General features: G+C 40.9%; 2 protein-coding genes across 2 annotated transcripts; both read right to left on the bottom strand.

Moving 5' to 3' along the window:
• Positions 1-31,106: 31,106 nt before the first annotated feature.
• On the bottom strand, positions 31,107-106,506 carry TGFB2 (transforming growth factor beta 2). Its single transcript, XM_027453142.3, has 7 exons — positions 105,301-106,506; positions 58,744-58,907; positions 40,027-40,159; positions 39,801-39,911; positions 37,332-37,506; positions 36,595-36,748; positions 31,107-34,634 (listed from the first exon to the last, which is right to left on the bottom strand). Exons 1-7 carry the CDS (start codon positions 105,641-105,643, stop codon positions 34,476-34,478), a joined length of 1,239 nt encoding a protein of 412 aa, XP_027308943.1. The 5' UTR covers positions 105,644-106,506; the 3' UTR covers positions 31,107-34,475.
• An 11,870-nt stretch (positions 106,507-118,376) lies between these two features.
• RRP15 (ribosomal RNA processing 15 homolog) lies at positions 118,377-139,295 on the bottom strand. Its single transcript, XM_038176242.2, has 5 exons — positions 139,141-139,295; positions 136,731-137,005; positions 134,861-134,958; positions 133,794-133,992; positions 118,377-119,050 (listed from the first exon to the last, which is right to left on the bottom strand). Exons 1-5 carry the CDS (start codon positions 139,184-139,186, stop codon positions 118,898-118,900), a joined length of 771 nt encoding a protein of 256 aa, XP_038032170.1. The 5' UTR covers positions 139,187-139,295; the 3' UTR covers positions 118,377-118,897.
• Positions 139,296-144,179: the final 4,884 nt, after the last annotated feature.

Here is a 144,179-nt window from a genome sequence, read left to right as displayed (position 1 = left end):
ATAAATAAATAAAATAAAAAAAGACAGAGAATTGAAGGAGCATTGGTTTCAACTTTTTTTCCAGTATCTAAACTCTCAGAACCAAAGAATGGTCTTTTAAGTTTTTCTGAGACAGGATTAGAGATGGCTTTTTCAAACCATAAAATGAAGAAAGTAAGTCTGGTGTTCATGTACTTACAGCAATCATCTCCAATTAGTAGTTAAAATAAAATAGGGGAAGGAAGGAGTTTCAGTACACAAGGAAGTAGTGTCTCTAAAAACACCCAACAATATAGCAAAAAGTATTTCAGAAACAGATGCTAAGACAATTAATTCCATTTCCTCTAAAATGCTTACCATGCTTGCCAAGGTAGAAGAAAAGGATAGAGCGTATCATGTCACAGTTCAAACTTAAAATATATTCTTAAATTGTTCAAAGGGTTCCTTAGAGACTCAATAGCAACTCTTGTTCTTAGGTAGTTACTAAAGATACATGGAGGCAGTGAATCCCAAATTTCAAATAGGAGCTACTAAAAGCTGGTCTATTTTGAAACAACCAAATAGTCTTTATTTAAGCCCAAATGCTCATTTATATTCACTGTGATAAGCTCTAGCAGAGGACCAGAGAATTAAACAAGTAGGATGGGAAGGGAAAACAGACATTATGAGTTGTGCTTCATACACTCCTGCCTGCAAAGGAGGCAGCAGCTATGTTATGGGAGCATGTCTTCAGTGCTTCAACTAACAAAGGAGCAGAAGAGGCAAATCTTCATTTCGGAAGAAGGTACCCAGTACATTTTTCCCTAAATTCAAAAGAACATTCAAAACTATCACAGAATCACGGAATCGCAGAATTTCTAGGTTGGAAGAGACCTCAAGATCATCAAGTCCAACCTCTGACCTAACACTAACAGTCCCCACTAAACCATATCCCTAAGCTCTATGTTTACTTCTGATTAAAACAAGGAACTCCACAAAGTACACGGGATTGCCAAAGGCAAGTTTAGATACGTGTATAGTTATTCTGTATTAATGAAATACCTTGAATTATCAGAGAATTAAAGTAACTGTAACATTGTATCTTTCTCTTGTTCGGAGCTCTTCGTATCAGCTCTTTTCTATTACTCAAACAGACACAATATGGATGGTTAAAGCATCCCACAGATTTGTACTTTGTCCATAACCTCTTCCCACATTGTAACAATTTGTTACTTCAGTGTAAATCTGATACTTTTGGCATAAAAACAAAGTATTAGACAATCTGCAAATATGAGCTCATCACTTTGGGCAAGGTGAAAAGGGTCTCTGATGTGGTGTACTCATTGTTGGGCCCCAGATTTTAGTCAAAACTCTGAAAAGAAACCAGTTTTTAACATGGTGTCTATTTTCCTTTATTTTCCTTTTTGTTAGCCTTTTTTCCATCTCTGAGTCTTTCACAGTCTGTAGCCACTCGTTTCTTTTTCTTCCTTTTTTTTTTTTTTTTGTTTTGTTTTGCTTTGTTTTGTTTGTTCATGTGTTATGATTCAGTCTTCTAGCATCTATTACCAAGCAGCTGTGTCTTGTAGAGAGTCTGTGGTAAACTTGAGTGAGAATGGATATATTTCATCATTTCCCACACTCATTGTCCCTAGCTCAAGTAGTCTTCTCTACAAGCAAAGAATTACAGACACTGTGAAAAACAAAACAAAACAACCAAGTAAAATGAACTTGGGAGAGCATTAGACAGTAGGAATCCTCTCCCCTTCTATGCACAGAGCAGCTACTTCATGCACTTTTCCAGCTTGTTGCAGTCTATGCAGTTGCTTTATGCAGCCACTGTATGTTAGATGCTTGCACTTCTAGATGGAAGGGGAAAGGGTACAGGCTGTAGGGAACATCCTAGATGAGTATATAGGCACTCTGAGTCCTTGTGGGTTAGAGTGAAGTTCCTGGTGTGATGGGAAGTGAACCTAAAGTCCTTCTAGAGCCAGGCTTGTACTTGGGCAGGCTTAGAGCATCAGCTCTTCATTACACTTGCAGTCTGCGCACCTCCTCCCCACCATAATGCTCTGGTCTCTTCATCTACCACAGAGCTTGCAGTGTGCTAGGTACTGGCAAGAGAAAGTTGGTATTTCAGTGCCTTACTTTTGCACTGCACTTTTTAACCTAAAAATGCTATTGTTATTCAATGCCACACCTTTTTTCTTTCCTGAGGAGGACAGCAAACTCAACAAAGCTAGGATTTATAATAACAGTCAACAAATAGATTAATTATTTTAAAAGAAAAAAATAAAAAAAATAAAAATAAAAATAAAAAAAAGAAGAAGAAGAGAAGAAGAAAGTCCAAGCTTTCCAAGGAGACACACAGATGCACAAAATTCAGGTACCAGAAGTATCTTGAAAAAAAAAAATCTTAGAGAGATTCAAAGAAATCTATTCTTTAGTCATGATTTCAACTGATCCTTTGTTTTTCTGTTTTAAACCAACAACAACAAAGCAACAACAACAAAAAGTAACTTTAACATCGGAAACTTTTCTTTCCTTCCTTCCTTCCTTCCTTCCTTCCTTCCTTCCCTCCCTCCTTCCTTCCTTCCTTCCTTCCTTCCTTCCTTCCTTCTTTCCTTCCTTCCTTCCTTCCTTCTTTCCTTCCTTCCTTCTTTTTTTTTCTCTTCCTTCCTTCCTGCCTTCCTTCCTTCCTGCCTTTCTGCCTTCCTGCCTTCTTTCCTGCCTTCTTTCTTTCCTCCCTCTCTCTTTCGTTCTTTCTTTTCACAGTTTAACTTATCTGTTTCATTTTGCTTCTGTTGCATCTTTTTCCAACCAGGTCTGTAGACTGAGGCATCTGAAGAATATTTTTTTCCTCACAGTACAACTGGGAGAAGAAATTATAAACTCATTACTGCAATCCTCTTCAACAGGACTACTACCTCTCTGCAGACTTGTTACACTCAGGTTCTTCCTCACTGGATTTCAGGCTTATCAAGTAGAGAGAACAGCCACAGCTGGCCAGCCTTAGATAAACCAGTTAGCAAGATATCTTTTTGACTGACCTCCAAGTTCTATTAGAACTAATATTAGAATTAAGTCATCATTCTGGCAAAGAGGAGACTGAAGGATCCTGGTGTCTCAAAGCTCAGCTATTGCTAGGATTGGAAAAGTCCGAGCAGAACTGAAAGACAGTAAAGCCTCTGTTGTCTTCTGCTGAGACCTCTCATTAAGGAAGATTGCTCAGGCAGAATTACTGCAAGAGACCTGAGTTCTCCTAACCAGCTTACTGAAAAGCCAGTAAACTTGGATCTCACAGTAGTCACTTTTATACATTAATCATTTCCCAACACCTTTAAGTACAATGGTATGTCATTAATACCATACGTGCCCAATGTTTAGAATAGAAAAAAATAGGAAACACCTGTGGTAACTGTGGGACTTGGCTCTTGCATGTGGACTGCTGCAATAAAAAGCATGGCAAAAGTATAGCAGTTCCCTATAGAGTCTGTGGGATTCTGAGATCTGTTGCCTCTGTCTGAGTATCCCCTGATAAAAAGTAAATAGCCTTGGGAAGGACAGGCAGGCGAACATAAAAGAAGAACAGCAGGAACTTGGTTTGTACAACTGCCTATTGCAGACTATAAAAATGGTCTTAGCATTATCAAAGCAGTTTCTAAGATGGAATGAAGACTATGATGAACTGGAAAGGCTTTTCAAATCCAACTACAGTTTCAAGAAGAACAGTGTGGAGACTGTGCCTGTGCAAGTAGTAAATGTGCAAGGGGTCAGGCTAGAAAGTGGCTTGGAGAGAAAACTTCTGTCCATCTCGCTCAAAGTCCAGACGGGGAACTGTATGGCTTTCTGCTGAGAACTGGGGAACTGAATAGAGAAACAGAACTTAGATGAAGACTTAAACACAGGAAAAAAATGAAGTTTGTAGAAAGAACCAGTCAAAGACAGTTGTGAGGCCTCTATGAAAGCACATTGTTTTAAAGCTGCTGCATCTGCAGATGGCAAAGCAGGAAGGATGGTCGCAGTGCAGCACCATGCCACAAGATGGCAAAGTCCATAAACTGACCTCAAACCAGAATTCAGCTAGAATAATGTAAAGTAAATATATTAACTTTTCAGGGCTCAAACTACTAAAATTATAACTTAAATGAAAGTGGGAGTGGGGAGCAGGCAGCGTTTCAGAAGATTTCTGGTTTTGTGGTGTTCTTTGGGCTGTGTTTTTTTTCAGATAAAAACTAGCCTTTACAACACATCACACGTGGAATTGCCAAATATCCTCTGCAGTACAATCTCCTCTATGTTCTTCTAATTATCTGTTTCTTTGTTCAAAGAAACATGGGAACAATCTTGTTTTTCAGTCAGTACGTGTCTTAGTGTTTTTCACCTCCAACTTCCTTTTTTTTTTTTTTTTTTTTTTTTTTTTGTGCCATACTTTTTCTAGCTTTCTCTTGAACTTTAAATGTAATAAATTTTCATTTATTTTTTTTTAAGAAATCTCTCAAGTCCCTGAGCATAATTTCTTGCTGTGCCCCAATTTTATTCTTTCCCTTTTATCTCTAATCCCAAGACCACTCCTTTGCTCTTTAGAAGATGCTGAGTACAAATTAAGGGCAATCACTCATTGTCAGATTACAATCTAAGCTATAAAAGTTGCAGGAACATTACAAAAAGCCACAGCTCCATTCATGGTTTCAGTTTAGGTCTTTGGGGACAAATGTCTACATTGCAAACTCAGCAAGTGCGTACAGCATTAAGATTCCTGGTCCTGCCTCCATGCAGCGGTTGCATTAGATCATCCTTTGCAATACAGTTCCAGTGGTATGGTTCTCTGTTAATTAGCAACTGTGTTGATATAGTCAGTGCAGAGGCCAAACAATCCCCAAGGGGTGGACTCTGGCTGAAACGAATTGACAGCCCAGCGTTAGGATGTTTGCACAGTTGTACGTGTCCTACGAATAAACAGAGAGAAGAGATACCCTGCAGCTGGCAGGTTTTACCAGCTCCACACTGGTGTGCAAAATGAGGTTGTACTGTAGGACTTCCTGAGGTGTCTTCCATCCTCATTGATTCTATGAGTCTATGAAAATTATATTAAAAACAATGATTCCATAGAAAGCTTTCACTTGTTCAAATGACTTGATTTCTTCTTCCTCTCTGTCAAATTTCTGAAAATATTTAGAATGAGATTTTCCCAGCAGATGACAAAGGCTGGTGAAATGTCCCTCAAGCAGGACCAAACTGCTGCTGTCCCCATGCCTTGGTGTCATTTTGCGGAAGCTAAGGAGAGTCCAAAGCAGCCTACCCACAGCACAGGTTGGGTACATGCATGCAGCATGTGAGGGCTGTGGTATCCAGCACCCAGCACACATGATTTGCCCTGAGCCCCATCCCAAACCCAAAACAAATACAACTGGTGCACTTTAAACATCTCACCACCTTTGTGAGCATCTAGCGACTGTAGCCTTTATTTGTTCGCCAAGCTTTTCATGCTGCATGGAAATTTCAAATGTTTTCAGAGCCATGGGAGGGATAATTAAAACATTCAGCAGCTTTTCTGTCTGAGCAGTGTAAATATGATGTAAAAAGAAAATTAAAGAGCATTTACACAGATGCATACTTGTTCATTGTAGCCATAAAATCTAGCTGCAGGGACCTGGCAAGAGCAAAAGTCTCGTACTCTTCAAAACAAGTTATTCAGCAAAAAATTAGACACCAAGCTTTAGTTTGGAAGAGTTACTCTTTGTTAGGCTCATTTTTGATTCATTCCTCCAAAGCCACACTTCCCTACTTTTTATTATTATTATTATTATTATTATTATTGTTTGTTTGTTTGTTTGTTTGTTTTTCTAGTTTATATTACTGGTCACTTAATTTGCTGCTGAAATAGTTAAAATAGTTTCAAATTTTTGAAACAAAATATTTGTTTCACACACGAGCTCACAGTCCACACATAATTTTTTTTCCCCTTTTAGTCATGCAACCCTCTCTTTTGGACAGTCAGAGTGAATAAAACCCACTGAAATATCAGTGATGCCCAGGATAGGGAAGGCATTCTGGGATATCGCATTTTCTAGTGGTGGTTGATGTTTCAGTCTGGGTTTTCAAGGACACCAGCTATGTTGTTTACATTGCAAAGAAAGGAGCTTTTTTGATCAGGGGAAGCTGAGTCACTCCCTGTTAGTTTTATCATTTTGCAAAGAGAGAGAGCTGATGCCTGATCTTTCTCTGACCTTTTATTCAAGCTTCTTTGCTGGGTTCCCAGGCTGTTGTATTCTGTTTAGTCATATCTTGTTGATATTCAGAAGAATCAGATACTTTTTCATTTGGTGTTACATGACATCATAGGCAAAAGCAGCAGAAATCCCATGAGTTTACCCTCTGGTCAAAATCGTTCACTGGGAGGATGAGACTCAATCCTAGAACTTTTTTCTGGGTTGTTCTCTATTTTCAGGGATTTGTGTTGGGGGGTGGCAATGGGAAGGGGCTGAAGTTCTCTTGTTTTTTTTTCCCACAGAGATCATAAGACAAACAGACCATGGGTCAGGTAATGTAAGCAACAGTCTGAAAAACCCTTGCCAAAAATTGTAACCACCCAATCAGCTCTGAAGGAAAAAATTCATTTAAGTGACACATGTTAATAGTATTGAATTCAAAACAAGTGTTTTGACGTCCAGATGTTGGAAAGTGCCATATCCTGATTAACAAAAATATTTTCTGCTCTTTCAGATCTTCCTTCCTTATGTTGATCACAATTCAAGTTTTGAAGAAATTCTTTCCCACTACTGTCCACTGATCACATCACTGAAGTATTTCAAAATTTTAACTTCTTTCCTATAAGGAAAAAATGGAAAGCATAACCACAAATATTTATGTTAGTGTCACTGCTTATTATTGGAAGCTTAGTTCAGTCTGCTGCAGTGCCGTTGCAAGAGCATACCATCAGATATGGCATCCAGCTCCTCAAGGCATTTTACAACAACATCAACACACACAATCTTTATAACCTGGGAAAGACAGAGTATCCCAAATGGAAAGGTGTGAGTGATGTACAGAAATGTCCCCATGCAAATGTTTATAATTGGAAGGCTTTGGAAAGGTATGGCAATGGTATCAATAGGAATGAGCTCTAAGTGTAAGTTGTCTTTTGAGTATCTCACTCATGGGGAGGGAAAAAAAGAAAAAAATTAAAAAAAAAAAAAAGAGGAGAGAAAGCAAGATTTTGATGTTAACTCCTTCAGTGAAGGCACTGCCACTTGTGATGCTCCGCAGCCAGATGGTTATTTAACTGTCTGCTCTCTGCTGCCATGTCAGAACCCCAAATTTTCCTGTAATGTGGCAGTGTAGGATGAGGGGAAAAAAATCTTGGAGAGGGAAATTTAGGCTAGCATACAATAAAGTCTGTTTAGCTTTCAATACTTGCTAAGGCTAGAGCAGATAAGTAGTGAAATTCCTAAGCTTATAAATGTTTATTGACTGATAAGATAGTGTCTATATTGTTAAGGTGAAAGAGTCACCAGTGATCATGATGCCAATGAAGTTCCCTTTCCACAGAAGACAGCCCATGTTGCCCTAGCTGAGTGCAGTGTGCTTTTCTTTTGGGTGGCCATCCTTATGGGGATGGCATTACTCCATGCCCAGTGAGTAGTGGAAGACAAGTGAAAGTGAAAGACAGATAAAATACAGAATTCTACAATAATAACCGGGAACATAATTATCTAAGAGAAACAGGGTTGGGATAGAAGGCTCAATAATGTTTCTAGTAGCCTGCCTACTTTTCTCTTTTTCTTTCTCCTTTTCCCGACATGATAGCTTAGATCCCAATGTTAGCCCTATCACTTTTGTGCTACTACTTACTGCTATCCGCATTTGATAAATGAAGCCTTACAGCAATGGTGAGGGCTTATGTTCTACTTTGTCTTTTATTCGCTGTCTCAGAGTGCTTTACAGCAAAGGCAGAAAATACTTTGCTGCAACAGAAAAGCCTTCTCCCACTTGTCCTTACCAGGTGGGGAAAGAAAGACTCTTCTTTTGTTGAAGGTTTTCAGATTTACCAACAAAGGAAGCTAAGTGCAAGGAAGTTGTTGAAATGTAAGGGCAATCACAACAGCAAAGAAAGAGAGCATCTTTGCAGCCTAAATGAGAAGGAGTCTGGGGTATGGTCAACAACAGAATTTGAGTTCCCCATCCTCAGATCAGAGCCATAACCACAAATTATTCAATTTCCCTATGTAATGTACTTTGATACATCGTTACCTATCAACCAAGCAGCCTCATTTTCCAGAATTTTAAGGTTTATGGCCCATTTCCGTTTCCTTCTTTACTTTATGGGAAAAGATATATAATAAGCTATATTGCAAATATTGGGAAATGTCTTGCAAAGTCTTGTCCTAACCTAACATGACTGAGCAGTGTGGGAGGAGGAAGTAATGACTTCCCCCTGACCTGTGTAGCTGACATGAAGTCTGCCAAGAATCACAGCCTCTTTGCTCAAGGGAACACAGGAGCAACTCTTTGGAGAGGAGGCGGGGAAGGGGGGGCTGGAGGGGGTGTAGAAGCATGTCTCCACCCCCTCCTGTGCTCCGTGTGGCAGAAGAGAGTGGCTGCACCACTTAAAAAGAAGTAGTAAATTCCTCTCCACCTTCCCCCCACCAGCAGTTTGTTTCCGAAGGGTGGGGCGGTGTAGCTTTGCACGGCCGCTTCCCGGATTGGTACAGTTTTGCAGTGCCCACAACGTGGGGTAGCATATAAAACGCACAGTCTAGCCCATTTGGAAAAGAAAATGGTTTTCCTGCATGGGCAGAAAGACAGAGCTGTGCTGTAAGGATGGAATTTCACAACAGAACAAAAATAAAGCACAGTGCTGTTCCAGAATTTCTCGATTCTTATTCTAAACAGTAATAAACCCACCTCCCAAACCCCAGTCCGGACAAAATATTAGCATTCCCTCTGCTCTGGTTACAGCTCACATCCCTCTTAATACCTCTTGCTCTGCCATGAACTATTTGTATAAGAAAGGCTTATGTTTGAACTGGAATTGGCACAAATAGTTACCCATTGGATATTCCTTTTCTGCAGAAATCCGATCTCTTTCAGTGCTTCACAAATCACAGAATCCACAGAGGACAGAAGCCTGTGTTTTCGTCTTCTCCAAAGAGAATAAAAAATCGTCAGTAACTCTGACAGCTTCCTGTAGTGTGGCTCTCACAGCTTATTCCAGATGAGCTGAACATTAAACTTGCCATAAAAATGTTATGATGGGAGGATGTATCTCCCACAGTACTCAGAAATTATTTAGTGAGTTTTGCCATCATCACCCCCAGGCTGTAACCATTTCCCAGCTCTTCTGAGAAGTGAAAACAGTAAGAAAAAACTTAAAAACAAGCCATAGCAATGACAAATAAAAACAGCAGCCATCAGAGGTGACAAAAATGACCACAACTTAATGCAGAAGAGGCCATTGCTTATGTGAGCTTTGCAAACAACTTTACCTTGCCTACTTGGGCATGATGGAGGAGTTTGCAAGGGTTCACCCAAATCTGTATGCTGGCCCTGCACTCAGAACAGGAGGATGTGCCTTATTCTTGCCTCCACCACTTTCTCGCTGTGAGGTGCCAGAGATTCAGCTGGCCCCAGGCTCCCCAGAAGTGAGGCACGTGCTCTGCACCCCCTCTCGTCTCACCCTGGAGCAGCGCAGACAAAATGCCCTGCAGAAGAAAGAGGATTCGTATCCTTTATTCACCACCATGGACAATCAGTCACTGCCTATGATTTCACCAGTGGTTGCCCACTGAGGATCTGCCCCCTATGGTTTACTTCTCTCTGAGCAGCTGCTGCTCCTTCATAGTCTATTTGGTTATGTCATCAAAGCTTTTTCAGTATGGGTAAGGAACCTTTATGCTCTTAAGAGATCTGGAATTTCTCAAAAAAAAAAAAAAAAAAAAAAAGTTCTGATGTTTCTCAAGCCTCAAGCCTCCCTCCCTTTCCCCTTCTGAAAAGGTTTTAAAAATGTGGAATGTTGTGGGAAATTACTCAGAATGTAATAAAAATGTACATGTAAAAAAAAAAAAAAAATCTAACTCACAGCTTCCTTGGCTGGAATGATGTCCCAGGGCTGGATCCAGCTCAGCAATGCTCTTTGGCCTTTCTCTAGATTTCTCTTTCCAGGACCACATCCCTCATTTAGTCTCTGCTTCCAGGACCCTCTCTCTCACCCACACACACCACATAAATACACAGACACATACAGCTCTGACACACATTTCTTTCTGTGGCACAGGATACCCTCAAAGCTTTTCTCTTCAACAAAGTTCAAGCAGCCTCTATGCCGAGAACCTCCCTCCTATGCTCCCTGGTCTCCAGCTACATGCAAACACTCCAAAACACAGTTTATTTACTGGATCTGCTTTCTTAACCACTTGGTTACCACACCAGTTATTTCTCCTCCATGTATATCTTATAAAAAGTAACAGAAACACTGTTGGAAAGTACCAGCTGTTCAGTTTTTTTGTATTTTAAAATGTTATTTTATGACTATTCTTTTTGCATATGCACACACTTAAAGCACACCACAATTCAAAATTTCACTGATAAATAACAATTTAAAATAACTTTTAAAAATGTGAATATTACCTCTTTCTAATGTTTATCTAAATTTGCCTCTAAAGATTAAAAGACATATACTTAAATATATAACAGGGGGTTACTTTAAAAATTTCCAAATTAAAAAAGCCCTAAATCTCATTGGTTTCATAACAATTTTAACCTTCTTATTCAGAAGTAGCTTCAAAAAGTACAGTGTTCAGAGCTATATATACATGAGTCATTCTCTCCACCTCTTTTATACCTCTAAATGTTTCTGCTGTTGCCATTTAGCAAATAGCATTTTGTTTATGCCTTTTCTATAAAGAAGCAGAACCTTTTCATAATTGAAAGGTCTATTGAAGATGATAATTACTATTCAAAAGACTTAAGCTTGCTGATTTAAGGCTCAGGTTGAATTAAATGACTCACATGCAATTCAGTGGTGAAGAGATGGGCTTTACAAAGCCAGATAAAAGCACGAATTGAGGAACCCATTTCATGATGATACTCAATTCTAAGCATGTAGTAGCATTACTGATGTTGATTAGAGTGTTTGCATGTTTAAATACAGGCTTCTGTACCTTGCTCGGTCATGCCATAAATGAGTATGGCTTAGATACTTAAATAGTTTACAAAACACTGTGTACTTAAAATAACTTTTTACCCTTTAAACACTCTTGTCCATTTCAAATTTTCCATCCCTTGGGCTGCATTGCCATGGAAGGACACAGAACTGAGCACGTTAAGCCCCTGAGGCTGCCCAGCTGGGTCACCTCTCCTGCAGAATCCACTTCAGGCTGGCTAACGTGCTCCTTCCCACCTAATGAGTGGGACTCCTGCTGCACTCCAGGCACTGCTCAATTCCCACTCAGCTCAGCTCTGGGATGTTTGGGGCAGGGGTTAAATGGTGCATGGACCACCACCACAAAGAGTGAGTTTCACCCACTGAGTGCTTCTGTTTTGCTGCTGCAATTGCAGGGCACATCTTACAGCCATGCACCACCTGCGAGCCTGGGGAAGGTAGCTCTGAACACAGGACACAGTGGCAAGAGGCAGAGGGACTCCCAGGCTTGTAAATTTTATCATTTACATCTATTTATTCACATTTTGGAGACACCACTTTACGCAACACCGACACTTCTGGATGCCCTTATAAGACTCTGCAAGCCGCTCGTGCTGATGAGAAGGAAAAAGGGGTCAACACTTTCTCTGTGCTGTGCTAGTTTTTTCCAGGTTGACAGCCAACACTGATACTACTCTGTTTTCCAGGATAGATGTTCTTCGGATGAACAGCTCCCCACTAACATTACAAAAGCAGTTGCGAAGAGAAAAAGCTGTAGCATGTCTCCACTATTCCCTAATATGATGTATTTTCAGAAATATGGCATTAAACGTAGATGCAAGCCCAGAAGGCTGTCAGGCATGCCACCAGACCGAAGCAAACCACCTCCAGACAAAGAGGGACAGCAACTACTTTGTGTGTCATGGCTTGGGCAGAAACCCTCTCCCCAGCACGTGGGAAAAGGCTGCAGTCCAGAGCCAGGGAGGACATGGGGCTGAGTGGGTCCAGTGTCACCTCCTCCCCTTCCTCTCCTGGTCTTCACAGCGTGATGAGTGCCATGCACCGAAACAGGCAGCTGGGGAAAATCTGCTCATTACTAATCTGCACAACAAGAAAAATGGAAAAAGGCTAAGCTCAGAGCAAACTGATACTCTTTGCCCTCCCTTTAAGGTTTTCTGGAGATGTCTATGCAAACAGGTGTGCCTAGTGTCATTGGACACAGGAGAAGGGCCTTTTCAAACAGAACCTTCACTTCATAGGTGCATTGCTGGTGTGAGGATTCACAGCAGGCACCAAATGCCTCCTAGCAGCAAAGAGTAACCTCTCTCTGTGCTGCACCAAGAAGCCTTCCTTTACAGGTGCTGGAGTGATGCCCTCAGTGGACTCAGAGTAGCTACTCATGGCCAACTTGTCTGCTATGGCCAAAGAAGTGCTTTCTAGAGTTCAGCAGAGAAGCATCTAAGTGGCTCTTTATAGCCCACAGTTTTCAAACCACCCCTCAAAAGCCTTGATTTGGGTAAGTTCTGCAGCAGTGGAGGGTCCCCAAAGTCATTAGAAACTCTCTAATTTTACAGTTGCTTTCCAAAATATCCTTCAGTAGAAAAGACCTTCCCAAGACCAGAGCTACAAACACTGTAGTAGAAGTGGGAAAGAGCAAGGGAAAAGTACAAGATCAGGTGTCTTGATATCAGAGGAGTCTCGATTTACTCATACACGAGGACAGCACTCTGCCCACTACTTCTTGGTTAAAAAAGTTTAAGTCACCTTCTGGAAAGATGGAGTGCCATAAAAGCTCCATCCACAGAAGCTCTTTGCACAGTCCTACTGTCAGAGAGGGGCTAGAGTTTGGAAAGCAGGTTTTAGACACACAGCTCATAATGACTTCTAGGGACACTTAGAAGCCAAACTCCTTCAGGCATTTCTTCTCTTAGGTGGGGTAATTCAACAGGCTCTGTGTACCAAATGGGAGTGGAATAAACTCTGGCATCTCTGCATAGATGTCATACATACTCTGTTGTAGCAGCTGAGTACCCTGACATCTACAGTACTAGTACTACTATGAGTACTAATGCAATAACTAGGAAAATGTCTTTTCTAACAGCTTTTTTTGTAGCTTCTTGTGGGCTGAGGTTGTGCTCCAGGGCATCATCTGCACTAGAAGCAGTTTGCTGGTATATCAGGCATTGGCTACACATACAACAAACACAGGATATTCCTTCCCCAAAGAGATTACAGTCAGAGTAAGAGGTTCTTCGCAAAACATATTGGTATTGATACATTCTTGTGCTTTGTAGTAAAATAAATCTCCAGGAAATTATGTACGGGCTTGACAGCAGTTGATAATTCAAACTTAATCTAAAAAACATTTACAGATGAGAAAATAATGAAAGTATGCAAAAGAGTACTAATAGTCCCCTACAGAGAGCTCTCAGAGTGGCAACCCAAAATTATTATGGTTTGCTAGTGATGCCACACGTGCTTTGGTAGTGTACATCTAAATATAATATTGGTGGGTAGAGTGGTCATTATTCATCTGCCATGGCTTGTCACTACGGTGGCGTGAAACACAGAAATCAAAACAACTCTGTACTGACATACAAAGATCTCAGTGCTTTCTACAAATACCAGCTACATCTCAGCTATGTAAAATGCCTGAAGTGTCCCAGAGAAGAGTCTGGAACAGGGAATAGCTGTGCTTGTCTTTCATAAAATCCCAAATACCGCTTTGGAGTTTGTCTGAAGGAATGACAGTCAGCAATCAAAGAAAAAGATGGGTAGTTCTAGAGCTGATTGTACTGGAATGCCTTGGAAAGAGAAACTTGTGGAATCACTGAAACGCTGTTTTAGTGCCAGTGTGAAAATTACATCCAGATTACTTTGCTTGAGCAGTAATGACACTGGAGAAACAGACAACATTAATTGCAGTTTGTGCTATACCCTAGGAAATGTGTGAATGCACCTGCCTGGCATAAATGGCAGTGTTCTGTGTGCTATGAAATTACCTCTAAAACAAACATTGGCAAAATTTACTGAGGCTGCGCACATGTTAGAGAGATCTGCTCCTCATGACACAGCGAACTCAACTGAGCAAGGTGGCTAGCACTGCAGCGGCTGAACTTTATGGTGGATGGCAGGCAATCTACTGGGTAATTAAGCAAAGGGCTGCTCTAGTATTCAGCTTTAATGAGGACTGTATTCCAAGGTTGAAAGTATGGAAAAGTAGTTAGATATGATTTGCTGAGAGACTTATAAGGAACCTCAGTGCACACATAAGGATGATGTTGACATGGAAGAATAGCTGACCATTTAGTCTGAGTAAACTATTACATAACAGCTAAGCTATAATAAAACCCCGATTCCAAATCAAATAAGTCTCCCAGACTGCTTAAAGTGAGTCACCAACAGCTTTATAAACATACAAAATACTTGACAAGGAAGTCTCTGATAATTTTTTAGTAATTATGTCTGTGAATTGTTCTCTGTTGACATCACTATTAGAAATGGTTTCCCATAAGCTTGCACTGCCTGTTAACATCTGCTCATTAATCACTGAGGCTTTGAATATTTCTTTCATTACAAGTTTATTATGAAGTTTACATGATCCTGAATCTGGTTGTTCAGAGAGATGTTTAATTAGTGCAGAAACAATAGCTGAAGACAATACAGTTTTATTTTGTATGGATTTTTATGGCTTCAAAAACCTCTTAATAAGACATGATTTCACAAGACAGTCACAGATGATGAAATATCTGTGCATCTCAGACATTTGTGAGAACAGAAAACCATTTTTCATGGGCTTCACGGACACTTTTGAGCCTCGTTTGTGGTCTGAACAAAACAATAAAAGTTTCTCACTGAAGTATGATTTGGAAGTAAATGCAGAAACCAAAGCTAGAGGTAGAGCAGTGTTTTCTTAAGATCGTCCTGCAGGGCTGATACAGTGATCAGATAAAATTGGCCTAAAAGTGAACAAGAAAAAGGAAGGATATAACTAGGGTCTGAGGAAAGAAGATCATCCTGGGGAATATGATTTTTGAGGAGACAAAAATCTAGCAGTTACAACACTGTGTTTTGGAGGCAGGAAGGTCCTAAGTTCAGTGGGAAGGAAAGTATCACCGCAGGCAGTTCATTTGACCTTTGTGGTACCTCAGTCAGCTAAGCTGTAAGACTGGCTTCCATTGAAATCCAGATGTTGCCTCTGAATTAAACTGTCCTGAGTAAATAAGTTACCAGAAGAACTGCATATCTGAAAAATGCCTTAGCCAGAGGTTACTAAAGGATATTACTAATGACAGACAAATGAGGAACATCAGAGACTGCCATATTTGTAGATACTTCAGCCAGGGATGCTACTTTATGTAATGCTTGGAGGAAAATAAATAATGAACTTCATTATAATTGTGTTTTTGTTGTTGTTGTTGTTGTTGTTTTTAATGGAAGAGAAAAAAGCCACAGTGCAAAGATAGATATTACTCTTAAATGAAAACTAAAATGTTTTCAGAAACAGCAGAACAGTGGTGGCAACTCTTGTCACTTTCATAAGCTTTAAAAGTGCAAATGAAATCTTTTGTAGTCTATCTTACAAGACACAAAACTAGGGCCACTCATGGGCAAACCTTGTGGAAAGGAAATATTTTAGATGCCCTGTAAACTCCTGCACTGCATGGCCTACAAAAAGGCAGATGCCAGCCCACTCTCATGCAGATGGTGAAAAAGAATAATTGGAAAGAGCCCTTGAGGAACCAAACATGAAGCCGTGGTGATAGTCCCAAGGCCCTGAACCCAGCCTGGCTTTGTGCTGGGAGGGTGGAAGCAAAGCTCTCTAACAGGCAGGTCAAGTTGTGTGTTGATAATCCCATTCAGCTTCATGTTTCATTGTCCACCTAGTGTTTCAGGCTAAAAACTGTTGGGTGGCAGCTACCTTTCATCCAGTCCTGCAGAAGAACACAAATGAGGTTTCAAGCAAGTAGAAAATTGGAGCTCAACGTTCCTTCATTATCTGTAGCTTGCTTGATGGAACCAAACCCAGATCATGCCACAGTGGATGCACTGCTCTCCTCTTTAGCACAATTAAGTATGCAGCTGAAATAGACTCCTTAACAAAATAAACACAAGTAACTGCACAGCAACCAAAGCTTTCAGAATGAAATCTTCGTAGTGGTAGTCTTTCTGGCCCAACAGGTTGTACCATACCGAACTGCAGAGAGTACTGATGCCCAGCACTTTGGAATCACTAACACAATACATAATCAGAAAAAAAGAAAAAAAAAAAAAAAAAAGGTTTTGCAACTCTATAGCAAACCAAATGGTGGTATTATTAAACTTATGATTTAACCCAATTGCTGACTGCTACATCATAATACAACCTCATGCAGCAGCATACAAAGAATGAGGATCCTGGTGTGGCCATACTGTTTTGTGGCTCTGGTAGCAGGATGGTGAGTGGGGCTGCCTGCTGTTTGCTTCTCTTGAGTAGCAGTTTTGGAGGAAACAGTGGCAATAAAAGGGAACAGATGATGATTTGGTTGATAGATGGGACAAGAGACAGGCTATAATTCATTGTTTCTATCTTCATCAGAACCAAACTCATTAGTACTGTACCTTGTAAGAACAGTTCCTGTGGCGGTCATATTTATGCACTATCAATAGCTGAGAACTATACGTAATGTCCTAGCATGACCATATGTAGCATCCAGATCACGGAATAAACTACAGAAAGAAGAAATACAGTTGACTGTGATCATAAGACCAAAGACAGTGGGCAGATCTCTGAGTTTTATCAGTATCACAGAACCATAGAATGGCTTGGGTTGGAAGGGACCTTAAAGATCATTTATTTCCAACCCCCTACCATAGGCAGGGATGCCACCCACTACATCAGGTTATTCAGGGCCTCATCTAACCTGGCCTTGAATACCTCCAGGGATGGGGCATCCACAAGTTCTCTGGGCAACCTGTGCCAGTGCCTCACCCCCCTCAGTGAAGATTTTCCTCCTAACATCTAATCTAAATCTCCCCTCTTTTAGTTTAAAACTATTCCCCCTTGTCCTGAATGGTTTTCAAGTATGCTTTTCAAGTCCTCATGCTTGCTTATATTTTACCACTTTTCTCTTTTCCTATATCTCTTTCCTTCAACAAGCAGAGTGGCAAGAGCACCACCTAGGACAGGTGTACTGGAGTAGGATAAACTTTGTATACTGGAGTAGGATGAACTTTGGTGTTTGGTGCTTTTTCTACACAAGCAGCTCTGGTTTGAAAATAGTGTCTAGAAATGAACAGGGATTTTGCCATTTTTTTATTATGTGCAAAATGCTAGGAATGTTTAAAAGTAACAGTAACCAAAGTAACAGGGAATAGGAAATAAGAGAGACATTTATCCCCTTAGAAACAGCTTTATTCCCCTTGCATTGCTACAGGAGCATAGACGTTTTCTGTCTGCTTTGGCACCAAAAGCAACTTTTTCAAACACCAGGAATTTTTTTTTGCGTTTAGAAGGGTTACATATATTGGATGTGAGAGCAAGAAAATAGCCTTCAGTTTTAAAACACTTTATCACTGCTACCAGCAGGACAGTGTAACAAATAAGAAAAGCTCTTAAACAAGACACTGAAGAAACATATAATTTCATTGCTCTTCAAAGTCTTTTTTTTTTTTTTTTTTCTTTGCAGCTAGTTCTTCCTTTGTCAGATCTTCTCATCTAATGACATCAAAGCAGCTGAAAAATGTAAGCTAGGTTAAGATGAATGCATGTGTCACTTGTACTCCCCTGGCTGGGAGGTAAGTACATTACAGCATTAGAAAATAGGCATTTTTACTGTGACAGTGATCCAGCAAAATTGGTCACAAAGGACCTGATCCAAAGTCCATTAACATCCATGGAAGATGGAAGTTTTTCCACTGATTTCATAGGCTTTTGATCAGACTTACTGCCTCGTCTATGAAATCCGCCTACTCTGATTTTCAAAGAGAAGATTAGCACACAGAAAGTGATGTACATGCTGCCATGAAGGCCATATCCACTGATCTGCTATATCATATGCTGCAGACAGAATTTCATGTACCCTGAGTTGACATCAGGAGCAATTTAGAGTTAGAGGAGAGTATTGAATAACAGCCTTTTAAATACAGCAATTATAAGGTCTTTGAAACAAATACTAGCGTTGTGATTTGGGAAGCCTAAGGAATTTAATCAACCATTCTTGATCTAATTGCCAGTATGATATTCACTCTATCAGATGAGAGTTGTAATTGTTTTAGAAACGTTTGACATACGATAGGCTTCTGAGTTCTCCTTACTGAAATGATTTATTTATTTCATTAGGCAACTTTCTCAGCACAATAGGTAACTTGGTCTGAAACTATTACCCTTTTTCCTAGGATAAAGTACTGAAATAGAGATGGCTTAGGAAAGATATGACATCTAGTAAGGGCTGAATTATTGATAGTTACAGGGACCAGAAATCCCTTTCTGTGAGCATCCAGTATTTTAATTTGCACGGAGAAAATATGAATCTTTGTATTAAATCCCATAGTACAGGGAAAATGAAAGGAAATGCTTCTTCACAGTGTGGAATTTGTTGCTGCAGGAAACAGTGGAGTCAAATAATGTGTCTGGATTTCTGCAGGACTGCAGTAGCATTACTAGTAACAACTGTAATTTCAATTCACAGCCTCAACCCTGACCAAAACAAAGTCCTTGCAGGATCCAGGCTTCAACCTGCAGATTTTCCATGGCAGAAACCTGTGCTCATATTTATCCCTGAAAATTACATGGGGACAATGAAGAGAGATCATGAGTTTGAGCTGGCACAAGTGTTGAAGGAGTCTCCAGTGCAAGCTGATGCCCCTCATTAAAATACCAGGGATTTTTGCTACCTGACTCAGGTAGAAGTTCTCCAGGTGCAAAAATTGCAAAAATAAAGCAGTTCAAGTGTATTACATCTCACTGCCTTCCAACTTTCCTACATTCAGTGTAACACAGGGACTGGAAAGAGCAGCAAACCCATCCCATCATTTAGGAATGATCACGTGGCTGCATCGCCTCCTGTGCAGGAGAAAATGGGCAAATGTTCTCTGCGAATGGAGGAGTGCAGGGAGAGGAACGTCAGGAGGCTGTACAGAAATGTGATGCAACACAACCTGGTACTGATCCAGCGCTCAGTGGAGCTGATGGAAAGACTCGTAATGGGTTTTGGATCCTGCTCCTGACGCATTGTAACCATGCTCCATGGGGAGCACAAGCTCATCTTCTCTAGCCACAGAGCACACAGCTATTCTCAGTCTGGGCTGCCCCAAACAACACCAAAACATTGTTTGTTATTGTTATTGTTATTGTTGAAAGAAGCATTTTCACAGCAGTGAAGGTCAACTACAAATGATGACTCACTTGCACCACCGATCTACACAAATAGCATGTGCTAAGATTACCATCTGGTATAACAATCTACATCACAAGACTCCACATTTCCTGTTACCCAGGGTAAGTAAATTTCAAGCATGAGGGAAAATTTTAGCAAGTTTCCCCAAGTACCTTTGCAGAAAGAATAATGTGGCTTACACAGAGGGGGGAAGAGAAGGGGAAATTATGAGGTAAACGCTATTCCCCTCCCTTCTGCCCCCTCATCTCACAAAAAGAAAAACATATTAAACTCGCCGATCTCATTTCTATCGTGTTTAAAAAGTCAAATCTATGTAACGAATACCTGCCTGGAGAGAGGCCAGTGAGACACAGACAGCTGTTTTTTTTGGGCACTGTTTGATGCAGATGGTGTGTGTTTCCCCCGCTGCCCCTCTCCCTTTCCCCGTCTCTCTGTGTTATGCGTGGTGTGAAAGCAGCATCAGGTGAGGGGCACTGCTCTGCTCCGCGCTGCCTGGCCAGGCCCTGCTGCAGGACCCCACTGGGCTGGGCCACCCCACAGCGGGGATGACGCCTGCCCCTTGCAGCCAGAGGGAAGAGGGTTTCTGTAATGGCGTGCAGGGTGCTGGGGGTGACATTTATCCCCAGAGAAGCTTCCCAGAGACACCACTCTTTCACTTCTTTCCATTCCACCTGTCCTTGCTATCACGGCCACGCCGTGAGCCCTGCTGGGTGCATGGCCCAGGGCTGAAGCCACAGCTCAATGTGAAGCTATGACCCCACAGCCTCCGCAGGTGGCCAAAAGTCACAGTTTCCACTGGTGGTCTTGCCGAGGCCACCCCTGCAGCCCAGCCGCAGACTCCTTTGCATGGCAGAACCCTATCCCACATCCTGCCACTCGAGGCACGTGGGCTTGGCCCTTCCTCCAAAGAGGCTTCTGAAACACATGGCTCCAGGATCTGGCAGGAGCTGAAAGAAAGACCTGAGTCTGGGAGGAAAAACAGATAAGTCTTTTCCAGACAAAATAGAGGTAAATCAAATAAATAAGTAATGCTGGGCAAGCTACTGAATGCCAGCAGCATTGTGCATGAGTGAGGTGGCTGGGAATCCCCTCTGGGATCCTGGCAAGCAGGGAGTCGATGATGTCTTTCACCATGAGTCAGTGCTGTTCAACATGCGCAGCACAGAGACAGGCCTCTGCAGAGACAGGAGAGATTTCATCTCTTGCTCACATTTCAGCCAAAATATAACACTCAGCAGAAGACTTCTCTCTCTGTTTGTCTGCCTGCTAAGGGCTGGGGTGGCCACTTCTGAGGCCTGCTCTGTGGTGGAAATACTGGGAAATAGGAGGCAGCAGGGCAAGAAACACAGCAATAACATGCACAAGCAGAGGTGCCCTGCTTTCTCAGTGCTGGACACTCTTCCTGCCTGCCTGTCTAGCACTGCTGTGCCCTACCCTGCCCTGTCCTGCCCTGCCTTGGCACACCCCTTCCAAATTTCCCTTCCCAAAGTCTCCTTTTTGTGACTCATGTGTGTTTTAAGCCATCTCAGGGGTACTGCTGATGCTTAGCTATGGGAAAATCCTTGGCTAGGATAAAATGGTGCAGCTCTGTCAAAGAAGCCTGAGATCAACATCATCTGAAAAGAAAGCCTCATTTCCTCACTATTAAGTGAGGAACTTTCTCTCAGTTTCCTCCACAGCTTTTGCTGAGATCCCTATATGGTGAAAGATGACAGACCTTTATATATCAACAATTGAATCTTGAAATTGTAATTGAATTGAATAGAAAACTGCAGCCTAGTGGTACTAAAGAGAGAAATACCCCATTCTGCACTGGCCACCCAATCCAAATAGTCTGCACATGCATGGTCTGTACCTCAATGTGAGTAAGAAATCAGCCAATGGGTATGAGAACAGAATCTCTTGTTCTACACTGGGTTTCAGAACAGCATGTTTTCCACCTTGCGATCTAAGAAACCTTTAGAGAAATTTCAGGGAGTGAGATGCAAGTACAGGTATTCTCTAGAGATAACAATACATGGTAGTGTTTCCTGTGCTATGCAGCACCTTGTGAATGCATCATGAACTACAAGGTTCTGGTGTGCTGAAGTTAGTACCACCCAAAGTTGGACAAATAACACTTTTGTTTCTTGTTCTGGTTTATCAAGGACTGACTCAGATTTGCAGTGATGTACATCAGACCTTCCGTGAAACCTCTGGACTGAACTAAAGCAGCAAATGGAGAACCACTTTGAAGACTCAATGTACATCAGGATGGTTTATGGTTTGTGATGTGTTACAGTCATGTGTTACTTCATGTCTCAGTGAAATGAAACAAAAGGGACATAACAGATGAGAAAAAAAGTCAAAGGAGGAAAACAGTAGGACTATTTACACCTGGCTTGAGGCTGAAAATGGGGGGGAGCAGCATTTGTAATGGTGTATTCTTAGTTTGTTAAAACATTGCCTAAAACCACCTCTGAAATCTCAGTACCAAGAGTACAGATTTCATTAGCATTTCTGCAAGAATAAAACTGTGACTTCAGCACTTATGAGTTATTCTTAACATATGAGCCATTTTCTGGAGAATCCAAGCCTTTGATCAACTTTATGAGAAATACCTGTGACAGAAAGAAAACATTTAATGAGTCAGAGATGTCAATTACGAGCTTACAAGCAATTTTATACCCTATATAATGCATATAAACCAATATAGTTTAAAAGGTTTTTTAGCATGCTATAAATGTCTTAAACTATCCATTTAAATATTTCATCTTTTTTCACTCGTTTGTTTTAAAGCATGAAAGATAAACCCTCTTCACATGTTGCATGGTCTTTCATGGCATAAAGCAAAACCAATTGCAAACAAATCAGCTGAACTGCACAGAAACTGTAAATTTCAAACAAATTAAACACTTCTATATTTCTTATTTCAATCAACAGTTGTCTGGATGGTAAACACTGATTTTGTTGTTATGCTTTTTATGTTTTGCTGCTTTTCTTACATCTTTCCTTTTTAACCATTGAATCATTGCACTTTACGACCTCAACCAGTATCATTGATATAAAAAAGAAACTTACCACTGACTTTGGAAAAAAAATCTTTGAAAAATGATTTTAGACATTTTGATTGTTAGTGTTTATTTTTAGGTGTCTTATGATACCTTGATTTTCAGAAAATGCTGTTTGAAATGATGTTTGAAATTCAGTTTTATTGAACTGTACAACCATTATATGGCTTGAAAAGAGATGTCTTAAATATCTGTGTTGGTAGATCTTGCTTTTTTGTCCTGAAGTTTAGTGAAGTTCTCTATCAGCATGCTAGGAACCTCTGAACATTGATATAATAAGGAACAATAAAATTATAAAATCATTCCATTTTAGCCTTCACAAGCTCTTGCAGAGTGAATTACTACATTTTACCATTATCAATAAACTTTTAGTGAGAAACAACAAGATATTTCGCTTATGCAACTAGACAAATGTCCCGGACAGAGAAAACGTTAAAACTTCCAAATTAACTTCTGTCTTCAACCAGCAGATGGGCTAAATCCAACTGCTTCAAAAGTGCTTTCATTATTTCACAGTCTCTAAGCCTATCTTTAACACCTTCTGCTTCCATTTTGTGAAGTTTCTTGCAAAACATATTAGCCTTACTAAGAAATCTTCAATTCCCACAGAGAATTACATTTCAAAATGATGCTCCGTGCTAGTAAGTAATATTTTTCCTGGGCTTCCACATATGGCAATATTTATCTTCAAAGTTTTCCTCTTTGGCTCGTAGGCTGGTTTGTAAACCAGATGGTCTTGTGTGGCCTAATTGTAAGATGATTTGTTGTGTGATTCAGTAGCATTGTTTATTTGTACAGTGGTTTGATGGAATTTGTAAACTGCATAATATTGTTTTACTGTGTTTTCTTTTATGAAAGAGCCACATCTTGCTCTGGCATTTGTGGCAGCGATTATAATTAAATGTAGTTCTCAAGATACTTTGATCTCTGTTTGCTCGCTGCATTAAACTAGGAACATAAAAACACAATATTTCTCATTTAAGCAGGGAGCCAGCACTGGATTTGAAGAGTGAATTCATCAGGTTTTATCTTACAAAAACAACAATGAAATGATCAAACAAACAAGATGTTAATTGAATGGTGCAAATGCAATGGCTTTTCAGCAGTGTCAACTGTATGATTTATTTGGAGCTAACATTTCTGTCCCCTCTTTAACAAATCTCTTTCATATGGTCTCTGCAGAGATATCTTCTCTGGTTTTCAAGACAAGAATAGTTCTGCCCAACTTGTTCACTGCATATGGTTCCTTCCATTCGTAAGAGTATTCCTTAACCATGAATATAGTTAGGCTGCCAAGTCTATAAAAAGATCTAAGAGTTTTCTGGCTTTCCCAATCTGTTTCCATCATGAAAGGTGCCTTCAGGGGTCTGTCTGACTTCTGGCAGGCAGACTTGTGAAGAGGTGACTGTGACCAGGAACCCAAGAAACATGTTGTTGAACAGGGCTCCAAGCACAGGAGATTGGGAGGCCTCTATCACTTTGAGAAACCTAGCTTCAAGCCAACACACATTACTAAAGGTCACATGTATGTCTCCTAGCTATCAATGTTCTTATGGAGAATTGATGGAGTATGTTCAACTACATGTTCCTTTCCAAGCAATGTCCACATAACATACAAGAAAATCAACAACATGTATCCATGGTATCAATACAGCCAAATCTCAAGAAGACAGAAGGACGTAAGAATCAGGTTTGTCAGCCTCTGGAAGCAGTTGTCTTTAAGCAGAGGCTAAACACAATGACAGAGCTTTTAGTAGTGTATCTCACTGTGTCTTGTGCATTACAGTATTTCCAGGACTGCTGCCATAATGCTTCCAGTGTACCTGTGTTGATTTTTTTTCAGTAGAAATTAAAGGCCATTGTCTTCTCCTTCTCCAGTAGGTGTGTGGAAGGAACAGATGGGAACTGCCAAACAGAAAATTTGTTGGTACAGATTAGGAATTGTTTTAATACAGAAATGCTGAGTGTGCAACATCTAGTAAGTAACTTATAACAGATTTGGAATAAAGCAGAAGAAACACAGTCTTATAAACAAATCTTGCAATTATTCCAGCAGGAAATATGGATATAATAGTGATTCACACAAAAAGAGTCTGATTGACCTTTAATTTTTATTTGGGTATTTGTTACTTTTCATCCCTTTATACAAACAAATGTATTCTGTGACAGATAACTCTTGAAAAAAAAAAACAAAGCAAAAAAAAAAAAAAAAAAAACAAAAAAACAGAGAAATATATCAAGATTCAGAGACAGGAGCATACGAGTAAATAACCCAAGTTCATGACAAAGCTTGAACTAGACTTCAGTGAAGTTACTCCCACGCCGTGCCTGGCCAGCCTAGAGATGTGTCATCATTTTTTTAAGTGCCTTGACAGAGATAGTCATTGTTCTTGCACTTTTCTATGCAGGTCTTTGTTTGGAATTAAAACCTCTCATCCTGCCTTTTCATCTCTGGAGATGCAGTTTACAGTTCTTGTTCTTTGTGGTCATTTTTTTGCTGAATAAGATTCCCTCATGCTTAGATTTTTTCCTAAGTCAGGCAGTGGTTGAACTTCAAGACATGTCTGAACTCAGTTTGTATTCTGCTGAGATCTACCTTATCTCAGTGGGCTATCATAGCTTTATTCTTTTGTAAGGTTGCCACTGCTCACTGCTAAGTTAGTAAAAGGCCACTTGGAAGTGAGAAACACAGCTAAGGACTTCTTTAGAGGTGTCTGCCTTCCCTTCCCATTAGGTGGTGAAGATAATTGGCACTGAGGTGCCAATAATTGACCCTGTTCTCACAGAGAAAAGGGGACTGGTCTGTTTCCAGAGGGACTTTTCATTAGGAAACACATAGAGGTGGACCTGTTCATGCTGCAGACATATACTTTTTAATTTCTGGAGAGAATATTGTCAAGACTGAAAACAGCTTAGATTAGATATTTCTTTTTCTCAACAAGAACCTGAAAACCTGAAGCTTTTATTCTTGTTTCTTAAGTACCAAAGAAAAAAGACAACAACTGTTTCACTTGGGAGATTTTTTTTAATTGAATGCTGGAGGCACTGAGCACATTCTTAATTGAAGATATGCAAGGAACACAGCTTCACTCAGTGGTTTGTTCTAGTTATTGTGCAGATTCAAGTAGATGTCACCATGTTAATTCAACACAGCTCGTGGTTTCAAGCATTGCTTTATGGTCAGGAACATTGTAAACTTATTTTCATGTTTGAAGTGAAAACTGATACACTAATCTGACTGTATGAACTCAACAATTTACAGTTCGTCTTTCAAGCTGGGCTATGAATGCATAGCACTTCTGATTGGAGAGTGTAAGGCAAATATGCTTACCTGTTCTCTCAGAAGTCAAAGATTTCTCAACAAAGTCTGATAACACTTTGTAGATAAATATATCTCTGGGCTGAAATCCAATATCAAAAGTTCAGCCTGAAAATGACTTGATAAAGGTATAAGCAACTGAACAGAATATTTTCCCCTAGCTATCGTAGTATAATATACACATGCAATACATTCAACAGAGGAATTGAATCCAATATGAAAGTGCATTATTTTCAGTACTGTTGGATGGCAGAAACACCTTGCAAAATGTACCTATTTAAGTGACCATAGGATCAATTTCCTCCTTTGGAAAATTATCATATTCTTATTTTTCTAGATTTCAAATATAAAATCATATGTGTAATACAGATGCTTTAATGTAGACTGTTGTGGCAATCAACATTCACTTTTTACAAACACACGTGCTTATGTGAAGCTACAAGTGAAATGATAAACTGAGCCTAATTCTTGTACAAATGACATTAAATCCTGGCTTGTCTCCTATTGAAGCAGTTGTGTGAGAGTAAAGATAATGTAAGAGAGCTGGGAATAAGACCAGTTGAATCAACTCAGTTGCCTCCAAAAGTCATTTCCTGTATTCAGCAACCCAAGTCACAAGAACAACCTGCTATTGCTGGAGTAACCCAGAAGTGAAACAGTCTCTGAAATTTCCTTTTTTCCTCCCTGGGGCCATACAGTAAGACTGCTAAGAATATAACTACTGAAGCAGTCCAGACAGTACAAAGATACTTAGCAAATAGAGGGAGAGACTTAATAATACAGAAAAAGTTGTACAAACATTGCAGTACTATGCAAATTTTAAAGAAGGCTCTAAATGTATATGCTCCGCTTTAATCTATGGATCCACACAAATGGATCAAGTGTGAATTGATTCTTGCCTTTCTTGTTATGTGCATTCCTGCTTGCAGGTGTGCAGATGTGGTTTTCATATCTGCAACCTGTGACACATATTTTTGCATATACAAACTCATCAGCTTCTGAGGATAGATTTCCCTTCAGGGTGAACAAGTCACTGATTCCTCCTACACTGCTTTCTGGGGGGAAGGAAGCCTGATCAGTGAGATAGTTGTCTGGATGAATTCCTGAGAGCCTTGCTGAGACCGGGGACACAACAAACATGCATTTGCATTACTTACATTAACTACTGCTGACAGCGTGTTTGAGCACTGCTTTGGACATGTTACAAGGATGCTTGAAGGAACCTGGCACTAGAGAAACCCATGGTTTTAGCACATGAGGTCTCCAGTTTAGTCCTTGGAATACTCAGTGGTATTTCAACTACCTGATAGGCATAATCTGTTGTCACAAAGCAGTGAAGGTACTTTTGATACTAAAACACGATACTGAGGTCAAAAAAAGCCATTAGGAGTGCTTAGCTACTTGAAAAAATAATTAAGGTCTTGTTAACAGCTCATTTAAATCATGTCTCCCAGCTGATAAATATCTCAAAATGTATCAGTGACTTTGTTATTCCCAGGTAAATTTCTACCTCCATAAAGATGACTCTATTCCAAGACAAAGGATGGGAAATGGGATCAGCCTTTTGTGGTGTGGAACCATAGCCAAAGCCAAAAGTACAGCAAAAACCAGTACACTTTTCCTGTGGCTTTATTTGGGGCATATACTTTATGATGACATAATCCTTCTGTTGTATTCTTCTTTCCTGGTCTGCTTTCTGTGACCTGGCTCTGCATGCATCAACTGTCTTTATTTGAGACCCCAGATTTGCAGTGATTCACCTCCCGTGTTGCGCACATCATAGCTGGATATGGGGGGGGGGAGGAGAGGGAACAACAGATCATATTCTTCTCGTTTACAGTCCTTTGGCTTTTTGTAACTGAACATTTTGCAGAAGTGGAGGAAACAATGTATTTCAGAATCTCTCTAAATCCAGCTTTCACTCCCAAATGTTCACAAATTGATCCAGACCACCTCTTGGAGAACAGGTTACACACTGCAGAGGAATGCATAACTTGCCCATGAACTGCTGCATATTTTGTCTTTTGTATTTACATTTTTCCAAAGAAAAAAAAAAGCAGGTTTTTCCGGATAAAGATATTTTCTGCTTTTGATGGATGAAATTAGTCTGCATATCCTTGGAGACAGCCAACAAGTTTATACTAGAAACTGGAATGAAGCCATTGATCTGTTTCACATGGGTTCCATCAGATGGCAAAAAAAAAAAAAAAAAAAAGAAAAAGAAAAAAAAAATCACTTTGTCCCATACTGTTGGTCTTTTAATCACTGAAGAATGAAGTGACCTAAGGTCTGGTATCCTACTACCAGTTCTGTGGAAATTAACTCAATCTGTAGCAACATTTTGACTGTCTCTGACTGCTATTACTGCAAGTGGCAATTAGATTTGTACATCTTTGTGTTTGGGAAAAATACAACACTCCTGTGAGTGTTGTACCTTGCACCTGGCTAAGAGCTATTCAAGTTTAAAAAACTCTGGCACCTTGAGGTTAAAGCCTTACACACAGATGAGAATCTGGTAATTAAATTTTGGTTAAAAAAATATTGCAGGGATTGGACCTAACTGAATTTTGGAATAGTGTTCCAGACTTGAACATAGGAACTCCAAATACTTGATTTTTGACTTCGGTAAAATGTGGACTCACATGTTAACGTTTTGAGTTGATCCACCTCTAATTAGCTTGATGGAATAGTATACAAGAACTGCTTTCTATACCTGTGGTGTATTTCATAGAACAAAAAGAGACTCAGTTCCCATTTGCCATTTGAATCTACCTCATTCCCTTTCTCACAGCAAAAGTTTTCCATATGAACCGCATGCATCTTTTAACTTGGACTAGCCTACAGTATAGTATGTGCAGAGAGTGCTGAGACCAAAGATCACTGACCACTGACCCTTCCTCCATTCCTACTATCATTTCAGTTTGGCACTAAAACACCCCATTCAAAGGAAATATTTATTTCTTGGACCACCATATGTTTTAAGAAAGCTTTATACCCCAGGGGGTCTGTTTTAGATTCCAGCAGGTTACTTCATTAAATGAGCATATCAAATTTGATTGGAAGTTCTCATCAGCTTTCTGTTCCATTTAATTTTATTTTTATACAGATGAAGAAATTACTGTTACACCCATACCCACTGACAAGCCAACTACATTACTTCACATCTACTTTATAACCACATATAATTACATAACCTCTTGGTTTATTTTCTTCCAGAACTCATGGCTCCTCATAGAATCTATTCTGTCTGATCTAAGAGGCAGATTTTGGCCTAAAAACTGGTTTTCAAGACATTTACATTCTTTGGGTTTTTCCTATATTGAATATTCCACATTCATTAACCACAATTTGATTCAAGTAGTGTAGCAAGGGCTTCAGTGATACAGTCTGGAGAGTCTGTGTTAGTGAAGGGAAAAGACAAACCCAGCATCACAATATTCTGCATAAATCTTACTGTCGTGGGATAGCTTCCATCTTTTCAGTCCCACACTATAAAATCTCTCTTAGCACACTCTGTCCTCTCACTTTGTTCCTCTTTAATTATAGGCCTCACAGCTACTTTCCTATCTAAAAGTTCCAATCAACATTCATCCACAAATGCTGCTGTAATTCACTGACTTCAGAAACGGAGCAGTCAGAGTTGCAGAGTATTCTCACCAGTATAAATTGTGCAAGCGCTACCTTTGATAAGAGTGGAGCTGGCAATTACATTTATATCAAAAACACACAAACCCAGTAACTAAAAATAGAATGAAAATTAATATCTGACAATTTTTGCAGGACCACAGTTTTATGCTAGTATAATCTCACTGACATCAACTAAGACAGACCACTGTAAAACTGGAGCATAGCTGTGGTGAAATGGCCCCTTAGATTGTTTTAATGCTCATCCCAAGCTGCATTCTTAAACACATATTCACAGACCACAGGGTCCATTTGTTGTAATTTATCACAATAACACTAAACAATCTGGCATAAACATATCCTTTATTTCATGCCAAGAAATGCTATGCACCCGAGATCCCAGAGAAAACACCAGGAAGAGAAGTTCTTCAGCCCTTCTTGTCATCAGTCCATCTTCTGAAAGCACTGTCACATGATTTTATCAACTTCAAAAGTCATGATCCAGTCCTGCAGCCCTTCCTCCCATCAGTTTAATTTATTTAGGAGACTAGAGCTCCTAAAGATCTAGTAAAGAAAAGCTGCAACACCATGCTCTTTTTTTATTTGCTTAGATAATGCAATTGGGTACTGCAGAGTGCGTGGAGAGAGACTTACAATGTACTATGGAATGTTATTTCTTGTCAAACAAACAACAACAAAAAAAGACAACAGCAAAACAAACAAACAAACAAAGCTCTTCAACATGGTTATGTGATGGCTTCTGACTACCAGAATTAGCTGAGATGGCTGATCACTGGACTAATGATTGGGTTAGACCTCAACTCTTCTTAGATTCACAGGGGTGAGCAGGGGTCTCCAGGGTCTCGAACCAAACCTCCTGCTCAGAGCAGGCACAGCAGGAGCAGGCTGCCTGGAGGCCCAGATGGTTTTGAGCATCTCCACGGATGGGATGTCATGCAACCTGTTCCAGGGCTTGGCCACTTCTAGTGTAAAAATATTTTCCTTGCATGAAGCCAGAATTTGCGTTGTTCCAATTTTTCTGTTGCCCTTCCTCCAATACACCATTTCATTTCATTGTAGTCTCTTTTGTCCAATGTACAAAATCAACAGTTTCACTGAGTTTTAATGAAGGACACAGTATTGTGGGACCATCATCACAGGATGCAGTCAGATCGCTTTCTCAACTCCTGCATCACTGTGGGGATACTTTGAGACCTACTGCCAAAGAGAAAAGCCACTGTAACCGGTGCTTACAATAACAGCCATGCAGAGGGGCACCTTAGTGCCCGGGCATGGTTCTGGTGAAGGATCAGGCACAGTGAGGCTGTGGGGTGACACCGGTTCTGCCTGGGGCAGCAGCTGTCTTGTGCACACATAGGACAGTGCTGCTGCTCTGAGCACTGGCTTAGAAGCCACTTCTTGTCTGTAGACCAAAGTACATACAGCAGTTGCTGAGGGGAAAGGAATCCTCAGGGCAGGCATGATCCACTCTCATCCTGGATGGTTGCTCTTCACCTCACCTGTGCCAGACCATGTCAAGGTCCCTCACACAAAAAGCACTTGGCACCAATTAAGCTGAGCCTAAGCTGAGGAATTACCTATGCCAGAAGAACACTGTCATATAAACAACACCAGCATATAATTGAAATAATTTATTTACCACTAGAGCACCACAAAAACAGACATACAATGTGTTAAAATACAGAGTAATCGATCACCAAAGTACAACACAGCTGTCCTTTAAGTTCCTTTTTTTTTTTTTTCCTTTAAACCATGCCAACCATACAATTGTATTGTCACTAAACATATAAAAAATGCTGTCCTAACCCACCCAGCTAAGTGCTAAGACCCACCCCCTCCCACCTCCCTGCCCCTTACCCTGGCTCCACACAGCTCCTTCGGGTCAGACCTTTCAGGGTGCTGAAGATTTCCTGCCAGGTGCTGGGCATCACCAGTGCTCAGGGACTTTGCTGAGACAGTGGCAACTATCTCATTTTGGTAAGGCCTCTGGCAGACAGTCTCTGAACCATTGCAGTCCCATCTAAAACATCATTCAATGGCGGTGGGGGATCTACATCAGACCTGAGTGGTATTTGGCCTCACATTACCCCACCATGTAGAGGGGAATTTCACCCTTGAGTTCTGCACATTGTAGAATTGGGTTTAACATTCTTGGCAATTACAGGGAATACACGCCTAATAAACCAGAGGGAGGGGGGAAAAGTTGCAGGAGCTTTATAATAGGAGTATTTCAAATACTATCAGTGCATTTTGAGGAAAAAATAAGTAAAAAAAAAAAAAAGTAAAAGTAAAAAAAAAAAGTATCTGATCTTGGGGTAATGCTCTACAGAACTAAGGCTTTATACTTAAATTTAGAGAAAAAAATTCCAAACCCAAACCAAAATCTTCAGCTGCGTCCAGCGCAATAGTGAGTACAGTTGGACAAGTACATTATCATGTATTCCACTTTTTCAAAGCTTCAAATCCACTTTGATTTACATTCCCATAGCAGGGAATTACAAAAAATGTTTTTAAGTTTTTTGAAATGTATTCATCTTTGTCTCCCTTCCTGTCCAACAAAAATACAGGTCTCATACTGAATCTGATAAAACTAATTTTGCTGCTGTATACAGCAAAATCCAGAGTATTTACTACCCTGAGGAGTTTCACTGAGTTCAGTGCATCTTCTCATTGGAGTAAATCTGGCTCAAGCAAGTGTTAGCGGGACAGATTTTTCACTTGTTCATCTCAACTCACTAAATAAATCAGAAGTCTAACGTACCTCCTCCTCAGCGCTGAGTCAGTGGGTGAGATTAGATCATCTGTGGGGCTATGTGTCCATCTAGGCAATAAGCATAGGCTCTACTGAAGTCCCAAGGAGCGGCGGGTGCAAGCCGCTGCGGTACTTCAGCTTTGCATCAGTGTTCTGCTGAAGTCAAAGAAATTGCACATCTCAAAACTGGAGCTGACAAGATAAAGCTCAGGAGCACTCTCCTGACACTGCTCAGGTCAATGACAGAAAATGTCATTCTAACAGTTTTCAAGCTTTGCCATGCAAAACCCTTCATCATGTGAAATGAACTGAACGCATCACCTTCAGGATTTCTTTTTTTGCCAATTTAAACTTTTTAAAAAATGAGTTGCATGTTATGGATGTTTTTTCAACTCCCTCTACAATATTCAAATGCGTAACAACAACAAAGCCATAGCGACCCCATATTACTTTTTCCCTTTAAAAATAAAAATAATAAAAAGTTTTAATTTGAACTCAGTTTAAAAACTCACAAAATCAAGGGTCTGATCCTGCAAATTCTGCTGTGCCTCTGCAGAAGTTAAAGGCAAGCCTCTGTTACCTGTGGTGGGAGCAGGATTAATCCCACGGACTAACAGCAGGGAAAATCCCTGCTGCGTATGAGCTCAACACGGACTGCTCCCACTCATGCCCCATGCAAGGGCATCACTGAGGCAGATGCTTCGTACCAGCATTCTGCACATCCACTGTCACCCTCCGCAAGGCTTTGCCTTGCCTCAGCCAGGCTGGGACGTCTCTTCTTGCAATGCCTCGCTCCCTGCCCATCTGTTTGAATGTCTAACGCCAAAAGAAAAAATAAAAATGGGGATGGGCGAGGAGGGAGAGAAGGAGGGGAGGAAAGAGCGCTTTAATCCATCCTTTTATAAAACAAAAACCAAATGGAGTCAGGTAGCTTATGTCATAATGATGAACAATATACAAAGCACATGTATAGCAATTATTATAAAACATGTATTTGTAGTGCAAGTCAAAATATAGGGACTCTACTCATACTGGCCAGCTAGAGGGAAACACATGATTCTGAGTGATCAAAAAGAGCCCCAAATTCAAATTCAAACTCATGAGAGCTGACAGTATTACAGAATACAAAAATATGGTGAAAATTTACACATTACACATAAAGTACTTAATTTTTTAATAGTTTACAAATAGAGATCTACAGATATGTTTCCAATTAAGCTGGCTTTTACTACCCACCTATTGTAATACTCTAGGTATGGTTACATATACCAAAAGAACAAAAAAAAATCCCATAGCATAGCTATACAGCATCATATTAAGGTCTGAAGATTAGACCAGTACATGTTAAATATTTCACTGGTTTACTAAATTGACATTTTAAATCATTTACAGTTAAAAAAAAATCTTATAGACTTGTCTTTGAGACTGAAACAGAGTGTCCTTTATTAGTAAGTTATTCAGTATTTAAAACAAGGTTTTGAGACCTTACAAGAAGCCTCTCTAGGCAGCTGGCATGAAAAATAAGGTATTTTAAAGGCAGAGTTTCTCAATAATGTAGTAACTGATTTCTACTTCAATCCAACTAAACTAACCATTACTTCTCAGAATCTTTTGAGCTTGTGTTCCTTTAGGCTTTATATGTATTTCTGGCAGCTTATTTGGTCTCCATTTTGTCCACATTTGCTGGTTTTCTTTTTTCCAATGGCAATATGGAAATGTCCATTTGATAGTTTTTACACACAAATAAATAATGCACTGTTAACTCTACAACTAAGAGGAATGGGTAGGATGCCTATTGTATAACAATACAGAGAGATCAAGTAAGGCACGGGACAGATACAGCAACTCCACTTCATGGGATTTTCCTGTTTTTTTCCTTTCACATAGTACACTAACAAATTTCTTCCAGTGTTTATTTTTTAAAAGGTTTTTTTTTTCTTTAACTTGCTTCTTGTCTATCTCACGCTATGTGTAGGTGAAATGTAAGATAAAGGCCTTCAATGTTTTGCTTCAGATGCCAGTTTTAAAAAACAAAACAACAAAAAAACAACAAAACAAAAAAAACACTTTCAAACAGTTCAGACTAGTACCGCTTTTTTCTTCTTTTTTTTTTCCTTTAACACTGTTGAACCTGGGTTTTCATTTTTCCTTCCTTCCTTCTCATTCTCTCTATCCTTTTTCCTTGAATATTTTTTTTTAATACACACACATCACGTTGCTTCTGGGGAATCCTTTAGCTGCATTTGCAAGATTTTACGATCATGTTGGACAGTTGTTCAATTTTGGGTGTTTTGCCAATGTAGTAGAGGATGGTGAGAGGTTCTAAATCCTGGGACACACAGCATGGAGAGGCAGAAGCTTCTGGATTTATTGTGTTATACAAGCTGAGTACCTAGAAGGAGAAAGGAAATAAGAGATTAAGGCAGCTACCTCTGCCTGTCTGACTCTGCAAAGCAAATTCCTTTCTGCATCACTTCCTCCTACAGCGCCTGGGACAAAGCCTAATGAAATCAGTAGGAAGATGCCTAGATTTGAATATTTTTGCATGCTTCTCCATTTTAAACTGGTGTCACAATCTGTCTGAGTTTCCTAACATTTTATCCTCACAGCCTTAAATCTTGTAACACATACATGCTTGGAGACTGACTTGAAAGAATAGCCCTTTAAAGCAACACACATGTTATACTGATAGGTAAGAAAGAAACCATCTCTGTCTTCAGATTACCATTTATCATTACAGGAGAGGAGAGCCTTTCAGCACAAAAGTATTGCTCTGCTTCTCCTCCCTTGCTACTTTTCAGTAAATCCACTAATGCCACCCTGCGAGAATCGTGACTCCATCTGCAGTTTCTCCAACTGAAAATCAGCTGTGGTGAAGTTAGTAGCACTGGTGCTTTATTTCACGTTGGATTCATGTGCATGGTTCTCTGCAAGGGAAGTATGCAGGGTTACCCGCTGATGATGCATAGGTATTTCCGAGGATGCCATTAATGTGTTAGCTAAACACTAAGTGACCTTTTCCTAGAGCTTCAACACAACATTTACAGCTTAGAGAGACAGAAGACCTGTTCAGGGCAGCAACAACACTAACTACTTTATTAAGCAACCTCTGACTCTTTGGGTAACTTTCCAAACCACATATTTGTGACCATGACAGTTATTCTTCCTCTTTCCTTTAAAAACAAGTGCTGCTCCAAACTGTGTACACTACTACTCCACACCAGCGCAGGAACATACATACCTTATTGAAATATATTTACTACTGCCAGCTGACATTGCTAGTACTACAATGCCACAGCCAGCAACAGCTATACAAGTTACCTACACTTGGGTCCATATGCTCAGAAGAACTCACTATTGTGCCTTTACAGACCAAAAGGAAAGCAAGCTGCCCCTTGGACAGGAAGAGTGCTCACTGCTGGCTGACATTGATCTGTTATTTTAAAGAAGGCTTGGAAAAGGTGAGATATCATCCTTAGTATGGACCTGAGCAGGAAATTCTTACTTTATGACAACTGTGATGCAAATGTCTGCTTCTTGTATTTACTGTCTAGATATTTTTATTGATAGTTGAGAAGAATGAACACATAATAGCAGAACACCACTCATCCTAAAACAGTTGGCTAAAATACTAAGTACAATCCCTATAATAAAAGATCCCATCCCATACACCTATTAGCTCATAATCATTCCAGACACAAGATCCTTCCTTCACAAATAAATTTTCAGTGTACAAGAATGAATACATCTTTTGAAGAAATATAGCTATCCATACATTATCATGAAATTCAGCATGGTAGATTATCAGTAACAATAGAAAATGAAAGAGGCAGGTCATAAAGTAGGTGATAATCAAGTGGTAAGACTCAGAGCCATTATCACTCCAATTGTGCCTCCCTTGGTGCCTCTGCTGAGGGAACTCATTGCCACCTTCCACTCATGCTCTTCAATGCCAGGTACCATTTCAGGCAGTCTTCCAAAGCTACACCATTCACACAGTCACAAAGAGTATTTGATATGTCCATACATCATACTGATGACTACAAAAATAATTAAAATAAAATAAAATAAAATAAAATAAAATAAAATAAAATAAAATAAAATAAAATAAAATAAAATAAAATAAAATAAAATAAAATAAAATAAAATAAAATAAAATAAAAATCTCTGCAGTCCTGATACAGGACTTCTGCTTCAGCTTTAGCATGCAGGTCAGTATAGGACCATATTGCCTCAGTTACTGAGATAATAAATGGAAGCTTTGGGGGTTGGCACTGATGACAGTCCTAGAAACATGTATCACCCTTTGGTTATAAAATAGAAGCTTAAAATTACCAAACATTTGTACTTACTCTGCTGTGCTGAGTATCTGAGCTCCATAAATATGGGCAGGCTCCTGCACAGAAATTAGCATGATATCCTTTAGGTTCATGAATCCATTTCCAGCCAAGATCCCTCTTGAAGTCAATATAAAGTGGACGCAGGCAGCAATTATCCTGCACATTCCTGGAAAATAAAATACAGACGAATGCATTGGCCATAACAAAGACAACACAGGGAATAAAAATAATCCAGTTGCTTGACCCTGAATGATTCTTTACAGGCAGGCAAGTCCGAGTCCCAGAAACTCAAAACTAAATCACATCCATTGAAGCTTATAGTATAAATGAAATCAGATGTTTAGAGAGGGCAGGACTTGCTTATATCAAGCTAATGGTTTGCCTGGAGGATCATTAATGTACTGTTCTCCAGGTCCTACTAAGTCTCCTCTCTGAGTAGGTGAGCACAGTGGAGGTGATCATTTGGCTGTAATTATGGTGCTGATGGGCCTGAGAATCCTCCCTGATGGAACTCAGTCTCTGCTTTCTAAGGTCCTAACCTTCCTCATTGGCCATTGTCTCCACACAATGAGTGGAGCACATTAGGCAGATACCCACTGGGCATGGAAACTGAAGGTCTGTGAACGAGGGGTCACACTTTGTAAAAATGCCTACAATAAAGAAACATACTCTTACACGATAAGCAACTGCATTACAGCTCACAGGCTGGCATGCCTGTGTAAATATACTAAATATAGATGCATAGTTACCTAAAACAATAGGCAGCATCTAGAGCACGCTTCTTCCGCCGACTGGGCTGTTGCGACTCAAGTCTGTAGGAGGGTAACAACATTAGCAGAAGATGTGGGGTCTTCCCACTGTATTTTTTCCTATTGGACTTTAAAGCTTTCACATCACCACTGGAATATGTGTAGTCATCAATACCTTCAAAAAATACATTTTGGTGATAAACATTGTGTTGCTTTTTTCTTCACAAATTAAATAAACCATCTCTTTAAAAAAATTCCCTCAGAAACTGGGCAACGGTGGTGTCAGCTGAGAACGTTTACTGGGGAAGTGGAGGTGAATTCCAACTTGAGATCCCACCTATATACACAACTCTAACACATCTATCCTATCACCCCTCCCACACTCACAGCCATTTAACAGCATTTCAGTACATTTACCATTTACATTTGCCATTCATGCCGAAATGAATAATGGAGAAGACATATGGGGTTGCTTACTTCAGCGCTGTATCTATATTGCTTAAACTAGTTTCAAATACCCTAAGCAGTGACGCTTTTGTCACTTCACTTAGGGCAGTATTCCCATCTTTTAACAACTACGCACCATTTAAAACCTTGCAACACCAATAAAGTTGCTCTGGATACCTGCATTTCCCACTGCTTACTTTCATCCCATTAGTTTTCTCCATCACATTTATCTCTTTCTAGTGCTTATAAAATCTTTGTCTCTCATTGCCAGTTTAATTAATTCTGCTAATTCTTCCACTCCTACTTTTATGCGGACATGGCAAGGATGTTGATCAAAACATTTATTCTTAGATCAGAAATCAATGACCTCACATTTTGTGTTTTCTCTACTAGTTACATTACTAGCTTCTTATTGTGGCAATAGGATGGGCAAAAGAACCCAAGGTATTAGTCTTTACCAGGAGTCAATACAGCTCACATTTTGCCTGTTCATAAAACCTTTCAAAAATTAATATCCTCTACCAGATAATACTATCAAAAGTTTTTTTTTTTTTTTTTTTTTTTATATTCAAAATTACAGTAATCAAATCTCATACTAATTTTTTTTTAAATACACACAATGGCTTAATTCATAGGTACAGTGCATATATATATTTAATTAGAGTAAAAATTTCAATGCAGTGAAACAATGGTTAAATAAATGTAATACTTGATGAGGAATATAGCCAAATCCCTGGAAAACAAATGAACCAAAATCATGACATATTTGAATACATGAAAACTGGATAAACAAAATTTGGTTTGGTTCTAATATGACTTTACTTTAATATGTACTGATTAATGATAACAATAGCATCATTAATTAAATAAAATTTCCCTGTTAGAAAATGAAATTTGAATGGCTTAAAATCACAAGGGAGTTTATACTTACTCTATCACTTTGTCTACTGTCCATAAGCACATATATCCATAACCCTTACTACACATTATTTTTTAATATCAATTCAATCCAATCTTTAATTTTTTAACAATCATTTATGTAAATAATTTACATATATAAGTAACAATAAATTTGCATGTGCTAATGATGGTGAGTAGATGTATAGAAATACTCAACGTTAACTAATGTAGTTCCACTGACTTCACCTGAGACTCAACCTTTCACTACTGGATGTGCGAGATTATACAGGCATGCCATTTCTGTTACTTCATGCCACATTTCACTGGCACTAAAGCATTGCAACACGTTTATTCAATTCTGGCACCTACTGATTAGTTCTTTCTGAAGCAACTGATAGCATTGCTCAGAGTAATTTAAATATTATTGATATATTTATAATATTAATATATTTATGATATATTCTAAGTGTGTTTGTGGGTATTTACAAAGACTGGGACACTTTCTACATGAGGAAGCTGCCACTGTAAGCAAACCAACTGTTACCTTATGTATACTTTGGAAATTTGCCATAAAAAGTATTGTTTTCTCTAATACACTCATAAAATGAACCATGTTCACACACATCTACTGCAAGCAATTTATGTCTGCCAAATAACATCCTGATTCAAATGTCCAGTAATCTTCTCTATTGAAGCCTGAACTGTTACAGTGCTACGATGGACAGCAGTCAAAGGGTTTATATTGAAAGCATTCAATAAGTTTTCTCAAGATTACCCAACAGCAGATGGTCTACTGTGCATAAGTCTTTCTTACATTCAAACTGTATGTACGTATTTCAAGCACACATGCTGCAAACTGTAATATAGATATTTAAGGACATCAAAGCTGCAAGCATGGAATGAGATGGCTTCTTATTCATTCCATCTGGTTTTAGAATAGTTCAGCTGTTATAGTTTTACCCTTGTGCCTTCTATGCCATTTTCCACCTGCTGAGAATCAAGATTCTCAAATGTGTAAATTTTCAATAATCACAATTCCATTTTAAAGAGGCAATAAGCAAGTTTCCCTCCTCAATTAGTAAGTACCACCACATTTTAAAACATAATTTTTTAATTTGTTACCTGCAAATCTTGCTTCAAGCTCCTCACTTTTATTTGGGATGATATAATTATTGGAAGGCACGAAGGTGCAGCACGGGCAATGTAAGCTTATCTTAAATCCAAGGTTCCTGTCTGCAAAACATGAAAGTAAGTGGAATTGGTTTTACATGTGGAATGAGCCTGAAATACTGATGAGTTAATGGATGAGGACGTGGGGCAGGAATGAAGGCAAAACACTGGTTGTCACCTCTATGATGGAGCCATTCGTGCACAGCCTCAGTGACATCAAAAGACAACCATTCTCCTTCAGCTCTTGTTTTAACTACTTTGCTGTCAATGTAGCGCTGTCCTGGTGATGATAATTCTTTGGATTTTAGAACCTGCAAGAAACAATACATACGTTTGTCTACAAGTTAACATTTATCAGATTTTTATTATAGACCATCGACGTTATAAAATAGTTTTTTCTACTATTACAGTTCAAACCTCTATGCAATAGATGTACATTTAGGCACAGCTTTGGTGTGTTTTGAAACTGAAAGATAACACAGTATTTCTTAGTTTCTGCAGAATCTTTACGGTCAACTTCAATGGCAACAACAACAGAGATTCAGTAATTTGACTATTTCAGTAAAAGTGCTTGACTAGTGAGGTCTTTTTCACATCTCATTTCCCTTAGGATAGTGCTGCAAATGATAATTGACTTTCAAGACCAAATAGCGCATTCTCATATTCTCTCCCTACTTTACTATCTTCTTCGGGAGCGCTGGGAGAGGAAGGTGATATAAAAACACCCCAAGGAAATCATCTTACACCCTCATGCAAAACATGCCATCACATATTCCTTCCTAAGAGAATTCACACAGGAAGACTACACTGAAAACTTGTCCTGTAACACCCATTGTTGGGGATCACAATAACTGGAAGCTGTTTCACCGTCATTAGTAACACTTACACTGGCTACAGCATATCCAATGGAGGGGCACCAAGATGATAAAAGGTCTGTTGCACCTCTACTATGAGGAGAGGCTGAGAGAGCTGGGACTGTTCAGCCTGGATAAGAGGAGGTACGGGGGGGATCTTTGTACCTTGTATTACCAATGGGTACAAGTGCCTGAGTGGAGGATGCAAAGATGACAGTACCAGGTTCTTTTCAGTGGTGTCCAATGCCAAGACAAGAGGCAATGGGCACACACTAGAACACAAGAGATTCTATCTAAACATAAGAAAGCATTGCTTTACTGTGAGCTTGATGGAGAACTGACTCAGGTTGCCCAGATTGCGGAGTCCACCTCCTGGGAGATCTTCAAAAGGCACCTGGACATTGTCCTGGGCAATCTTCATTAAGTGTCCCTGCCTGAGCAAAGCAGGGATTCAACCAGATGACCTCCAGAGGTCCCTGCCAACCTTACCCTGTCAGCCGCTTACCATCATTTATCAACAGTCCTGGCTATCGGGGGAGGTCCCAGTTGACTGGCGGCTAGCAAACGTGACGCCCACCTACAAGAAGGGCCGGAGGGCAGACCCAGGAAACTACAGGCCTGTCAGTTTGACCTCAGTGCCACGGAAGCTCATGGAGCAGATCCTCTTGAGAGTCATCACGCAGCACTTGCAGGGCAAGCAGGCGATCAGGCCCAGTCAGCATGGGCTTATGAAAGGCAGGTCCTGCTTGACGAACCTGATCTCCTTCTATGACAAAGTAACGTGCTGGGTGGACGAGGGAAAGGCTGTGGATGTGGTCTACCTTGACTTCAGCAAGGCTTTTGACACCGTCTCCCACAGCATTCTCCTCAAGAAACTGGCTGCTCTGGGCTTGGACTGGCGCACGCTTCGTTGGGTTAGAAACTGGCTGGATAGCCGGCCCCAAGGAGTCGTGGTGAATGGAGTCAAGTCCAGTTGGAGGCCAGTCACTAGTGGGGTCCCCCAGGGCTCAGTGCTGGGGCCGGTCCTCTTTAATATCTTCATCAATGATCTGGACGAGGGCATTGAGTGCACCCTCAGTAAGTCTGCAGATGACACCAAGCTAGGTGCGTGTGTTGATCTGCTCGAGGGTAGGAAGGCTCTGCAGGAGGATCTGGATAGGCTGCACCGATGGGCTGAGGTCAACTGCATGAAGTTCAACAAGGCCAAGTGCCGGGTCCTGCACCTGGGGCGCAACAACCCCAAGCAGAGCTACAGGCTGGGAGATGAGTGGTTGGAGAGCTGCCAGGCAGAGAAGGACCTGGGAGTGATGGTTGATAGTCGGCTGAATATGAGCCAGCAGTGTGCTCAGGTGGCCAAGAAGGCCAACGGCATCCTGGCTTGTATCAGAAACAGTGTGACCAGCAGGGCTAGGGAGGTGATCGTCCCCCTGTACTCAGCTCTGGTGAGGCCGCACCTCGAGTACTGTGTTCAGTTTTGGGCCCCTCGCTACAAGAAGGACATCGAGGTGCTTGAACGGGTCCAGAGAAGGGCGACGAAGCTGGTGAGGGGCCTGGAGAACAAGTCCTACAAGGAGCAGCTGAGGGAGCTGGGCTTGTTCAGCCTGGAGAAGAGGAGGTTCAGGGGCAACCTTATTGCTCTCTACAGATACCTTAAAGGAGGCTGTAGCGAGGTGGGGGTTGGTCTGTTCTCCCACGTGCCTGGTGACAGGATGAGGGGGAATGGGCTTAAGTTGCACCAGGGGAGTTTTAGGTTGGATCTTAGGAAGAACTTCTTTACTGAAAGGGTTGTTAGGCACTGGAACAGGCTGCCCAGGGAGGTGGTGGAGTCACCATCCCTGGAGGTCTTCAAAAGACGTTTAGATGTAGAGCTTTGGGATATGGTTTAGTGGGGACTGTTAGTGTTAGGTTAGAGGTTGGACTTGATGATCTTGAGGTCTCTTCCAACCTAGAAATTCTGTGATTCTGTAATTCTGTGACATCAAATGCTGAAGTATAGACTGTACAATACAGACTGCACTTTGAAGGAAGATATTATATTGCTTACCAATAAGCCTTCCTTTTGACTTTTGGTACAGGTTACACATTGAAGAGAAAAAAAATACTGCCCATACAGGTAATCTGAAGGCATGCAGGTTTGAATTGTGGCCACACAATGATCTGTGCAACAGACAGTTTCACTTCTGTCCCAACCTGGATGCTAGCTGTGTTTTTATTTGCGTCAAAAGTTTCAGTAAAGCTTGCTACTGAGCATGAAATAAAAATTAACTAAACAAACAAACAAACAAAAAAAACCTCAACTCCACCTCAAGACAGAGCAGTGCATGCCTGGAATTTCAAGTGCTGTATTGGGTTTATGCAGTAAGGTTTTGGTAGCAGGGGCTGCAATGGTGGCCTCTGAAAATAGCCCAGAGGCTGTCCCAGGTTAGATAAGGGCCAGTTTCAGCCAGCTCCGAAGGGACCCACGGCTGAGCCAAAGAGCCTAGCCAATAAGCAATGTTGTTTGCACCTCTGTGAGAAATATTTAAGAAAAGGGGGGAAAAAAAGTCTGCTGCACAACAGCAGCTGCGAGAGCAAGGAGTGAGAAGCAGCCCTGCAGGCCCCAAGACCAGTGCAGCAGGAGGTGCTCCAGGTGCACAGCAGCAGTTCCCTTGCAGCCTGTGGAGAGGCCCCTGGTGGAGCAGGCTGTCCCCCTGCAGCCCATGGGTTCCACATGGAGCAGATCTCCACGCTGCAGCCCGTGGAGGAGCCCCCGGTAGAGCAGGTGGACATGGCCTGGAGGAGGCTGCAGCCCATGGAGAGCCCCCACAGGAGCAGGCCCTGAGCTGGAGCTGCAGCCCATGGAGAGGAGCCCACGCAGGAGCAGGGGGTCTGGGGGCAGCTGTCACCCACCCATAGGGGACCCATTCTGGAGCAGTTTGCTCCTGGGGGGATGGACCCCATGGTACGGAGCCATGTGAGAGCAGCGCTTGAAGAGCTGCTGCCTGTGGGCAGCCCCCTCAGGATCAGTTCGGCAAGGACGTATCTCGTGGGAGGGACCCTACATGGAGCAGGGGCAGAGAGTGACCATGAAGGAGCAGTGGAGACAAAGTGTCAGGGACTGACCGCAGCCCCCATTCCCGGTTCCCCTTTGCTACTTGTGGGGAGGACACAAAACAGTGGATGGGGGGAGAAGTTGTTTTTAGTTTGCTTTTAGTTTCTTACTGTTCCAGTCTGCTAGTGATAGGAAATAAATTATATTAATCTCCTTATGTGAGTCTGTTATGCCCATGATGGTAATTGGTGAGTGATCTTCCTGTCCTTATCTCAACCCTTGAGCACTTTTAATTTTATTTTCTCCCCCTTTTCCTTTGAGGAAGGGGAGCGAGACAGCAGTTGTGTGGAAAATTAGCTACCCCTCACCGTAAAACCACCACAAATGCTCACATTCTTCTTTGTATCTAAACAACTTCAGTGACTGCTTTTCCATAAACAAGCATAGGCCGCTATTATTTACCTTGCTTCTGAAAACAACTGGGCTTTTGGCTGCTAACAGGTTTCTGGTTTCTCAGTTATTAAACTATTAAACTATGTTGATAGTTTTGTGATGCAGGAAGCTGGAATGCCATGCAATGTTAAGTTGACTCCAATCAACATACCACATGATAACATCACTTTGTAACTTCTGGCATGCCAGCAGTTTGAGTTCGTGTTTCGTTTTGAGTTCTTACTCCATTGGTAATGCACTTGGATGGTTAAAGAGTAACTGACAGACATGTGTCACTATTTCCTCCTATTTTCTCAGCACAGGACAGCCTGATACCTAGCAAACTGCTGGTATAAATCAGTGATGAAACTACATTATATATATATATGAAGAAAAATATTTCAAAAGAGGTGTGAAATTATGTCATCATAATAAAATTAGTCTTTTCTTAATGAAACAGAAAAGCTTGCTTGAAAAGCCCTCATTCTATCCAACATGTAGAGATTCCCTCTTTATTTCAAGGGAGTGCTGTACCTTTTACAGGTAAGCAGCACAGCTCCTACAATAATCTTTGAATTATGAGAAAAACAGCAGTAGGATAAGCTCTGTGCCTTCTTTCTGATTTACACACAACACATTTACAGCAGGACAAAAGAAGCAGAAAGACATGGGAAGGTGTTGGTCCCAATCCAGAAGATTACCAAATGTCACTTGTAAGGGATGTTAAGGTCTCCAGTAGAAATTCAGGGCACTCAAACATTCAACACTAAGACGCCTTTTTATGAGGCAGCCTTCAAAGTGTTTGAACAACTGTTTACAGAGAGTCTGGCAGCAGCAAGGGGACTACCATTGCTCAGAAGTGCCAGAGAGATGAGAGAATCTGCAATCAATGCTGGGAAAGTCCCAGAGAAGCACAAATATAACTTTGCCTTCTCTTTGGTCTTTATCAGGTCAACTCAAGTGTTTCTGAGGACGTAATGCAGCTGTCATTCTGCAGAGATGTGCTGGGGGGGGGGGGGAGGGGGGGGAGGGGAGAGCAAATAAGACTCAAGAACTTGGCTAATTTCTTGTCCTTTCTGCACAGTCATATCTTTCCACAGACTCCAGAAACTGCATACCTCACAGTTTTGGCAGTGATGTAAGGATCTAAAAGTAAGCAATGTGCCAAAAGTAATCTCTTGATGTTAACTATAATTGGTCTTAGATGTGTTTTGAAGACTTGGTTGTGCCTTGGTATCCAAAAGATAATGTCTTTATTCCACTCTCACTCCTATGAAAAGACAAAGTGAGGGATTGGCAACGTGTATCTGGCATGAAAGACATTTGTAATAGTACAAGAGATCATTACCATACATATTTAACAGTACAAAGAGCATCCATCCTGACCTATGAACTGAATGATAAGAAAAGTGTTTGCAGGTTTCAAAACTGTAGAACACGATGGACAGTATGGTTACAAGAGCCAGATATAATCTATCTGGAAGTATCTAGGGTATCTGAAAGCAAGGCTCCTTTCCATGTGATTTATGCAACATGTTCATGGAAAAAAAAAAAAAAAGAATGAAGATGGAGCTAAAAAGTCACAAACTAAGTATAGCATAAGTAATTTCCACAATTGACATAATATATTAAGCAGACACTCGTAATTCTTAAGCAAAAAGCTGTTCAATGTGATGAGTACCACACACAATGAAATTAGCAGGCCTACTTCAATCTCAAGCAAAAATGATCTAGCCGCACTGTTCCCATTTTTTCCTTTTTTTTCCTGCACTTACCCTTGCAAGTGCAGAAATAGTAGTTGTAACACAGAGCAAATGGATGATAAAATCCTAGATCCATCAGTCTGTTTCCTCCGCCAAACCCACCAGATGAATAACTATTCACTTTTCCTGCACTGCATTTCAACTCCATACATGCTGAAGCAGCAACACGATGCACAGTAGTAATTAAAATGGCATCTTTGAAGGAAACTAGCAAAGTTTATAGCTACAATACAGTCTTCAAGTGAGCCTTCCAGAAATTATTATATGATATAGTATTTTAGGCTCTCAATGCCATCTTCCCCCCTCTCTGGTTTGTTTCTTTGTAGTTTGTACTGCCTTTCTGGTCATACCTTCATCAGTCCTTTTCTCCTAACGCACCATTCAAGCCCATTCCCACTGAAAAACTTCTCTTTTGGTATTTCCAATAATTTCTTCCTATTAGATGAGCTATCTTAGTTGCAAAAAATAGAAGTTTTTCCTATGCCTTGTGGCTTCTGTGCTTTAAAGTTCATCTCCTTCTTCCAACTATACTGATAGGTCTTAGAAGATATTACCGTTATCTGTAAACATTGCTTTGCCTATAAACATTGTCTTGCCTTTATGCTTAGCCCATTGCAACCACATCTAACATTACAAAAAATGTTGTTGCACAACTTGGATCTGCAGGAGGCCTAAAAGGTGAAAGCCTCTGTCCAACAGTTTTCAGTTCGCATATTCAGTTCACATAAGACAAGGGGAAAAAAAAAAAAAAAAAAACACCAGAGAGAAAGAAGACAGAATTAAACTTTTAGACTTTTAGTTCATTCTTTACTCATTTCCTTCCAACACCTCATCCAAACACTCCCTCTTAAAGGAGCAGAAGTTTTATATGTCTGTGGATCATGACCTGGATAGTTCAGGTTTCTGGGGGTTGGGGGAGTATTGTGCATCATTACCCACATGTAGAAGTGACAAATTCAATCACTTGCATGATTAAGAGATTTTCACACATACCACCTTACCCCCCTCAGTTTTCAGCGCATGCACAAGTAGCTGACAATGCACAAAAACTGCATGCATGTAGGTACAAGCATGCACACCTTCACATATACATGAGTGAAAGCTCAAGACCAACAATCTGAAAATTCAGGTTGCGCAAAATCTCTCAAGCTTCTAGACATAGGGATGTTCTGCCACATATATATCCTCATTTAATCCCCTTCAAAGGGATTAAGGAACATTGCCTTTTCTATTAAAGAACATATGATTACATTATGCAAAGATTAGCTGAATAGATAGATAGGTAACAAGAAGGTTATCCAGCAGACTTCTAGCCCAGTACGCAGAATAATTTTCATTCAGTAACACTGCTGTAAAGTTTAAAAACAATTTGTTTTTATCTACCCTCTTTTTGTACATAATTCCTCCCTTTCACATGAAAGCAAATACTTAGTCAAAACTCTCCATCAATCTCTACTTGACACAGTAGCGTGCATACTTGAGCCTTGCCTTCTAGCTGTCATTCTATGGGCACTGCTAACCTTCCCCTTGTCTTTTTTTTTTTTTTTTCATTCAGGTTGGAAAAGACCTCTAAACCATCTAGTCCAACCTTTTACCTAGTACTGGCAAATCCAACCACACCACTAAGTTCTACATCTACATGTTTCCTGAAGACCTCCAGGAATGGTAACTCAACCACTTCCCTGGGCAGCCCATTCCAATTCTGTACAACCCTTTCAGTAAAAAAGTTTCTCCTAATGTCCAACCTGAACCTCCCCTGGCACAACTTGAGGCCATTTCCCGTTGTCCTATCATTTGGTGCTTGGGAGAAGAGCCCTATCCCTACCTCACTACAACTTCTTTTAAGGTAATTGTAAAGTACAATAAGGTCTCCCCTGAGCCTTCATCCCAGTTCCCTCAGCTGCTCCTCATAAGACTTGTTCTCTAGACCCTTCACCAGCTTTGTTGCCCTTCTTGCTCCAGCACCTCAATGTCCTTCTTGTAGTGAGGGGCCCTAAAACTGAACACAGAATACTTCTATTCTGACCATTAAAAAAAAAAAAAAAAAAAAAAAAAGGAAAGGAAAAAAATATCTTATGAATCCCCATGAAGGATCTCAAGATATCAAATACATGCAGCTACTGCCAGCAGCACAAAGAAAATAGTGACTATATGAATAATGCAGGTATTCGCAGGAAAGGTTTTATGAAGTAGCCAGACAGATGCAAAGTTGTACAGGGACACATTTAGGAAGCCCTGTTGGAGATCTCAGTGATGACAGCCTTTACATGCCACCCTCATGTGAGACCTGCCAGATTTCTGGTATTTTATAAATCCCACTGAAATCTTTTGCTCTGCATTGTTTCTGGGCTGTTCTGCCCAGTCCTCAAAGGGAGACTCTGATCTGCTGGCAAGGATTTATCGGCAATCCTCCTCATTTGTTAGAGGAGGCTGGACCCGGATGCTACCTTGGAAACATATCCCAAATCACCATGACCAGCAATTCAATGGTGAAATGGCTTAATTTTGTCATGAACTGGCTGCAGAAGAATCACAAACATGTTTCCAAAAAAGAGTGACCTCTACAGTACTTCTGCCAACTGCTCTGCTTGTTTTTCAACCAACTGGAGAGCATAAACTGATACACTAAAAATAAAAAAGTATCATGTAGCTGAAATCTTCACTAAAATACTGGAGGATAAAAACTGTTTACTTATATGCACACATTTATCCTCCTATCACACAGTTCTGAGTATATAAATAAGGACAGGGATTGTCTTAGGCTGTATTTTATAAACTGCAAAGTATACTGAGAACACTATAATTCATGATAACAAACAAAATAATATATATATATATATAACAATATATAAAATAATTCATGATAACAAACAAAGCAGAATGTTTTTAAAATTCATAGAAACGTGGCTTCTTTAAAAATGAGGCATATCAGAGGCTGATCTCAGCAGAGTACCAGTGTTTGGTGTCAGTGTAATTACATCAGTTCAAAACCAGAAAACCTCCAAAACCCAGGACTTCGTTAATAGAAAAGCAATCACTTTGCTCAAATTTTCCTTTGCCTACTCCTGTTCTCATTTATATACAGAGCTAAAGTAGGGGATAACTCAATGAGCACATTAGTGTATGTGTTTTAAACAATAACTGCTCAGAACAGACACCAGAGGAGCCTGTCTTCATGACTCATTACACACATAAAAGGAAAAAGTTCAACAGAAACACAAGCTGGTTCTTTCAAATAACTCTACAACAGCAACTTGCTTAGTTTATTTCAGGTTTGATGGCCTGGCCAGCAGCTACTCCTATTCCCCCATAACTACCACAAGCAGATGCAAAAGAATAGGAAAATTACAATTAAGTATAATTTATAGTGGAACAGTTTTGACTAATAAATTCATCACCTCACCAAAACCAAGCAAACAAGCAAAGCTGAATGTGATCCAGCTGTGATGATACACAGACTGATGCATCAATTGCATATACCCGCTGCAGCCAAGAAAACCCTACTCACAAATCAAAGGCCAAGCATCAGCAGCAAGGGCATTTTATAGCTAGGTTTGAGAATTATAATCAGCAACTGTTTGAAAATATTTTTGGTGACTTCTGGTTTCTTAAAACAAGTTGATTAACTTTCAAAACAATAATAAGATTGTATGTCACTTAAAAAATATCTGTTGTGTCTGCTGTGTTGCCCTGGTACTTTGGGTGGTCACTGCTGTCAGACAGCATGAGATCTGCCATCACCAAGGAACAGTAAAGAGGGTATTATCTTGTAAAAACCTGCTATTAATCTGGTTTTCCTCCCAATTTATTCTGGACTGTCTGATCTCCTCCCTCCAGATGCCGTTGGCTCCCTGATAACTTCCTTCCTTCCCTTTTCTCTTGTCATTTCAGACTTCTGTGATGTTCTTGTATTACAACATCTTGGCAGACTCACTAATCTTTCTCTTACTTATCATCATTATCCATGGTTTCCATTGGAACTTCAAGAGCCTTTTACAATAATGGAAATAACCTGACATGTACTTGTGAGCTCAAAGTAAATAAGTCCAAACAATGAGATCCAGTGGTAAATGATGTGCTAATGATGGTTAACATCAGAGCAGAGATAAATTCTGTTATGCAGAACATTGTGGCTGAAAACTGCCATCTAAAATAATCTCTTCTGGACTAGCAGAATACTGCAGGGGACTCTAGCCTAATCCCGTGCAGTATGATGACTGGATTCCCAAGGTCTGCATATGCAGCTGCTTGTGGTTTCCAAATTCTTACATACTATTCACTCTGCTGAAAGAATAATTTGCTGCCTCAGTCCAGATTTCAAACGTCTCCTCAGACAGCTCTCATGGACTTCATCCAGCCCCTTGTGAAGCTTAAAGTTAAAAAAATGGCAATGCTAATTCTCAGTCCTTTCTCACTCCCTTGTTGAGTTCAAGATCTTGGACACCAGGATAAGCAAACCTTTAATTCTACTGCAAACCACTACAATCTCCGTATCCAGTTTCTTACTCATATGTGGAAACATATGTTGTAAAGCACCAAAACCTCCATATAACACATTTTGCCAGTTAATTGGGAATCTACCAGCTATCGTAATCTTAGTTTTTTTCTTCTCATCACCAGTGCAAGAAACCAACTGTGTATTTTTTTTTTCAAAAATTCGATGTAAACTTACACTATTTTCATAACCGCTTTTTCATAAGAGTAATTCAGATTCTGCCTTCAGTGTGATGCAGCTAAAAGGGGTTTACAGCCCCCCTGCTTATCAGTGGAAGCCTTTCCATTACTTGCAAAGGTCTCCAAATCAGGCTCAAAACGAGGGCAGTCTTTAGAGACTAGTATATGAGATGCAGAGTTCCTGCCAAAATACAAAGGTATGGAGTACTTGCCAAAGTCTTAAAAAAAAAAAAAAAAAAAAAAAAAGCCATAGCTCTACGATCCATCTGCTCAGAACTTGCCAGACACGTTCTTCATGCAAACTTGCAAATAAAAAGAACATATTGCACACATAACCCAATCCCTTTTATTTCTGGATAAGCTACAGCTGCAGCAGGATTCCCTTACAGTGTCAGCTGCTACTCGCTTAAAGGTAAAAGAAGGTGAAGTGCGAGGGGGTAAAGAGATGAGCAGCTAAAACAGGTCAGAAAAGGGAAATGATGTATGTCAGGGATTCACTGTGGCTGACTCATTGCATCACTGTGGTGAGGGAATGAGCCTCATGGAAGAGGATGGAGTCTGAGAAGGGATTTCCTCTCCATTCGTTCCCCAAGCAGGGCCTTCCTCCCATTGCCGAAGATATATCTGCAGTGCTTGCTGGGGCCCCCTGCGGCTGCTCTGCTTGATTTACATTTAAGCAGGCAGGGAGACTCTGTGTTGTGTAAGTGATAAACAAGAACGGAGGGTCTGGGGTCCTTCTTCTGAAAGATTTTGAAATATTGACTGCAATTTCCTGCTGTTTAGAAGATTTTAAGATAGCTCCTAAAAAAGATTTTACATAAAATAAAGCGAAACAAGAAATCCTGTAAACTTATCTAGCATTTAGCTTTAACTTGCCAGAGGCACATTATGTTTTATTAAAATATCAACAAAGAGGAGCCAAAGTCAACAAAAACAGAGAGGGTTCTCCTGTCTCCTAGCCAAGTTCCCTACGTCCTTGCAGGGTACTCCTGTGTTCATCTCCCTTCTAAGCTCAGGTCTTCCAACCCCTTCATCTGTCCTGTCTCTGATAGCTATACTTCATGTTCATATGCATTTCATCACAAAATTTTTGCATTAAAGTTCGTCTGCTGTTTTAATATTTGGACTTACTGTTTTTTCTAAGATGCTGTCTTCTTTCACAAGTCACTCTTCTTTCTTCCCTTCTTCTCACCTTGTTCTTCTTCCATCACGGTTCTTATGATTTTCTCTTCCCACCAGAAACTTCCATCCAAACCACTTCCATCCTCCATTTTCTCCCCTCATCTATTCTTCACACAGGCTTCTCTCCTACAAAGCTGCACATTATTTTCCTTTACCTCTCCTCCACAGCTTTTCTTCATTACTGGACAAGGAAGCAGGGCATAAGGAAGCCCAGAGTCCTTTTGCTGTCTCATCACACGAGTGATATGGAATTGTTTCTGGGGTCTCTTCGCTGAGGGCCTGTCATTTGCTCTTAAGTTGGAAAAGGCTCTATAGCACTGTTTTCTTTTTTTCGAACCCAAGAGTTGTTCATTCTCATTTCTTACAGCCATTTCTGTTCACTAGCTAGCCCTCAGGTGAACTGTCTGACAACAAAGCTCCCCAGCTTTCCTCAGCACCTTACCTACAATGGGCCTCTTAGCACCAATATGATATTCCCCAGCCCAGTAACTATCACGCTGCAGTGTTTGGTTCAAACTTGTGCGTGTCTCAGCCTAACATGAATCTGGTTTCCCTGCCAGACTGCAACCCAAAGAGCAAGAACCCAAATTCAGAGGCTTATCTCTGACCTGTGTCCTACATTCCTACTTTCCCCATAATATACACACACCACAAACTGTAATAAATCTATCAGCTCAGCACCCTACACTACTGTTAGGTCAAGTTGGGAGTATGCACCAGCTCATGCCAGTAGCTAATGGGGTATTACATACTTCAAGTTGTCTTCAATAACTGCTCTGTTCTGGCAAGAGCTGGCTGCATCCAAGATAAGTCTCAAATGGCAAAGAATATGATGCACCAGTAAATACTTCCTTTCAATCATGCTCAGATTATTTGCCGAAAGTACTTGCTACATTTGAGACATTGTAGAGTATTTTGTAGGGGATACAGTACTCAGAACAGGAAAAAAAAAAAAAAAAAAGAAAAGGGTTCTGTAACAAAGAGAAAGCAGCAATTTGATTGAAATATGCTGCAAGTCAATTTCCTCTGATCCTCTGGTCTTCACTTGGTGGGGGGCCAGGGAGGACTGGTAGAGCCAAAAGTTATTAGGTCCACACTATACACTGAGTTTGGCACTTCAAAGAGCACTGCACATTTGCCATTTAACCATAACCTTTCATATTGCAAGAATTTTGTTTCAGGACAGCAATACATAAATTGCATACTTGAGTTGTGGGTTGCAGCAACAGCAGTCAATTGGAATCAAATGCCCCAGGTGATTTGTGTAGCACAGGCTTCCCATGCCAGCTGAGTGCCACAAACTCTGCTTCCTGGGATTTTATTCCATGGCACTAGAGACAGCACTTTTTTTTTTTTTTTGGGGGGGGGGGGGGGGGGGGAAGCAAGCAGGGCCCCTCTGCTCTTGATTATACTTAGATCAATCTAGAGTAGCTCTACTGCAGCCAGTGTAAATTGCCTCAGATTTGCACCGCTGAGATCTGGCCCAAATCTATAGCAGCTCACTTTAAACATATTCCCTAACTGAAAAACAAGACAAAACACTGTCTGAACTGAAAGCATTTGAAAGACTGATTGTGGTTTAAATTTAAATCTGACTCATAGTGGGGTAATATGTTCCACAGCATCTTCCTTCTTATACCTCCAAGCAAGGAGAGAGATCCTTAAAGAAAACAGGTTAGACACTGTGTGGAGGGTATTCACTTCATCCTAGACCCCATGCCAGTGCCACAGGAGCCCTTGGCATGGATGGGACCATCCCCAACATAGAAAGACCAAAGGTCTGCTCCCACTTGCTTGCTTGTCATAACACAGTGTCCCCCCGGGCTTTAGCCTGGTGCTGTACATTTATTTGCTTGGACACTTCATGCAGTACATCCCTTCATCCACCAACCACAAGCTACCCACATGCGCAGATAATCAGATAACAACAATGCTAAAATCCCGTGCTTTAGCTGCATTTTTGTGATGCTTTATGATGTGTTACCAAAACATGGCACTGCTTCCATAGGAAGCAATTATTACTTGTTATTGTTTGACCGTCTGTACATAATAAAACTACCTCAAAAACAATACCACAATGCTCCCTGAACAACTGCTTTTTGCCCCGCGAGGGTTTTCACTTGTCCAGCTTTGCTATGGTGCTATTTATTTTTTGGAATGCTTATTCATAAAAGGCAAGCTTTTTTTCTGAAGGGTGCAGGGACTCTATTCCTAAATACAGAAGCACCTTAATAAAAAAAAGATGTGATGAAGTCTTCAAAGCAGGCAAGGAAACTGATGAACAAAGACATTCCCATAACAACCAAGCTTTATCTGATCAAATTCCAATAAAGCCTGCATTTGGCATAAATCTTTAAAAACATAGCAAGGGCCACTGGAGGATGCTAAAGCTTTTTTATTTAATATTACTCTTTCTCCCTCCCCCAAGAGTACTTTATCCCCTTAATATTTTCTGAAGTCTTGGTGCACATTAAGAAGCACATCACGAAACCACAGTACAGTGGAGAAGCATAGGAGAGCACTGGCTGCCCCTGAGGCTGTGCTGCTTCCCCTCCTTCCCTCCAGCTTCCCACTCTCCATCATGCTGCTAGCTGAGCGGCACCATGAGTGGATTAACCCTCACTTTCAGGCAGAAAAAATAACAGAAAAGATAGTGCCTTTAAATAACTTAATTCTTTATGGCTTCACTTAACTAGAGCCAAGAAAAGACAGAAGATTTTATACCAGCGTTATGAAGGAAGCTTAGCTCCCACTTCTATGAGCTTTATTTTTTTTTCCTATCTTAAAACTACTTAATATGTGTACTGCATTTCCCATCTGCACAGGAACACACAGATGTGACCGACTAATCCTCAAATACTCAGAGAAGTATTTTGGGTGAAAAAAGACATTAAAGAAACTGTTTCTGCTCTCAGGGATTACCACTCCCCCCCTGGCTCCAGCAGACTATTTGAAAGCAGGCAGCGAGATGCAGCACGTTTCACCATGCTCTGAGCCTTGCCGAGCATCCTGAGAGCAGAGGCGTTGAGTTGAACAGAGGAAAACCAGCACTGCATGGGACTTTGCAAAGGGACTTAACTTCAGTCCCATTAATTCCCTGGATACACTCCCCTGAGGTCAGTGAGGCTACCTGAGAAACCAGCTTAGACTTCAAAGCCTGCAAACACCACAGAAGAACCATGAACATGTGGCTGGGGAGCTGCCCAGCTCAGCAGGGTCCATGAACCTGAGTGGCAGGATGTGTCCAGGGCACCTCCAGAAAAATTCATCTCCAGGACCTACTGCCCAGGTGCAGCTGGCTTGGCCAGTGGATAAACAACCACGTGCTCCCAAAACAAATGTATCAGCGTCCTCTCCGTTCTGACCTTGCCACTGCGGGTGGGTACAGGATCCTGCTGTTCCTGCTCTGGGGCTAGGCAGAAGGGGCCACGGCTCTGGCTCACCATGCCAAGCAGCCCCAGACTGCCTTCCTGGAGTCAGTGCAAACAAGGGCTGCAGGAAAACACAGCATCCTTCTCTGATGTGGTTTGGAAAAATGAGCCAAGTGGAGCCGGAGGAAAGATTAGCTGAAAAGGTGCAGTCTTGCATTTCTTTCTCATTTTAAGGGTAGATCTGTAAGGTCAGGGGACCACACAAAGAAAGAATCAGGAGGAGAAACAAAATATTTATATTCTGCTTGCTTGTTTTTTCTATGTTCCCTACATGTCTGTCTCACTGTTCCTAAAATAGTCCTTCAGAGCAGTATTGTCTTTTCTGCATCATTGGTGTGTACGCTGCTACTAAACTGCCACTGGACAAAAGTGGATTGCTCTAGGAGACCTGCCTGTGGTCAGGGGTGCCCTCTTTCCCACTGAATCACAAGCAAGAGAGCTTTTCCTCTCCCCAGGAGACTTTTACCCCTCTCTTCCTGCTTGACTGAGAAAGAGGAGAAGACACAGCAACAACCATTCCCTGAAACTACAGGTATGAGAGGAATTTGAAAAACCCTCATCAAGAAGATCTCCTCGGCAAAGCAAAACACTTAGAACAGTAGGCAACCCGAAACTTGGTGGGAGGAAAGAAAGAAAGAGAGAAGGAAAAAAAAAGCTAGTAATTAAACACTGCTTATGCAAGACAAAAAAAAAAAAAAAACAACACATTGTTGCTTCTGGGCACAACAGCCCTGGCAAGCCCAGCACTATCTCACAAGACAGGAAGCAGTGCTTATGCATGGAGAAGGAGGAGCAGATATATTTGCCAAACCTACCAGCAATCTCCTTTGTGAGGCTCTCTCTCTATGCATGGCTTTCCAAGCTTCAAGCAAATATACCTGAGAAACTTTCCAGCCCCTACAGAATATATTTGCCTCTTCCACTTCCAATTAAATGCACATCTTCCTCATTCTCTCTTACCCCTCATGTTTGTTTCTTCCCCCACTGTTTGACATCCCTATCACTACACAACCCTGAAGCTCCTCTAGCAGTACCATGGCACCAATGCCTCCTAGTCATTCTTCCCTACTTTCAGCTCCTTGTTTTACTCTCTAAAGGTGACATTTTTAGTTTTAGGATGCTTCAATAGCATTGTCCTACTACACACCCTCCTCTCCAACTTCTCCTTCTATTTGCTTGTTGTTGAACACTGTGCAGTCTCAAACATTGTGATGGAGATTAAGTGTAGGAGTACTTAGGGACTCTGATATTCCTGCAGCAGAGCCAATGATAAGAAACCCAGGCAGTACAGACCAGCCATCGTAGAACTAAGGTAATACCTGCATACAAGCTTTTGGTGAGCACTGCATAAAAGACTGCAAGAAGTGGTAAATATGACCAAAGGGCAGAGTAGGGGTGGAGGAGTAGAGGAAGGAAAAGACGAGAGGAGCTTATAAGGAGTAAAGAAGAGAGAAGCACTAGCAGGCAGCTGTCATCATTTTGATACGTTCTCTACAGGGAAATGCTCCAGGAACAGCTTGTTTCTCTGCAGGAGAAGGAACAAGTATCATGCCTAGCATACACCTGGCACAAACACACTCACAGCTCGCCGCCTCTGGCAAGCCTAATTCTTGGTTATAGAAAAGCTCTAATCCTACAATAACCAGCACCTCATTACTCACCCAACACTTCAATCAGTATGTCCCACCCAGCCTCAAAAAAAAAAAAAGAAAAGAAAAAAAAAGACTGCCTTACTCACCAGCTATATATTTATCTACAGGACCGAGGTACCTGCCCTAGGTGCAGGTGTCAGTCATTTCCATGGGCACAGGCTTGCTGGAGTCAGCCTCTCTCAAATGAGCACCAGCTGTTTCTTGTCAGAAGCCGAATTCCCAGCCAAGTAAAGGCCCTTTCTTCCCTACCTCTGCTGAACCCTTTGCATCCTGCATTCCTCAAACACAGAGGTGCAATGAGCTGAGCTCAGGTAATCTCAACTGTATTCCTTCCAGGTAACTGATTAATAACTCTCAGAAAGCACAGGGACTCCATTACCTCCATTTAGGATGTCTGAATAGTGAGGTCAAGTCAGAACATATGATCATTTTGACAGGTTGGTGTGGCAACAGCATGAGGACATGAAGCATAGTTTTGTGTGGCTCTTACACACCAAGGACACCACTGATTTTCAAAGATTTCTGTTAGCTTTCTCTTTTAACAAGTGACATGTTAGTTAGTCAATTTTTCTGTCAGTCTTTTCTTGGGAAGGCACGCAGCCAGGTTGCAGTCTTGACAGCAAGCACCTCGTGACCACCTGCAGACCTAACCCCATTCAATGGGGAATCACATTTCTCTCCTGTTTAAATCATGTTTTAAAAATCTAGTGCATCTTTTCCTGCTGTCAGTCTCTAAGGCTGGCTTATGCAGAAATTGCATCTGCAATTTCTACAAGCTTCGTTCACGCTTGAGCAGACCAGGCAGAAAAATGTGAACTTTGAAAGTGAGGGAAATAACTAACTCAAATTTGCACCCACAGGATCAGACCCAGGCTTTACTGTGCTGCAAACACGTGGCTGTGCTCAGGTGCAGCAAATGAGGGCAGCAAAAACAGAGCCAAAGAAGGGTTCAACACACTTTATTTAACACAATGACTTCTTCCCTAGCAGGGTTTTCAGCTGAACAAATCCCATGTTGGTAGAACAACTGTCAGTTTTAGCCAGTATAAAACTGTGGGGTGTTGATTCCTTTTTTGCTGTTGGTTTTGTTGGTGAGATGAACTATGCTTTACATGAAATACGCTCTAGAAAATAGTTCCACAAACATATGCACAGACTCTATGCAGTTGACCTTAATTGGTTTAGCATGTGTGCAAGCTGACTCATTACCTAGGTAGAGGAGCCTCTGCTTGAGCTTGTTCACACACAGAGGATGTTTTGTGGGGTTGTGATGGCTTCTATGCAAGACTGAATTTGCTTCTTCAGTGACAATACCATCTGACCAAGTTTATAAATCATCTCATGTCACTGGTTGAAGTGCAGGGTGCAATTTGAAAACAAACAGAAAAAAAAAGAAAAAAAATCTTATCAACACCCCAGGGTAAAACAGTCACTGGGTCATTTTCTTCCTCTCTCCTAAATGAAGGAATTTTCCACTGACTTGCTTTGAGTTCTGAAACTGCAATGACTTGAAACTCAGTTATTAACGATGACATTTCTGCAAGGAACAGTTAATAGGCTTATCCTGAACACAGGCCAGAGAGAGCAATTTGATTTCTTCTATGTAACCTACAATGCAGATCAGGTGTTGGGAGAGAGAGACCCTCAGAACTCCTTGCATGGTGCCTTGTTCTGTCACTTACTTACAGCAAATCATCAACACGAAGCTTCCATATGCCTCCTCTGTCACTATATGCAGAATGCTAGAGTCCTGAAGTGCACTTTCTAGAAAAGTATGTGTATTTCAGCTTCATATGACTTTGAATGAAGTTCTTTCTAGCACAGTCATGGCAAAAAAGCTACCTTTGAAAGAAGGCAGTAATAGCCAGAGCCTTACCTGGTACAGCTCTATCCGCTGCTCCGAGACCCGCGCCTTTGAGTTCTGCAGGCGGAAGACCCTGAACTCGGCCTTCACCAAGTTGGAGGCATTCTTCTCCATCGCCGAGACATCAAATCTCACGATTCGGAAGTAAAGGCTGTAATAGCTTGGTGGGATGGCATCTGAAATAACGCAGTGCGATTGTTTATGTATTTTTTCAAATGATATAATACATTGTTTCATACAATGCAATGCAAGACAACCTCAGCAATTAACAATTTAACAAATTAAACAACCCCACATGTGTTTGATTATAGGAATAGCAGATTAATAGAGATTAACAACCATTTCCAACTCTATCTCAGGGCATGTGTTTAACCCCATTCTTTCCACTTACTGGTGGAAAATCTTGGATGCTTCCAAATTGGAAAAAAATCAGAACATTTGTTATCTGGCAAATGCCTTCAGACTTGCACAGAGTTCACAGAGATCTACTAAGAAGACAAGTAACAGGAAATCATTTGATATGTATACTTTCTAAAACCCATTTCCCCCTAGGGCATGGAGTATAAATTAGTCAGCTTCAAGTTTTGTTTCCTATTTAGCTATTAAGGATTTTTATTGGAATAAAATATTCATTCTGATTGTAGCAAAGGCAAAAATAGAAGAGGAAGACGAAAGGGAAGTAAAAGACATGCAGGCAGTAGACATAAATAGAATTACATGAATATTGACCATTTGCAAGCAGTAAAAGTCATAAATAAAAGCACCCCTCACTATATATTAGGGGGAAAGCAATAAAAAAAAATATTTAAAAAATAAAAATAAAAAATAACAGAAAAGTGGAATCAAGTCTTCAGTAATGGTATCAAAAGTATCAGTTTAGGTTTCAAAATAATCTCTTCCTCCTTTCCAGCTGTAAACCCTGACTGAGGTTAAGCAGCAAACTACTTTTGCACAATTCGGATTACCCTGAAGGGTTCAGTGATCATCTGAGGCTGTTCCACCTAATTCTGGCCAAGAGCACAAACAGAAAACCATGTGCAGAAAACTCTGAACATGCTCTGTATGTGTGACATTCTCCACACCCTGTTGTTTGGCAAGACTTTCTTCAAATTGCAGAGTGGGCATAGCGAGCCAAATTCAGGGATGAGTCGAAATGACTCAAAGGCCCTGATAAAATCTCCATTCAAGCTGAGGGAAAGGTTTCCTCTTCTCTTACATTTTGAAACGTACAAAGAAACAGAAGAAAGATGAAAACTGCATCGTGGCAGGGGGGAGGATTTTCAGAAGAGGAAGCAAACTTCACAGGCTTCCTTGGGGCAACACCAGCAGAAACATTTCAGATAATAATTATAAAATATTAAATTTTCTCACTAGCCACATAGTTCAGGATTTGTCAGACAGTGACAGGAGACAACAGCCTGCACATTAGAGAGGTGAGCAATTAAGCTCCCATGAAGGTCAGAAATCCTGTTGAGGTTTCATGCTTGTCTATGTGTCCCAGCTCTCCACCCATCCAGGCCATCCATTCATCCATCTACTAATGGAGCAAAGGACTTTCTTCTGGAAGATACATAATTCTTCACAGATGTATATACATAACACAGCACAGAGACTGGAGAACATAAGTCCAGGACATTTATCTTTACTTCTAGCTACTAATTATTAAAGACAGGTGGAATAAATCATTAAAGATACCTATTCATATTAATGAGACACATTAATAGCTAAGGACCAGCTCACAAACATTTAGTGTTTATAGACTGGCTGCCACTATCAGAACTTCTGATCAACGCAGCAGCCCCAAACTGCAAGGCAACACGTTTAGCAGACTTTATGCTCAGTTACACGTGTAACATCCAGCTTGTGGTATCTCTTCAAGTAACTCTTTAAAGGCTCAAAATGACTACAGCATAAATACCAAGTACCATTCAGTCACAGAAGGAATAAAGTAAGTGTATTCTCTTTATAATACTCACAAATACTCTTCCTCTAGATAATTCAGCCAAAATCATTTTTGTAATGGAAAGATGTAAAAACTCCTAAAAACAGAGATGAGAAAATCTTACAGAGAAAGGTAGAATCTAGGCTTTGACTATAGATGCATTACAAGTGAGAGATGACGAGTTCTCAAAATGCTTAAAAAATGCTCTGAAAGAGTACTTCCCAAAGAAGACCTTCAATATGTAAAACGTGGAAGAGATATAAATATAAACAGGAAGCCCAAGCCCCAGACTTCCTTGTGGTCCCACATAATTAGGAAAAGAAAGTTCTCAAATCTTCACATCAGCAGTGTTCCACAATAAACCCAAAGCATTGTGATCAGTATTGTGACCAGCTACAAACTTACAATGAGAACTCAAATCAAAAGGGATATGAATTACCCCCACACCAGAATTGCTCCTCTTTACCCTGAGTAATACAGAAGTGCTCGTCTCTCTCAATGTTTGTTTTCTCTCTGAAGGAGAAATACATGAAAGTCTTCTGAGAAAAGCTTAACTTTATGTAATGATGATCTTAATTTTGATAGATTTTGAAAATTCTTAAGAAAGCTACTTGGTTCAGAGGTTACATCCTCACTTAAGAGGGAAATAATCTCTTGAATTTATTTTTCTGCTATAGGAAACTCCAAGACTACTACTTGTTCCTCAGCCAAACCTAATCCTACTAGGAATATAATTTGGCATAATAACATGTATATATAAGATTGATGCTTCCAGGATGAGTTGTAAGTTGTCCTTCCCTGTCATTTATTTGAGGCATCAGCCTACAATTTCATTCCCTGTGGACAAGCCGAACTAGCAGACAGCCACTTGCCCTGGCACGGACAAACACTGTCCATCTTGACTTTATTTCAGATTCAAAAGTCCTATTTAACTGTCTGCTTGATTTATATTTAGCTTCTAACTTATTTCTAGAACTTTCTTGGACTTTGCTTGTAGCCTTTCTTTTCCACATCTCTATTTTAGATACAATATATTATAAATCTGTGAATATGCATCTGAAATGATTTTCCTAAACCACCTCTCCATTTATATTTTTCTCTATCATATATATGGAAAACAGTAACAGATAGAGAAGGAATATTCTCTCAGTGTGCATGCTTTTGTGTTTCAGTATGTGCATTTGCATACACAGTGAATGAGTATTTACCTTCTGTTGGAAAGCAGACATAGGACATCGACAATGGAGAAGAATGAAATCTTATCTTAAAGAAATTACATCTCTCTCATGAAACAGTTTTATACTTTGCAAAAAAATAAAAATAAAAATAATAATAAAAAAACATAAGTATGGTTTATTTATTCTATCATTTCCCATATCCATGGGAATTCAACTCAGGAAAAGGCATTATTCATGGATAGCTAAAAATAAAATTAAAAAAAATGGCTTTTTGCTCGCTGGAGCCCTTCCTCTGTGAAAGAATGGCTGACTGCAGAATTGGGGGTTACATGAAAATTCATCAACATTAGGACAGCGAATTGAGATTTGCAACTCTATGTAAGGGAAGGTGAAGAGCCCTATAGAGTTTACAAGGGTTTGGATTAGCCTTTAAGTGATCTCAGATGCCACAATTTATATCTCTGTAACTCTACCTTAACCTGACAGTTGTATCAATGCAGTCTCAGTTGGATACCTCTAGACTCCCCTCTGATTTTTGCCCAGTGACTCCAGTAGACTCCAGGATAACCCTGAGCAAGTTAAGTCTGCAAACACTGTAATACTGTTGCAGACCAGACTCCTGAAGTATTCTTTGAACAATTATCATGAATTAGTGGAATCAAATCAATATGTTTTCTGTAGCTAGGAGAACACAGTTTTATTTTGGTTTGGAGAGAAAGGAATAGTGAATGCAGTGAAAGATTCCATTTTTGTCACCTTTCAATTATTCATTAATTCAACCCACACAAAAATTAATACTTCCAGCTATAATAATCATAATCAGTCTCAGTAAGGCTGAGATGAGTTATAAAGCACAGTTGGAGAAGGCAAAGACAGCATCCCTCCTCCTACCTTTAGACCAATAATAGTTCTGTGTGCTTAACAATGAGCATTGCGGGTTTAGCTTGTTTATTCTTTTTATACTCCCTTTTTTTTTTTTTTCCTTTGAGCTGAAATTCCATCAGCCACTTTACACAGGACAGTCCAAACTGCCAGGTTAGAAAGTATTCTGGTCTGTGAATGTTTAAATGCATAAGGGCTTAAACTGTGGTTTCTGGGCTTCTTACTGACTGTTCAACATCTGGCATCCTCTAACCTCTTGTGCCAGCAACCAGGACAGAAAGCAGCCCTGCTCCAATGACGGGGGTGCAGGAGACCTATCACAAAGTACTGAACAGGCAAGGCAGCAGCATAGCTCTATTGATGCAGGGTGGACAAGCATCAACAGAAAAGACTGCTCACATCTTCTTAATGACCATTCAAAATAGCAGGCAGACCTCTAGGCATTGCTCCTGGGAGGACAGCGAGATGGGTTCAAGCTCCCTCAAGCCAAAAGTGGGCACTGAAGGAGGTTGTTTCATCCTCAAGGTACTCCCCAAGTTGGGGACCTCCTGCATAACAGGATGACACTTTTGCCTTTGACAGTTGTGTCATATGAACTGAGGCTTCTGTTTCCATGGCTTTCCTCACAAGTACTGCATGTACTGACATTTGAAGGAAACAAAATGCTCTGACACAGCTCCTCTGAGAGCAGGGTTTGCTTGCTGTCTGGTGAGGAAAGTCCTAAATTCAATTGTATCCAAACACTTTTTTTTTTTCCCTCTGAATTTTCATTTCTGCTATTGAAACAAACAAACAAAAGAAAAGAATTAATTATTTGCACAGCCCGAGATAGGAAATGTAAACAACTTTTCTCTTCTCATTGGAGGAGGCCAGACAGGCCGACTTCGCACATACGCCCACACTGGAAAGGCTGAGAGCTTCAATCCAATCCTTCCATCAAGGGCTTGCAATAAATGCTCCAAAGATTTATTTTTATTCCCTTTTGTGTTTATTAAACTTTGGAGGGTTTCTTTTCCCTTTTTCCTTTCTTTCTGGTGCTCTGCCCACTCCTTATTACAGCAGCTACAAAACATGGAGTGCCCTTTTTATCTTGCCCTCTTTTTTTCCTTCCTCTTCTTTCTGACTGCAGAACATGAATGACCATGTAGTAGGCTTTGAAGCAGCACATGCAAATATTTATAAGAGTTGCTTGATTGTTATTAAATGCAGTTGTTATGCTTTCCACACTCTGGCAGGCTTCCCTAAACCCTCCTACTATTAGGACCAGTTAGGCTGTTCAGATTTCAGCTTACTGATAGCATATCTTTTTTCTTTTCTTTTCTTTTCTTTTTTCTTTTCTTTTCTTTTCTTTTCTTTTCTTTTCTTTTCTTTTCTTTTCTTTTCTTTTCTTTTCTTTTCTTTTCTTTTCTTTTCTTTTCTTTTCTTTTTTCTCTTCTCTTCTCTTCTCTTCTCTTCTCTTCTCTTCTCTTCTCTTCTCTTCTCTTCTCTTCTCTTCTCTTCTCTTCTCTTCTCTTCTCTTCTCTTCTCTTCTCTTCTCTTCTCTTCTCTTCTCTTTTCTTCTCTTCTCTTCTCTTTTCTTCTCTTTTCTTCTCTTTTCTTCTCTTTTCTTTTCTTTTCTCTATTACCTCTCCTCTCCTCTCCTCTCCTCTCCTCTCCTCTCCTCTCCTCTCCTCTCCTCTCCTCTCCTCTCCTCTCCTCTCCTCTCCTCTCCTCTCCTCTCCTCTCCTCTCCTCTCCTCTCCTCTCCTCTCCTCTCCTCTCCTCTCCTCTCCTCTCCTCTCCTCTCCTCTCCTCTCCTCTCCTCTCCTCTCCTCGCTTTCTCTTTCCTCTCACTTTCCTTCCCCCCCCCCCCACAAGTAGCAGCCACTCTGCATAACATGATCTCCTTCTTTCCCCTTTGTGAATTTTGTTCTCTTACTAATGCACAGGTGACTATCACAACTGGGGCTGGACTGCCTTCAGGGATATTCCAATACAGTAAGGGAAGCAGCATGCTCAGAGCTACTTGAAGGGAAGGGCAACTTGCAGCAAGGCTTTGAAGCCACATGGCACAAAAGCAGCATCTGAGACGCTGCATAGTCCCCATGGCTAACTCCCTATTCCAAGTTTTGCTACTCAAAGCTGCCTTTACCTTCAACAAGCTAGTATTTGTATTTGTCAGCAACTGTTTGTTTTCAAGTCCAGGAGGAATACTGTGTTGGAATTAAACTGCTAGGAACACAGTGAATAAACTTTTGCCTGCATGGCACTGCAGCAGCTTTTCTGTCAGAGCAGGGTATGCGTGCATCCACAGTGCAATGCAAGCCATGACATACATATTCTGTTATTGCACCTGTTCCGAGTGAAGATCCCATACTAACAACTGGTAGCTAGGCATCTTCCATTGAATGATCCCGAGATATGTAATTTATCCAAGGCTGTGGATGAGTCAGGATTTCACATTACCTAACATGTTCACTCTCGGTGCACTTGGAGAGCCAATACTTAGCAAGAGAGATGGACAGGCATAGGCAAAGGATGACAGAGATAGCTTCATCAGGAAAACAGACAGAATGAGAACAGCTTGGGGATCCAATCACTGAATGGTCATTTTAAAGGTCAGAACAAAAGCCTGAAATCTGAAGCCACTTCCCTCTTTTACCACCAATACTGACTGCTAGACCTGTCATCCCAGTCAAATGGGGAAGCCTCAGTGTGCCTTCACTAAGACAATGAACTTCAGAGTCCTGAGGTAATTCCCTTGGAGGAAAAACAAACAAACAAATAAACAAACAAAAAACAACCTTATTCCCACAGGGACTCCTGCTGTAGCTATTTAAACAGGACTTTCTTTCAGCAGTTCTGCTAACAGAGGCCAACACTGAAGATGTTTTCTTATTTTAGTAACTTCCTACTACATATATCAGCTATATATCTTACTGTGTACTAGCTAATTTTTTATTTCTTTGTAATGAAGACTCATTAAGCTCCTGATATTCAGCAGGGAATACATACACTTAATTATTATGCCATAAACTAGCTATGAGGGCTCAATAAATGTCATTAGCAGACTCCAAGGTTCTCACAGCAAAGACACCTGGCAGCACTTACATAGCACAATTGTACTTTTTATTTTTTTCTCCCTATGCAGTCTCTCTCAAACTTCACATGTCCACAAAGTATACACCACTGAACATCTGTATGGACACAGGTTTGGAACAAAGTAATTACCAGACTTTGTGACATACATACCACTGTTGCACCACTAGCTACTCTTTTAAAACACACTAAGATTTACTCCATCAGCCAAAATGCAACGGGGAGTTAAATTTAATACCAAAGAGAAAAATTGCAGGTGCATTGCACTTCATCTGAAAAGATGACCAAAAGCCTCATAGAGAGTCCACGCAATCATTCTCGTCAATGATGGAGGTGTTGCTGGCTGTAAGGGGACACTGAGTCAATGATGTGGCCACATGATAGCACAGAAAGACCCAGCTTCTCCTCCCAGGCTCTGCTACGAATGCTAACATGCAGAAAGCAGAAATGCATTAACCCATTTTGTACTTTAAGCCAGACCTTAAATACAGATTTTCAAGTGTTCAGCAACCAGCACTTTGAGGCATCTTTTTTTTTTTTTTTCCCCCAAATGTCCCTAGAATGCGATGTTGCAATTGCATGTTTCTGGACTGATTTTCAGATGTTCAAACTGTTCCTACAAACTTCTTTTGAAAATTAGCTTTGGGTTTTGACATAGAAATGGAGCTGGATCTGTTTTGGCCTGCAAACTCCAGTTGTGGTTGCTGAGACATACAGAGAACATTGACCTTAAATCTTGCCTGTTCCTTGGCTCTCTTCACCTAAAAACATACAGCAAAAGGTATCTGTCAGTCTCTGTGAGGTGGGGTATAGCCACGTATGTAGAAAATAAGAATAATTAAAAAAATCAGGAACATAGCCGCAGGATTGGAGGGCAGGCCACTGGGCTACCCAGAGAAACCAAACTAATGAAAAAGCTGAAGTCAGAAAACTCTCCCGTGAATCTTTTAATACAGAGTATCATCTCCTGCCTTCACCCAACTGCTTCACAGTGGTTGTCAGTGTGATTGGCTCCCGTGTTTTCTCCTTACCCTGCAACTGACTGGATCATTAATAAACAAATACCTCACTGAAAAAATGCATTGTCTGAGCAGAGTCAACAAGAAAAAGTGATGCTGATAGAATAATCCTTTTCAGAGTCAGACTGCATTGTACTTCCCCTGCCCTCCACAGTTGTTCATTTACAGGAAAAAAAAAAAAAAAGAGAGAGAGAAAGAAAATCTGAATGGGTTTCAGGATTGGAAGAAAAATACTTAAGAAACATATATGACAGTGCAGAGTTCTTCCATACACACTATGCTATTTATTTCAGAGTAAGTCTTGTACAAAGCATTTGGCACTGTCCTGATTACCTCTGTCTTTAAATTGGAGACACGGATTTGACGGATTTGAATTCCTACCCACTTGGGTGGGTAGGAATTGGCTGGATGAGTTGTGGTCATTGGCTTGATGTCCAGGTGGAGACCAGCAATGAGTGGTCCTCAGGGGCTGGTATTAGGACTGGTACTATTTAACACCTTGGTCTGTGACATGGACAGTGAGATTGAGTGCACCCTCATAAAGTTTGCTGATGACACCATGCTGTGTGGTACAGTCAACACACTGCAGGGAAGGGATGCCATCCAGAAGGACCTGGACAGGATTGGACAGGGTGAGCCCATGCCCAACCATTTTGTGGGCTGCATTAAAAGAAGCATGGCCAGTAGGATGAGGGAAGTAATCATCCTCCTCTGCTGTTGGGAGACCCCACCTGGAGCACTGTGTTCAGCTCTGGGGCCTCCAGCACAAGAAGGACATGGACCTATTAGAATGAGTGAGGAGGGCCACAAATATCATCAAAGAGCTGGAACACCTCTCCTATGAAGACAGGCTGAGAGAGCAGGGTCTGTTCAGCCTGGAGAAGAGAAGGCTCAACGGAGACCTTACAGCAGCCTTCCAGTACATAAAGGTGGGCCTGCAGGACAGCTGGGGAGGGACTCTTTGTCAGGGACTGCAGGGATAGGACAAGCAGTAACGGTTTTAAAGTAAAGAAGGGTAGTTTTAGATTAGATATGGGGAAGAAATTATTTACTATGGGGTGGTAAGTCACTGGAATGGGATGCCCAGAAAAGTTGTATATGCCCCATCCCTGGAAGTGTTCAAGGCCATGCTGGATGGGGCTTTGATCAACCTGATCTAGAGAGAGGTGTCCCTGCCTATGGCAGGGGACATGCAACTATGTGATCTTTAAGGTCCCTTCCAACCCAAACCATTCTGTGTTTCTGTGAAGTCAGGTATCTATGCAGGCTGTCCTGAGCAAAAAGGAAATATCTATGCAATGCTATAAGAAGATATCTGGAAGTAAGGCATACAGATAGTGTGCATGTGGTTTATATCTTCAAATGTGTGTTAGGGTAAGTCAGCACAGGGATTTCAAAAACTTTTGTTATTGTTCCTTTACAGCCACAAGGCAGTCATGAGGTAATTACAAGTCACAGTCATGATCCTTTATAAACTTTCCTGTCCCAAGACTGTGTTCTGGTGAATAATGCTGAATTCCTCTAGGAAATGGCTCTTTTGTTCTGCAGCTTTTAGGAAAGCAAGAACTGCCTCAAAGACCATTTCTGCTATAAAAATAAATTCTTAAGTAATAACTTTTAGCACAGTTAGACCAAGTCCTAAGCCTTGAATCAAATGTCTGGACCAAAACCTCTGAAGCTGGAAATGGATCAAAAGCCAGTTCATGTTGCTGAAATCCATAGCTAAAATGAAAGGGGAAAGTGTCCAGGCCCTTTTAGGAAAACAAAACAAAACAAAAAACCAACAAAGCCAACTCCCCCAAAAAGATAGACGTGGTGTGAATGATGCCCTTCTAGGAGATGAGTGTAAAGAATGTCCCAGGCTGTGCTCTGCCCCTCTCAGCTGCACCTCTGAGGATGAAGCAGCAACACACAGCACAGACTTGTTCTTCTTACCCCTGGAAAAACAACAACAACGACAAAAACACAGCTATTTGCTTATTTGCAAAAACTGAAGAAACAGGAAATGTGGGTGAGCTAGCTTCACATAGACCACCTGCAAGTCCCCCTGAGATGCACATTGCTCTGAGTATGCTTCTGCCATTAAGACTGCTTGAAAATGAATCTTCTGAAGGAAAAATCTGTAACACAAACTCACCCAACTCTCTTCTCAGCTTGACTTTAAATCTTTCCAGGCTGTTGACTTGTTTTCCCTCTTCCATGCTGAATTGAAGGGACTGGTTATTGCAAACAACACTTACGCATCACAAGAGAGCTATTTTCATGTCTTAATTTTGAGCCGTTGAGCAGTGCTTAATTGGGGTAACCTAATTACTTGGGAGTATTCTGGAGAGTGGCAAATACCAATCTTTCCATTCTGGACCATCTTTCAGCATATACAAATCTCCACACATTTTAGGAAGCCTGAAAGGTCTGACCCCAGTTCTCTCCTGCATGAAGTCCTATTTACACATCTCCTCTCATGCAGAGGAGCCAAAAGGGAATGCAAATACTAACCATACCGCTATCTGTGTTGCTCAACAAACAGATCTTAATCTTGTGGCAGATTAAAATGTATGGGGGAAAGAAACAGTAGAATGGTTCTCTTTCTTGAACATAACCCCCACTATAATCTCACTGCTGCTTATGCAACGCGACAGCGTTAATAATGGGAAAACACATCCTCAGATGTGTCCTCAGCTCCTGGGTCTCACACTATGATGTCGAGCCCACGACCACGCATTCCCAATGGGAAGTGACAGGTCCTTTTCTGCTGGGAAGACGCACAAGTAGAAAAGTTGCAGCATCCATCAACTGGCATTAGTGCAAGATACAAAGGTACCAAAGCCCCTCTGAAATCTGAGCGACATTTCGGTTGTACTGAAGTTGCCGACAAACCAGTTTTTAAAGAGTCAGGAATTTATCTCCACACTTGTAAGCACAGAGAGGATTTTCAGCACAAGAAAACCATCTCCAGCTTCTCTGCCTCCTGTTCTCTGTGAAATTAGGTTGCCAACAAAAGGTTCTTCAGCTTTCAGCAGTTATTTTGTGAACGTTAAAGGAAGAAGAACTCCTTTCAAATCCCCATCAGGATCCTTTGAATGAGATCCCAGGTTATCATGTATCACCACTGAAATCAAATATGTAAATAGATGTGTGTTGTACTTGGAAAATTCTCAGGTATGTACTTTGCTATTCTGCTTACACTGGAATGTAAGAAAAATACTCCTAGTGTCTTTCATCTCTCTCCACAAAGGGCTGCTCCTCTTTCAGCTAGGAATCATAAGCAAGTACAGTCTCTTATCTCCTCTGGAGAAAAAAAAAAAAAAAGAAAAAAAACTTGTCAGGGAATATGAACCAACTTTCCTCAATGGCAAAATAAGATCAAACTTGCAGTTGCATGCATTGTTTAGCTGCTTATGACTGCAATGACTACAGTGAATTAAAACAGGTCAGATTAACCTCCTGCCATTCACAAGACTGACAAACAGCTTTCCTCATTGGAATGACCTTAATTTTCCTCTCTCACATCCCAACCTTCTTCTGGTTGCACACTACTGAACTGGTGCCTTCAGAAGTAGTCTGTAACCAGAGACCCCTCCTTGAGTAGGCTGAAGGGCCAGATATGATCTCAAGACCAACCGCATTAGTTGTATATTGTACTGCTTTATACAACCACCTGCAGTGGCTGAAAACCCCTAAGCAGTCCTTGTGCCTCCTAAACCAAGTAACCTTAAGGCATTTTTATCTACAAAAATATTTTCCCTTCTCCTCTCAACAGCAGATTAGGTATAAGGTTAGATGTATGGGTGTGTGTTTGAGAAAGGGGCTATATATGTTTTTATGTTTTCTCTCTAAATCCTTCCTCTCCTTGGCACCTTCCTCATGAATTTCACTTGCACTGACAGCCCAGCCAGCAGGCTTAAAACTGGCTTCACAGTGTTATCTCAGTGCCAACTTACTAATGAGCTATGCTTAAAAAAAATACATTGTGCAGACATACTTTCATTGAATCTGTCAGAATCCATCAAAAACTGTGAACATAAGACAAGTAAAGAAAGCAGGGCTCCTTGAGCTATGCCTCAGGCAGAGAAGGCAAAGGATGGTGCACCTCACAGGTGGGACCTGGGGAGCCCACCCCAGTGGGCAGCTCTGCTGGAAGGGATGGAGATTGAGCCTGACCTTCAGACAGAAGCACAGGCATAAACTTTCAGTGCAAGAAATCAGGTTAGAATGTTTTCACAGCTAACACCTCCAAGCAAGGGGACTCAATGCTTCTTTTAACGTGAGACGTGGTTAGCCAGCATATGTCTCTGTCTGTAAAATTAGGCCATTCACCAAATGTCAGTTAGGTGCAGCTCACAACTCCTACAGCAGACACGCTCACCACAGGCTCCAACTTGTGCCTTTAGTACTGGATGACCTGTGCTGTGCTTTAAGTTTGTAAATACACATCTGCATTTTAGTTTTCTACGTGGAAGGGCTCCTAATCACAAGTATTATTATGAAATCCAAGAGGATGGCTGGAAATCCCTTGGATATATCCTCAGGATTATACATGTACACTGCCATGGCAAAGCAACACTATACAAGTCTTCTTTACAAAAAATGTACCACTGCAGAACAAAGCTGTGCTGGAAAGAAACAAAATAAAACAAAACAAAACCTGGAAAACATTTTGAATTATTTAAAGAACTACTAAGACAACTTTCCCCAAATCCAATTTTCTCCAACACTGTCACAACAACCACAAAGCCGTCATACATGACAAACTCAGTGGTGTTGAAATCAAGGAAATGGCAGTGAAAAGAGATTCTCAGGCTATTTCACAATTCAACTTAAGCTGTTCATACTGATGTGTTTATGTGTCTCTCTACCTTAGCACTAAATATAATTTCTCTTGTTTTCTAGGGAAATGTTTTATTTCACCTCTATTCATCTATGGGGTTGTTCAACCAACTGGAAATAAATGTATGTGAGATAAGCAATAAAATCAGTCTAGATATTTAGTAGGAGAGCAGGGGAAGAAGCCTATCTACTCTGCTGGAGAAAAAGAACACAAGCATTTGCTTTACTTTAACACAGTCTTGCTGAAGTAATCTTATGAGCTCTCCTAAGCAGCCATTGGCTTTAAAGCTGTCCTGCCTCAGAGACTCTAGCAGAAAGGGAGAATGATACGTATCCAGCATTCATGAAACTCCTCAGAGTGAGACCTCACAGGACCAAATCCTTGATGCATCTCACATGTGCAATGCAATTTTCATTACTGCTTTCCCAACCCACATAAGCTCTGTGTTTAGGGGAGACCTCTGTACAGGAATGATAGTGGATGTTACTTTTCACACTTGTGCTGTCAGTGGCCTTCCAGTTCAAACTTGCAGTGAGAGAGACAAAGATGAGTGCCAACTTTCTGTAAGCAAGCAGAGATTTACGTGTGAGGCTGAGCTTGTCCCATTCACCTCAAGCTGGCTAATGGACAGCCACCTGCTACCAATGCTCTCCAGACCTCCCCAGCCTGGATTAAATATCAACCTAGACAAAGCCATCTAGTCTTCCCTTTTTTTTTTTTCTTTTTAAAAAGGGAAAATAATATAGTTTTAACTGATAGAAGTTGGTTAACAAAGATCTTTTACACAATAATCAAATTAAATACAGTATTCTACAGACCGCAGCAGGGGCAGTGATTTTTGCTGCATCGTGGATGACTTTACTGATGAAGAGAATACCATAAACAATGTCCTATGCTAACACAGAACCTGGAAGTGGTGGCATCCTACTGTCATACGTCTGGAGCACAAAGTACTGCGTGTTATTTATGGCTGCAGATCACTACATAAGACAACATGCTTTTGAACTGCTGTCTCCTGAACTATCCTCTTCTTCTATCTTATACAGCTCCCATGACCACAGTTGTTAAGTTCACATCTACTATTCATCACAGTTCGTGGTAACTCTTTTGCTTTTGCTCCCTCATCTCACTTGGAGAGCTCCCATTATTTCATTCCTTTAAATCACTGTGCCTTTTCCCCTCTTCAAACTTTCCTTTCTCTTTAAGCTTATGATTATTCTCAGAGCATTTTGTGGTGCACTCTAAGGACAGCGAGATGAAATTTAAAAACACAAAATGAAACAACCAGAACCAGCACAATTACACTTTCATGTTCTCTACAATACAATAATGTACAATTTGTAAGAAACTGAGCCAATATGCAGATTGACAATGAAGTTCACCATCAAGTTTCACTCTCTTCTGGAAGGGGAGTAAAATTGAATATAGAATCACAAAATACATGAAATGAAATAAGCTTCTGCAAATGAAAGTTGCCCGTGAAAATAGTTTCCAGGTCTATGGTTTTAATTACTACATAAATGAATGGAAAAACGGATTAAGGAATTTGCACAATTGTAACACATCATATTTGGAATTGCAGCATTTTTTTCAGCTACAATAGCATGGAGGCATAATCAAATAAAGTCCAACTGAACTAGATCCAGCTTCTCCCTCATGTTTCGGTTTGTAGACAAGAATCTGAAATCATACTCCAGAGCATTCAGATGGGACTGCAATATGAAGTATCTGGCTGACTTTGCATATCTTTCTCATTTCTTCTCAGGCTTTGGACTTTATGATTTGATTAAAACTTCTTATGAGTTCCAGTCATTCATCTCTGCTCATTTTCCAGCTCTGTTTGTAAACAAGATTTCAAATGCGGATTGAGCCACAGACCACGGTCTCCTCTACAGAAGCCTTGTGACTAGACAAAACCATCTGGTTACAAAAGCAAAACATGCACAGGAGCAAAAGTGTTAAAACCGCTCTTGTAAGAACTGGTACATGTTTGGAAACACAATAACCCCTGCAAATTCTAGAACTTTTCATCCATGGCTAGAGAAGGCCTTTCATTTTTTTCCCTTCCTTCTTCTGCTTTTCTTTTACTGCCATGAACACTGATTTTAGTCTGAATAAACTGCCCATGAGCAACTGCTCTTTACACTGCCTTCATGCAAGTCAATTACCCAAGAAGAATTTAGCATGCTGTACCAGCTCATTCAAGTTTTTCTTCTTCAAGTCTAAAATCTCCCTAACTCCCCTCTCCTCCACAGGCCTGCTCTTCATCTCCAGACGGATTGAAATCTGGTAAATATTACACTTACAAGGTAACAGGTCTGGAATGCAAAGCATCTGAAGCTCAGCAGAGTCTCTTCTTGGCACCTCAATATACGTACTTTGTTGCCAACTGCCAAACAGCATTCAACTGGCTTTATTCAATTCAAATGAAGATATTAAATTCCAGGACTGTAGAAATATGTTTACCAATCAAGACCACAGTTAAAAGAAACACCTTCGTAAGGGAGGAGACAAGTGCTACTTGCCTTTTTAGCATCCCTCAAAAGTACAGTGTCTTGAATAAACCTTTCAATCTGGAATATATGTTTACATTTTTAGTATCATCTTTCATAAATAAAGGACAAGAAAAGGGAGATAAGGGGTGGTTTGGTGAGCTTTTTCCTCTCATAAAAGATTCCCCCTCGACAATGTCTTCGGTACAACAGCTATGACCAACACATTCCAATCTCTGACATTTTATGGCAAGCTTTACAGAATGGTACTGTGAGCCAGCTGAAGGCCTTTCCTGGAGGGAGGGTCTGGCATATATCTGCCCTGCTTATATAGAACTAGTCCTAGTGTTCAATGAATTAGAGAAGCCAGACTGAAAGCATCTGTCTTTCACACTAAAGAAGACAGAAGGTGTATTTACCTGGTCTCATCCTCATGCACAAAAGATAGTGCTGATGCTTAGGAATAATAACAGATTTATAATGAAACAATTAAGTTCAAATTCTCGTTACAACCAAGCATTATTTAATATCATTACATAACACAGCTTGGGAAGGAAAACTTGAACTCACTTGCTAATTTAGGGCTAAATCCATGCAGGCTCAGTCTTGAAAAGTGCTAACTTCAAAGGGATTCATTCAGAACTGCAAGACCCTCTGAAACTGAAAGAGTACTTCTGAATTTAATATTTATTCCTACTAGCTTAATTACATGGATTAGATTCTTAACTTCCAGCATGAGTTAGGAAGAGACTCTTCCCTCCCATATGAATGAATGGCTGGCCATGCCTACACACTAGTACTTACCCTGAACTATAGCTGGCTACATTGTAAAGACTTCTTTAAGCAAGAGGTGCCAAATTGTTCAAGAAGCATTTATAGATCAGGATGGAAAAATTATAATATAGTGTGTAGAATTCAAAATACAAGTGAGAAACAAACCCATCTTTCTCCCACACACAAAATCCCCACACACCAAACAATCAAACAAACAAAAAGACAACCAACTAACTGAAACACCCAAAGCCCATACCATGTCTTTTCAGCCTGCACAACAGGAGACAGCCACCCCTTCCACGAAGGCATTGCCATGGTGTCTACACTCCTGCAGGCATGCAAGGATGTAAGTCCTCTTCCAGAAAAGCCTCAGCAAAACCACTGTCATTTTGATGGCAGTGGAAAAAGCCAACAAAATGCCATTGAGCTGGTACTAAGTATCTCAGCTCAGTATTAGACGTATCAGAAACATAGAATATCTCTAACCAATGGCTCCATTTCAGCCCCTCCATATTGATACCAGACCTGGAACTGAGCAGCTCCTGAACTCAGTGCAGATCTTACCTCTCAGAATACCAAGTGGAAACAAGCAAAATCCAAAAAATCCTTTTTGAATCCAAAAAGACACCAATACTCAGCACAGACGTTTATGCAAGAACATCTGACTAATGGTAAGATCTTACCAATGTTTCTCAGACCATGTTGGTTCATTTGAACATTTTTTAAATATTTTTTTATTTTTAACTCAGTGCTAGAAATGTTCTAAATACTGATGACTAGAAATGATTTACTCCAACAGACTACTTTTTACTCAAACCACCCTCTTCCTGTCTGGTCTAAACTGCGGTCTCCAAGTTTTACTGGACCAAGCACACTGAGAGTTAGTTAATAACTCTGTTGTGAGTAAGTGATATCCTCCCCAGCACACTTCAGAACAGTGATAAGTTAAAAAAAAAAAAAAAAGGAATCAAAAAAATACTGTTAAGAGTTTGAACTAGTATTTATTATTGCTTTTACAAAAACTTTGCTATTTCTGAAATATATATATTAAATATCATTTTTCTGAAACTTTTCAGGCTATCGTGGTACGATGTCCTAGACAGCTTTCTAAGTCTTAAAACCACCCTGTTTCAAATATTGGTTAATGCAAATCTGGAAAGTTGCCTTGTCTAGAGTAAAATCACATACAGATTGAAAAAAGATTAAGTTTTCTTGTTACAATATATGCCGCTTTTATATTTTAACCTTCTAGTGTTGGGAATAGAATAAGAGAGTTGTGGAAAAAGAAGAACACAGAAGGGTACAGATTACTGCGACAGCTACTGCTGCAGGAACGTACAAGGTAGCAGAGGGAAGTACAGACACATTACCATCACTTTATAGCATACTTCCTCCTTGTGACAGGTTGACAATTGAGAGATAAATGGAACAGGCTTCTACCACAATGGACACTCAGTTTTTGTCTGTACTACTCATAGCTGAGTGTTCATGTTTACAAGGCTAGTATAATTTTTTGGCACCTAAATGGAAAAGCTGGATGGATCTAATTGGATTTTCCAAAGCATAAGACAAACGTCTTTCACCGAGATGGACGCTAAGATTATCAGTTACTCAGAGTGTGGCTACCTGTTTCAGATTCATCTACAGAGGACTGGCTTCTAAGTACACATCACCAAGACTGAGCTTCTGATCCCTTATCATTGTTGAGTTGGCAGCTATCATTACATGCCAATCAAACCTTCCTCACACAAAGCAGACATCACTACAACAAAACTGTGCCACGAGGCAACTCTGCATCAGAGATACCTGAGTGACAGGGGTACAAACAGAGACCCCCAAACAGGTTCACAGAATTGCCATGAGAATGGAATTGGACCAATGCCTAACAATTGATGACTTTTTGCCTGCATTTCTTAACGGTGATTTTTGCTAAATTAATTTCAACCCTTTATTTCTAACTGAAATTTCACTTGTTCTGTTCTGTTTTACTTTCTCAGTCTTTCCTTGAACAATAATTAACCATCCCGCCCTCCCCCCCCCAAAAAAAAAAAAAAAAAATCCTTTCTATTCCTTTCTATTTCCAAGCAATTTACTTTCTGCTTTCCTGGGCATGCGTAAATGTTTGAGACAAAAATTCGCTAGTGAAAGATACATGCAAGCAAACACATGCACACACACACACACGCACATGAAGAAACCAAAAATATAAAAGAATATATATTTCAGACTAACAAGATTATATCCAACTAAATATTAGAAAAAGATGTTCTGACCATTTATGGTTCAGAAGGATCCAAAACTAACGCAGACTCCAGACAGAGATCACATTCAGTGAAAGAGCTCCACAAATTGCATCATATAACACCATGACTGTGATAAATAATATGGATACCAACTACAGAATCAATGTCTGCATTTCTTAAAGATCAAAAAAGACTGGGAATGTATCAACTGCTTCTCAGAATAACCTAAAGAATGATTTTCAAACACATTAGTTCAAAGAAGCATGAGAACTACAGTGGTGCTTCACAGTGAGTTGTAAATTTTCTGCTCTATATGCATTATTAGTCATGCTTCTAACTGGTAAGGCTGTGTAGGTATTCAGCTGACCTATGTCTACAGAATTAGGGCTCCAGAAATACTTTTTATTGCTTTAGTCACATGGTGCTAGCTCAGATTACACAGGATACTTAAGCTTCTGAAGAACCATATTCAGAGGGAAAAGCTTCTGAAGAACCATATGCAGAGGGAACACCAATCATGCTGGAAAGTAGGTTGTGAAACAGGGAATTGTCCAGAGGGCTTTTGTTGAATTTGGGTGTTTCATTTTGTTTAAAGTACTGGTTGTATACCCTGGAGGCAGTGTCCTTATAAATGCTGATACAGAAGAACACGTGACGGTGAAATATCATACTGTCCTGGTTTCAGTTAGAACAGAATTAATTTTCTTCCTAGTAGCTGGTGGAATGCTGTGTTTTGGCTTAGGATGAGAAGAGTGCTGATAACACCCCGATGCTTTAATTGTTGCAGAGCAGTGCTTATACTAAGCCAAGGACATCTCAGCCTTTTGCTCTGCCCTGCCAACGGGCAGGCTGGGGGTGCAGTAAGAGCTGGGAGGGGACAGACCCGGGACAGGTGACCCAAACTAGCCAAAGGGGTATTCCATACCATCTGACGTCATGCTAAACAATATATAGGGGTGGCTAGCCGGGGGGAGGGGGCCGGACTGCTCGGGGTTAGGCTGGGCATCGGTCAGCGAGTGGTGAGCAATTGCATTGTGCATCACTTGTTTGTACATACTATTATTATTTCCCTATTATCACCATATTATTATTATTGTTATTATTATTTTGTTATTATTATTTTCCTGTCTTATTAAACTGTCTTTATCTCAACTCACGGGCTTCACTTTCCATTTCTCTCCCCCGTCCCAGAGAGGGAGGGGGGAGGGTGAGTGAACGGCTGCGTGGTGTTTAGCTGCCGGCCGGGTTAAACCACGACACATACATATTTACATAAAACATGGTATGCTTCAGGTGTGTTCTAGCCACACCCAGCCCAAGGGTAGCTTACTATCAAAAGGAAGTTCCACATTTCAGGTGGAAGTTCAGAAATCATGATGGAGGTGTCTCCATAATTTACATAAGAATCAAATCTATAATCACAAGGTAGTGATGCCTTTTTCCTGGCCTCATATATTGAATACACAGATAATATTATACTATGGGATGACACATTCTGATAAGAAGTATAGGAAAACAGCTAATCACCTTATAGTCATGACAAGTAACAAGGAACAAATATTTACCAATTTTGAATTTAATCAGAAGTGGCAATAGGTTCTTTTACATATACAAAAGCTTTACTGGAGTCTAGAAAGAGCAAAACCATAATAGGAAATAAATGCAAATATTAAAATGACTGAGATGAATACTGGCTGAATTGCAAGGAGAAAACAGAAGTTGGTAGCATATGGCAGATAAATGATTTCTTGCTGCAACACTGCAGCAGAAATAATATGCTTTCAGACTGCAAGGAAAGGCTAAGTCTGCTACTACAGAAATTAACTGGGATCACATCAAGAATCTTCCTTTCAGTGCTGGACATCTCTTTCCATTAGGGCTGTGGTAAAATGGGCAGAAATTATAGCTGAGAAAGATCTATAGATTCCAAATTCTGATACAGTCCAAAGTCCTGCTAAAAGATACTCCAAAGTCCTGATAAAATACAACAAAGATTGAATATCTATACAAAAGTCAATAGAATGAGTCAAAATTCAACCATGCAGAGACATCTGAAGCCCATAATCATCAAAAACTGACAGCACTTTTTATGGCAGTAACACCATTCCCTTGGAATCTACCCTGTTCATTAAGAGAAGTTATAGAACTGCTGCATTGCTTTGTTTAAAAATATATACATATATATGTATATATATTGTCATTCCCGGCCTTTCAATGATAAATACCAAGAGGAGGAGTGGACCAGAAAGAGTCTAGTGAAGTGAAAGAACCACGCCACCAAAAAAACAAACAACCCAACCCAACCCAACCCAACCAAAAAACTACCTTACGATGCACATGATGCAAATATAGCATCTCCTTAGACTTTGATATTCAGTGTAGTTTTCTACTTGGTTTGACACGGTTCCATATTTCACCTGGCTACATCTGGCAGTTAATTGTCTGTTTTAAATTAAAAACCCACGGGGCCTCTAAAAGTAGTGGGAATGGTAACTTCTAAAAACTTGTGTACTTGGCATTTACAAGTAGACTACATGAAAAAGGACACACCATCAGTGGTGGAGAGAGAGACCGCTTTCCAAGCAGATTATTTGTATCCTCAAATTCTTTGTTGTGCCTACCCTAGTATGTATAAAGCTGAACTCTCATCAATATTGCCTAGAAGGAAGGAACAATAAGTGATTTCTCACACAGAAACACCTGTAAGTTTGTGGGAGATTTTTTTGTTTCCTGTTAGTGGTGACTACAAAAGCTTCCCTGCCTCTGTATATGGCATGGCGAATAGTACTGTAGATTGTAGAATATCCTGAGTTGGAAGGGAACCAATAGGTGGTATTAACAGATAACAGTCTTCAATTACACCAAAGTTCACATCACCATTTGAGTGTTCAGATGAGATGCACAAAGCAGCACATAAATGGGTATAAAATAACTTCACTGCTAGTGAATTTGGAATGATCTCCTTGAACCAGTATCACAGCCATACCACATGAGGCTCCACAAGGGCGAAGCTTTCCCCTAAATAAATGTGTAAAACTCCCACAAGTTAAAATGGAAGTTATATACACACACAGTTGTTAAGGGTGGGAAACAGCCTGTGGCTAGGTGTTAACACATCCATTACAAATCCCTGTTCTCCAGGGCTTAGAACCACGCTGTAAACATTTGTAATTAACTATGGCACACCAACCCTCAAGATTTGCCAATTATAAAAATTAAAATGTTGCAACTGAATTCAAGAAGGAATCAAAAGAAATGCTGTGCGAGTGCACTGGAAGCAGACTCTGCTCAGCTGAAAGAAATCAGGGCAGTTCCCCTGCAGTGATCACAACACAACTGCGTGAAGTTATGGGAGCTATGGATTTAGCTTGTGATCATGCAAATTAAATTTGAAAATCAGATACCAAGCTGTTAAGTACGTGAACAACACCTGCTTATGATAAAACACATCTCTGATTAAACTGTGTCATCTCTTGCCTAAAGCACTGCAAACACATAATGCCTCTTCCCCCTTGTCAGCCATCCCAAGGGTGGAGGGAAGGACACATGGATACAGTAGATGAGTCACTGAGACTGAAACAAAAAGGAATAGAGGAAAGATAGAAAAGATGAGCTTGTCTACAAAGTAACACAGTCCATGGGATCAAGTGTAGGCCGCTCGACAAGTAGTGCTCAGAAACCACTAATAATCAGAGGATATGAAGCACCACTATCATGGAGACCTGGGACAGGTGCCATGCAACATACAACTCAAGCAACCTATCCAAAGAAGCAAAGGCTGAAGAACTTGTCATATGTTGTTTCTCATAAATATCAATTGTATAAACTGGAATAGCAAACCTAGCCAATGTTGGGCACTCAGTCAGAAAGATGATACCACTGTGTTTTGCTTTCTTAAAGAGAGTATGAAAAAGTTACTCTCAATTCATTTGGTTGTTTCAAAATAGGGGCATGAATCATAGAATCATATAATGGTTTTAGTTAGAAGGGACCTTAAAGATCATTTAATTTCAACCCCCTGTCATGGGCAGGGACACCTCCCACTACACCAGGTTGCTCAAAGCCCCATCCAAACTGGCCTTGAACACTTCCAGGGATGTGAGAGTGATGAAGAAAAATGCTCATAAGTTACTTCTCCATTCTCTTCATAGCTCCCATTTCTGAAAGGGCATTAAATCCCAATTCCATCTGAAAAAGGGAACAGCGATGCAAATGTTAGACAGGGGGGTCAGAGCTGATATTTATTCCTCTGATAGGCTTCTGCAAGAATTTGTAGAAACTCCTGAGTAACAGATACTAAAGAATGCTACTTAATATGCCTTGGATTGATTTAAAAGAAAAAAAACGTGTGATGGCAACACTTAAAAATTGGCAAGTGGCTTTTACATGATCATTAAGTCAGTCCACTGCAATCTATTTCCACAGAAGTGATTTCTGAGGTCTGTCTCAGTTCTTCAAGTGCAGAGCAAGCTACAAAGCCAACTGAGCATTTGGTGAACAAGGGCTGCAGCACAGTGTAAAAACAGACATGCTTAGGCCAAGCTTGGAGGCACAGACACATGACCCACAGTAAGGTAATTCAGTTTCAGTCCTGCTATCCATTCTGCTATCCTTCTTTTACAAACAGGGCCAATACACACCCTTGGATGCAAAGGACTGTGGACACCTGAACTGTATGTTTGACTTACCTTGATTTTTGAAAAGTTCTGCCACAGATTAATACATTAACCCTTATCTATTTTAATGTTCCTCGTTGCTTCTAGTAGCAATTAAACTTGATAAAATTTAAACTTGAGAAAAGATAGTTTTAAATGGAATATAGTCTCATGTATGTAATAGCAAAAGGCTGGGTTAGGATACATACTATCTATTAAAAATGGAAAATGAGGAATTAAAGACTGAACTAGAGTGGGAAAATATTCAAATGAACTACTTGTTAGCACCTAGAAGAAAGAAAACAAGGAATTGAGTAACAGCTCACATGGACTTGTCAAAAGCAATTAGCATCCAAACAACCTGAAATGCCTTCAGGACTGGATAACAAGCTTTGCAAATAGTGGAGAAACCACAGATGACATTTATCTTAACTTAAGTAAGTTGGACGCTTGACATGCCCATTAGCAAATGGGGGAAATATTGTCAAGACAAAAAAAAAAGTAGGCAGGCTGCAAGACTGGAAAACTGGACTGAGAAAGCATCTGAGAACCATCTATCTGACTAGGTTCTGCAGAGCAATAAAACACAAATTAACAAGTAAATTTGTGTGACTCAGCCAAAACAAGAGAAGACAGAAGGTGTCACAATAAAAGAACTTTCAGCTATGTCAACAGCTGCTGCAAAAAGCAGGGGAATGATCCATTTTCCAGGTCCATGCTGGATGAATCTTGCGTAACTCCAAGCTGCATCAAGGAACATTTATGCCAGGTGTCACAAAAAACCTTTGGACATTAAGGATAATGAAATTCTAGAACAGGTTGCACGAGGAAGCTGTGGTGGCAACTGGAAGGCTTTAGGAAAAGGTTGCACAAATATCTATCTGGAATATTATGGCTGTAGTCTACAACCTCTTCTAATGCAAGACCAGCCGAGCAGATTCTTGAAGTCACTCCAGCTATGTGTTTCTTCTGTGATAACGGGCTGCTGGCAAACAGCTTACATTTCTGAACAAGCTTTATGAATACATCTATTGATACCTACATACGTCAGATATGTTTATGCAAAGTAATTCAGGAATGTATGTCATGAGGTCAGGTCCCAGAGGGCACAGATCAATACATCAACTCCACTAACATAAACAGAGCTGCACACCAGCCAGCAAGAACCTAGCCCAGTGTGCAGCAAGGTAATAACAGCTCTGAGCAGGGAGCTGAAGCTGTCAAGCACAGAAAGCTTCTGTTGCAGCCCATGTGAAGGAGAGGCTCCTAAAACCTCTTCTGTGGGAATGACTTGTACATGCTATTAAATACAGATATACAGACAAACCTAAACATTTAACATTTCCTGCATAATCCGTTTAAAAGCCTGCTGCAACTGTCCTGCAACTACAGAGCTAATAAACTGTAACAGCTCCTTAAGATAAGGAGATAAACCCTGTGTTAAAATAATTTATACCAAAACATTTGAAATGTGTAATAATGCAAACATAAAGAGCAAAATCTCTGTGGTATTGCTGTTAAGTCCATGCTTAGAATAACACCGCATATAATTATGACTAATACTCCAACCCTTGGTCTTGAATTCCCCAAATTATGATGCTATGTTGTACACTGCTTTCCTCCACTGGTGATTCATTATCTTGGGTTAGCTTGTTAGAAAATAAATATATTCAGTATGAAGAGTAATGGTGAAGTTTTAGTAAAATTACTATGATATGCTTCTTTCTTAGTCTTTGGCATTATTTCATCCAAAACTTTGAACTTGCTGCTTTTCCTGATGTGCATTTCAAATTTAAAATGAAATGGGCCAATAGCTGAAGCCAAAAGTTTGACCTCTAGTATAACTGTTGTAATCTTCTGGGAAAATATCCTCTTGACTCTAAATTTCTCTTTTCAGACTCACCATGCTGCTGCTGAGAAATAAGTTATTGGAGCTGTAAGGTCATTATTAATGACTGGCCTTGAAAAAGGAAACAACAACAAAACAAACACCAGTAGCACTGAATGGCACGTGAAGTTTCTCCATTTCTGATGTACAATTGCTTCCTAAGATAAGCATGCTGGACTAGCACAGACATGAGAAGATGAACACTGTCACATGAAGACATATTTTAGTTCGTATTAAAGCCTCTTTCTGAGCACACATGCCCCTGGCAGTGTAACTGATTATACCATGGAGCATCTTTATCTGACTTGTCAGTTTAGATGGAAAGGTCTGTTGGGCTGGGAAAAGTACATCAAGATCAACTGCGCCTCTCACAACAGGGTCCTGATCTCCCACTGTGGCTTGAGCAACTACCGTAACACAAATATTACAGCGTTCTTTACTTAGCCTCAATTGGATAGTGTTGTTAGATGGATGCAGCATGTTTCTATCAAGAAATATTTGGCTGCACTTCCACTAGAGTGAAATGATCCCTGTAAATACATGGACAAATTGTGGCTGGCCCTTGGCTCTTCACATCAGAAAACCTTTCTGTCAGCAGCTGCAATATGGGGTGAAAGTTGGCTGATGCACTAGCAGGACCAGAATGGGAGCAAAGAAAAGGATCTCTGTTACAGGAGCTGTGGAGAGCCCTGACTCACTAAACGTGGGCAGTTACAGCCTCCCCAGCTGGACTGTTCCTATCCATGGATGTTTTACTTAGCACCTCTCAATAAGAAGGAGGAGAAAAAAAAAATAGAAAGGATATACAGAGTGAAGTTCTTTCTCTTTTTCCATTTTTCCGTCACAGAAGAACAAGACTCCTTTTCACATCATTTTTTTCCTTGGTGACATCAATAAACGTTTAAATTCCTTGTCAAAAGTGATGAGAAAATTATTAATGACCCAGCATAGCTGCCAATGCCCTTGAACTAAGAGTGCTTGTGCCTACCTGCTTGGCTGTCAGTACCCAAAAATGGTACCACTGCTTCACAATGCTGAAGGTAAAATGGGTATTCTCATACTTCACGTTAACAAAGTCTCTAAAACAGAAGGATTCCAGGCTCTTCCAATTTCCAGTCAGAAACATGAATTCTTACCACAAAGACTTTGATTTGAGAAAACACTGTCTTCACAGCACAGATGTGATGTCTTTGCTCTGGGTTGTACTGGATGCTTTTGGCCAAGTCAGCCATGGGCAATTTTGAAGTCCAACCTCAAGAGCACAAATTGTGTCAATCCAATCTAGAGGTGTGTAAAGCTCAGCTCACCATATCCAGAATTTCACAGTAACAGGTAAATAAAACCCCTTCCATGTATCAAATAAATTGTTGCTCCCCAGCTCCACCCCACCCCTTGGAAAATGTCTTCATGGTGACACCGAGGCTTCCTTTGTCACTGTTGATGCTAGTGTAACAATCGGTTCCTCAGACGAATTACTTTTTGTCATGAATGGTTCCGTCACTTGTGACTTTAGCTTATGCCAAGAACCTCTCATCATTTGCTGACTTCACTCAAAATAAAAGCTGAACCAGCAGAGAATCAGGTAAATATATCACTTACAAAGGCAGCATGAGAATCCATGGCATCTCCAGATCTCTGTGAAATGCCTTAGGAAAAACATAAGAGAAAATTGACAGATTTAGATATGTCAGACCTGAAGGCAAACCACAGAAAGCATTCTCCATAGTAGTCATTTTCACATCAGGACCTTTTCTAAAACATGTCTGTGATGAATCCATGAAAAAGGATGCTTCAAAGCTTCCCAGAGGTGTAGAAGAGAACTCTTCTCTCTCGTATATTTCTGATAAAGACCCCAACAATGGAGACCAAGGAATTGGGTTTAGTTGGGTTTTACCGAGAAATCTGCAAAACTTCATTTCAAAGAATAATCCATGAAATAAAGGATTTGCAATGTTGCTGATATCAACTGGTTTGCAGGTCACTAAAGACAAATACAGTGCTGAAGCACTCCTCCAGTCCAGCACTTCACCTCAGCAAAAGGGCTCAGATATCCTGCAATACTCAGGGCTCCAGAACCAACCAAACACATCCAAATGTCTCCAGAATTTCAAAAAAGAACATATATATGTGTATCTGTATGTGCATACAAACACACAGAGGAATCAGAATGTTACAGTATGCATCCAATCCTAAATATGATGAGGCAGAACAAAGCATAGACCTAGATCCTATTTGTAACACAAGAATCATATGTGCATGATTATACAAACAGGGCATTCACTGAAGGCAATACTGATGGTGACCAGGCACATGGGAGTGCCAATCCTCCCTTATTGAAAATCATACATACAAACTTGCTCTGGATTGTCCAGCACTGACCAATATTTCTTCATCTATTACTATTCATAAGATCAAGTAGCTCCTTTTTATTAAAAAAAAAAAAGGGGGGGGGGGGGGGAGAACAAAAGGGGGAAAAAAAAGAAAAAAAAAAAAGAATAAAACAGTGGGTGTCACTGCTCAGCTATTTGAACTGGAAGATATAAAAACAGTCAGGAGATTTCAGTATTGCCTTGCAGAGAGTGGAGGAGATGAAAGCGAGTCCCACGGCACAGGCTCTGTTCCTCTCGCCCCACCTCTGCCAGGAAGCGCTCCTGTTCCCCTGGCAAGCTGTGCAGCTGGCTGCCTTCTCCTGCTCAGCCAAGGGTCCAGGGAACAGCGTTTCCAAACTATTCCCTGGCTGAAGGAGGAAATGAAAGCAAGTCATTTTCAAGAAAAGCAGGTTGGATTGTCCAACTCTTCCACTCTGGGGAACAAAAAAAAAGGGGGGAGAAGGGGAGGAGAGATGGAAAAAAAAAAGGATTATACAAGAACTAAAAGTGTAATGGAGAAGGAAAGCCAAAAGAAAACTGTACATTTTTTTGTGTTGCAGAGAATTCAAGATGCACAGACTGAAAGCACTGACAACACATCTTTAAATGATTAAGATAAAGACAGTGGGTAACAGATGAATGTTAGAGACAGAAGGAAGTGAAAGTTTTTAACCACATTAAAATCAGGCAATCTTTCCTGCTTCATAACCATAACTGCAATTAAAATGATTTACACCCTGCTCCAGTACAAACCAGGAATAGAAAAGCTCAGAGAAGGTAATCCTTTGTTAAGGAGAGCTCCCCAGCCTACAGAAATTAATGCCCCTAAGCTGACTGGATGCAGGAAATGCACACCTGCCTGCCCAAATGGAGGTGTTTAGCTTTCATCTCTGTTTTTTCACCCAAACTAGTCTAGGCAGCTCCCAGTCAGCTCTTTTCTAAAGATCCCTAAATGTTTCACAGACTATGGCTGCTCACTGAGGCCTGAGAGTGCTATGGAGATGGAGATGGATGTGGAGCAATGCAGAACACTGCAGAACAAACAGAACAGTGGAACAGAGCCTTTAGGAGCTTATCTGAAGAGCTTTATGTACGACTGGCCCCAAGTCATGATATAAAATCCTGGCTATCAGAAGATTACTTTCAAAAAGATGGTTATTCTGCTTTATAGAGTAACATGTCAAAAAACTATTATTTCCTGAAGATATGTGCTAGAATTGACTTCAGTTTAGCTTCAAGAGAACAGACTCAAAGAGTAAATCAATTATTATTTAAGTATAGGTATTCCAAGGTCCTTTAAGTAAGTCCTAATTGCTGGGATGAATTATGATCCATCCTGCCACCTACACTATTTTTAACACATTCTTTACAGACTAAGGGCTCTGATACCAGTGTGGGATTGCCTTTCCACTGACTGCTTTGCAACATGGAGTCACTAGCCAAGTCAGTGACTTACAACTCTCCTATACCTCGTGCTAATGAATGTGAAAAAGAAACCTGAAAACACTATCTGTCTTCCAAACTTATAATTTCTTGCCACAGAACTAACCTCACAACTGGAGCATCCAATTTATTACTCTTTTCAGAGGAGAGCTGCTGACTTCACAAGTGCTGCATATATCATTACCATGTACTTCCTACCCCAGAGTTAGGAGCTGTAGGAAGTAACTCTCCCACCAGTACAAGGGCATCCAATTTAGTCAGGTCAGGCCTTTATATGTCATTCCTGATGAGGTATTATAACTCTCTGATCAGATGGTTTCTAAAGACCTCTTATTTTAGGCACCTTTCAACCACATTTGTTGACTGTGGAATTGTATAAGACCTCTCAGGTCAGAAAACTGTCTGAGACAGAAACTGAGTGCAACTACAAGAAGATAAAATTAAAACCCACAACATTACAAGCAAAAGTAAAAGCTGCTGAGAACTACTATACATCAGAAAATAAGCACTGCAGATAACAGATGAGAAAATCAGAGAATCAAAGAATCATTCAGGTTGGAAAAGACCTCTAGATCATATAGTCCAACATTTTACCTAGTACTGACAAGTCCACCACTAAACTATGCAACTACGTTCTATATCTACATGTTTCTCAAAGACCTCCAGGGATGGTGACTCAACCACTTCCCTGAGCTGCCTATTCCAATGCCACACAACCCTTTCAGCAAAGAAATTTCTTCTAACATCCAACCTCAACCTCCCCTGGCACAACTTGAGGCCTTGTCTTATCACTTGGTGCTTGGGAGAAGAACCCAATCCCTACCTTAAAGTAGAAGTGAAGTAGTGCTTTACAGTCACCTCACTACAATCACCTTGTAGTGAGGTGATTGTAAAGTACAATAAGGTCTCCCCTGAGCCTTCTTTTCTCCAAGCTAAACAACCTTAGCTCCCCCAGCTGCTCCTCACAGGATTTGTGTTCCAGGCCCTTCACCAGCTTTGTAGCCCTTCTCTGGACATGCTCCAGGGCCTCAATGGCCTTCTTGTAGTGAAGGGCCAAAAACTGAACACAGTATTTGTGGTGTGGCCTCATCAGAGCTGAGGGACAATCACCTCCCTGCTCCAGCTGACTACACTATTTCTGATACAAGCCAGGATGACACTGGCCTTCTTGGCCACCTGAGCACACTGCTGGCTCATATTCAGCTGGCCATTGACCAGTACCCCCAGGGCCATTTCCGCCAGGCAGCTGTCCAGCTACTCTTCCTGCAGCCTGTAGTGTTGCCTGGGGTTGTGCCCCAAGTGGAGGACCTGGCACTTTTTGAACCTCATACGGCTGGTCTCAGCCTATCCAGATCCAGCCTACCCAGATCCCTCTTCAGAACCTTCCTACACTTGAGCAGCTTGCGCCTAACTTGGTGTCATCTGCAAACATACTGAGGGTGCATTCATCCAGATCATTGATAATGATATTGAAAAGAACTGGCCCTAGTACTGTGCCCTGGGGGACACCACTAGTGAGCAGCCTCCAACTGGATTTTACTCCATTCACCATGACTCTTTGGGCCTGGCCACCCAGCCAGTTTTTAACCCTGTGAATCCAACCCTTTAGCAGCCAAGGCAAAATGAAGTGGGCACAAAAGCTTCATGGCCAAGAAATTTAAAGAGGACATTTACATAAGTACTAATGATGTTTAATAATGACATTCATTCAGTACATGATAAAAACTGCTGAAGTTAATTGCACAGAAATATGAAATACACTTCTGTAGATAAAAAAGACAGGCAGCCTTAAGTTGAAAAGATATTTTTTTTTGTTCCAGCAGCAAATCAAAAGATCTTAAAACAACAGCTACTACAATCAGACATTGTGAAATGAGCAAGACCAAATAACTTGCAAAAGGCTTTGTAAAGAGCTGTTCAAGGAACTATCTAAATCATTAAAACTGTCTCTCAATTATCCCTGAAAATATTTTAAGGATTATATTTGAAGAAACGTATTTGCTAACACACAGTGCCAGGGTAATAAATGCTATCTCACACATACAGTCAGCTTTATATTGATCCGAGACTAAATATGCAAAGTACAGGAATCAGAATCAACTCATAGGAACTGAAGGACTATAAACAACACAAAAACAGATACCATTGGTCCAGGGTCTTAGTGAGTGAGACTGGTAGTCCTGTTGATAAGACAAGTGTTTTAATATAATATACTTGCATAGCTGTAAGACATTTAAGCTGGTGTTACATGACGATTTCATTAAGAAGCAGGAACAGCAGGACATCAACATGGCCATGCAGTAAAGGAATCAAAGCCATGCTTTTTTTATGAGACTCAAAATATAATGGTAGACAGGAAACCACTATTGAGAGACAGGCTTCTAACAAGGTCCCATAAGGCTCATTTTACAGTCTTCTACTATTTAATATTTTTATCAGTGACCTGGAAGGAAACTAAGCCATTATTAACCAATTGCAGATGAAATAATTACAGGGACGTGACAAATAATGAAGATAACACATAACAAATACCAGTGAATTGAATTGCTTGGTACATATAGATATGAAGATGTAAATGTCAGTTGAATCAATATAAAAAATATAACCCTGGGAAGAGAGAATCTAGATCGTACTTACAGAGTAGGGGATTTCATCCTGAGAGTCAATGTGTCTGAAAAGATTTGGGGAGGGGAGGGCCCCAGTGGATAACTAACCAAATATGCACTTTTATTTCTCCTAGCAGAGCTCCCAGCTCTACTACTGAAATTAGCTGTATAAATTGTGGAATAATGAATAAGAACAGAGAGACCGTAATATGAATGTGTTTGATTACAGCGCAATCACTGCTGAAATACTCTGTAATACTGTTGTCCACAATCCCAGCAGTATATAAGTAGACCAAAGGAGTTTCAGAGAGGAGCTGTGAGAATGACTACAAAGGGGCTGGGAAGTGTCTCAAGCAGTACAGCATATTAAACTTAAAAACTGTCTCAAAAAAAACTCTAAGGATCTGAAACATACCCAAAGCTGGGTAGCTGGGTAAAGCAGCCCCCACTGTGCTTAAGGCTGCCCCATTTCTGGGTCTTCTAGGAGCCAAGAAGCTTGCTCACAGCAAAATCATAGAAACATTCAGGTTGGAAAACAACTTCAGGATCATCACGTCCAACCATCATCATCTCTTACTGTCTTACCCACATCTCATAAATGCCTCCAGGGATGAGGAGTCCAACATTTCCCTGGGCAGCCTGTTCTAATGCTTGACCACCCTCTGCATGAAGAAATTCTTCCTAACATCCAGTCTAAATCTCCCCTGGCACACTTTGAGACAGTTTCCTTGTATTCTGTTGCAGAAAAGAGATTGACACCTCCTCACTGCAACCTCCTTTCATGTAGTTGTAAAGAGCAATGAGGTCTCCCCTCAGCTTCCTCTGCTCTGGAGTAATCAGTCACAGCTCTCTCAGCTGTTCCTCAACATATCTTCTAGTTCTTTCATCAGCTTGGATGCTTTCTCTGCACTATGCTGCCTTGTTGAGCAGCTCAATATCCTTCTTGTAGTGAGGGGCCCAAAACTGATCACAATACTCAAGGTACAGTCTCACCATTGCTAAGCACAGACGGACAATCATAGCATCATAGAATGATTTGGGTTGGAAGGGACCTTAAAGATCATCTAATTCCCACCCCACCCCGCCATGAGCAGAGACACCTCCCACTAGACCAGGTTGATCAAAGCCCCATCCAACCTGGCCTTGAACACTTCCAGGGATGGGGCATTCACAACTTCTCTGAGAAACATGGTTCAGTGACTCACTACCCCACAGTAAAGACTTTCTTCCTTGTATCTAATCTAAAACTACTCTTGTGTAGTTTAAAACCATTACTCCTTGTCCTACCCCTACAATCCCTGACAAAGAGTCCCTCCCCAGCTTTCTTGTAGGTCCCCTTCAAGTACTGGAAGGCCTCTGTAAGGTCTCTCTGGAGCCTTCTCTTCTCCAGGCTAAATTATCCCAACTCTCTCAGCCTGTCTTCATAGGAGAGGTGCTCCGGCACTTTGATTATCTTTGTGGCCCTCCTCTGGACTTGCTCCAACAGGACCATGTCCTTCTTGTGCTGGAGGCCTGAGAGCTGAACGCATTGCTCCAGGTGGGGTTTCAGAAGAGCAGAGTAGAGAGGGAAAATCATCTTCCTTGATGTGCTGGCCATGCTTCATTTGGTGCAGCACAGGATACAATTGGCTTTCTGGACTGCAAGTGCACATACCTGGCTCATGTTGAGCTTCTCGTCAACCAACACCCTCGGGTCTTTCTCCTCAGGGCTAGCCTCAATCCACTCTCCACCCAGCCTGTATTTGTGCTTGGGATTGCCCCAACCCAGGTGCAGGGCCTCACAGTTGTCCTTGTTGAACTTCATGAGGTTCATACAGGTCCACCTCTCAAGCCTGTCCAGATCCCTCTGGATGGCATCTCTTTTCTTGAGCATGTCAGTCGCACCACTCAGCTTGGTGTCATCCACGAACTTGCTGAGCATGCACTTGATCCCACTGTCCATCTCACCAATAAAGATTTTAAACAGTGCCGGTCCCAACACTGATCCCTGAGGAATACCACTCATTATTGATCTCCACTTGGACATTGAGTTGTTGACCACAGCTCTTTGAGTGTGATCATCCAACCAATTCCTTAGTCACCAAGTGGTCCATTTGTCAAATCCACATCTCTCCAATTTAGAGACAAAGACATCATTTGGAACAGTGTCCAATGCTTCACACAATCCAAGTAGATCATGTCAGTTGCTCTTCCCCTATCTACCAATGTTGTAACCCACTTGTAGAAGGCCACCAGATTTGTCAGGCATGATCTGCCCTCATTGAAGCCATGTTGGCTGTCACCAGTCAGCTCGTTATTTTCCATGTGACTTATCACAGTTTCCAGGAGAATCTGTTCCATGATCCCCCATGGCAAAGAGGTGAGACTGACAGGGCTGTAGTTTGCTGGGTCTTCCTTTTTTCCCTTTTCAAAAATGGGGATTATGTTTCCCCTCTTCCAGTCGGTGGGAACTTCACTGGACTGCCACAACTTGTCAAACAGGATGGACAGTGACTTAGCAACTAAAAACACCAGTTCCCTCAGGACTTGTGGACATATCGCATCAGGTCAAACACCTAGAGAGGGCCTACAAGAAAGCTGGGGAGGGACTCCTTTTCAGGGAGTGCAGTGATAGGACAAGAGGGAATGGCTTTAAACTAAAAGAAGGTAGACTTGGATTAGACATTAAGAAGAGATTATTTGCTATGAGGGTGGTGAGTCACTGGACCAGGTTGCCTAGAGAAGTTGTGGATGCCTCATCAAGTGTTCAAGGCCAGGATGAATGGGGCTTTGAGCAAGATGGTCTAGTGAGAGGTGTCTCACATAGAACCATTCTACGATTTGATGACTCGAGCACCTTTAAGTTCCTTAGAGGTCTTGAAACTGATCCCCTCCTACAATGGGTGGTTCTTCATTCCCCCAGTCCCTGCATTTGCCTTCTGGGGCATGAGCTACATAGCTAGAGCACTTGCCAGTGAAGGCTGAGGCAAAAACGTCATTAAGTACCTCAGCCCTCTCCATATCCTCTCCATATCCTCTCCATATCCTGGGTAACCAGCTCTTCTGTTTCCTTTCAGTGTAGGCCCACAATTTCCCTAGTCTTCCTTTGAACACCGATGTACCTATAGAAGCATTTCTTGTTGCCCTTAATGTCCCTGGTCAAATTTACTTCTAAAAGGACCTTCACTTTCCTAACCTGATCCCTGATTGCTTGGACAATTTCTTTGTTTTCTTTCCAGGCTACATGTCCTTGCTTCCACCCTCTGTAGGCCTCATTCTTCTGCTTGAGTTTGGCCTAGAGCTCCTTGTTCACCCATGCAGGCCTCCTGGTGTTTCTACCTGACTTCCTCTTTGTTGAGATGCATTGCTGCTGAGCTTGGAGGAGGTGATCCTTGAATATTAATCAGCTTTCTTGGGCCCCTCTTCCCTCCAGGGCTTTGGCCTACAGTATTCTACCAAGCAGATCCCTGAAGAGGACAAGGTCTGCTCTCCTTAAGTGCAGGTTACAAGCTTGTTGTGTGCCCTGAAGATCATAAAATCCACCCTTGAATTTTAAATTTCCCATCATGCCCTCCTTGTTGGTGAGAATTAGGTCCAGCATAGCACCTCTCCTCATTGGCTCCTCCAACACTTGGCGAAGAAAGTTATCATCAATGCATTCCAAGAACTTCCTGGATTGCCTATGCCCTACTGTGCTGTCCCTCCAACAGATATTGGGGTGGTTGAAGTCCTCCATGAGAATCAGGGATTGTGAACAAGCTGCTTCTATCTATAGAGGGCCTCATCTGCTTGGTCTTCCTGATCACTTCCCAATTCCTTCTGACCACACTATTTCTGATACAAGCGAAGATGACACTGGCCTTCTTGGCCACCTGGGCACACTGCTGGCTCATGTTCAGCTGACTGTTGACCAGCACCCCTAGGTCTTTTTCTGCCTGGTAACTTTCCAGCCACTCCTCCCCAGGCCGGTACTGCTGCATGGGGTTGCTATGACCTAAGGGAAGCACCCAGCACGTAGCTCTGTTCAACAGTATGCAATTGGACTTGGCCCATTGACGTAGCCTATCCAGATCCCTCTGAAGAGACTTCCTACCCTCAAGCAGATCAACAGCCCCAACTATCCACCAAACTTCCTTCTCCTCCAGGTGCCCACATAATGGACACAAATTTGACAGTAGTCTTTGAAATAGCAAGAGAAGATTTAAACCACATTAAAGGGTAGAACTTATAGCTCAACAACTTAAAACACCAAGATTCTTGTTCCTAATGAATATAATTAATCATTGGAAAAATCTACCAGATGTTATTTGGAGACCCTTTTAAAAAGGAATTAATTCAGATAAATTCTATGGCCTGGAAAACACACATAGGAAGAATGAAAGACCATCAAGGTAGCATCCAGCTTTTTAATTGGTCATTGTCCATTCAAAGCCTCCTAGAGCAACGTGAGTCTCATCCTTCCTAAGGCACAGTACAGTGCTCATTAGCTATGAGCAGACCTGGAACTTTATATCTCAAGCAGAATGTCTCCTCTGAAGGGAGCATATACTTCAGTTGAGAGGTAATACTAAGGTTCACTCAAAAACCTGCTTGCAGGCCTGGCTGTCATTACACTAAGGCATTTCACATTCTGTGACTGTAATTTGCCTTATATTAAATAAGAATCAAGCCCTTTTGGTGTGGTTTTTATGCCATACCAAATTTAGATGAAGTCTTGTTCCAAAATGACATAGGAAGTGCCACAATAGGGATGATTTTCTTAGATAAAATACCAAGTTCTATTTCTTTTTCTCTCTTGCCTCTTATTTATTTATTTATAAGACCTGTGGAGGCTGTTGAGTCTTCCCAGGCTTGAAAAATATGTAGTACAAACATGATTTAAAACAGCATTCAGGACATTTCTAATCAGCAAAGCAGGTTTACTTGACTCAGGGTTTATCTACATAAAAGGCTAGGATTCTAAAAGGCTATGAAGGACCCAGCAGGAGAGAAATTCCTAACTCCTTTAGGTGCTTCTTAAAATCCCAGTCACAATGACAGTTCTGCTTGCCTAAACAATCACTGCACAGATTCCGGTTTCAACAACACAGGGAAAAATCTGGAGTGGCTTTACCAACTCAAAATTAATTTGTTCTAACTTTTCATCCACGTAAAAAAAAAAAAAAAAAGTACCTCAGAAGTTAACTCATTATTTCATGAGGCACTTTGTGACATACCAAGTCAGAAAGGCTTAATGTAAAACCACATGCGCTTCCATGCTATAAGCACAGCTCTTGTTCCCAAACTACTTGGCTTTCCAGCTTGTAAACTCAGCATTTATCATGCAGCAAATTGACTTTCAGAAGTTGTTTTCCTGGCTCTGGATCTATTCAGAACTGACTTTCAAGATTTTATTGATAACATAAAAACACCTTGTTGGCTTAGGCCTGACCTTTCTTTACAGTCCATTGCTTAGGGATTTGCCACATTCTTATTCACAGCCTTCAGATTCCCCCCTGCTCTGGGCGCCAAGGTCTGATTTTATCCTTGTTTGTAAGAAGCCTCTGGATGTGGAGTGATGAGCTTCTAGACAAAAACTCACTGTGGGGAGGGTGATAGACATATATCATGGCATGTTTATTTGCCAAGACCTTGGCAGTCATATGGTCATTTATTTTAGATAGGGGGAGGTGTGGAATACCCAGGAAGTACAGGACATGAACTCATGCCTCCTATTCTGCAATTCTTGCCATATTGCTGCCATATGCTGTTCCCAGATAACATCTGCCATCAAATGCTTCTATCAATAAGCTACTAAGGTGTTTATTTTTAAAAGCTTTTTTTTTTTTTTTTTTTTTTGCAAAGCCTTATGCAGAATAGCAGAGTAATGTGTCCCAATATATCTTGAAGATGTGTCTGTTCTCTGAAACAAAGGAACAGCACTTAATGTCTGATCCAAAGAGTTTTGCAGTCAATGGAAAGACTTCCAGTGTTTTCAGCAGGCTTTGGACCAGGGCCCTTAATCTGGGGAACATACTCTCAAAAGGCAGAAAAACGGAAAGGTTTGGCTGTATCACATGTATAGCTGGCCTTGTGGCAAGTGTGCATTAGGCAGATTCCCTTCCAGACTCTACCTCAACAAATACACTTCCAGCCAGAGAAAATTAAGTCTCCCAATAAAGTGGGTAAATAATAGGACTCCAACTTGGAAGGAGGTAAGTTCCTTCAGACACATGATAGTGTTGTAACTCAGCCTCTGGCCACCTTTATAAAGATCTCTTTTTCTATATCCTTTTGGGGCTCTTTTCTTCCCTCATTTGCAAGGGGGATGTGAAGTTTCCAAATACATTGCTCCTAGCATTGAGGAGACATGTAAGCTGCAATGGAGGAATCCAGATTAAAAGAGGGAGAGACAGCTCATACCCCCAGCAATCTGTTCGAGTCCATCCTAAATGAGACTAAGCTGCTCACTTAGCTCCCTTGCTTTCCAAATTGTATATCCTGGCAGGGAGCCTCTCAGTTCCTATCGCACCACCAGATCAGAGCAGCAGATTTATTTTCAAGAAAGCTTTGTTTCTCACTTGCAAACCCAAAGCTGTATGTACTGTCTGCTGCAACAGCCTGCCATTATATGCTAGGTAAACACGTAACAAGCACAACAAATGAAACATACAGGCATCTTTCAGCGGACCTCAATGTTGAAATGTGGCTACTTCACTTCCAAAGCGTGCATCAGGGAAAAAAAATGATATGGAGCAGTGATTGGCACAAGACATATATAGTCCTTGCTCTGCCAGGGAGGCCCAGAGCCAACTATGACAGCCAAAAAAACTGGGCTGGATCGCTCAGAGATTGGGCAAGAATGAGAACACCAAGGATCTGCATGGATCCAACAAATCTCCAGGCAGATTAAAATATCCTATCATGTTGGAGAACATAATACACTGTTTATCCTTCCCTGAGGGCAAATATCCCCTATGGAAGCATTGCCTGTAGGCATATGGATAAAGAAACAAACTGCTGATATCATACGTGTCAGTGGGCCTGACCCCAGTCTCCATAAATTTTGCTTACTGGGTATTCATGAAGTCATATGATCCAGTCAACTGGACTGATTCCTGCACCAACCCCTTGAAGCGTGAATGCTAGGTGCTGTGATACAAAGGGAAGAAAGAATGGCTTCTCTGTCACTACACTCACAGGGCAGCATTAACATCTCCCGGCTTGGCTACCCACCCCTGGAAACAAACAGAGGTGGGACAAGGAGATGCAGCCTGCCAGCGGTGAACACCAGACCCTCATCACACTGTGCCTGCCAGACTCTTCTGCCATTATTTTAGCCCACCACTGCATGCAAAAAGGGTAAATTTGCTGAGTTGTGTTTATATGCCACTTGGGAGATCAAAAGTTCTGCAGGGGTTATTCTTCCTAGTACACATCTGGACAGTCCTGTAGTTCTTCATCACAGTTTACCCAAATCCCCCAAAAGACAATTTATAGATTATATTGGACAATGCTTGCCTATATAGGCAAGGGCTACTCTTTGACCAATTTTGGGGTATAAGAAATTATCTGGAAGCACAGTGGTAGGCTCAAGCTGATTAAATATTATTGCCCAGAAACCTTCATCAAGTATGGGATTGCTAGGTACTCTCCAACCACTTCAAAAGAGTCAGGGCTGCTAATACCTACTAGTACCTCACCCTCCTAAGTACAGTGTCCACCCATGGGGTTGTTGGATCATCTCACAACTCCCCATCCAGTGAAAACCAGCATGTTCTGATTGCTATCTCTCTATCATCACTATAGTAAAGGTAAGTTACCAGCACTATTTCAGCTGAACTAGCTGCTGAATTGCAAATGCTATATGTAAACAAAAACAAGCAATAGAAGGAACTTCAGCAGGCTTAGTTTGCCTTTTAAAATTCAAGGCAGGGGTTTAAAAGAGATGAAGCCAGGGAAAACATTGGATACTAACACCAGCCAAACAGGGAAAAATAACGAAGTTGTAAGACCAAAAAACTGAAATGGAAAGAATGACAGATTTACTGCTGCATTTGATGCACATAACCACTGATAGACTCTCCCCAGGAAGTGTTGAAATTACCATCACTGAAATGAATCCAGAAGCTAAAAATTAAATTATCCTTCCCAGAACATTCCAATTTGGGCTTTGGCAACACCAGATGTTTTAATGCTCTTAAATATATGCACGCGCGTGAGCGCGCGCATGCACACATGCACACATACATACTTAAGTACAGTATCCTCTTTCACACAAGACCTCCCTCCTGGTTTTCACAAAGTCAGACTGAACATACGGTCATTTTGCAGTCCTTTCTTCAAAGTCTCTGTTCAAACGCACAACTGTCAAATTAAGCAATCAATAAGGAGCCTTACAGCAGCTCCAAGTTATGAATGAATAGCTATTTGTGAACTCGCCTGTCAAGACAGATGAGGTATTTGTCAGTGCAGCGTGGGTTAGATATGGTGGGAAGGAACCAAACAAACAAAGCAAAAGGTCAATATCACAACATTTCCCTTTTTGCCTCCCCTCAGCTTGCCTAAAAGGATGCTATAGCTTTTGATGAAGTGTAATACAGTACTCTATTTACATGCAACCTATAATGCTTATTTGAAAAGAAATATTTTCACAAGACAAGTAAAAGAAAAATGTGTGCCAGGGGTTGAAGAGCATGAACTTTTGTGTGTAAAGAAGCTAAAACACAGAGGGATAAATCCAAGATTAACAGAAAACAACACATCTTTAGAAATTTTGTGATACTTGAATTGAGACCACCCTATGGAAACTGAAATATCATGCATTGTTTTTCTTGCATTAAAACATGTTATAACACCAAAACGCTCTCATTTTTCAAATTAAAACCTGAATGACAGAGGGATGTTCTAAAGGTCCTCTCCAACACTCAGAGCCATAACTTTGCTGCAGGGACTGCTGCAAGGTTTTGCTTCCCCTGAAAACCAAGCATGGATGCTAGAGAACCCATACAATGATACTGGAGGTATTTCAGCAGTGCCTGTCTCCTTATAGTGAACAAGCAGCCTCTCTGTGCTGCTGACCAAGCTCATCCCCACCTGCCTCTCTTCACGAGGAGCTGGGAGCTTTCCAAGCAGCATGCATGAGCTGCCGCGCAGTTCCCTTCAGAAAACCTGACCCTTTTAGAGGACACTCTGCTACCCAAAGATGAAACTTCTCTATTCTGGACCAACTTGCAGAGCACCAAAAACACATAAAAACCTGCTCACCAGACAGATCTAATGAAGCCAGGTCTAGCACTTCATTTCTCCAAGGCTAACCCTGTGCTATTTGAGCTCGGAGAACCACAGTACTAAATGAAGTCATGAGTCATTCAGAAACTCTAAAACAACTGGTCACACTGGAAGAAGATAAAACATAACACTTCATGCTAAGTTTCTTCAACCCCTCATCCTCTTGTCACAGACGAATCTTTGAGTTTCTCCTCTACACTTCTTAGCTGTATTTCTTGTATGGCTCGGTACCCAGCTGCAGTCACTAAACAGCAGCAAGGACAGTGAAGACAAGCATGGGGGAGGCATTTCAAGAACCACAGCTGCTCTGGATGGTCTGCTACGGGAAGCCAACTGATAGCAATGAGAGAGCTAGGCATCAGTCTAGGCACAGATCAAAAAATAAACAAACAACAGCGTGGGGTGGAAGGCAAAATGCAAGCTTCCTCTAAACAAATGACCAAAACAAAAAATTCAGCCTAAACAAATCAGCTGAAACATCCACAGCACTGCATTAAGTAATACCTGGGGAGTGCATCATTCTCCAGCCAAAAGCCGCCTGCTCAAAAACGTACAGCATTTAGTTTCACAACAGGAACGGAAACACTTGTACCTTTACTAATGACTTGTTTTGTCACGATACGCTGGGCTTTTCCTCTTCATTTGCAGAACAGGAGCAGCCTAGCAGAGACCCTGCAACAGCAGAAGTGGCCAGCTGCCCAACAGGGTAAGGCCTTTTCAGGATCACAGGGCTACTGAAGAGCCTTTTCTTTCCTCTATGAAAAAGCTTGTACCATATATCCTCTTGACTGGGCTCTGATGCCTAAATGACAGATTTCAAATAAGTAAGAGGGATTTGAGCTGTCTGGCTTTCCTCATCCCCTGTAAACCGGGCCCCAGTTCAGGAAACTAATTAGGCACGCATATAACCTTAGTGTTAATGAGTCTATTCATGCATGTGAAGTTCTGCATGTGTTTCAGCACCTTGCGGAAGAAGTTCATTAAGGACAATAGCCCAGAGTCCTTATCCATCTTTTTGCTCAGAAATTTTGCAAGCAAGAGCCTCACACTCACAGAAATACCCTGGAAGTTACAACTTCAAAATAATGTAGTCATGCACTATTGTTCTCATGCTGTGCACCAAGGATGATTTTGGGTAAAACCGGCAGCTGATGAAGATTAAGATGGTGCTCTGTTGTTTTTGCACAATTGCTTATTCCTACCCAGTTCTACAGTCAAGCAGAGCCAGCAAGAGCAACACCAGCACTGGGCATTCCCAGCAGATCTCCAGCCCTGAGCTCTGTTGTTTATGGGAGGGCTTCACAAAGCATCAGAAGACAAGTACACATTTCCAGATAGGCCTCTGGTACTGTAAAACTCTCACACCACCAACGGGCTGGGGGCAGCAGGGGCAGTGATACTCATCTAACCTTTTCACTCAACAAATGACAGGGTGGAAGTATCTCTTTAAAACAGATGTTAGAGATAAAAAACAAGAAGGGCTGTGACAACAGCTTTGGACAACAGCTCCACGTTTTTCTTGCAGGTCTTCTCAACTTTCAGTAGTGAGAGCTAAGTAGTGGGACACAGGTCTTTTGCATTTCTGGAGGTGTAAGCTTCTTCCTCCACAAGAAATGCAGTGAGGTGGATTTACCGTGCCAGACCATGACCTCCCCCTCTCCCAGCAAGTAACTGATGATTCAGAAGGCAGTCAGGAAACACACACGCTGCACCCAACCATCTGCTTGATACGAGTGGGAGTTGAAGAAGAGAGCTCCCTTTGATTTCGTCTGTACTCGGTTAGCACACCACAGCATGTTATTTTATTATCCCCCTTAGCACGTAGATGACTACTGTCCAGAAAATAACCCTGCCTCTTTTTAAAGCCATCTGCAATTTCCTGTTTTCTACATCCCTGCATAGGAAGACTGTAATAAGTGCCATTCATGAACAAGGAACTGTTCCTCCCACGTCTCTCCTCAGGGAAGCCCTCACATTGCTTCAGGTCCTCTGTGCAAATGACAGCAAGCCTGGTGAACGTGCAGTAGGCATCCTACAAAGAGGTGCTCCAGAGCCCTACCGTAAGGTCAGCACAGCTTGGTTTTAAACTACACTGCTCCTCCTAAGACTCTTTCCGTATCATTAACAACATAGGAAATCCTGCAAGATTAAGTTCTCTGTTCTGCTAAATGCAAACACACGTGAGCTGCACAGTTGTAGCTGTTCATGTCATGGTGATGATGCTGGTGGTGCTGGGAGGCCAGAGCTGCTCCTGAACCAGCAGCTCTTGTACCCTGCAGACAAGGAGCCCACATACATATAATTACTGGTAAATCGAGTCCTTGTTGATAAAGTAGAAGCATGTCATTGTGCCCAGTCAGTTTATAATGTTGTCTTTCATTAGGTAAACGCTCAGGAGAATGACAGTCTGTGTAAAGCAATATTCATGGCACTGAACTCCCAAAATGACAAATCCTACCACCAACCTCAGGCGGGAAGCTGGGGAGGCAACAGCATACTAACACAGTCCAAAATCTATGCAAAACCAGGACCAAGCCCAGAACTGTGATTTCTTGAGCTACTGAGTCCTGACTGACCCATCTCCCACCATGCAGCACACTGAAAATACACATGACTGAGGTTTAAGCCATCAGTAATGACCAATTCATTGACTGTGATAAAACTTGCTATGAATAAAAACTACAGAATTGGGCTCCACCCCCTGCATACACGTGTTGCCTCTTTTTCTTTAGTGTTCCAGGTATGCACTAGTAATGCAATCTGTAATACATAACTGTGCTGGCATTAAATTTCTGTTTATTTTCAGTGCAGTGATGATTATTCAACCTCAAATCGATAATTAGGTTAGGTATCAGGCCCCAGACGATCAATGAGGAATTGATAAATAACAAAATGACTAAGATGACTTGACCTCTGGCTGCCAACCAGTCTTGGGAGAGATTTAAACTCCCAGACTCTAATCCACGTTGTCGCAAGCACAACACATGCAGGCATGCCTCACAAACAAAAGCCTTTGTTTTTTTCACAAACTCTTTATAGTATTTTTTCTGCCACTGCTTTTCATGTCAGTTGGCTTTGGGTCCGGTAGTCCCCAGAATGCTGAATTTCCACATATATTTCCATACTAGATGTGTCTTTAACCTCAAGTGGACTGTCAAGCCAGATGCCAGATGCCCCCTTACTTCCTCAGTGCAAACTATCAGTAAACCTTAGCATAACTCTACTTTGAGTCTTAAACTAACAGCATGTGAAAAGATTAATATGAATAAATTCAAAACTAATCAGATCCCTTCTTTAAATGTTGACACAGTATTATTTATATCCCATAAATACCTTCTTGACTAAAATTCATCCCAGGAGATTGGCACCTTGCCAGTTCTATTCATATTTACTGTATTTATACAGTACAGTTGGCCAAGGATAATATTTAAGACAAAATATGCCTTAGGGTATATACAATATCTCTTATAGTTTTCCTTTTAAATCTCCTCATTGCTAAAAATATTTAGTCTGAACTTTATAAAATGCCCCACAAAGACCTATCAGCAATCTGTAGTGATATATTGCTGACTATGAGTATAATTAGAGCATATTTGTAATACTTGGGTTGTAGTCAGTTGCTGAACGCTAACAACTTGTGGTAAGAACTGAACCACTGATCTTTCCCATGCCTTCCTCCCGGCAGCTTGTGACCTCCAGTGCGTCCGTGCTGATCCCCTTCTCCCCCAAGTACAGCAGAAGCTGCAGAGTTAAAAAAAAATCCACTCTGAAATGCCTCGCAGCAAGCACCCAGGGCCGCCAGACCTGCGCTTTCAAGATCTTCTTTTAAAATATGGTGGAGCGATTTCTTCCTTGCTGTCTTTTTTGGAAAGGTTCACTCCGTCCAGTATAACTAGAGAGCAGTGGAAAAACAGTTAACCTACTTACTCTGATGTTCGCAACAGCACTTGCACAGTAGTACTGGATCGGCTGCTGCAGGGCCCTCTGATCCCAAACTTGTGATGCACTCTGTTGGTAGATACCTGCAATCTCCTTTGCTCTTCCAAAACCTCGATCGATCCTTCAGCACAAATCTGGCCTCTGCCGAGGTTTTAAAAATAGATCCTCTTTCGTCAGTGCCATCCAAGTCACACACCACAGATATTTTAATTTTCTGGAAAGTCTGTGGCTGTATTTCGGACTACCAATTCTCTGCCGTTTGCTCACGCCAGGGAAAAGGACAGATGTGTGGTCAGTGCTGAGGCACTTTACCTTCAGCGACAGCCACAGGGTCAGTTCCACTGCTAACGGCCTCCCTAACCTTTGCTCTGAGGTGCTCATCACTCTGCTCGGGACATGACCTGGTAGGTCGCAAACCAAAAGCACTGACTTACACCAGCAAAACCCTACTGCATGCTGTAGTAGAAAACTGACACGGTTTCTGTGTTCTCGCTATTGCTGTGAATTACACAGCACCTCCTTGCTCATACCCACTTGGCTCCAAATAGACATTTTTTTAAAAAAGTATTTCTTCCCTCAGGGTAACAAGGGTGGAGTGTATTTATCATGGCTATTAGGGATGGTGCCATAATTACAATAATAAAATGGCTCTGACTGCCAGGGTGTCCTGTACCTGATGGTGTCATTTAACAATAAAGGGAGAAAGGGAGGCAGCTGCACCGATCGTAGAGTTCGGATACCTTGGCTGGCATCCTGGGACTCTCACATGCAAGACAGAGCAAGCCCCAGAGCTGCAACTTGCTAAACTAAAAATAAATAGGAGAAAATGCAATTAGAAACTCTAAGATAAAGTTACCAAGATGGCTGCATTATCTATTTAAGCAAGAGGTACGTGCTTTTCAAAACCAGACAGTAAGTATATAGGGCATCAAGTGGCGGGGGAGGGAAGAGAGAGGGAAGGGAACGAAATGAAAAGAGTACGGGCTCGACTTTGGATACGCGAATGGTGGAGTTATTTTCTGCTTCTGGTATTTCACTTTCCTGGGTATGATGATGATCTAGATTCTTTTAAGGGAGTGCAGTACAGTGCTTTTTCTTTCTTCTTCTTTCTTTTTTTTTTTTCCCCTGTACACTTAAACTTCACTACCAAAACAAAAAGGCACGTCGTTACGATTATTAATCACGCTAAGTGGATTTGGTCAGCACGGAGCATTTGTACCCTTCTGCTGTGCACAACGTGGCGTGGATCATCAGAAAGTCGTTAATAACAGCAAAAAGGCAGACGGGCTGAGACAGGTTCCAAGAACCGAGGCTAACCAGAAGGGAAAACTTTTCCTGTACCTGAAATGAAAGCGCCCATGAACTGAACCGGGCGGCTAGTTACAGCTGGAAGAGGAGGGAGGATGTCTGTGCCTCTGTCCTCTCCGAGTACTGATCTGCACAGCGTCTGCAGGACAATGTGCCGGAGGGGCGCAGAGAGAAGGGAAGGGAAGCTGGCGGTGAATTTTTTTTTCTATTTTTTTTTCTAGACCTCCTTTTCTTTTCAGTTATGGAGAGATGGAAACCTGCCCAATACAGACACTCCAAGGGAAACAACAGCAGTGGAAAGATATTGGCTCTTTTTGGAGGCTGCACACGGGGCTGCGGGGAAGCCGAGCCGGTGCTGGGGAGGGAGCGGGATCCCAGGCGGGGGGCAGCCGTGCTCAGGTAGGTGGTGGTGGGCAGTGCAGGCACCCTGCGGAGCTCCTGGGTGACTCGAGGGCGTCTGAAATCCTGCGAGTCTGGAGGCAGCTGAGCCCCCCACACTGTCCACATACATTTCCCCCCCTCACCTAAAAGAAACCCTATAAGTAACCACCTAAGACGTTGAGAACTGGAGCAGAAAAGGAGGAATACGATGCACGGGGCTGGTATTTCAAGGTGGTGGCCACTGCCAAGCCTCGGGGGCAAAATTACACACACATGCACAAACACAGAAGACTTACTTTCAGGGTAAAAAGGCTGCATGTCTATTTTGTAAACTTCTTTGGCATAATACTCCTCGTCGCTCCTCTCCCTTTCACAAGTGGCGGCTCTGTGGTTGGCTTTCTCTTGCAGCAGGTCCCTGGTGCTGTTGTAGATGGAGATGACCTCCGGGGGCACCTCCTCGGGCTCGGGGTACTCGTCCGGGGGGCTGGTGAGCTTCAGTTTGCTCAGGATCTGCCCCCGGATCGCCTCGATCCTCTTGCGCATAAACTGATCCATGTCGAGGGTGCTGCAGGTAGACAGGCTGAGAGCCACGGTGGCCAGATCCAGGGTGAGAAACACGCTCAGGAGATAGCAGTGCATTTTAAGTGTTTAAATACAGCGCCCCCCAAAAAAAGAGTGACTTTAACAACGAACAACAACAACGGAGGGAAGAAAAATAATAAAAAATATCAAGGGGATGTGTGCAAACAAAGGGAAGATCTGCAGACAAAATGCAGTTAAAAAACGGACCGCAAGGACGGCTTGCGATCGAAAAACGCACGGGAGGCGTCAGTGAAAAAAAAAAAAATCATAAAAAACACAATAATAATACAAAAAAGGAGCTACGACTGGAGGAAGTTCGGAGGGGCGAAAAAATAAAATAGAATAAGACGGGGGTGCAGGGAGGGGGAACAAACCGATAAACAAACCCGCGAGTCGCGTAAGTCGGAAAAGAGGCTGTTCTCAGCGAGCTGGCGGAGCAGGGTGGAAAACGCACACAGGCACCAAAAAAAAAAAAAAAAAAAAAAAAAAAAGAGGAGGGAAGGAGGGAGGGAGTTAGGGAAGAAGTGATGGGTACGGCAGGGCGCTGCGGCACCGGGGGAGGCGCGCACGTGTGCGGCCGGCGGCGCGCAGCCCCGAGCCCCGGCAGCGAGCGGTGCTGCTGCTGCTGCTGCTGCTGCTGCTGCTGCTGCTGGTGGTGGTGTTGCTGCTGCTGGTGTTGCTCCGGCCGCCCGCCTCCCGCCGGCTGCTGCCTGCGCCCCGCGCCGCATGCACCGACCCACCCCCGCCCGGGCCGCTGCGCTTTTTTCGCAGCTCCCTCCTCTTCCTCCTCCTTCCGCCGCGCTCCGCCAGGCAGCGCCGCCGCCGCCTCCCCGGCAGCAGCGTCCCGGGGCCGAGCCGCGCCGCTGCCCCCCCCCCCCCACGGCGGCTCCCCCCCCGGCGCCCCCCGGCCGCGGCGCTCCCGGCGAGGAGGGGACGGGTGGCGGCAGCCAGCATCGCGGCCGCGCGGGGACACGGCCCTTTATAGGGCCCTTTATAGGGCCGCCCCGCCCCGCCGCTCGCCCCGCCGCGGGGTGACGTGGTGGGGCCGCGGGGAGCCAGCCCGGGGCGCCGCCGCCCGCCGCCGCCGCCTCCCCTCCCGCGGGGGGCACCCCGCCGCCCCGGCTCTCTCCCCCCTCCTGTTTAAAAGGGAAGGCTCTGAGGCTGCCTGCGCCCGGTATTACATCGGGCCGAGCGGCAGCGCTGCTCTAGAGGAGGAACGGAGCCGGGTGGGAGCCCGGGCGGAGAGCAGGGAGCGCCCCGGAGGGACCCCCCCCCCAACTCTGCTCCTTCCCTTCCCTGCACGTTCGCTGCCCCTGCTCGGCAGGGAGGGACGAGCAGCGTTTGCTCCTTCCCCGAGGTGTGCTCGTACCTCCTCGCCCGCACTTGACAGGAGCTGTGGAGCCCCGCACCCTGGGGCTGTCTCCGTCATTCAGTTTTTTCCGCTGCCTCCTTCGGCCGCAGCGAACATCGCAGGCTCGGGCCGTGCAGGCAGCCGGGGGCTGGTGCTGTGACCTCGGGAGGACGGCTGCACCCGGCTCTGGAGACATCATTCCTGGGTCCACTACACGTCCCGCGACTTCGTGCCGTGAAGCTCTTTCACAGCCCATTTATCAGCCCTGTACATCAGCGTTAACTTTGTAAAAAGTTCAGGTAGCCTTCTCCTTCCCCCTCACCCCTTCTGTCCCCAAAGCTCCCTCTGAATTAACGTTCCTCTTCCTTCTTGGTGCATCTGCACAAAAAAGGTCTTCCTCCAAACCATGACAGCCACGGGCTGGGGAGGTCACGGCGCTGCGGTGTGCTGCTTGCATTGCGCAGGATTCCCCCACGGAGGACTCCTGCCAGTGCTGCCAAACCGCAAGGAAGAGATGCAGAGAGACAAAGGAGCTGAGGATATATATTTACGAGTACTGTGCACATGCAGTTTTTGGAAATAAATTTACTCTTCATCCTTTAGAAGTGCTTGGGTGTGTATGGCACTTGCCACTGCGAGGCTGTATCGTCCCCAGTCCAAGAGCTAATGGTGCTTTCTGCCTAAATCCATGAATTCCTGCAAGGCCAGATTAAACGTCTGGGCCACAACATCACATTTTTACTGCTGTGCATGTCAATGTCCCGCTCCTACTGACCTCAAAAACACAGCTGCAGTGACAGGAATGGCAACGTTTCCAGAATTACTCAAATAAATAAGCAATCTCAACATGTAGACTCAGCTGGTTTCACTTCTGCAACACACCTGTACAAAACCAAGGGGACAGTTCCTTGAGCTGTTACATCTCACAGCTCAGCTGACTTCACTGCTCAGCTGATGAACCAGCGCTGTATCACAAGGTGCCTCAACTGCAAATACTTCCAAAGGAAAGGCTTATTGAGTTATTTCCTCTAAAAGCTCCAGCAAAACCCATGGAGAAACACCTTGCTCTAACCCCATGGCCCAGTAACAACACTTGGCTGCTGTTAATGCACTGCCCAGTGCTTGCCCTGGGGGCTTCAGAGCAGCCCTGGGGACAGTGCTCAACACTTTCCTGCCCTGCCAGATCCCCCCAGATTCTTGCATTTGTTCAAATTTGGAGAAGAGTAAACACACACACACACACACACACACACACACACCTTTGCCATCTCTTTTGCAAGAAGCAGCCCCATAACCTGTAGGACTGTGAAGATGGGGCTGTGCCTGGTGCTGTGGCAGTCTGGGTTCCCCCTGCAGCCAGAAGTGCTGGAGGCCCAAGCTCCAGAGGAGCCCTCTGCAGAAGTCACCAGGGATGCCTCCAGGCTGACAGCACACCAGGCTGACTAGGTTTTGAATGCTGCTGCGATTCCTTCTGATTTGGCAATGTTTCCTCAGAAACTTTTTTTTTTTTTTTCCTAGTCCCTTTAAAACCCATCTGTTTTGTTCACATTCGAGGTGGCCTGTTTGCTTCTATTTCTGACCCTCTCAGCGTGACATGGGGTGTCAGGTTTACCCGGGTTCAGATCTCTATTTTGCCTCACCGCTGCAACAAAGCTGAATTCCCTACAACTTTCTGGTATCACCATGGTGATGTTTTTGCCACGCAGGACTTCCTGGGAGCAGCGGCACAGGCAGGCTTTGGCTTTTCTGTTATGAAAGCCCCGGCCACTTGAGCTAAATCCCCAACAGCTGCAGCTGGCCCATCGCACATGCCTGAGCTGCTCTGATTCGCCCCAGGAAAGGACACCTACCTACTCGCCAAATCATTAAAACGCACATCGGCGTCCATAAACACCGACTTTCCATTTTGCAAATGGAAAATATCTGGAACATATACATCATGATATACACACCATGACTTATCTGATCTCACTTCCCAAATCTCCCCGCTGCACGTATTTGTCTCTCCCCCTCCCCAGGGTACAAGCCTCTAAATGGGTGACAGCTTTACCTCACTGAAGGAAGCATTACACAGAAGAGGCTATCAGAGATTACCAAGCCAAACTACACGCACTCTTCAAAGCTGGACAAAGAGCAATATCACTAGAATTTAATAATCACGTGCCCTTCTCCACAGGTAATACAGCTTCCACTTTTTACCTTTAAGTTTCAGATATCTGTCAAAAGACATCCTAATCACAGCTTTGTGTATTATCCTGAAACGCTCTTTATTTTTATCCATTTCAAAACAGTTTGTATTTAATGAGCACCCGCTAGCTTCAAAAGCTGTTGGGATTACCAGGCACTAAAGCTGAACTAACCCTGCACTTACCCATTCTCTCTACCTCTATGAAATGGACTTATCCTGTGTGGCTGCTGTCAGTGGGAGCTTTGTAAGTCAGAAAGCAGGAACTGGCCCTTAGCATTTACACAGGGAAAGAACAGAACTCATCTGTTCTAGAGCTTTTAATTCAATACAATACCGTCTTTTTATATATTGATTTTTTTTTTTTTAATAAACAGTAACTGTTTATTAGAAAAACAGGGACACCTGGAAAGTTACTTCACTAAACTTAAAAGTTTCATGTTTCCTATTAACTTAAAAATTATGTGGTCAGGATTTTACAATTTGTGGTTTCTTTTTAGATTGTTTTGGTTATACGCAAATGTGCTGTGCGAAATACAAAGGCAATAATCTTTCTAAAACTGCTGACGACCAGGTCATTAAGTAAGGTGGCTGGCCACATTTCATACACTAAAGAACACTGTTGGAAGAGGAATAACTTTTAAAAGTTAAGAGGTGACTTTTGTAAACTCGCACACTGATGACGACTGTAGGATGCTTGCACAATTAATTCTTTGTGGCATGCACAGAAATCAGCAGCAGTTGCTGTGGTCATGCAGAATCTCAGCTATTCTGATGCAGGGTGCTAGGCAAAAACTTTTGAATTCTCCTTTTTATAAAAGCACGCGTAAGAAGGTTCAACTTGTAGAGCTGAGGTGACACCTAATAAAGGTAAGGCAAAAAGGAGATGACAAATAATGGAAAATTTTAATATATACACCATAATAACCCTCTAGATTTTTCTGTTTATTATCTTTACTGAAGTACAAGTCCACACTTCTGTGCTGTACATTTCATTACTGTGTGCAGTAATGCCTATATGAATTTTGAGAGCAAATCCTGCTGACCTTACTAATACAAGCAGCCCCACTGCCGCGAGGATTGCATTTCACACAGCCCCAGCCCCCTTCTGCAACGCTCGTGTTCCAGAAGATAATGGCTACTTTATATAACACACTGTTTAACATGCAAGACTGCTATCCGTATATACACATGCATGTGTAACTACTTGCCAACTGGCAAATCGAAGGTATGTTTCTGATATGTATGTATATATATATAAATTAAAGTGGAATACATACATACACGAAAGTTCTCATTCCCACAAACACAGTCAGTAAGCTCTGTGGAAATGACCACAAGAGAACTGTCAACAGGATATGGCCCAGAAAGCCATTCAGGAGGCTCTTCTGGGATTCTGTGGAATGCCACCCCCTCCACCACCAAGTGAGAACACCGTATTACAGTAAGCAGTAATGTCCACAAGGCAGTGTGCAGTCTGTATTTAGAACTGTACCTTAATAAAATACATCTAAATGGTACTATGAAAACAACAACATCAGACAGGATCCCGATCCCAAGCCACTATTACTAAAATTTACAGGAAAGGGAGGTACTGAGATATTATAGCTGGCCCTTAGAATAACTCTCCTGCAAAAGTACAAGAGTTCTACAAACAGAAAGGAACATGACCATTAGTCTGCATTTCATTGCTATGGTTACTACCTGTCTTATGGAGCTTGGATTTGACATCCCAGAAAATAGCTCCCCAGTGGTAAAGTTGCCCACGCTCTCCAAAGAGAGTTTAGGACATTAGAGCAGGACATTATGGAAATCAACACCATTATCAATGGGCTAAAATTCCGATCCTGAAATATACATTTTTTTTTAAAAAAGGTTGCAAACACACATCAGTGCTGCATTCAAAAGGCGTTCCTTCTTCTAACAGCCAATTCCCATCTTCAAATTAGTTAAGACTGAAGCCTTGATAAAAATTTCGTGAATGCCAGACAAGTTCCGCCATGGTTATACCTCCCAGTTTGATCCTCTCATGTTCTCTTCCAAATCTGCTTGTCAGCCCTGGGGTTACCACACTAATCTTCTCTGTATCTTTCCAGTTTTAGTGTATGTACCACCAAAAAAAAAAAAAAAAAAAAAAAGGCCTTCCTTAATCCTAGCACCTGTGGTTTTAATCACCACAGGAAATTCTGTTTCCACTAAAGTCAGTGAGATTTCTACTGTAAGTATCAGCAGAGGAAAATGATCAGGTTTGCTAACTAAAAATAAAAAATAAAAGGGAGAGAAATGCAAGCGCAGGGCTTTATATACCACAGGGTCTTGAGATCTACTTACAGCAAGCATGACAAAGTAAAGACAGTAGGGTAGGAGTCATCCCTTTAATCTCTGTGTTTGAACCCCTGACCTGCATCTCTTTCTCAGTATTACGGCTGTTGCATGCTATTTCTGAACCACTCCATGATGATTTGGGTTATGCCCCACTAAGTAACATACAAATGATACCTATAAATACTGTACTCCTAACAGAGCATCAATTGGAGTTTATTTCAGGAAATTAAAGTTATGCAACTCAAGTTAGAATACGCATCACATTGCACTACAGAGGTTTAAGAAGATTACGTATGGAGCAAGATTAATTGGCAGCAAATTCAAAAAATGGGCCAGCCAATAATGCAATATTTTAACCCATAAAAAGCCAGACAGCCTGGGGACTGGAGTCCTGGCTTCTTCACAAGCTGCTGGTGAAGTCCACACAGAAGGAAAGCTTTAGTGAGTTTATGCAGCCTCAGAAATGTTTTTCCTGATGTTTTTAAGCAACACACATTTGAGATAATCCCCATGAGTTTACAGAATGCAGTGCTTTGTTTCATATTACCCCAGGGGAAAAAAAACAACACACATGCACTGTTAAGGTTTTCTGCTGCACTCACAAAACTAGTTCTGGAGAAAGTCTTTGTACTGCCTTTCTCTCTTCTCCCAGTCTCACACATCTTTAAACCTGCTTTCTATGCCTGGCTACCAAAACCAACAAAACCAATATTCTTGAGTGGCTCCATTTCAGTTCAGTTGGGATTCATCTCCCTATAGCAGAAGATATTTTTCTCCCTGTAGCAGAAGATACTTATATTCTAAGATACATATTTATCTTCTGCTATAGCTGAGATATTTATATTATCCTGAGGGCTGCTCTTTAAATGTACCAAATACTGGAAAAATTGGCAACCTTAGCTTGTAATTTTTTTCATTGTAGAAGTCTCCTTTCCCACCCTGCATTATATAACACATCCTTCCTTTACTTTGCAGCATCTTACGCTACCTCAGTAGGCAAAGAACATCAACTACAGCTTTCTTTCCCATCTGAGGTGCTACAGACCCATCAAGGCTATCAGATTTAGGCAAGTGCTCAAACAGATGCACATCTGCCAGCCCAGGGCCGAATGTGGCAGCCCTTCTGAAGGTATACCTCAAGAGGTATACCTCTGTGACACACCCCTTCTAAGAAGGGAAAGAAAGGCATTGTTCAGACAAGATTTAAGAACAACTGGTATCAAGAGCAGGAGAATTACATGTATCGCCGTTAACTACGTCAGAGGACGAGCTGTCCTTTGGACATCAACTTTCTCTGTCACGGATACAGGCTGACAGCTAAATGCCTACTCTCACAAATGTTAATGATGTGAGTGTTCAAACAACATTTACAGGTAAATTAAAAAAAAAAAAAGAAAAAAGCACACAAGCCAATACTGCAGCTGTTAGACCCAGTAACAACTCGAATAAAGGACTCTGACTAATTGTGCTCTTAACCAATTACTGTCCTACCAGTATTGAGAAGAACCATTAGGAATAAAGCATGAAACAGAAGGCTCTTTTCCACTTATAACTTTAGCAAGTTTGGGGCACTAAGTTCTCAGTTATTATGGATAAATGCCATAACTGTTTTAGCCAAATTTCCTTCATGAATAACAAGCATATAAAGTCAGTGACATTTACAAGGGAGTACAGAAAGACACCCAGAGCAGGTACGTACATTACTTCAGTACATTTCACTTGGTTCACAAGGCCATATCCATAGGTGACCCTCACAGCCACTCCTCATTGCATCATGGTTCCTTATATTGCTTCCTGAACTACCAAGGCTTCAAACAGGCTCCCTGCCTTTGACCTTCAGAGGCCAAATCCAGTGGGTCACCCGCCAGTTGTCTGCATGTGGACAGCACAATGCATAAGGAGGGAAGGAATTAGATACTACTTTCATACAAATTTATCACTAGTTTGGCAGGTCGTCTTGATTACTAACCTCAAATAATGGTGGCAACTTTTTGTGACAACTGTCTTAACACAGCAGCATACAGAGACAGCATGCAAAGCATTGATGGAACAAGAAACAAAACTTAGTTCTGTAGTACAAAAACAAACAAACAAAAAAAAAAACAATTTGTCATAAGGCAGATGGTCTAGCATTATGCTCCAACAGTAACTGAAGTGAATGAGAAACAAAGACAATGGTCTGTCTCTGGTTAAGTGCAGTATCAGGAAGACACAGAGGTAACTCATTTCCCTTCTTACTTAAACTAACTTTTTTACATAAAAGTTATTTCACTTTTACTTTAATTCTAGACAATAACACACAAGATTGAAATAATTGCTCCAGCAATTAAAAAAAATAAAATTAATGAACAGAAAACAGCAGTGGTACTGGTGGTCTTGGCCTAACCTGGTTGCACTGAGACAATGTCAGAAAGGCGTTCAATGTCTTGCAAGGCTGAGTCCCTTTGCTAACAAAATCTGCACAATGAATAGCAATGTATCATCCCCATGAACTGGATTTGTTTGTTCAATTGTTTTACTGGAAGTGTATTTATACTTAGGTCTAATACATTGTCTGGCAGAGTAAGGAGCCCTGAAAGGGATAATCTTGCCTGAAGGTTCTGAAAAATCTTCGTTGTCTCTCTGTCATGAAGTAACACCCACTTGAGAATTTTATGAAGTGTTTTTTTTTTAATAAAAATATATTTCTTTCATAAGCATATAACCAAGAAAATTTCAGCAGGTATTGTCAAGTACTCCAATCACCTAAAAAAGAAACAGTATGCAAAAACACACTCTTGTCACCAATGTATAGCTGTGACATCTGTTACTTTTGAACTGTAAGCTCTTTTGAAACTCATGGGAATTATAAATTAGAAAGTCTTATCACCATTGCGTAGGTTGCTAACAACATGGTTTTGATCACCCTTGATCTCCAAAGCAGCACTGCAAGGTGGCAACTGCATGTATGGTAAGTGCAGGTATGTCGAATTCTCAATTACAAAGAAGAGTAAGTTGTGGTACCCAACCCTCTAATGAGAGCTTTCATTCAGAAGCCCAACTTTAGGCACGCTTTCTGAAATGGATGCACACCAGTATCTGTCCCTGAATGTAGGGCACTCAATATAAGGCTGCCTCAAAAGAACACTGTTAGGAAGCTGCAGAGGTGGAAATAAAGCCCAGAACTGATCACTACCTGTATTTCTGTCAGCAGCTTCCCACTCCAATACATCAGTGCCAACAAGCTGTGCAATTTACAGATTACTTGTAAAACAAAGAAAATCCTCTTTAAATAAATTGTAGACAACAAGAAAGTCAATGCAGTAAATATTCAAAGTAAATCATAAACATCTACAAACTAGAAAGCTTTTCACTACCATTTTGCATGGATCAAGCAATTCTTACATTTGTTTCTGTTCTGAACAAGAATGGGAATGTTCTTCCTGACTGGGATAGAAAAACAAAGTTAAAAGCAACAAAGTGACTCCATAGCCAAGGGCCCTTGGTCATAATTTTCAGGATTACATTCATAAATGTAGTTTATAAAAGGCTCAGGAATGGCTATTGGAAACTCCAAGAATTTCAATATTCAAATATGTTAACTTTTTTTTTAAATTACAGCAAACAACCTTATGCTACCCTCATTCCAAAGGATGAAGCATCGCACCAACACAAGCATCTTTCAGCAAGTGCTGAAACCATTCAGTCCAACATAAGTCTTATTTCAACATCTCTTAAGAGAATAAAGCAATTTAAAAAGATGCATTTGAAAAGTGTTTTTTCTAAGTACTGGCCACTCTGTGTATATAAAAAAGAACGATTAAGGAAAAGCCCTAATCTAGTAGATCATCTACAGAGGTGAAAACATTGAGGTTTACATACTGATAGAAACTAAAAGCCTTTGCATTAAGCGTAACAGTGAAGGAAATTAACAATCTGTTAACCAAGAACTTGCCCTGTCTCCAGTGTCTGTCACTGAGGTCCTAGAATATGTTTAGCATTTTGTTTAGCAGTAGGATCCTATCTATTAATAAAAGCTTAGGAGACTTCAATATTTAAAGCCTTCTCCTGGTCCCTCTTACTCTTTACCTCAGCAAATCTTGAAGAAATCATTGAGCAATTTGCAGGGGCTGGAAGTAAGCAACACTGATGACTGTTCTGTGTGGATATTAACTAAGCCAGGACTCATTTCATAAGAATGAGGAGTTTGTCATTTTAAGTTGTGCAGTGTGGTGTGCCAGATGACTTCTGCCTTCCTCCCTGAAGACAGCTACTGAGCCAGCTCTGAACAGATGCAGCATTACAGACCACCTTCTTCTGGAAGTATCAGATAGTCAAAATACTTTTATGGACTCCAAACAAAAAGAGAGAAGAGGAAAGAGAAAGAGCCCTGTCTCCACTAGGAAGCAGCAGGGACCCCAGGCAGCAGCTTCCAGCTCTTTTGTTCTGCTCAACTTCTGAACTCCACGAGAATCTGCCTTGCAGCTGCAGAACTAGGACTTCTTCCCTCCATGTTTTAGCAAGGAAGACTACATGATGCAGTAGCATCACACACAAGGATATTCTACGACCACTCCCAAAGTCTTTCCCTAAGAGCAGGCTGAAGAAAAGAAGGGAGATGGTCCATTTTTCCATAGGCCAAATCATGTTTTCCTTGCTGAGAAACTAGACGGGAAGAGGACAGGCATGGGAAGAGCTGACCCTATGCCTCCTCTTATTAAACAAAACCTTGTTACTTGCATGCAATCCATACAATATTAAACTCTACATACTCTGGAGTTGGCCTGAAGCCTAACAAAACTGGAACCACCCCATCCTTATTGGCTTTATATAGATAGGTACAGAAATATACAAAGTTAAGATGATTCATGCTCTCTGGAATGAAGGGCAGCAGCACAGCTTTGCTTAAGCAGAGATATTCATGGGAGCAGGCAAAATAGACTGAGAACTCTGACGGCTGGGAAAAACTGCTAAATATTGTTCTTTTTAGCTGCTGAAAAGGAAGAATATTACTGAAAAAGCTGGTAGGGAGGCAGGTGGGCCAGCTGATTCTACAAACGGGAGGAAACTGGAAGATGTCTGGGCCAAGCAAGGTTTAGCTCTTGATTTGCTAGTCAATTAAAACTAAACTTGTGAAATAAACCAGTGCCAAATGCCTAAAATTAAAATGCACTGCTTCCATCTGCCACAGGACTCCTTAGTTTATTTCTCTTTTAGAATTAGTTACCCATTGAAGTTATTCTAGGAGCTTCTCTGCATATGTCACAATGAAAGGACAAGCCGCACTATCAAATTTATAAAATTATCCCATTGAACAAAAAATCTGAGTAGTATGCCTCTTAAAAGGCAAGAAATGCTTTGATTCTATAGGCAAAACATTTAAGCACTGCTATGCACTTTAAATGGAATGGGAGCTCAAGATGCACACAGTTAAACACCTGAGTATTCTAGAAGTATTTTGAAAGTAGTCTGAAGTTTTCATAATCACCTCAGGATAGTGTAGTTTCTAAGAAAAACTAGATTATTTTTCAAGAGTTTGATCTCAGCCAGAGACTGGTGATATAAACCTAGAGACCTACTCCAGATTTAAAGGTGCTGATGTAGTTTTTCCACACAAAGTAACTAAACTCTGCAGAAAGAAAGCAATGTCGGATTAGACTATTATGCTGTTTTATAGACTCAAGATTCATTGTAGTATATTTTTGTATTGCACTAATGAGATGCCAGCTCTAGCTGAACAGCTATACAGATGTCTAACCTTCAGAAGCTGGGATAACCATATGTCAAACTTCTGTGGTTTTGCCACTTGATATTTTGTGTGTATGCCTTCATTTGTGATAATAAATATCAGGCCACAAACTAATGTCTACTCAGATATCTAATATGTTTAACACTCAAAGCAGCTTGAAAATCTAAACATTTCTGCTGTTAGCTTGAGTTCTCCTCAAAGAATTATGCTACAATATATACCAGATGAATAGGCTAGGGATAACGCAACCACTGCCAGTTTTTAGGATGGGTTTCTCTCTACCATTTTGTATGTATATTTTTTATGCTGTAAAACACACACAGTTCAATCCCTCTGCCTTCCTCAATGCCTTCGTTACAAAACTTAAATACACTGTCTTACCACACATTTCAATGCTGAAGACCAAAAATTCAAGTTTTATCTGTAGACACTATATATTTTTAAATATCAATTCAGAGGACCTAAAGCATTCTCTTCACATTGCTATCACATTTCTGCATTTGCTAAGTTAAACTACACGGCATCAGACAGACAATCCAACTAGTGAAGGCAGAAGACTTCAGCCTCAGCTTCTCATTTAAAACTCCTTAACCTCCATGATATTCCATCTGTACTCACATGATTCTATATATTTGTATTATGTACGCTGGTTTCTGCACCTCTGCAACCTAGCCACCTATTAGGAGAAACTGCTTAATCAAAGTGAATAGTGTTATACTGATGTGTGTTTTCCAAAATTTGGTATTGTTAGAATATGCACCTTAAAGGAGGGGCTTTTGTTTGACCCTTGCAGACCTGAGGAATTAGCATTACAGTTGACTAAATCCACAGGATGCATCTTGGAGGTCTGGCTCCCTACTGGAAAAGACCAGAACGCTGGAACTGCAAATGAACCAACACTGAATACAATTCTATGCAGTGTTGTTAGAAAAGCCCTTTCTCCCCCCACAAACACAATAGCAATGACTGTCCTTTCTGCTCTTACAAGTCTCTTAGGGCATACAACTTTAGGTTTGCAGAGAAAAAACATACATGCATATACATGTATGCTTTTATATATATATATATGTATATATATATATATATATATTTTATGTGTACATAGACACACACAAAAAGCCAATCAGTAAGGTCAAGTCTCATTTCACAATTATGTTTCTAGAGTTGTCTCTAATCAAAGTAATGCTCCAAGACCAGACCATCACATGAACGCTTACTTTTCTTTATTATCTACAAAACCTCTCCTGGACAAAGTAATAAAGTCTCTATAGGAGTCCGATAACTTTACAAGGTGAAGGCATTTCTGTGTTTATTGTAAGCCATTTCTACTGCGAATTGCTAACAACTTTTCAAAGTGCAACTCTGATTTGCAAATGCAGGCGCACTAATACATCAACTGCTATGACTAATGTATAAACTTTTAATGACCTTGGCAAAATCTATCTTTTATTGGGCAGGTGCCACTATTTTGACTGTACAAAATATTTTGGAAATATGTTGAAAATTATACATGTTTTGGAAAATATTTCAGGATTTCAGTATAGCAAACGTAGCTATATTAAATAAGAGTGTGACATGGAGGAGAAAATGCACTCCAAAGTTGTGCAAGTTTCTTTTTAAGAAAAGAAACATCCTCCAACCATTGTACATTCACAGAATGTTGACTTTTTATCCAAATAAAGAAAAAAGATAAAAAATTATCTTGATAATTTTCACTTTCATTCAGTCACTGTCATCTTCTTGTTTCAGACCACCTCCTTGTTCAGCATTGCTCTCTCCATCACTTTCCTTGTCCCAGTCTTTCATAGATGCTCCCATCATGAAGTCATCTCGCAGTATATTCCATTCTGGTCCCTCTTCAGACTTCACTTGACCCTGTATGTTTGAGGGGAAGGTAAGGAAGATAAGATGAGTTGAATGTGAAAGAGGAGCAGGAAAAGATGGAAGCCCTTCAAGCAACCAAAATAACACCTCACACGCCATTTGCACTGACAGACATCCCAAAGGCCAGCTCTTCATGCAAATGGTACACAAATGACAATCATAAATGACCTGATACTGATAAAGAAACTTGTTTTAACCAACCAATGAAAGAAATAAGGAAACAAATCAATTATTCATTGTGGATGAAACGGTCAACCCTGGGCATGGCTTCCTTTATTAAAATCTTTCTTGGCAATCAAAATGGATTCATGATATCATTTATTAACCCCCAGGTGCTGCTTCATTAGAACACTTCTTGGCACATTTCTAAAACACAAATATGGATTTAATAAAGGCTTAAAAAAAAACCAACAAATTTAATATTAAACATATTCGGTGATACATGAACCAAATCTCCTTTATGTAGATTATTACCTCACTACCTGGGCTTGTCATATGGTGCAAAGCTGCCTCTAAGAAACTGAAAGGTGATCTACAGTCAGGAAGCCAACAACACCTTATTCCAAGTTTCCTACTTCTTCAAAATGGATAAACTGAGTCCATAATACACAGACTGGTGAACAATCAAGTGACAGGAGCCTTAGTTTTAGGTTAGCACTGAAAACATTGCTAGGTTGCAGTTCTTCTAAGTGACTGCTCATACTTGGACAGTGCAACAGCTCCATCCCGTGGCAAAAGTTTTAAAGAACAGTATGAAGCAAGTCCGACATTCCTACTGATACTGAAAACTGTTCAATGTGAAGGATTTCAATGGTTTGAGCCTCTGTAGCAAAATACTTCTGAGGAACAATACAGCTCAGTGTCCAACATGCAATCAAAAATTACTCTACCAAAGAGGAATCAGGGGAAGTGAAAACAACTTACTTTTGAAAGGTCTTTGAAACACAGGTATACAAGTAACTCACTGTTCTTCTTCCCACTCCCCTGCTCAAAAGGATAGGCCGGAACTGATTCATACTAGTGTAACTGCCACCTCCTGATACTATATAGCAGATTAGAATTATGTGTTACAGTGTCCTCTGTGGATGTGGTTTTGCCTACTAGATGCAAAACCCATAGTAAACGTATGATCGCTGCAGACATTTGTTCATGCCTCTTTGCAGTGCATCTCTAAACTACGCATACTGTATAGAACCACTGCATCCTTAAGCTAATGCTCGCACAATTTCTGAGAGAGAGCAGCATAAAGAATTTAACAGCAAGAGAAATTAGGAATAGAGAGTGCAGATCAACATTAACCTAACACTTCACTCCAAAAGAGGCTATTTGAGTGTAAAAAGTCTGCCAAACAAGACGTATATTTTTAATAAGTAACCAAAAAAGAAATGTTTATAAATGTGACTTGTTCAGCTGTTTTTGAAAGGTTACCTTCACAAAAATAGCATTACAAATCTTAACACCTTCCTTCCCAAATGGAATCTCCCAGGGACCAGTTGGAAAAAAAAAAAAAAAAAAAAAGATAAAAGAGATATACTACAGTACTGCAGCTATTCATCAGGATGCATGCACCTTTTTTTTTTCTTCCCCATTTTATTTTTTGTCTTCACAGCTGCTCTCATAATGCCTACTCCTAAGGGTAACTCTCCCACCTCTAGCAGAAGTGGAAAAAGCAACAATCTGCTTTTTCCCCAGGGGAGTGACTTCTATCTTCTTTCACTTTTGCAGAAATTCACATAAATACAGTACCCAGTAAAGCTTGAAATTATCTCAGGCAGGGTAATCAATTAACTAGAATTAAGAGTTACAGTCTGGGTAGGTCCATATGCAGACCTTAAGATATTATTGTGGTAATAACGCATGTTAGTGCCACCTCTGGTATTCTGTTGTTGGACACAAGGAGCTGAAAGCTCTTTTTTTCTCTTAAAACTGGATTCCAATTGTTCTATATGTCCATCTTTCCAGAGGAGAGAGAAAGGTCAGAATGGTTACAAAAAAACACTTAAAAAAAATAAATCCCAGACCTTTTAGAAATAATCACTGCTTGAACGTGCCACAGAGTAAAACTTGAAATACCCAAATAGAAAAATCCCATTTTCCTTACAAAATCCAATTTTCTTCTTCCAGTAATAATAAAATCATCAGAGATGCCATTTCTTTTTCCACATGCGCATAACAGACATTATTGTCAGCAATGACAGTGTAAGGCTGCTCAGGCTTTGACAAGCCCCATTCTCAAATTCATCACAATCGACTATTCAGCAAGCGAACAACAGGACAAAAGCAGGACCTCAACAAAAAAGGGATGCTGATCCTCCGCAGAATTACCCACTATGTAAGGAGACACAAAGGTTTGAATAAAGATTTATACAAGCACTAAGACGACAGACAGAGGTAGCATGTCCATGCCTGAAAGATGAAGATTAAATACTTGAAAGCAAATATTTAATCAGTTTTAAGCATGCTCCCAAGTGAAGAAAACACCGTGTTTGGTATCTTCATTCCTAAGTCATTTACTGCTCTGTTCTTCCCGTCACAGCTACCCCAATCTATTCTATCAAAAAAATTCCCGGAGTCTTAAGAAAATATGCAGCAAGACTATCTGTATAATTAACAGTTAGTTTAACTGTAATATTGCCTCCCCCATTGTTTTATATAAGAATGTTAATGTACTTGGGCTTTCAATGCCATAATCTAGTTTAATCTAAATAAAGCAAAAGTGATTCTTGGCACTTGGAAAATAAACCAGCTTTCATTCTCTGCTTTGAACTCCCAGTCAGCTGTTCATCCACCTCTCCCACATTCTGGGACATCACTGAGGTTCCCTTTGAACATCCCCAAGTGCAAACAAAACAAGCTATATAAACATAAATGTGTAATGCTACATGAAGCAGTAAGGCAAGGAGTGAACAATTGTTTTTTGTTATCCCTCCCCCCGCCTTTTATAAACACTTTTGTATGGGTTTGTTCTTTGCCTGAAGGTGTGATAACTTGTTTCAAAAAGGTCTGAGAGGCAGCAACCAGCAAAATGTCTCAGGAGTCACTGGTACGTGGTGTTATCACCGCAATAAGACAGACCAAAACCCAAAGCTGTGGTTACCATAGTGCAGAAGGCCCATTTGCTGGGAAAGCTGGATAGCCCAGTTGAAGAGATTGTATAAATACCACAAACAGCATCTTGCCTGTTTGATGTGACACCTAAACTATCACAACATTAGCTCAAGTCTGACACAAGTACTTCTGTAATGGGGAGGTGCTTCCCAAACTAATTCTGGTTTGAAGACATTCTCTAAAATCTGCACCAGGACGAGACGAACAGAAATTCTTAGCTAAGTCCTAGTAAAACCAATCAACAAACAAAGCTTATTTCTGTCATCTAGAACAAGCAGACATCACTTGCAGGATCTGGGCTGGAATCAACTCCTGGATGCTTTTGGAGCAATTTTTCTGTGGTCTTGCAGTGCCAGTAGCAGAAGGCGACTTACCACTACACATCAGCTCCTTCAGTCTGCAAACAAGTGCCTTAAGCCCAAAGCCTGCTTCCTTTGAAAGCATGAGAGAATTAAGTTCAGCCTAAGTCACAGGACATTCTCATTTTTAGCTGTTGTCTTACTGAGATAGCACTAGTCTAAAACTGGAGCAGGGAAGTTTTCCAGAGCCTTACTCATAGGCTGATAAAAGTCCTGTAATGCTTATTGGTGACAATATTAAAGTATATGATCTGAAAACAAAGTGCACAGATTAGACTTCACTCTATTTTCCACTAGCTTGTGGAACTTACATCAGTTTCTGCACCTGCACAACAAAAGTATCTGCATGACTGTGGAGATTCCCTTACGGTCTGAAATCCCCTATTGTCCAGAAGACAGTAACTGCAGAATATTAACAAGTTAACATTTTTCAAACATAAGAATTACGATCAGCGCATTGGGCTCCCATGCCTTTCCTCCGTGAACAAGATGAAATGCCAGAGCTTGCAGGGGCATCTCTCTTTACAATCACATACAATAAATGTTTATTTGTACCTGTCAGGGAAGGAATTTCTAACATAAATATCTTTAAAGCAACAATTTTAAGCCCTGAGAAAACAATTCTAACATGCCTAATTAATTTGAGCTGCCTCCCCATGTTCCTCTATTTTGCTCAATACAAACATCCAAGAACTCAAAATACAGGGAGGCTTTTGTCACAACCAAGAAGTTAAAAGTGTAACTGCCAAAATGCATTCTCATACTACGTCTGACAATTATTCTCCCTGCAAATCCTGCATCTTTCTCCAAATGACTGCTGCTATGCTGTTCCTCATCCCCAGGCAAGCAAATTGAAGCCTAACTCAAAAACACGACAGGTACTGGAGGTACAAAACAAACAAACAAACAAAAAAAACAAACACACAAAAGAAGAAACAAACCTTGGAGGGGGAAGACAAAGAACACCAAAAAAATCATTACCCCTAAATTTATTTTCAGGAATATCCAACCTCACAAGCTAAGAAAAATAAGTATGCTCTCAGCTGCAAGTACATAAAACTGTAGTTTAAGTATCTGAAAGAGCAATATAAGCAAATTACCAAATTTAATGATTTTTAACAGACAAAATGAACAAACAGAACTTATAGGTTTAAAGTGACAGTCAGAACTGTTGATCAACTTATTTCAGATACAGTGAGATCTTTATTGTAAGAAAGGTTCCTACATGCATATGGATCCCAAACAGACCAAAAAAAAAACCCACAGATCTGGAAAATGAGACTATATGCTGTACCTGTTACTGGCCCAAACTTCTAAGCTGAAGTCTCACAGAAACTCAGTTTGACTTTGGAAAGCATTTGTGAGCTTGCAGAGCAAGCAATTCGCACAACAGAAGTCTATTCTGCTGCAGAGTAATGTTTGCTACACAAACATTTATTCCTTAAGGTGAGTGTCATTCAACAACCATTTATACTTTCTCTTAATGAGAAATTAGAGTGACCGAAATAAATTGCCTTTGTATATTTGAATATTTGAAGTGACGCTATAACGTGGATACCAAGCATGGTATGGGAGATTTATTCAAACCACACTATGATTTGTATTTGCATTGCTAGTAAACAAATACAAGAGTGATTTTTTTTTCCAGTATGTTTTGAACCTCGGTGTTTCTGCTCAAACTTCTCTGCAAGTAAAGCACTGGAATTATTACTACAAGGCAATGGAAGCACAACAAATACTGATTTTCACTTTGAGCACAGCCAGAAGACCACCCACAGCTTAATGACCTGCATGAGGAATCTCCCCATTCTCACATCCTCCTCTAGGGTTTACTGCAATGAGGGGAGGATGTGTGAATGAGAAGGAACGCTTTGGGTTGGCATGCAGAGGCTTAATCACGCTCCAACCTTAGAGCAGTCAGAAATGTATTACAGAAATCTAAGAACAAGCATTTATCTGGACTTAAAGAGGAAAATCATTAGCATCATTATCAAATGCATAATTGCAAAAAAGAATCACAGGAGTTTGAAAGAACAGATTTCTTCAACCTCAGCTCATCATAAACCTCATGAATCACTATTTCTGTCAGAAAAAGCAAAAATATTCAAAAGAATTCAAGTATAACACAGAGCTCTTCTGCATACCGGAAGCTCTGGAGCTCTTCAGAACTTGTTGGACTCCCGTTCTCATGGCAGTCATCTCAGAAATCCCTTCACTGCACAATCAATTGTACCACTTGCTGCTGCAAGATTATGTCCGACCATACTACTATTCTCGTATTATTTAAAGTGTCATGTTTGTTTTTTGCCCTCTTGTAACAAAAACTACTTCATTATCCTCAGCTATTTGCTTTTACCTTTATACCTGCAATGCCCACTTATCAGATTTTATACCACCACCAGGGGAATTACTGCCATACTGGTCACTAGCGTACTGGTCACTATCACAGCATTCACCTGTTATTCCTACCTTTTCTCCATCTGTCAGTCTCCATACAGCTTTCATGTTTCATCTACTTAAACAATAGGATCTAGGATCTGTAAACCAAAGACTGCACAGCACCTAGATCCATAAATTCCTGACAAAGATCCAATGAGTTGTATAGTTGAAAACAGCGTATGATCAAGACTGTTGCATTTAATGCACCACGTTATATTGTAGTTTGAATACAATAACCAGCTATATAAATTGTTGTCTGATAAGTGACGTACTTGAATCATAAAGCATTTTGTTCATAAGACATCTAAGATGTAAAGTAGCTGCACTGCTTCATTAAGAATCTTCATTCTGACTCAGAAAAGATCATGCTGCTCATCAGTAAGACTAGGTAGGTCTCTGTGCTAGCTAAGCCTGAACTTCCAGGAACCACAGCCTGCAAAATAATGTTCATTGTGTACCAAAAAATATTGGCTAATTACCAAGACCAGACTTAGATGGACTCCTCCTTACCAACTTCTATTGATATTCCTAAAAAGGAAAATAATGAACCAAGAGTTCTTCTGTTTGGATGTGATTCAAAAAAAGGAAGAAAGAACTTTTCTAGATAATTAGTATTTCAACCCAGAAAAAAATCCCACACAACAAGGGACAGAAGAAGCTGGTGCTACATTTTTTAATGTGTATTTGGTGCAGTAATTGAAGACATGACAGAGTTTAAGGATCAGCTCTCTCCCTAAACATTCCCCAGATCCAAAATACCCTTGTTGCAAGGTGCACAGTTTCTGAACCTTTACATTGTACCTAGAAAATATGTAACTACATATGCGCCTGGAAAAAAGTGCCTGGAAAAAAATATCAGTTTAAGACTAAGGTCTTCTATCCACTATCCCTCAGAAGTCCAGTAATAATGGACTGCTACAACCTATTTCAGACAAGTATTTTCAAATCACAACAGATCTTTCCATGTTACTCATTTATGAAAGATACTTAGGCACTGTCCCAGATGGGTATCTAAGACCTTCTGCATGCTTTTAATAAAAGTTTGCATTTGCCTGCTAGCACAGTAAGGATGCATGAAGGCCAACGGTTGTCTGGAGTACTTTTGATCCCCCCTTTTTTTTTTTTAAAGAATAAATTAGCAGCCTGCAGATTTTTTAATAATCAAAACGTGATACCAATTATTTCCTATAGATGATGCTGAAATCATCCACTGTTTTCCATTATGTTTCAGCAAGAGGCATTGCAAAGCAAGTCCCAAAAGGTTATCTCAAATAACGAAGACCATAGTAATCAAGTCCTTTACCTCCAGCACTTAAGAAATCATCTCAAAGTACAGCTGATTAGGAAGTAGAGCTAATAAAAGGCCTCCTTTTTCTGACTCAGGATTTCCATTCACATTTGAGTCCTGAAACAAGTATAGCTATCCAAAACCTAGGAGGAAGGAAGAGGAGGAAAAAAAATACAACTAGCTTGTGCATATTTTTATTACTAAATATGAAATACTGGAATTTTTATTACTACTAAGCAGCTTTTTTGGCTAAATGACCCTGCTCTCATTGCCCCTACTTTTATTTAAATGGCTTTTGCAATATAAACTATATGCCTGCAAATCCAAGTTTCTTTGAGTTTACTTTGCTGCAATTTCCCACACACCCTCATGAACAAGCAGCAAATTCATTAACAAACAGACCATACACCCTGATCTACATTTCTGCATAGGCTTTCACAATGACTGCACGTCAAGAAGTAATGGAAGAGGCCACAAAGAGAAGAACAGCATCCAGGGTTTGGCAACAAAGTCAAAAAAGGTCAGATCTTTCCAAGATGACAGCTTTAGTATTATTTGTAATAGCAGGTTAAAAATATTATATATATCTTTCCTAAGTTTCCAGTGAATTTAAGAAACAGTCATTAAATACCGGCCCGATTATCCAACAGAAAATAAATATATATATATACAAACTGAATTGAGCAACCCTCTAACTATTGGAAGCTGTAAGCAGTTTGACCCATCTCTCCTGAACTCTAGCAAGATAAACAGAAGAGTAGGTGTGCACAGAGGTCATTTATAATACACATCTCACATCTGCTAGTTCAACACTTTGCAAATAGGAACATTTTATACCTTAATAAAACTTCAAAGTAAAGCAATCATTTTTCAAGATAATTTGCAATAGAAAGTGCTTAGATGAGGGGAAAAAAACTGGTTCAGAGAGACAAGTCCCACCCAGTATTTGTTACTTTCAGAGAACTTTTTCTATAAACTCTATGGAACGTTCAGATTTATTTCCTCTAATTACATTACCCTACCTATAAGAGTTATGAACAAAGCCAAAAGTGGACAGCTGCTTTTATAAGGCTTCCAACTTGATTTACCAGATAAAACTGGATTTTTTTTTAAGTTGTTTTTTCATTAAATCAGGGCTGTGTCCACAGTCATAACTTTGTGAGATCTGCTGAGGTTGGTTTTAAAGTCAAAAACTATCAATTTGGTAGGGGTGCAGGCAGTGGTTAGGAAGTACTTTTTAGCAACAGGGAGCAGCTGTTTAACAGTTACGGCATTTTCCAAATAAAAAGCTGAAAGGATTGAAATTTGGAAAAAGTGATAGGTCCCCAAAAGAATAATGACCTGAAGCATTTTAAAAGTTTTCTGCCATTGTTGCAGAGAAAAATAAATGCATAAATTAAAAAAAATAAATAAATAATGAAAAGATTTCCCCCAGCTCTGACACAATGCACTTTTACAACTTTAGTCAAAAAAAAGTCACAGATTACACTGAAGACAACTTTCCTTTTAAAATAATTCTGCAAATCATAGTTTTACACTTCAATAAAGCAATTCTAATAGGGTTTGACATTTTGGATGTCTGTGCTTTGTATACTTACAGAAAGATCAGAAGATGATGTATACCACAAGCTTGTGGTTATTTTAGACACAGTTTTACTGAAAACCAGCTTGGCAACACTGTCTGGGAAAACAGAACAACACCATAGTCCCCTGTGCATTAATAATCAAATAGCAAGGCGAGTTACTCTCAAATATTACAGATGGAGCCATTTCAATATTGCATCACATTTCAATTGTTAGTCCCTGTTTAAATTCACTTAAACCTGCCAAACTTTGACCGCATCAGGCTGAAGTTTTCCATTGCAGTCACCTGCCTCAGGCCGTAGGTTTTTGCAATGTTTCAACTGAATCTCCTCAACTCTTTCCAAGGCAAGATGAACTTAAAACATTTTGTCTACTCTAAGAAGGAAGTATTTCCTACCTGCATTTGCTAATACCTTGTTATACATTTTCTTGAACTTACAAATCATTTAATGACTATTTTGGAGCCAGTAATGTATTTTGTTATCTCCATGAACACCTTCCCAGGTGTGGACAAGTTTTAAACACCTGGTGGACCAGCCTTCCCAAATCTGAGGTCACCACCTCAGTTGGTATGACAGGCTTTTAGTAGCCAAATTCTCCTGAAATATCCGTCCTCACTGACCACGTGCTATCTGCATCTTCGAAGACCACATGTGAATCACAATGACAGAGAACATGTCCTCCTGTGCAAGCTGTTGCCAGGGCTGCTTTAGCATTAGGAACCATAGTATAGGAATGTGTGCTTGGCCCTAAAATGCAGAGGGAAAGATCCTGTTGGGAACATGAAACAAAGAGGATTAAAAAAAAAAAAAAGAGGAAAAAAAGAAGAGGTTGGTGGAAGCAGACTGCACAAATCACAGCTTTTCTTCCTTCCTGCCTTCTAGTCAAATACAACAGAAAAAGAAAACAGGCCCTAGGAGATGCAAAACGAGAGCAGAAAAGGAAACCTGAAGGCAAGAACACAGGAAAAATGGTGAACCTAGTGAGATAAAGCCATCACATCAATTTTAACTCTTTTACCTGAAAGTAAACTTGCAGCATTAAATTCTTGACATCTATTAGATACTTATAAAAATACTGGCAAAGACCTATTTCTCTTAACACGGGAATGTAGATGTATGTTGTTAGATAGAAAACTGAACTTGCATATTTTCAACACCCAACCCTGCTGATGACCCAAAAATGGTAAGTCAATACATCTTCTTGCAAACAGATTGAAAGTAAATATGTCAAACAACTTCTAACACTGCAGAATAATCCTTTATCTTAGAGAAGGTAATTAGAATATAGCACAGTGGTGGCAGGCTGTGCTATATTTATCCATAAGGATGTACAATAGAATACACTGTGTAGGTAGTTCTTCAGCAACTCCTGATACTAAAAACAAACTCCAAGCATACAGGAGGTGGCCTTCAAGAAAGTACACACATATGAAAGGCAGATGCAAATGCATGATTTATAACTAAATACAAATTAAAGTTACTGTGAATGTAATGGGAAAACATTAGAACTGGGAGAACAACTTTGCTTTGGCTGCATGTGAACTAAATTAATACTTGGCTGCCCCCTCAAATCTGCTGGAACACAGGCATGCATCCTTACTCCTTCAATTAGTTCTGTGAAGACAGCAGAAGTTTATTACTATGACTGTTGTAAAGTGATAATGACTCTGGAATGTCATTATCACTTAAAATTTTCCTTTTAAGTTTAGAAGAGGTGCTGATGCACCTTACCAAATTCCTCAAAGATGCCTTCATCACCACATTTTGGAAACAGAAGCACAAATGAGAAGCAAAAAGTTAAGAGAGCTTCTGGTGCTTCTGCTGAAATCACAGAATGAATAACCTTGCTGTAACTGACATGCTGCAAGGGAGAAAGGCTGAGACTGCTCTGGAAATGTTTTGCAATGGTCTTTGCTTTCTTACAATTAAGATTTCAGAATTCTAATTTGCTGCACCAGCAAGCATTCCTGTATAGATTCAAGGGATCAGAAACTTCATTCAACCCTGGAAGCAAAGGTACTTCCCTAAGCCAATGATCTTAACTACACCCAGAAAATTGCTAAGGATGCCTAAAGCTAGAAATAGACTTGAAGTCTATTCTAATTCAGTGGAGTCTTAGACTTTAATTGGAGCACTTGGTTGCACGAAAACCAGAGTAGATTACATGTATTAAGATAATCTGCAAATAACAGACACGAGCATTGAAACTGGCATCTCAAAAACTACATACACGTTGAAACTTAGCACAATTCAAAATTTAAATTGGAAAAAATAAACTCCCTATTTATGAAATCTTTTCCAGAAAAGGGTGCTAAGAGTAGGGCATGTTTTCCCAATAAGGATTCGGTTCAGGCTACAATCTACTATCATACCCTTGCAGACCAACAGTTGCAGTAAGTCCCAGGCCAGGTCAGATGAACAACTTACAGCCTACAGAAGACAAACTAAAATACATGGAGGCTTTAAAAGAATAAAGTATCCTTTACAAAAATACCACCTATGTTAGACCCTGCGACATCTCTTTCATGGGCATACCTCTGAAAGGAACTTAACTCTCTAGGAATAGCATAAAAAATCCTTTAACATCACTGTCTACTTCTATATTTGCTCTACAAACGTAAAGATGACTTCAGCCTTTATGGCCAGAAAGACAGCTGATACATATTACTACTATTTAAAACAAACAAACAAAGTGTAGATTATTAACATTTCTTCAGGTTTCTTAAAGGTGGGAAATAGCCAAGATCTAAGCAATAAATACTGAAATGAAAACATGCTCTGTAAAGATTGCATTGAGTGAGAATGGAAAGCCCTTGTATCTGCCGATAAATGCTTCCAAAAAAACCCACACCCAAATAAAAAAAAAACACAACAGTGAGGCTTTTTTTCCCCCCATTATTCATTCTTATCCCACAACACAAAGCTTTCAGATAAGGTAGGGGGAGGGATATTACATGACCTTACCCAGAGGCAAGCATCTTGTACAGTACCTTGGAAAAAAAACAGGGAAAAACATTACACAAGTCAGCTGGCTCAGCAAGGATTAAGAAATACCTTGATAAACAGTTAGTGATATGAAAGGCAAAGTTTTTGGCTCCAGCTCAGAAGAGTAATTACTCCCATCTGGGCACACAAAACCTGAAAAGGGGCTATAGTCTCAAATGGCACGAGAAATTTTTCACAGCCTGACAGTCTTTCACAGCTGCATTGGGTGGGTACACCAAGTAGTGTCTGAGCCAATGGCTAAACGTTTGAGACTATAAACAACAACACTAAGCTCTGGCAAAGTTACAGGTTACCTGTTCTTCCCATGAAGGCACGAAACTGGTGGAAAAAGAACATATTTTTAAAAGAATTTGTGCCACAGCAAAATCCGACCACTACAGATGGGCCTTTATAGAGATTTTAATTTCTTTTTCTCATGCATACCTATACTTGAGTAAATAATCAATCACAACAGAGCTTTGTAAGGGATATCTTCAACAATCCCTAACATTTGGAAGGAGCCAAACTCTCAAAACCACGACAGCAAATCTATCACTCAAAAACCACTGTAGAGTAAGAAGGCTAAGTATTTGCCCATTCTCACAAATATAATCAAATCTCCTTTCATAGTACCAGGTGTGGGTAAAGAAAGTTTTGCTTTCACTGGGAAGGCTTTATTCTGCTATTTTTCCTTGCTAACTGCTCGTTTTATGTGGGTGGGGTAGTGTTTTTATTGTTCTGGACTGTTTTTAATTGATGGCACAAAGCCTGGAGTTCGGGATTGGCATCCCTTCCATTGTTTATGTCGAAATAAATATATTCCCCTCTCTTTTTCAAAACGAAATACACGCCATACTCTTTAATTGCTAGAAACAAAGCAGGCTACTAGAAACCAAAAAACAACCTCCACCACCAGACCAAACAAATGAGCTTTCAGATAACATAAAAATCTACCAGGTTTGCGCTCTAAGGAATTCACTGTCTCAAAGTCTCATCCCTGCTTAACACTCTTTGAAATACCCTCAAAAGACCAAGAAGCAAAGATACAGCTGTGGAAGCCAGCAGTGTTGTTCAGTTGCAGAATGTCTGTACAATTCTGAGAAGGAGACTAAAGATCAGAATTTGGTTTCAACAACTAAGGATATGGGATCATAATAAACAGGTAAGATATATTCACAAGAGAAGGCAGATTAAAAAACCAAACTCCTTTTCAAACTGTTCTTAAAGACCTTGTTATACTGCTGAATGGAGAGTCACTGAAGGAATGCAACATGGCAGGAGATGGGGAGACAGTCTATCCATGTAGACATAAATATTAAAAAACCACCACCAACAACAACAAATAAATAAACCAATGCAGAAGCATGGTCTTAAGTTCATAATGGAAAAACTCCGAAATCTGAAGATTTTGTTCAGAGGCTATGTGAAAGTAGCACCTATCCATGCTCAAAATGACACTAGACAGCCAGCACCTAAAGCATTATTTGTCCAGAGCACTTTAATGGAAAAATGCTTGATGCTGCTGACATAAGACACTGCTTCTATTGTAAAGAAGCATTTGCAATCTGTTTTCAGCCCTAATAATTCGAAAATTGCCCTTCTACAATTTGACACACACAGAAAAAATCCATTTTTTGCTCAGCTGTTGATTCATTGTCAGTCTGCCATGTTTTTGTAGCTGATTAATTCCCAGGACTGTTAAGTTAATAATAATCCTGACCAGCCCTTAATATGAGCAATAGTAGTAGGCCCTTCTATTACTCTGACGTTCTGGTGTTCCAGGGAATAAAAAAAAAAAAAAAAACCAACACTCCTTCCCTCCCTGCTCCCCATTCCCTAAAAAAAAAAAAACAAAAAACAAAAAAACACACAACACCACACATGCACATATCCCCACCCAAACAAGCAAGCTGGAATTATTTAAGGAGAAATAAAGTGTCAGCACCAACCTAAACTGTTCTCATTATCCAAGGAATTAAAAAAAAAAAAAAACAAACAACGTTAATATTACACTTGCATGAAAATTCTATGAACTCTTCATGCCAGGCAGCGTTTCATCATGCTCCCCAAGTGCACACAAACAAAAAACATATGACAAACTGTTGTCTCCCAACTGATTAAAGTATTTCTTTCTGGCACTAAAAAGCATTTAGTTAACTGGTGTAAGTCTGGGCCAAGAGAAGTATTCCACCCATTACCAAGCACAAAGTTCAAACCTGGATGCAAATGCATGTCAAAAACATGCAGCTTCTGAAATACAAGACAGTATATGTCTGAGCAACTTGTTTTTAACCCTGAGCTACTGGGTGAATTAAAAGGACTGATAGAGTTGGACAAATCCAAATAAACTGTATCCTTCTCAGCCATTTGTAAAAATGTAAGATATCTTAAAACACTACTTTCCAAAACACTGTATCAGCAATAAAGCCCCAACACACAATTTGAAAGAGAAAAGCCTACATATAAGATTTAATGTCTCACTTTCTTCCTGTTGCAGTGTTCACTTGCACAGCAAAGCCACAAAGCTGCAGAGCATAATCATCCTGCACAACTGAGTATGAAATGCCTGAAACTGTGTGTACCCACAAAGTCCAATATACCATGTAGACACCATATCTTTAGCAATTTTAAAGAACTCATAACTATTATTTCCTGAACTCCAAAGGTCTTGACCCAATAAAATCTTACAGTTTGTTACATGATGTGCAAAACCCAAGATAATAATAATGATAATAATGGACTTTATTTTTAAAACACAGCTAAAATAAGCAGTTTGAACACAAGGCTTGATGCCCTATCAGGAAAGCTTGCAGTGTTTTGTACCTTGAAGCCCAAAAGCTTCCTTTCTAAACATTCTTAAAAAAGCACACACTTTGATGACAGCTGTTTTGAAGTGCAGGCACATTAGCAGACCAAAATTACACTGAGAAAGTATTTTGTAAGGAGTATTTCACCCAGGTGAAGCCTACCTGTTTACTTTTTGTGCCCTTCCCAGGATTCTGGTTTCCTTTAACACCTTCCATGCCTCTTAAAACATCGATGAAATCTTTCTTTGATACAGATGACAGCAGTTTAGCACGTCGCCTCTCAGAGCTCCCAACTTTCTTCACTTTCTCATCAATGTTTTTTTGGTGAGTCCTGACAGCATTGAATAACTGTACAACACCTCTAAGATGGAAAGCAGGGGAAAGGAGGTGAACAACAAGACAAAAACAGCTTTTTAACTCAAATTTCCTTTACCTTCTATCAAAGCAACCAATCAGTGCAGATGCCAGATAGCTTCTAGTTACTAAAAACGGTTACTTAGAACCTCAATTTAAATAAGATGTAACATTTACTACACTACAAGACGCTTTAAATTCTCTACCTTCCTTCACACTTACTGCTAGGAGCCAGTAATAAAAATGTACAAATAACCATTCAGACCCCAAAGCAAGCATGGCGCATTGCACTGAGATCAATACAAAAGCATTTTTCATCTTCAGAAGCATGCTACTCATCCTACAACCAGCTATTAAATTCCTCAGACAAGATCTTAAGAGCTGCTGAGGCAGAGGAATAAGGCAGAGGAATGAGACCTGTAAGGAGACAAAAGCATACAGGGAGTACAACAAGGAGCTCGACTAGTTCTGTGGCAGTGAACTACAATAATGCAAAACAGGCAACCGAACCTAGCAGCCATGTATCTGGTGAATCCTCTGCGGAGAAAGAAGAAACAGAATAGTAGACACAACTGTTCTGCATTTTTAAAGCATTTTGCTAATTTAAACAAAATGAAGGGGTCTAGCAAAGCACTTCTGTTAAGCAAACATTACATTCTTGTCTAATTTTTTATGCTTTTGCAAACCTTTTGAAATCTTTTGCTGAACTTGATACTGTACAATGCAGACCTGTACATAAATCACTTGGCTCCTGCTAGTCACTTCTTAAGAGTTCAATCTGATTGGAAACAGATTATCTGCACAGGCCTTTTCTTCTCTTTTTCCTCCCTTTAATATATACGTGTATTTCAAGAAAGCTTTCAAAATGCTCTTACCTTGTGGCAATTCTCTGAAGATTTCTCTCTCTGTCTCTGTCTTTGACAACATCTGGCTTCACTCGGCACATCATTTCCCACTCCCGCTTTTTATCGAGCTGCATTATAAATATTGTTACATGAAGTAAGTGGCATTGAGCATCTGAGAATGCAGCATACTCTTATACAATATGCAGCAAGAGGAGATAAAAAATGATAAATTGACAAAGCTCAGTTTGGCTGAGGGTTAGGGGAACTCCAATACAGCACTGGACACCAGGTCTGAGGCAAGTCTCTTGCACTGATGCCTTCACACTGGCTGCTACAGACAAGAAAATGATTCAAAGACAGTTTTCAACTCCAAAACTTCACAAGTTGATCAGAGAGAAACCCATAAATAATAAATTTCTGGGCATGTCAAGACAAGCATGTTGCATTTTGGGCCTTGGGAATATGACTTCCCCTGCTGAGTTAATCACATGCAGCTTTTGTGACTGACAGCAGTGCACAGCAAAGGCTACAATGAGCAGAACTCAAACACAAAAGAGTAACAAGCACCCACTGGAGAAGAACTGCTGTATACAACACTGATTTTTGTCTTCTTTGAGGCTCACTGCTTCCAAATCCCAAACTGATCAACTTTTAAACTATCAGGGGCCACACAACACCAATAGCAGAATGCTATTATTTCCGCAGCTCCTGTACCAAGAGTAAGGTAACATTTTTAAGCCCTTTCAACAATCTAACAGTTCTTAGCTCTGGTGATGCTGCATTAAGTCTGTTTCATGCAAAAAGCTTTTCATGGAATTTCAAAGTCCTTATCTTTATGATACCAGGCAGACTATTATGAACTCAACAGTTTATGACCATGTTTTGGCCTTTGATCAAAAGAACTGCCCTAGCCTACCTTCTACCAGCAAGAAATTAATAAAAGGCAATCTGCCCTGACATTTTTCTAAGGGTGAACAGGTCAGGTTAGAGACCTGCAGCCCACCTCTGCTTTATAGAACTGCCACGTGTTTATTGTATGAGAACAGGTATTTAGGACAGTTGGAACTGAGGAGATACCTTTACCAAAGCTCTTTTAAAAAGGCAGGCTGTGGCGTAACCACAGCATGTACCACACTATCAGGTGGACACCAGGATTTCCCAGTAGAACAGACCTGGTAAGATGAGACATTAGAACTATTACTACACTTTTTAGCCTGAAGGTGAATCAATCTCATCCTGGAGTTAAAGTTCCACCAAAAAAGGCAAACAAACAAACAAAAGCAACATTCACAAAACAAAACAAAACAAAACCACTAATTGCCAACAGCTTTGCTTTCATTATAACAGCTTCAGGATTGTAAGTAATTCAGGGCACAGATGTCATCATAGAAAACTCCTACCATGGAAAATCAAGGAGCGCAAACCACTTCACAAGCACATCATGGATTGCTGCAATCTCAACCATGAGGCCTTGATTTTGGAAGCCACAGCAGAATTTGGATGACCAGAGTTTTCTGTCATTTCTCCTTCTCACCTTCTATGACAGAGCTAGAACTACTTGCATTCCTAATGCCATTAAAAGGAGTTATACCCCAGATTAATAACAGTAAATAGAAATCTGAGCTTAAGGATGCTTCTTTCATTCTGTCAACAACAAAAACATCTTAAGCTGACTGACACCACAATCCTACTGCCAAAGATCAGCTTGTCCAATCAACCAGTACGTAAGAAGCCCTAGGGCAGGACTGCCTAGAAAGTCAAGAAATTGAAGCTATTTGAGGTCACAGTGGAGTAGAGATCCCAAAACTGAGAACAGGCTCATAGTGCTCTCCTAAATCCCTGCTTAGGGGATCTTGTCACATCTCCACCTGTACAATGAAATGCTGAGTCTTTTTCTCACCTTCCTCCTCTTCTCCAGCCTCTCTTGTTTATCCTTTTCTCTTTCCTTCTCAAGTTTTTTACTCTTGGCCAAGATAATGGACTTATTTTGTGGTATCTTTTTGTTGAGCACTTTTGCCATGGCATCTGCCCAGCCTGCACCTGGGCCAGGTTTGGAATTTTTTGCCTCTTCCGCCACATTGTCAAGGGCTGCCGCTTCATCTTCATCATCTCCATCCAAGGCTTCACCTCCTGATGAGTAGCTGTCATCTGGAAGTCCTGAGCTTAACTCAGAACCTAGGGCAGAAAAATGAAAAAGAAAAAGGCATCAATTTCTAGTAAGGGCCCATCGCAGGCTCAATTTGTTCCATACGCAAATGTTACGAAATTTCAGGGCCATGTACTCCTTGCTTAAGATGCTACTCTAGCAGGCCTGCACCGTGATAATGAATGTATAAACAAGTACCCAGAGCTTGCTCCTCTCAGGGATGTTTTAAAGTAATTTTACCTAAAGAGGTTAGCTAAGAAGCAAAAGATAGCCCTAAAAATTTATTAGATGAAAAAATACTTTGATGACTAGGTCTGGTAAGCTTTTGGGGAAAAGGATATTTTCCAGTTAAGAAAATATAACTTAAACGTGTATATAAACACATGTATGCATGTAGATATACAGATGTACATACTTGTATAAAAACTGCAACAGCGACATCTTGTGTTTAAATGCATGTAGACAGATTAAACTGAAGGTAGGGGGTACTTCTTACATGAAAGTAAAGTTTGCTTGCGAAAAGTTAACACCATAAAAAACGTGATTGGCACAGAAAACACACGGGGGAGACTGTTTTGTGAAACAGAGAATCAAGGCATTTATCAAAAGTAACGAGAGGCAGCAAGCCTCTGTTCCATTTTCTGTTTCTGCTCTATTTCTTCATACACAAACAAAATACCTTCAAATTCTAATTTGTTTACCTCGTACCCCATCAGTACAAAACAAAATAACTGGAGTTAAAATACCTAAGTCTGGAATCAAGATACAGCAAAGAACACAGCAAGAAAAGAAGAGCTACACAAACCAACATGAAGAATCTACTATTTCCCTTGTTAGCCTGTTTGGTGGGTCAAATAAGAAAAATAAAGTCCTTAACAGTGAGGACAATTAACTAGAATGAAAGTGGCTGGTTTCTGACCTCTTCAAGTCCCACCTGCAAGGGGACAACTCCCCACCGGTTCTGAGACCAGCTGACTGCTCCTCACCTCCAAACACAAAGCTGGCTGCCTTTCACCCATCCACCTCTCTCTCACTACATTAGAAAGAATATTTTGAAATCATAACGTCATGTTCCACTGGAACAAGGGCTTTAACTCTGTAAGCATTACTACACCCCTTCAGTTACAAGCCAAGTAACTTGCTGACAAGTTACTTATTTAAATATATATACCTCGTGGCCAGACTAACTCATTAATTTGCCTTCGACGTGTTTCCTTTTGAAACAGCAAGGTAGCAGCAAAACAGTGCTGTTAACCAGTTTGAGACAGAGTCTCTAAAGCCCGGGCACCTTCAGAGAGCTACAAAGGAATTTGGTTATCAGGGAAAGCAGCAAGGCTTTAGGCCTGTACCACAAATACTTACTGAAACTCAAAAATACTAACTGAACTCTTGTTTGTTACCTACGTAGATATGATTTTTCACTACAACTAAGTTGAATGCTTTTTAGTGTTTTCTCTCACCCTGCACAGGATGTTTTCTGCAGCACTCCTTACCATGAAACTTAAATTTTGGAGCAACTAATTTGTCCATCATACTCAGAAACTACTTAAAGCTACTGATGTGTATCTATACCTTGATTTCTAAATTAAAAAACAAAACCACACTGTTGCACATGAAGTAGGTGCACAATCACATTCTGCTTCCTACACGTAAAACAATGTCAGGTTCTCAGCCCTAGGCCTTGTCCATGCTAGAGTATTGCTATCTAGTTTTTAACTCCACCAGAAGTAGTTCTTGGAGCTCCATTCTGAACTGCAGACTCCAGTCTCACAAAGTTTCAGTAAAAAAGCCCTAACTGGGAGGTGCTGTAAATGTACGTACACATGATCTCCGTACTTTCCTCATCTACGCTTGCTCAGTGGTCTATCTGGGCACAGACACATACAAAATATATCAGTCCTCAGGAAGGAGCTCTGGAAGAAGCTCCTGCTCAAGGCTTCCCTTGGGCTCAGCTGTGACCCCCAGACCCAGCAGGGAGCAGACAGCAACCCCCCCCCCCCCCCCCGTACAGACAGCCGCATCCCATCGCCCCGCGGAGCTCCCCCAGCTCTGCGCCCTACAAAACCACGCACCCACACCCCCAGCAGCCCCCAGCAGCCGGCTGCCCACGGGAGCACACAGGCTGCGAGGAGCGAGCCCCGGCCCCGCCGCCCTCCCTCAGTACCGCTGTCCGCCTCCGGGCCGCGTGTGGCCGCCACGGCCGCCGCCATCTTCCCCCGCCCTGCTCCCCGCGCCTTCCGTTCCTCTCCGTGCCTTTCCTCTCCGTGCCTTTCCTCTCCCTGCCGTTCCTCTCCGTGCCGTTCCGCCCCCAAACGTTCCGGAGCTCATCTCTGCTCCTTCACAACCACACAAAACCAATGTCTTATTCTGGGGTTTGGGGTTCCTCTTTCCAGAAATGTGCGTTGCCAGCCCCGCTGTCTGCCCAGCGCTGGCCTTCTTGATGGACCAGAACGTCTGGGCAGCTCTTGAAATCCAGGCGGAGATTGTTAAATTTAAACAAAGCTATGGCAAATTGCATTTCTTTCCCCGATGAGTAGACACCAAGCAGTGAGCGTTAGCTGCTCTCCTTCGTGCTACAACATGGCATTTCTTGCATCAGGGAAGCATTGCGCTCTTCATTTAGAGATGGAGTCAGGAAAGCCAAGGTTGGAGCTGAACTTGGCAAGGGATTTGAAAACTAACAAGGGGTTCTACAGATACATAGGCAGGAGGAGACAGGCCAAGGAGAGTGTTCCCCCTCTGACAAATGAGACAGGAGAACTGGCTTCCTCAGACATGGAAAAAAATGAGGTACTCAACAAGTGCTTTGCCTCAGTCTTCAGTGGTGGTCAAATTTCCCATGTCTGTCAGGACCCTGAACCTTGAGGAGGGGGTGAAAGGAGCAGATTTTATCCCAGTATGACAGTGGAACAAGTCCAGGACCACCTCATGATATTGGATGTGTATAAATCCATGAGACTAGATGGTATAGATCTCAGGGTGCTGAGAGAGATGGCTGATGTGGTTGCCAAGCTGCTCTCTGTCATATTTGAAAAATCATGGCTCTTGGGTGAAGTCCCCAGTGACTGGAAAAAGGGAAATATTACTCCCATTTTTAAGAAAGGGAGAAAGGAAGACCCAGGGAACTACAGAGCCTCACCTCTGTGCCTGGGAAGATCATGGAGCAGATCCTCCTGGAAGACGTATCAAGGCACATACAAGATGAAGAGATGATCTGAGACAGCCAGCACGGCTTCACCAAAGGCAGACCTTGCCAAACCAATTGGTGGATATCATCTACCTGGACTTGAGTGAAGCCTTTGATATGGTCCCTTACCACATTCTTCTCTCTAAATTAGAGAGATATGGATTTGAAGGATGGACTGTTATGTGGATAAAGAATCAAATCTTCTTAGATTACTTACTTAAAAGCACTCCAAGCTAAACAAATGGAAGTTTGTAATCAAGTTACTATAAGAATTGGATTGAATTGAATTGGATATGCTGGTAGGCACAAGCTCCAGGATTCCTTGGAGCCCTAAAGGTGCAATACAAATATCCTAGACATTAAAAGATACATCTATAGTATGACTATTGCTAATAATATATCTAAGAAGATTTATCCAAAAACCTTGACATCTTAGGTCAAAATCATTAGGCATGATCATATGCATGAAACATTGCACTCCTTTCTACCTTCACTGACACTTTAGGGTGCTTGTATTCATAAATGTGTATTAAAACAAGGGGGTGTGGTTCATATTTTAAATGAGACGCAAGGCAATGAAGTACCTGTATATTAATGATCTCAGATTGGTGATTTGATTTTAAGATGACTTTGTTGCTTTTTAAGTCTCAGTTATCATTGAATTGTTCCTTAGAAAAAAATACCTAGGGAGGAAAAATGTTGCATGTAGAGTATGCTTGAGTATTTTGCAGGTTTTAAAATCTTTAAAATGCTATTTAATTTTTGAACCTTGTATTTTTGTAAATAAATATTTCATTTGTTGTTGCTACCCTGCATAGACATTGTAGTCATTGACCTATGTCTTTGTACTTGTCATTTGTTTTTTTTTGTTTGTTTGTTTGTTTTTTGTTTGATTGGTTGTTTTTTGTTTAGTTTTGTTTGATTTTTTTTTCCCCCAGTAATGTGTGTCGTAGCCAAGACAGAAAATTCCTTTTGCTACCTCAGTTTCCAGTGGAAAAATTAGAAGTTGGATATAAGTCAGAAAAGGAGTGGCAGAAATTATTATATGGCTGCAGAAACTGATTTGCCAGGAAAGAATTGAAAAAGCTGAATATGTACATCATAATTAAGTGCCAGCTAAGCGCAGACAATATTGGACATATTGCTTCTGTCATAAGAATTCCAGCAGAGCAGAGCTATGTGGAAAGATTTTCAGTCTAATTCAATGTTAAAAGCAAAGAGAAATCCTGTGCTGAAAAAGGTGGGCCTCTGCTATGACCTGCAGAGGAAAAAGAAAGCCATAAATGTCCCCAAAGTCTATAATGAAGAGGTCCAAGCTTTATAGGAGACTTAATTCCTAATGCTTCCTAATGCTCTAGGGCTCGAAACTAGGGTGTCTGCAATAATAAGCACTAACCATCTGGTCAAGTCTGCTACATGATGAGAAAGACACAGCCACTTTCTTGGCACAATTCATCTCTGAATCATGTAGCATCAGAATGGACACTGCTAGGAGAAGGGTGTTAAACTATATAAAGAGCTCGTTAAGTATGGCAGTCCTCATTTCCTAGTGAATACATTATTGAATGTGTCTTACTCTTGGTAGCATATTTGTCTTGTGAGTATGTCAAAATCTTCAGATTAACTCTTGTAATGGGTTCCGATAAATGATGGGTCTGAACTTTCTTTGCTCAGACTGAATTATCAAGTCATGTCTTTTATAGCATTATTTCTCTCCAGAGGCATTATCCAGAAGCATTTGTCAGCAAATCTGTTGTCAAACCCCAATTCAAATGATTGTCATTGTCTCCCATCACATAGACCTGAATGCTTTTCTGGACTGAAATTGTGGGCTGAGGGATGCTGGAGATACAACCACCCTATGACGTCTTTCCAGTCCAGACAGAGCTGCAATTACCTCTCTGTTTATCACTATCAGCAGCATCTGAAGAACAGCTGAGGCACAAGCTGGCATTCTGCATATACAAATCTGCAGTAAAGCCATGGTTAGTGAGATAGAGCATGAAACTTTGATCTGTGCATGCAGGAGAGCCAACATTTCAAATATAGTGTTTTTTGTTGTTGTTGTTGTTGTTGTTTTTGTTTGTTTGTTTGTTTTTTAAATTATTATTATTATTATTGTTGGGTTGTTTTTGCTTAAAGTTTAAATATCAACAATACTAGGATAAGACCAATTAAAGTAGTTACTCTTAGGGGTCACACCTTTGGCAGCCTGTGTGGGAGAGGACTGCAGATGTAATATAGTTATATTGCTCTGGGTTTGTCCTGAAGAAGCCTGTATTAGCTGGAGTTTCTCAATCTGCAAAATCTTCATGAACTGATTGTAAGTCTATAATCTGATAATAAGTCTGTAAGTCTATAATGCATTACTGTATTTCAGCCAAGAGATAGAGAAGTGTAAATCACATCATACAAAAAGACAGGAATGGAGAACTCTTCTTTTGCCTTTCATATGTGGAAGAGACACTCAATGTAAAACTTTTCAACTCTGAGTCAGAAAATAACCAACTCAGAAACAGAGCTGGTGAATAGGTCATTAGCTGTTTGGATGTGACAGGTTTTTCTAGCCAGTCAGAGCTTGTGTGTAGCTAATAGATTAGTCTCAGAAGAGAATGAGAGGTATCCTTGCCCAGCATGGCACCATCAGCCTCCAGCAAGGAGAGAGAGAATAAATGGGGTTAGAACAGAGAAAGCATTTTCTGTTCTTATCATATCAAGCTGCAGGGGGAAGACCTGGTAGTGCCACACAACATGGTCCAGTTTTAAGAAGTATGTTAATCCTCAGTAATAATCAGTCCCACACTGAGATGCATGAGGCAGCTCACATGAGTTACAGATATCATATCAGTGACTGCAGGTATCACATCAGCAATTCTGTTCTAATCAATTCTGTACTTGGAGGCCACACATGTTCCTTGTAATTATACAAGGTCCTGTCTATACCACAAAGCTCAGAACTGTACAGAAATTCATGAGCTAGCTCTGAGTATGCTGGGGAGCAACCAGTCATAGGATAGCTATACTTTTTCCAGTGCCTCAGCTGTGTTTCTCAAAACTACATTATGCATCTTTGTGCTGCAGCGTATATTATCTCAAAAGAAATATGAATCTACCTCACTCTGGAGTGCCAGTCTTACAGATCCTTTATGAAAGGAACCAGACCTGTTTTGATGTCTCTTCTAAACACAGTACAAATCTTACCAGACTCAAAGACTTCACATCTGAATATGAGAGTAAACAATGTTGTCCTGCTTCCCCAGAGCATTTGAATTTCAATGCATATTTTGAAAAATCCTTTTCTTCCTCTCATTTGCACCAGGGGACTGATGTTCATGAAGAATGAGTCCTGACAAGGCTAAGAAATTTGGATTATTATTATTATTATTATTATTATTATTATTATTATTATTATTATTATTATTACTATTACTTTTTCATAAAGAATAGAAGTGGTTTCTGGGCCACAGAAGTGATCTGACAAAAATTCCCATATCCCTCAGAGGAGTTTGGAAAGTTATGTAAAAATATGAGGGACCTTCAGGGATTGCTTTTTCTCGGTTTTGGTGCCAGTCTAATGCTTTTCTTTGGTGTTCCCTGTGGAGCTGCAGAGCTAGCTCAAGAGCTTTGCTGAACAGTTTGGTGAAGTTCTTGAAAAGTGACGAACCAGCACCAATGGTTCCAGAAAACTCTTGTTACCATAAATCCTTTTCTGTGCAGGAGTATCAGCACTTGACTCATACCTAGGAACTCAATATTTTTTTATTATTTTTGTTAATTAACAAAATAATAGTGTAGGTCCACCAGCACTTCTCTGCATGCATTTGTACTGTTTCCAAACTCTTAATTAGTGGCTGTAATGAGACTCAGAAAGTGATTTGGGAAAGGAATGAGGTAAAGATGTGAACATTTGCAAGTCAAAGTTCAATACATGAGTCAGCAATGAATTAACTGATTTTCTCAGACTTGCCAGGGAAAAGAACAAAACAAAACAAAACAACAAAAAACACGTATTCCAA

This window comes from Anas platyrhynchos, chromosome 3 (assembly GCF_047663525.1).
Source record: "Anas platyrhynchos isolate ZD024472 breed Pekin duck chromosome 3, IASCAAS_PekinDuck_T2T, whole genome shotgun sequence".
NCBI lineage: Eukaryota > Metazoa > Chordata > Aves > Anseriformes > Anatidae > Anas > Anas platyrhynchos.
This window is presented reverse-complemented; position numbering and strand designations above follow the sequence as displayed.

Coding starts and splice junctions, on each gene's coding strand:
- TGFB2 (XM_027453142.3), bottom strand. CDS start 105,643: ATGCACTGCTATCTCCTGAGCGTGTTTCTCACCCTGGATCTGGCCACC. Junction 40,160..58,743: donor AGCGGATAGAGCTGTACCAG/GTAAGGCTCTGG, acceptor TGTTTCTTGCAG/GTTCTAAAATCCAAAGAATT. Junction 34,635..36,594: donor CAGATACTCAGCACAGCAGA/GTAAGTACAAAT, acceptor TTCTCCTTCTAG/GTACTCAGCTTGTATAACAC.
- RRP15 (XM_038176242.2), bottom strand. CDS start 139,186: ATGGCGGCGGCCGTGGCGGCCACACGCGGCCCGGAGGCGGACAGCG. Junction 134,959..136,730: donor GGCTGGAGAAGAGGAGGAAG/GTGAGAAAAAGA, acceptor TTTATAATGCAG/CTCGATAAAAAGCGGGAGTG. Junction 119,051..133,793: donor AGGGCACAAAAAGTAAACAG/GTAGGCTTCACC, acceptor TCAAACATACAG/GGTCAAGTGAAGTCTGAAGA.